Below are 111,208 nucleotides of genomic sequence, written 5' to 3' on the forward strand. Positions count from 1 at the left end.
CTGGGTCCAACGTGGTCCTGGTGGGCTGAAACTCGCTAGGTGGACTCGGGGGAGTCCACTGAGTGTGTGGTATCAGTTTCAGCACGATATCTTAAGAAATGACCGAGTTATAGCCCGTGTCCACGTCCTGGAATTGGACATTGGGTCCCGGTTCCAGGACGTGGACACGGGCTGTAACTTGGTGATTTATGGTCCCAGGAGGCTGAAACTCGCTGGGGGTGCTCATGTATGTCCCCTGAGTGTGTGGTATGAGTTTCAGCCCGATATCTTCATAAATGACCAAGTTACAGCCTGCGTCCACGTCTAATACTTTCCATTATAAGTCAGGTCAGGTTCGTGGACAGAGGCTGTTACTCGGTCATTTCTGGACAGATCGACCTGATATTGATATCATACACTCAGGGGGCTCAACTGAGTCAGCCTACCAAGTTTCAGGCCTCTAGGAGCAAGTATGACCAAGTTAGAGCCTGCGTCCACGAACCCCACTTGACCATACAATGTAAAGTATTAGACGTGGACAGAAGCTGTAACTTGGTCATTTTTAGAGATATCGATGTGATATTGATATCACACACTCAGGGGGCCCTTCTGAGCCAGCCTACCAAGTTTCAGGTCTCTAGGACAAAGTATGACCAAGTTACAGCCTCTGTCCACGTCTAATACTTTCCATTATAAGTCAGGTGCAGTTCGTGGACAGAGGCTGTAACTCGGTCAAACAAGGTCCCAGGAGGCTGAAACTCACTACGTGGACTCAGGGGAGTCCCCTGAGTGTGTGGTATGAGTTTCAGCCCGATATCTCCATGTTTGACCAAGTTATAGCCCGTGTCCACGAACCCCACCTGAAATTGAATGGAAAGTATTAGACGTGGACAGAGGCTGTAACTCGGTCATTTTTAGAGATATCGATGTGATATTGATAACACACACTCAGGGACCTAGTCTGAGTCAGCCCACCAAGTTTCAGCCCTCTAGGACAAAGTATGACCAAGTTACAGCCTCTGTCCACGTCTAATACTTTCCATTATAAGTCAGGTCAGGTTCGTGGACAGAGGCTGTAACTCGGTCATTTTTAGAGATATCGATCTGGGAATGATATCACACACTCAGGGGGCTCAACTGAGTCAGCCTACCAAGTTTCAGGTCTCTAGGACAAAGTATGACCAAGTTACAGCCTCTGTCCACGTCTAATACTTTCCATTATAAGTCAGGTCAGGTTCGTGGACAGAGGCTGTAACTCGGTCATTTTTAGAGATATCGATCTGGGAATGATATCACACACTCAGGGGGCTCAACTGAGTCAGCCTACCAAGTTTCAGGTCTCTAGGACAAAGTATGACCAAGTTACAGCCTCTGTCCACGTCTAATACTTTCCATTATAAGTCAGGTCAGGTTCGTGGACAGAGGCTGTTACTCGGTCATTTCTGGACAGATCGACCTGATATTGATATCATACACTCAGGGGGCTCAACTGAGTCAGCCTACCAAGTTTCAGGCCTCTAGGACCAAGTATGACCAAGTTAGAGCCTGCGTCCACGAACCCCACTTGACCATACAATGTAAAGTATTAGACGTGGACAGAAGCTGTAACTCTGTCATTTTTAGAGATATCGATGTGATATTGATATCACACACTCAGGGGGCCCTTCTGAGTCAGCCTACCAAGTTTCAGCCCTCTAGGACCAAGTTTTAACAAGATACAGCCTGCGTCCACGAGCTGGAACTGCAACCCAATGTGCAGTTCCAGGACGTGGACAGAAGCTGTAACTCGGTCATTTTTAGAGATATCGATGTGGGAATGATATCACACACTCAGGGGGCTCAACTGAGTCAGCCTACCAAGTTTCAGCCCTCTAGGACAAAGTTTGACCAAGATACAGCCTGCGTCCACGAACCCCACCTGACCATACAATACAAAGTATTAGACGTGGACAGAAGCTGTAACTTGGTCATTTTTAGAGATATCAATCTGGGAATGATATCACACACTCAGGGGGCCCTTCTGAGTCAGCCTACCAAGTTTCAGCCCTCTAGGACAAAGTATGACCAAGTTACAGCCTCTGTCCACGTCTAATACTTTCCATTATAAGTCAGGTGAGGTTCGTGGACACGGGCTGTAACTTGGTCAAACAAGGTCCCAGGAGGCTGAAACTCACTAGGTGGACTCAGGGGAGTCCACTGAGTGTGTGGTATGAGTTTCAGCCCGATATCTTAAAAGATGACCAAGTTACAGCCTGCGTCCACGAACCCCACCTGACTTATAATGCAAAGTATTAGACGTGGACAGAGGCTGTAACTTGGTCAAACATGGTCCCAGGAGGCTGAAACTCACCAGGTGGACTCAGGGGAGTCCCCTGAGTTTGTGGTATCAGTTTCAGCCCGATATCTCCATGTTTGACCGAGTTACAGCCCGTGTCCACGTCCTGGAACTGTAACACAATGTCCAATTCCAGGTCGTGGACACGGGCTGTAACTCGGTCAAACATGGTCCCAGGAGGCTGAAACTCACTGGGTGGACTCAGGGGAGTCCCCTGAGTGTGTGGTATCAGTTTCAGCCCGATATCTCCATGTTTGACCGAGTTACAGCCCGTGTCCACGTCCTGGAACTGTAACACAATGTCCAATTCCAGGTCGTGGACACGGGCTGTAACTCGGTCAAACATGGTCCCAGGAGGCTGAAACTCGCTGGGTGGACTCAGGGGAGTCCCCTGAGTGTGTGGTATCAGTTTCAGCCCGATATCTTCATGTTTGACCAAGTTACAGCCTGCGTCCACGAACCCCACCTGAAATCGAATGCAAAGTATTAGACGTGGACAGAGGCTGTAACTCTGTCATTTTTAGAGATATTGATGTGATATTGATAACACACACTCAGGGGGCCCTTCTGAGTCAGCCTACCAAGTTTCAGCCCTCTAGGACCAAGTATGACCAAGTTACAGCCTTCGTCCACGTCTAATACTTTCCATTATAAGTCAGGTGAGGTTCGTGGACAGAGGCTGTAACTCGGTCATTTTTAGAGATATCGATCTGGGAATGATATCACAGACTCAGGGACCTAGTCTGAGTCAGCCTACCAAGTTTCAGGCCTCTAGGACCAAGTATGACTAAGTTACAGCCTGCGTCCACGAACTCCACCTGAGTCCCAATGTCAAGGTATTAGTCGTGGACGCACATTTTCAAACTGGCCTAGCTCGGTCATTTTTAATGCTAGAGACCTGGGATTTCAATGAGGGGTTCCTGGGGGCCTTGGGAACACGTGGGTGGTGATGAAACAAAGTCAAAGTGTTTTAAAACTTGGAACACTTTGAGGTCAGTTTCCATTGGCGGCCATGTTGTTTACATGTGTGTGGAAGCCTGTCGCGTTGCGCACGCACGAGTTAGCTTCACCCTCCCAATGCACACTCGTAGGGCATGTCCTTAGGGATTAGTGACCCGAGTTTGGGGTCTCCAGACCCTTCCCGGGCCCAGATATTTAGATGTGTGTTTCCTCCCATACTTTAACATGGAGGCCTATGGAGGCCTGTTTTCTGCAGTGCTGGCGTTCGGCGCACGAACGACTTAGCTTCACCCTCCCAACGCACCCTTGTAGGGCATGTCCCTGGGGATTACTGACCCGAGTTTGGGGTCTCCAGACCCTTCCCGGGCCCAGATATTTAGATGTGTGTTTCCCCCATACTTTAACATGGAGGCCTGTTTTCTGCAGTGCTGGCGTTCGGCGCACGAACGAGTTAGCTTCACCCTCCCAACGCACCCTTGTAGGGCATGTCCCTGGGGATTACTGACCCGAGTTTGGGGTCTCCAGACCCTTCCCGGGCCCAGATATTTAGATGTGTGTTTCCCCCATACTTTAACATGGAGGCCTATGGAGGCCTGTTGTCTGCAGTGAGAAACGGGCTGGCGTTCGGCACAGGAACGATTTGGCGTCACCCTCCCAACGCACCCTTGTAGAGCATGTCCTTGGGGATTACTGACCCGAGTTTGGGGTCTCCAGACCCTTCCCGGGCCGAGATATTTAGATGTGTGTTTCCTCCCATACTGTAACATGGAGGCCTGAGGAGGCCATTTTTCTGCAGTGAGAAACGGGCCGGCGTTCGGCGCAGGAACGATTTGGCGCCACCCTCCCAACGCACCCTCGTAGGGCGTGACCTCAGTTTGCACCGACCCGAGTTTGGGGTCTCTAGCCCCTTCCCGGGCCGCGTACGGCCCCAAAAGGGAGCTCGACCTCTCTGACCCACAGTTTAACATGGAGGCCGGGTCCGGGAGTATAAAACGGTGTGGCTTTTCGCACAGGAATAACCTATCGCCACCGTTCCACTTGGCCCCGGTAGAGCTCGACCTCAGTTAGGACTGATGCGATTTTGGTGTCTGTAGCCCGTTCGGGGGCCGCGTGGTACCCCGACGCAGAAGCGACCGTAGTCGTCTATGGGGTTTTCATGGAGCGCTTTTGGGGGTCCTGCGCGGCCCCCGAGGGTCCGAGAGGCCCCAGATTCGGCGTGGGCATGCGCCTGGGCCTCCTCTACAACCCCTGAAAGTTTCGGGGCGCGCAGCGCCCCCGAAAAAATTTCCCCCCCCTTTTCACCCCAAAAAACCTCAGGGCTTCTTCTGCTCTAAGAGTCTGAGAGGATTTTTTGGAAAGTTTTTGAGAGGGGGGCAAAAATTTTTCGGCGCGCCGCGCCGCGACACGAGCGCGATATGTTGTTCGGGGGGCCGCCCCGCACGCGTTCCAGGCGTCCCCGGGCCGCTGCGACGCACGGCGTGCCCGCGGGAGGCCGTCCACGTGTCTATAATAATGAATGGGCGTTGTCGGTAGGGTACCGTCAATGGGAAATGCATTGGACGTGGACGCTGGTTTTTTTGGACAAATTTTGTGCAATTTTCACCAAATTTGGACCGCTGGCCCTTTCTCCAAGTCCCCTGTCAGAATCCCAGAGCTGGGGGCCCCAAACCCTCCCCGAGGCTACTTCCTTTTCCGAGCGTGCTAGCGTCGCCGCGGCAACGGCGGCCCGCTCGGCACGTCCCCCCGATGACCCCTGTCCGGTCTGACCCCGATGGGACCCAGAACCAAAAAGTTATGGCCTTAATTTGTATGTAGGTCACAGGTCAAATCAATTAAGCATTGGAAAATGCTGTGAATCTTGCTTTGGGGGCATTTTTGAAGATATTTGACCCCTCGTATTTCGGACCCCGAGGGTCCGATCCGTCCCAGATCGCCAGGGGACGTCGTGTGGGACTCGGGACACCGGACGGACCGCGTTTCGCGCCTTTGCGGACACGCTTTAATATCTCGGCCCCGGGGGGTCCGGGGGGCCCGGCGTTTGGTAGGCGGCGTCGGGGGGGTGCCCTAAACGCGAATCAAACGTCAAACCGGACCCCGGACCGCTTTTGGGCAAAAGTTGCTCGGATCGAGCTGCCGTCGCTAGGGGGCGCTCTCGGGGGTCCGCGGGAAGCACCCTGCGAAGGGCGGCCTGATCGGAGCTTTTTTGGACAAAATTCCAGTTGGTGTACAGAAATTCCAGTTCGTGGACACGGGGCCCTCCCACGTCCAACACAGAGTGTCCAGGGCTAAAATTCCAGTTCGTGTACAGAAATTCCAGTTCGTGGACAGGGGACCCCCCCCCCCACCTATTGGGACCCTTCCCGGTGGTCCGGGCCTAAAATTCCAGTTCGTGTACAGAAATTCCAGTTCGTGGACAGGGGACCCCCCCCCACACCTATTGGGACCCTTCCCGGTGGTCCGGGCGTAAAATTCCAGTTCGTGTACAGAAATTCCAGTTCGTGGACACCGGGACCCCCGCCGCACCTGTCTGGGACCCCTCCCGTCGAAAGCCGGTGGTTCGAGCCTAAAGTTCCAGTTCGTGTACAGAAATTCCAGTTCGTGGACACCGGGACCCCCGCCGCACCTGTCTGGGACCCCTCCCGTCGAAAGCCGGTGGTTCGAGCCTACAGTTCCAGTTCGTGTACAGAAATTCCAGTTCGTGGACACCGGGACCCCCGCCGCACCTGTCTGGGACCCCTCCCGTCGAAAGCCGGTGGTTCGAGCCTAAAGTTCCAGTTCGTGTACAGAAATTCCAGTTCGTGGACACCGGGACCCCTCCCGCACCTATCTGGGACCCCCCCCACACCTAAATGACAGTTGGTGTACAGAAATCCCACTTCGGGTACAATCGCTCATCGAGAGTCATTGACCGTGGACACATATCCAGGTTCGTGTCCGAAATTCATTGCACGTGGACGCAGTTCCAGTTCGTGTCCCAGATGGAGCGTGAGCGCCCTCTAATGGCCACGTCCACGTCTATTACCTGTCCGAGGACACGTCACGAAAAGTCGGGTTCGCGGACATGACGAAGGCTTCGTCACCGTTTCGTGGACGAAAGCGTCCACGTCCTGGAAAAGCCCATTCATTTCGTAAGGGAAAGTGGCAAAAACGGCCAAAATTCCCTTACCCCATGTTTTACCATTGAAAACCTTACAAACGTCATCAAACTCATCAATATCGTTCTTTGAGACCTCATCATTAAAAATATCACAATCTACTTACACCATCATGATTAAAATGGCTGCCAGGGAGGATTCTGTCCCTCGCCATCAAACAGGAAGTGGCTATAACTCTGGACTCGGTTGACCAAAGGATGTGATATTTGGCAGTTGTCATTAAAGTTCCAAACTGAAGATGTTAGTACATGATCAAACACTATAGCGCCACCTACTGGCCATGTTGATATCTGCAGATATTAAAACCATGCTGTTGTTTGGATTTAGTTCACACAATTGGTCAGAACATGGTCAAGAACACTTCTGATGTATTTTTGGGCACAGAGATCTACCAGTCGATTCTCAGTGGGCAACAATGTCCACTCAAGGTAGAAAATCTGTTGACGACTGAGCATACGGCTGCAAGCGAGAGCAGACATGTTGGTTCAGGGACGTTACGACTCATGCGGCGGTGCAATAGGCCGGAGCGGCGCCAGAGGTGCGAGGGCCTTCATCGCTGCTTGCAGCTTTAATTAGGCCCGAGCACCGAAGGCGGTGCGAAGGCCTATTGTAATGCAAGCGTTTATTATTATTATTCTTATTCTTTTTCTTCCGTCAAATGAATTGCATTTTTGGGGGTCTCAACATACCCCAAAACTCACCAAATTTTGCGTACCCCCCCAAAGGAATGTGAAAAATTTCATATTTTGGGGTGCTCGGGACTGTTCGGGCAAAATTGAACAAGAGCGCCACCTATTTATGGTGCCCCGCCACTGCACGTCATCAATCTTTATGAAACTCACTACACATGTTCTAAATGCTCAGGCGAACAAAAAATCCTCTTGGAGAACTGCTCTAAAAAAAACAGGAAGGCGGCCATTTTGGGTCAAAGTCGCCATTTTGGCGTTTTACTGACCTCGCATTTGAACGAACTCCTCCTAGAGATATTATCGTATTGACACCAAAATGGCTGAGGATGTTCAGAAGCCATGTGTGATCAAAAGTTATGCAAAACTCTCTCAAAGGAGTAACGGCGTACAGGGGGCGTGGCCTCAAAGTTTGATGTCTCGCCATGAAAGACGAAATTGATATAACTCCCACATAAAACAACTTTTCTGACCCAAAATGGCCTCGTATGATACTAGTCCCATCCTCAACACATCTATGTGGTCATTATGGGATTATGAATAGGCCACGCCCCCTGGCAACAGGAAGTCATGTTTTTTACTCGAAGACCCACTTCTCTGACGTTTTGAACACAACCGGAGTCAAACTGCATCAGACACCTGAGAACAAGTTGGGGATGATATACGGTGAAGACTGTTGCTCTACACTGCAAAGCAAGACCGTGGCGCCATGGCGAACTTCGATAAGACGCCATGACATCATCAATCAGTATAACTCCCTCATTTTTCACCCAATCACCATCAAACTCACAGGGCTTAGTCATGGTCCGGTCCCGAACACACCCATATGACCACTTCCGGTCTAGCCCTAAGCCCCGCCCACTTTCAACAGGAAGTGCTTTTTTAGCAGTTGTCTTGGTCCTTCTCCTCAGGCATGAACCCCAGACACTTGAAAGTGCTTCACAACAGGTCAAACCCTTTCATGATACTACAATAAAAATCTCAAGTTCCTTCGCCAAACGTAACCATGGCGAATCTTGGTCCGACGCCATCAAACAGGAAGTACTTGTAACTCACCCGGTGTATCATCGATCTCCACCAAACTCGGCAGGAAGGATCGTATTCAGACGTGGAACTGAGCCAAATTGACATATGCTGGAATAGTGACATAGTGGCTCTATAGCGCCCCCTACAATATTTTGATCAACCAGCCTCGCCCCCTACGTGGACCGACATGCATGAAATTCACCACATTGATTTACTATGCCAGGATGCACAAAACTGTCCATTACACCTTTTTGCTAATTTCAACAGGAAGTCGGCCATTTTGTAAAACGTGTCATTTTCAGGGTCATTTTGGCCTGTTTCTTGCCATTGCATTTGAACGAACTCCTCCTACAGATTATATCGTATTTACCTCAAAATCACTCTGAAGCTTCCAGAGGCATGTGTGATCAAAAGTTATGCAAAACTTTCTCAAAGGAGAAAGGGCATGGCGGGGGCGTGGCCTCAAACTTTGATATCTCGCCATGAGAGACGAAACTGACATAACTTACATATAAAACAACCTATCTTGACCAAAATGGCCCCGTTTGATGTCATTTCCATGCTGACCACATCTACATGTCCAGATGTTGTCACCTGGACATTGCTCAACGCTGCATGGCCAGACGGTGGCGTCATGACAAACTTGGATAAAACGCCATGACATCATTAATCAGTATAAATCCCTCAATTTTCATCCAATCACCATCACACTCACAGTAATTACTCAGGGTCTGTTCCTGAACAGATACATTGAACTACTTCTGGTCTTGGTCTAAGCCCCGCCCACTTTCAACAGGAAGTGTCTTTTTCAGACACTGGGGTCCCTCTCCTCAGGAATGAACTCCACACACTCAAAAGTGCTTCAGATCAGGTCAAACTCTTTCGTGATACTACCGAAAACAATCCTCAAGTTCCTTCCTCAAGCAAAACCATGGCGAATGGCGTTCATCGCCATGAAACAGGAAGTATTTGCAACTGACCCATAGTACTCCCGATCTCCACCAAACTCGGCAGGAAGGACAGTGGTCAGGCCTGGAACTGATTTAAATAGACATATGCTGGTTATGTGGCTCTATAGCGCCCCCTATAATTATTTATTCTATCAGCTCCAACCACTGCTTTGACTGACATTCATGAAATGTGGCATATTTATATAACATGCCAGTACAAACCAAAAAGCCTCTTCATGTCCTGATGTTTTCAACGCCATAGCCCCGCCCCCTGGAAACAGGAAGTACCCCTTTTATCCCATTGAAAACCCTACACACCTACTCAAACTCATCAATATTATCCTTGATGAACACATGACTCACAATATAACAAACTGCTTACACCATCATGAATAAAATGGCTGCCTGTGAGGTTTCTGTCCCTCGCCATCAAACAGGAAGTGGCTATAACTCTGGACTCGGTTGACCCAATGACGTGATACTTGGCAGTTGTCATTAAAGTCCGAACCTCAACATGTTAGTACAAGATCAAACACTATAGCTCCACCTACTGGCCATGTTGATATCTGCAGATCTTAAAAGCATGATTGTGTTTGGATTTGTTTCACACTATTGGTCAGAACAAGGTCATGACCACTTCTGATGTCATTATTAGGCCCATTGATGTATGAGATGATGGTCAGAGAGAGACAATGACCACACGAGGCAGAAACATGGGGACGACTGAGCGTACGACTGCCAGCCAGAGCGAGCTTGCTTGGGGAGGGAGGTTGCAGGCCGAGGGGGCGGTGCAATAGGCCAGAGCGGCGCCAGAGGTGCGAGGGCCTTCATCGCTGCTTGCAGCTTTAATTAGGCCCGAGCACCGAAGGCGGTGCGAAGGCCTATTGAAATGCAAGCGTTTATTATTATTCTTATTATTCTCCCGTCAAATGAATTGCATTTTTGGGGGTCTCAACATACCCCAAAACTCACCAAATTTTGCGTACCCCCCCAAAGGAATGTGAAAAATTTCATATTTTGGGGTGCTCGGGACTGTTCGGGCAAAATTGAACAAGAGCGCCACCTATTTATAGGTGCCCCGCCACTGCACGTCATCAATCTTTATGAAACTCACTACACATGTTCTAAATGCTCAGGCGAACAAAAAATCCTCTTGGAGAACTGCTCTAAAAAAAACAGGAAGGCGGCCATTTTGGGTCAAAGTCGCCATTTTGGCGTTTTACTGACCTCGCATTTGAACGAACTCCTCCTAGAGATATTATCGTATTGACACCAAAATGGCTGAGGATGTTCAGAAGCCATGTGTGATCAAAAGTTATGCAAAACTCTCTCAAAGGAGTAACGGCGTACAGGGGGCGTGGCCTCAAAGTTTGATGTCTCGCCATGAAAGACGAAATTGATATAACTCCCACATAAAACAACTTTTCTGACCCAAAATGGCCTCGTATGATACTAGTCCCATCCTCAACACATCTATGTGGTCATTATGGGATTATGAATAGGCCACGCCCCCTGGCAACAGGAAGTCATGTTTTTTACTCGAAGACCCACTTCTCTGACGTTTTGAACACAACCGGGGTCAAACTGCATCAGACACCTGAAAACAAGTTGGGGATGATATCCGGTGAAGACTGTTGCTCTACGCTGCAAAGCAAGACCGTGGCGCCATGGCGAACTTCGATAAGACGCCATGACATCATCAATCACTATAACTCCCTCATTTTTCACCCAATCACCATCAAACTCACAGGGCTTAGTCATGGTCCGGTCCCGAACACACCCATATGACCACTTCCGGTCTAGCCCTAAGCCCCGCCCACTTTCAACAGGAAGTGCTTTTTTGCAGTTGTCGTGGTCCTTCTCCTCAGGCATGAACCCCAGACACTTGAAAGTGCTTCACAACAGGTCAAACCCTTTCATGATACTACAATAAAAATCTCAAGTTCCTTCGCCAAACGTAACCATGGCGAATCTTGGTCCGACGCCATCAAACAGGAAGTACTTGTAACTCACCCGGTGTATCATCGATCTCCACCAAACTCGGCAGGAAGGATCGTATTCAGACATGGAACTGAGCCAAATTGACATATGCTGGAATAGTGACATAGTGGCTCTATAGCGCCCCCTACAATATTTTGATCAACCAGCTTCGCCCCCTACGTGGACCGACATGCATGAAATTCACCACATTGATTTACTATGCCAGGATGCACAAAACTGTCCATTACACCTTTTTGCTAATTTCAACAGGAAGTCGGCCATTTTGTAAAACGTGTCATTTTCAGGGTCATTTTGGCCTGTTTCTTGCCATTGCATTTGAACGAACTCCTCCTACAGATTATATCGTATTTACCTCAAAATCACTCTGAAGCTTCCAGAGGCATGTGTGATCAAAAGTTATGCAAAACTTTCTCAAAGGAGAAAGGGCATGGCGGGGGCGTGGCCTCAAACTTTGATATCTCGCCATGAGAGACGAAACTGACATAACTTACATATAAAACAACCTATCTTGACCAAAATGGCCCCGTTTGATGTCATTTCCATGCTGACCACATCTACATGTCCAGATGTTGTCACCTGGACATTGCTCAACGCTGCATGGCCAGACGGTGGCGTCATGACAAACTTGGATAAAACGCCATGACATCATTAATCAGTATAAATCCCTCAATTTTCATCCAATCACCATCACACTCACAGTAATTACTCAGGGTCTGTTCCTGAACAGATACATTGAACTACTTCTGGTCTTGGTCTAAGCCCCGCCCACTTTCAACAGGAAGTGTCTTTTTCAGACACTGGGGTCCCTCTCCTCAGGAATGAACTCCACACACTCAAAAGTGCTTCAGATCAGGTCAAACTCTTTCGTGATACTACCGAAAACAATCCTCAAGTTCCTTCCTCAAGCAAAACCATGGCGAATGGCGTTCATCGCCATGAAACAGGAAGTATTTGCAACTGACCCATAGTACTCCCGATCTCCACCAAACTCGGCAGGAAGGACAGTGGTCAGGCCTGGAACTGATTTAAATAGACATATGCTGGTTATGTGGCTCTATAGCGCCCCCTATAATTATTTATTCTATCAGCTCCAACCACTGCTTTGACTGACATTCATGAAATGTGGCATATTTATATAACATGCCAGTACAAACCAAAAAGCCTCTTCATGTCCTGATGTTTTCAACGCCATAGCCCCGCCCCCTGGAAACAGGAAGTACCCCTTTTATCCCATTGAAAACCCTACACACCTACTCAAACTCATCAATATTATCCTTGATGAACACATGACTCACAATATAACAAACTGCTTACACCATCATGAATAAAATGGCTGCCTGTGAGGTTTCTGTCCCTCGCCATCAAACAGGAAGTGGCTATAACTCTGGACTCGGTTGACCCAATGACGTGATACTTGGCAGTTGTCATTAAAGTCCGAACCTCAACATGTTAGTACAAGATCAAACACTATAGCTCCACCTACTGGCCATGTTGATATCTGCAGATCTTAAAAGCATGATTGTGTTTGGATTTGTTTCACACTATTGGTCAGAACAAGGTCATGACCACTTCTGATGTCATTATTAGGCCCATTGATGTATGAGATGATGGTCAGAGAGAGACAATGACCACACGAGGCAGAAACATGGGGACGACTGAGCGTACGGCTGCCAGCCAGAGCGAGCTTGCTTGGGGAGGGAGGTTGCAGGCCGAGGGGGCGGTGCAATAGGCCAGAGCGGCGCCAGAGGTGCGAGGGCCTTCATCGCTGCTTGCAGCTTTAATTCTTATTCTTATTCTTATTATTCGTCCGTCAAATGAATTGCATTTTTGGGGGTCTCAACATACCCCAAAACTCACCAAATTTTGCGTACCCCCCAAAGGAATGTGAAAAATTTCATATTTTGGGGTGCTCGGGACTGTTCGGGCAAAATTGAACAAGAGCGCCACCTATTTATGGTGCCCCGCCACTGCACGTCATCAATCTTTATGAAACTCACTACACATGTTCTAAATGCTCAGGCGAACAAAAAATCCTCTTGGAGAACTGCTCTAAAAAAAACAGGAAGGCGGCCATTTTGGGTCAAAGTCGCCATTTTGGCGTTTTACTGACCTCGCATTTGAACGAACTCCTCCTAGAGATATTATCGTATTGACACCAAAATGGCTGAGGATGTTCAGAAGCCATGTGTGATCAAAAGTTATGCAAAACTCTCTCAAAGGAGTAACGGCGTACAGGGGGCGTGGCCTCAAAGTTTGATGTCTCGCCATGAAAGACGAAATTGATATAACTCCCACATAAAACAACTTTTCTGACCCAAAATGGCCTCGTATGATACTAGTCCCATCCTTAACACATCTACGTGGTCACTATTGGATTATGAATAGGCCACGCCCCCTGGCGACAGGAAGTCTTTGTTTTTACTCGAAGACCCACTTCTCTGACGTTTTGAACACAACCAGGGTCAAACTGCATCAGACACCTGAAAACAAGTTGGGGATGATATCCGGTGAAGACTGTTGCTCTGCGCTGCAAAGCAAGACCGTGGCGCCATGGCGAACTTTGATAAGACGCCATGACATCATAAATCACTATAACTCCCTCATTTTTCACCCAATCACCATCAAACTCACAGGGCTTAGTCACGGTCCGGTCCTGAACAGACCCATATGACCACTTCCGGTCTAGCCCTAAGCCCCGCCCACTTTCAACAGGAAGTGCTTTTTTGCAGTTGTCGTGGTCCTTCTCCTCAGGCATGAACCCCAGACACTTGAAAGTGCTTCACAACAGGTCAAACCCTTTCATGATACTACAACAAAAATCTCAACTTCCTTCGCCAAACGTAACCATGGCGAATATTCTTCCCACGCCACCAAACAGGAAGTACTTGTAACTGACCCGGTGTACCATCAATCTCCACCAAACTCGGCAGGAAGGATCGTATTCAGACGTGGAACTGAGCCAAATTGACATATGCTGGAATAGTGACATAGTGGCTCAATAGCGCCCCCTACAATATTTTGATCAACCAGCCCCGCCCCCTACGTGGACCGACATGCATGAAATTCACCACATTGATTTACCATGCCAGGATGTACAAAATTGTCCATTACATATCTAGGCTAATTTCAACAGGTAGTTGGCCATTTTGGAAAACGTGTCATTTTCAGGGTCATTTTGGCCTGTTTCTTGCCATTGCATTTGAACGAACTCCTCCTACAGATTTAATTGTATTTACCTCAAAATCACTCTGAAGCTTCCAGAGGCATGTGTGATCAAAAGTTATGCAAAACTTTCTCAAAGGAGAAAGGGCATGGCGGGGGCGTGGCCTCAAACTTTGATATCTCGCCATGACAGACGAAACTGATATAACTTTCATATTAAACAACCTATCTTAACCAAAATGGCCACGTATGATGTCATTTCCATGCTGACCACATCTACATGTCCAGATGTTGTCAACGCCATAGCCCCGCCCCCTGGAAACAGGAAATACTGCATTTTTTTACCCTTGAACACATTAAAACCTACTTAAAATCATCAACATCGTTCTTTGAGACCTCATCATTGAAAATATCACACTCTCCTTCCACCATCATGATGAAAATGGCTGCCTGTGAGGTTTCAGTTTCTCGCCATCAAACAGGAAGTGGCAATAACTCTGGACTCGGTTGACCAAAGAATGTGATAGTTGGCAGTTGTCATTAAAGTCCCAACCTGAACATGTGAGTACATGATCAACCACGATAGCGCCACCTAGTGGCCAAGTTGATATCTGTGGATCTTAAAACCATGCTTTTCTTTGTCTTTATTTCACACAATTGGTCAGAACATGCTCATGAACACTTCTGATGTCATTACTAGCCCATGCAGCTAAGAAGAAAGGAGCCCCTCCCTTGTGACCTTGATTGCTTCCTTACTTATCTTTTCACTCCAAGCAGAGCGAATTTACCAGTAAGTGAGCCTTGTGTAAATCTGTGAGAATGTTAAAGGGAGTCACTGTAGATAACAGGTGACCTCTGCCCTAGGATCTGTAGCACACCACCACCTCTTTCTTCCAGGATGAAAACGTTGTTCACAGTCAAGGTGAGGTGAAACAAAAGCTACATTCACACTGAAGGTTTTTTGGGCCTATTATCCATCCATACATTTCCTGACACTTTGCTGGAGTCAGGTCGTGGGGGCAGCTGCCTAAGCAGGGAAACCCAGACTTCGGTCTACCCGGTCACATTCACAAGCTTGTCCAGGTGGAAGGTAGGAGTACCTGGACCAGGTAGCCTTTCTGCACCCCTACACGGAAAGATAAGCTTCAGCCAGGCCGAGCAGCATGGGGAGGAACGTGAGTCACACACACACTGTCAGTTGCACACACACACACACGCAAACAGACCTACACACACACACACACAAAATCTTGAAAAGCTGAATTTGAGAGGCTTAAATTAGTTTGTGTTTACAGTGTTGGACAGCAGGTAATGTATGTTTAGAATAGAAGGCAAGGCAGCTTATTTGTACAGCACATTTCATGTACAGGACAATTCAAAGTGCTTTACATAAAACAAAAGCATTACAGATATTTAGAATAGTAAAAGACATCAACACATAATCACAATAAAATAATATATACATTAAAATGATTAAAAGCAAGATAAGTTAAAAAGTTAACATGCAGATTTCATGCATAGGTACATGAGAAATGTTTTAACCTGGATTTAAAAATGTCTACATTTAGTGAAAGTTTAATCTCCACTGGCAGTTTGTTCCACTTGTTTGCAGCATAACAGCTAAATGCTGCTTCTCCATGTTTAGTCTGGATTCTGGCCTGGACTCTGGTCTGGACTCTGGTCTGGACTAGTTGACCAGAGTCTTTGGATCTAAGACAGGGGTGCCCAAGTTCGGTCCTCGAGATCTACCATCCTGCAACTTTTAGATGCAACCCTTCTCCAACACGCTTGAATCAGAGGTCATCTGCATGTCATTCAGCTCTGCAGAGGCCTGGTGACGAGCCAGTCATTTGATTCAGGTGTGCTGGAGAAGGGTTGCATCTAAAAGTTGCAGGATGGTAGATCTCGAGGACCGGATTTGGGCACCCATGATCTAAGAGCTCTGCTAGGTTTATATTCTCTGAACATATCACAGATGTATTCTGGGCCTAAACCATTCTGGGATGTAAACAATCAGAAGGGTTTTAAAATCTATTCTGTGACTGACTGGAAACCAGTGTAAAGATTTTAAAACTGGTGTGATGTGTTCAGATCTCTTAGTCCTGGTTAAAACTCTAGCAGCAGCGTTCTGGATGAGCTGCAGATGTTTAATGCTCTTTTTAGGAAGTCCTGTTAAAGACCATTACAGTAATCCAGTCTACTGGAGATGAATGCATGGATGAGTTTCTCTTGGTCTTTCTGTGAGACTAAACTTTTAATTCTGAAAAGAAAAGAAAAGCACATCAGCATCCAGCTGAGATACATCAGTATGTTAACCAGCTGCTGGCTCTGTGTTCTACCAGACACGTTCACTTTCAGTGTGTAAAATATCCACAGCTTTATCATGTCCAGTATAACATGTGAGGTTCTGTTCTGTTAAACAGATGCAGTGATTTGTACTAAAGCTGCTGCACCTCTAGTTCAATTCTTTATGTAGTTAATTATGAGTTGTTTCATCTGAATGAATTAAAGCTCTGGTCTAGAGGTTGTTGGGTTTTTTAGGTTGTTCATGATGAGTCAGATTTATCTTCTTTAGACTCCTGGCTGCCAGGGACTGTGAGCTGTCTCTTGAATGGATTCATGTAATGTTGATTTTTACCTAGAACCCTATCTCAGAAGCAGCATTGCACACATTTTTTTTTTTTTTTTTACTTAAGGCTGCTGTCTTATGGGCTGTTGTATTCGATTTGTTGTTGGCTGTTCATGTTTCCTCATGATACAGTTTTTAAAAAGTGTAAGTTTTTATTATACTGGTTATTCTGATTATTTTGAATTTTGCACCTGGCAAATGCTCTAATTTAGAAAAAACAAACAAAAAACTAAACCTAACACTAAAACTAATTAAAACTAAACTAAAACTAAGCATTTTTAAAAAACAAAAACTAATAAAAACTAGAAAATTTGCTCTTAAAACTAATTAAAACTAACTGAATTTGACATTATAAAGTCAAAACGAAATAAAAACTAAAACTAATAAAAACTAAACTAAAACTAAGCATTTTTAAAAAACGAAAACTAATAAAAACTAAACTAAAACTAAGCATTTTTAAAAAACGAACACTAATAAAAACTAGAAAATTTGCTCTAAAAACTAATTAAAACTAACTGAATTTGAAATTTTAAAGTCAAAACGAAATAAAAACTAAAACTAATAAAAAATCCCAAACTATTATAACCTTGGTGGGTTTATGCGCATGTGCTGCTGTGATAAACGTGCCATGCGCTGGCAATGCATTGTGGTACTTGTGGTATTAATGTCAGAGCTGGCCCGCTGATACAGCGCACGCAGCACTATAACACTACAAGTACCACAATGCATTGCGACCGCGCTGGCGCGGTAATCGCTGCCCAGAGGAGTGCAAAACTCACTCGCTGTCTGGCAGCCGGTCTGAACCAGTCAGTCTTTGACAAGAGCTGCCTCCTCAAACAATGGCTGTGTCCGAATGTGCACCCTACTCCCTACATAGTGCCCTATGTAGGGAACACGCCATTTTGTAGGGGTGTCAGAGGCTGTGTCCGAATGTGAACCCTACCCCCTAACCCCTCGTTCACTACATAGGGCTGTACTACATAGCACACTACATAGTGCACTCGTTCTCTCAGCGATTCGGACACGAAGCTCCCTATTTTTTCTTCGCCGGAAATCACGTGACTACCGCCGTCACCAAGGCAACCACAACCCACGTGACTCGATGCAGTATTTCCATCGGAGAAATGGCACAAGTTTTAAATATCTTCTTATTGATGCTAATTCAGATTTTAATAGTCCAAATAAGTAAACAACGGCAGAGAAGACGAGTGATGAGGAGAATGGCACCTGTTGCGTTAGCAAGACACCACGTAAGTAAATAGTTTTTTTTTTTTTGTATCCTGTTTATCACATTCAGACAACGCCATCTTCTGTGCAAAGTTAAATGTACTTTTGGTCCTCATCTCAAATTAAAAGCTGCTGTTACAGCTAGTTTTATGGGAGATCAGTCTCCTTTCTCTATAGAGAACACTGAAGGCCTTTATGTAGACCAAGAACAGGCCTCAACTCCAGCTTATATCACATCTTAGTTATACATGTTATAAATTGTATGTAAACTGGAGTTAAACTAAGAATAAATTGAGACACTAAATAAAATGACTATTTACATTGAATGAACTTTATTGGTTAAAAGAACACCACATTGGAAATTAACCAACAGAATAACATGTTTAACAACAAACAACACTGAGCTCCTTCAAACATTGAATTTTAAGTAGATTCATTACTTGGAAAGTTGTTTTTTTTTCCTTTTTCATTTAAGTCTTTTGTTTTATTTTTTTTAAGTGTTTCACACAAACTCACAAAGTTTTATTTATTTTAGGGACCACCACTTTACTGCAAGGTGAATAAAAACGTCCCCCTCCTAACCATGTATTTTGATGGTCACTCTGACCTCCGCCCTGACTTCCGCCTGAACCGAGACGCCATCTCGGGTCTGATTGGGCAGCTTTGGGCCACAGATCACCATGGCTGGGGGAAACACCTGGACACGCTGGTGTTTCTCTTCTGGCTGGCAAGCGGCACATCATACCGTGTTGTGGCCCGGGCCTTTGACATGCCCAAGGCCACGGTCTGAGACGTTGTCCACAAGGTTGCGGAGACTCTGTGCAGAAGGGTCATCAACTTTCCCTCTTCGGATGGACTGGCAGAGGTTTCAGCTGGTTTCCAGAAGCTTGGTGGATCTGCAGCATTTAGGAAGGTGGTGGGAAGCATTGATGGCTGCCACGTCAGGATCAAGCCCCCTGGTGAGAATGCGGAATGTTATTTTAACAGGAAGCTTTTTCATTCCATTCAATTCCAGGCAGTGTGCGACCATAGAGGCAGATTTCTGGACATTTTTGTTGGAAAAACAGCTCCTTGTACACCCAACATCTTTACCCACCGAACGGCTTCATCATCATCGGCGATGGTGGATATCCATGCCTGTCACAGCCCATCACCCTCCTTCCTCCTGACAGGGAGCCTGTAAGGAGTCCCGTTGAAGCCCGGTATAATCGACACCACTCCAGGGCACGAGCTGTAATAGAGAGAGCTTTTGGTGTTTTGAAAAGCAGTTTTCAAAATAGAAACTCAAACAATAAACTTATACATAACTTATAATAAGGGATATTTCAATTATAGTTACATTTTTAAAGGCATATTTATAGGGACACACTTATTCTACTGAAACTATTTACACTTGTCTCTTTTGAAATGTTTTTTACATATTTAATTTGCTGTTTGACTTCAGAACAAAACAAGACAAAGGAATAAAACAAGAAAAAAACCTGCTTTTCAAAACACCAAACGCTCTCTCTATTACAACTCGTGCCCTGGTCACTGAGTTCAATACTGAGAAAATAGCAAGAGACCTTGAAACAGGCCCAGGTGTCCAAGCAAGGGAGTTGTTGTGAATACTCTTATCTATTCCCTCCAAGCAGAGCAGAATTATTAAAAAAATAGCCTTTGTGTGAATTTTGTGGGATTTCAGCTCTGACGTACCAACGTGGAGGAATCAAATTGCTGGAGGAAGGAGGGACCACCTTGCAAAATACACATTCACATGAACGCACATAGCTCTTCCTTCTGAAGACTTATTCACAGGTGGTGAACAAATCCTTTAAAGCCAACAGGTAATATTTTAAAAATTCAATAGGCAGTTTAATGGATGGTTTTAGTATGAAATGAGTGTTACATCCTTACATCTCACACATGGAAGTACTTCTTTCAACTAATGTTTGTGGCTGTTTTGTTTTTTTGTTTTTTTAAACTCAATGGATGTTTGCGGGCAGGATTCAGTTCACATTTATGTTCATAGCACCAATTAAGGCATTATATAAACTGTCAATATCAATTGTAAATGAAATACTTTTTTCAGGGAGTTCAATATTTTTAGTCTTTTCAATGAAATCGTATGTGTCTTTAATGTAGCTTGCATGTTTTGTAGAGAGAGGGTTTAGAAAATGGTCAATGAATTCTGCTGTATAATACGTCTCACTGTTACAGTCAGACACGATGGGGCGTCCTGGAGGGACCAGGAAGGGGACTGACCACTTGGAGGGCTCCTTGTGAATCTTGGGCAGCATGTAGGTAGGGTGAAGGGGATGACTGCCACCAATGATAGCCCTCTGGCGGCGACCTTTGCAGGCCTATATCTCCCGACGGGAAGGGCCCAGAGATGTGGAACCCAAATGATACCCCCCGTTTGGGGGCACGGGGTTTCCGGGGTGGCGCTCATATTCGGTGTGGGACTTTGGGTTCCCAAGATAGGCCCCCGTCTTTTGGGGGACCACCTGTGCATCCTGGGAACGGAAGGTGGTAGAGACACGGGACCACGACGGGCGCGTTGAGCGTGCCCGAGTCCTGTCAGGCGAGCGACTGCAGGTGCGGGATTCTGTCCAGGGGTGCCGACACGGGTCAGCAGCTGGGTCAGGATCCAGGTCCGGGTGCCCTCAGCACGGATGATGTCTTTCATTTTGCAGCAATACATTGGGAGGGAAATGGCTGCCAATGTGGTAAGGAATATACATTCGAAGCATGGGTAATTACACAAGCTACAGTTTCTAACCATGCATGTAAATTTTTTTGGTTTGAATCCAGGCTCCAGCTTACCTGAGACCCCCAGTGGACTAAACGGCACAGATAACCAACGTATGCATGCATGTGTCTCTTTAATTTTATTTATTAGGTTATGAATTAAAGGTTGGGTGTGTGTGTGTGTGTGTGTGTGCTGGGGTTAGATGCGGCTTTCAGCCTCTAGTGAAATATTTAGCATTATAACTTTGAGTGTGGAATTTCCTCTTTTTTCTCAAAAATGAGTCAGGTCCAGAACATTCAGCAGCATGAACTTTATTTATTTTTTGCGTGTGTGTGGGGGGGTGTGTGTGTGTGTGTGTGTGTGTGTCTGTGTGTGCGCGCGTGACAGTGTGCACGTATTTATGTTTTTTTTTTTTTTTTGTGGTGTCCGTCGATCTGGTGTCCCTGAAAAAGGAGAGAAGACGTTTTTGTCATTTCAGCAGAAAAAGGGTATTCTAGAAGTCCTGCTACCATGCAAACTCACTGTGGTGGCACCATCCCCGACTGACTGCCGATTCTCCCTTCGGTAACGCTGACCAGCCCCCAGGACGTCATGTACCCGCTGAAGAAATTCAAAAAGATTCCTGCCTTTGACATGCAACAGAAATACTTCAGCATCTTCTTCTGGCAGTTGTCTAGGGTCCGCCTCAGACATCCTTCCTCGAGCTTGTTCCTTCTGGGCTTCCAAATGGCTAACTTAGCATCAATGAAAATTAAATTTAACAGTGAGTAAACAGATTTTTAACATGCCGAGCAGTGAGGACCAAAAACAAAATGACTGAAAGAAAACTGTTCTCCAAATCCCTGAACCAAACCCCTCAAAAGCTCAAACAAACCCATCAGCCATTAACACTGAACAAAAAGATTGTGAACTGTTTCTAACTGGAAACATAAAGGACACCCAGGCCCCGTGCTAGGATCAAGATGGGCCTGTTAGTGGCTATGACCCTGTGCACAACCCTCCATTGAAGGTCACCAGACCGTTTATCAATGGGGTGTTTGTACAGGGACTGCCAGCAGGCTTTAGGGGATGCCCCAGAGCCAACAATCTCAGTCCACCTCGACCCTCTGACAGCCGCCAGAGAGCATAGGTTTGAAACCTTCATGCTGATGAGGTAGAGGACCCTCTTTCCCAGCCCTTCAAACTCCAAAGGACCACCGCTCTCAGCCAATGATGCCCAGACCAGAAAAAGTGTTCTCTGTATGTCCTCAAGTAGGCCTTCCGGTGGCTGCAGCACGATCAATCTGTGCCAGAAGCTTGAGGCGACCAAATTATTAGCCACTAGAACCCTACCCCTGTAGGACAGCTGGGGCAGCAACCACTTCCAGCTGGCCAACCTAGCACACACTCTCTCCATGACACCCTCCCAATTCTTTTTCTGAAAACCCTCACTCCCCAAATACACCCAAAACCTTCAACCCCTGGTTCCCCCAACTGAGGCGATCAGGCAGAATAGGAATGGGATTGTCAGCCCACTGTCCAACCAGTACAGCCTCACTCTTGCTCCAGTTGACCTGAAGCTTGAGCATACGAGCCCATCCCTCTGATTCCTGACCAACACCGTGATGTCGTCAGCATAAGCAGAAACAACCAGAGAAGGGCGGTGAGACAGACCCAGCAACAAAAGACCTGATAACTGGGAGTGTAAACGATGTAAAAGTGGCACAATAGCAATGGTGTACAGTTGTTCAGACAGCGGACATCCCTGTCTGATCCCTCTCTGAACCTTGACTGGACAGCTCAGCCCCCCACCCACTTTAATCAAACAAAAACATCTTTATACATCAAAGTCAGCAAGGAAACAAAACCATCCCCAAAACCAAATGCTCTTAAAGTGGAAAAAGAAAACCATGATCAACTCGATCGAAGGCCTGATCCAGAGAAATAAAACCTACATCCAAACCAAACAATTCACAAACATCCAATAAGTCCCTGATCAGAAAAGGGTTGTCCATAATTGAGGCGACCAAATTGGTCTATCTGTCCGGTATTCCATATGACTGGTCCCTGTAAATAATCAATCCCAAAATGTGCTTCAATCTGTTAGCAAGAACTTTGGATAAAAGTTTATAGTCTGTACACAGGAAAGCAACAGGTCTCTAGTTTTTAAGTAAAGTCAAATCTCCTTTTTTAGGTAGCAGCGAAAGAACAGCATGACGGCTGGAAAAAGGCAGAAGTCCATTCCAGGAATATTCCTTTAGCACCTCCCACAAGTCCGTTCCCAGGAAACTCCAAAAGTGTTTATAAAAGTCAGCAGGTAGTCCATCCAGCCCTGGAGCCTGGCCTGAAGTCTTCTGGCCAGCATCAGGAGAGCAGCTCCTCAAGAGAGATGGGGACCTCCAGAAGAGTCTTCAGAGCTCAGCTGAGGAAGACCCTCCAGCAGTTCATCCACACAGTCGCTATCACAGTCCTCCTGACTGTAGAGGGCGCTGTAGAAGGACACAGCATGCTGCCTCATCAACACCCGGTCCGTGGTCAGGGAGCCATCAGGGAGGCGAAGACAGGTCATCTGCTTACTCTGAGAGACAGAGCTCTCCAGGCCGAAGAAGGAGGAGGTGGGAGCGTCCATGTCTCTAATCAGGCCCCGTCTGGCCATTGGGAGCAGCGGGATGTTTCCCGGTGGCCTTGGATCTTAAGTGGCCAACTGGGGGGAAAAAAAAGAATCACTGTGAACTACTTTGGTGCAGCTGATTGGTCTGCAGAAACTGGCACCCACCCACCAATAAAATGATTTGTGTTCGTAAGTTTTCACCTTCACCAGTTGGCGATTGATTAAAAATCAGTAGTCAAGTTTTATTTTCAACATGAGAACTAATCAACACAAGAGCACGTAGAGGCGGAACATCAGAGAGACAGAGGAATATGGTGCTGGTAGCCGACTAATGGACTCAGAAAAAAGAGGAAAGGGGAGCAGAAAGAGAACTTAAAAGAAAGAAGGTGCTTGAAGAGGAGGCGAGAAATGCCGGAAAATTTCTGATATTTTCAAATCCTCCACCAGCAGTCGTGTCCAGTCACCCGCGACGTCACTTGAATTAACTGTTTAAGAAATGACAGATGCAGGAGGGAAACAGCGTGCAAACTTTTATCTGCAGATAACATGATGATCACTATTTGAGATTCTCCATGAGCCCTTTATGTAGCTGTAATAATGAGCTGGTAGGATACTACCTCTTGTTTAAACTTCATTCTACTGGAAATGTTGCACTGGTTTGTTTTTTTATTATTAAACAACATCAGCCCAAACACAGAACTACAAATGGATATGCTAACCATTTATATACACTAGCCCATATTTGGGGTTTCCTGGTATAACCCGGATAAAATAAAACTATTATTTAATTATTTGTGTTGTATTAAACTGACAGGTTGATATATTTTAATACTTTGGCAGCTTGGCTGTAACAGTCTGTCCACATATACTGTCCACATCTTTCCCCATCCAACACACAAGTAGCTGCACAGCTGTGAGAGTGAGGAACTTTTCATTAGTCCAGGTTAAATGCTGATGAGGGAACTTTTGATTTAATCAGTTTATCAGTGTGTTTATCTGGTTTTACTATAAATTATATGATTGCAACTTTTTACCATTGCTGTTTGATGTCTGAGGGTTATGTTCACAAATCCATATGGAATACGTGTTTGTGTGTGTGTGTGTGTGTGTGTGTGTGTGTGTGTGTGTGTGTGTGTGTGTGTGTGTGTGTGGTGTGTGTGCGTGCTGCAAATCTGGATATAATGCAGGTGTTTCAGAGGGAGGACACTCGAATAGTAGTAAAGAGAAACTAGCAGCAGGTACAGAGCAGCAGCAGGACCAGTAATTGTTACAAGAATGAGAAATGAATATGTAGATTTACAGTAACCTAAACAGTTAAACATGAACAAAACACAAATATTTGGTGGGGTCTGCTGAACCAAACATGGCTCTACAGGTGGGCTGAAAAAGTTTGGGAACCCTTGATAAGGTTGGACCGTGTTGTATCTTTTTAAGTTGAGTCAACTTTTTCATTTTCTATTAAATTTATTACTCTGGCATAGACAAAATGAACAGAAAAATAAAAGACATGTTCAGCTCATCAGGAATCCTGTTGTGCTGTTGTACTGAATCTTTTGATGGATGAGGAAGTGAAAATCACTAGTGGCTTTTAGTTTTGTGTTCATGGCTGTTAAATATAAATTTGATTTGAATTTGAAATAGAATAACGGGCTTGTGATGATTACTTACCCATATGTAGGTGCATGGATTTATGGTTGTGCAGCATATGAGTAGGGGTGGACTGAATGAGTGAATGTCTCCCGGTCCGACTTTTTGTCCCAGTCCGGCCCTGCCTCTAATTGTGGTGAACCTGGATCTGACTAGAGCTCCCTCATGGAGGAAAGAACTGAAGGCTATGACTGCCAGTGATGTTTGAAACTAAAATACTGTCTTCCAGACTCGGAATTTCTATTTCTTACTAACTAATGACAACTGTAGAATGACTAGTGTACTGCTGACAGAAGACCCTGATCTGGGTTTTACCCACTTCCCACCACTGGCTGAGAGACTTTCTTCCCCCTCCAGATCCCCCAGAAGTCCTGAAACTTCTGGCAGAGGGGACTGTCCTGCAGCAACTTGATATTGAAGTGCCAGTAAGAGCTGCACCTAGTCGGAGAAAGCTGGATGTCCAGGGTGACTAAGTGATGGTCAGTAAAGCCTACAGGATAGATAAAGCTGGTAAGTAGTCTGTTTCTAAAACTGTCTGTTCAGTAAAACCTGTCCAACCCAGCTGTACTCCTAACCACCCTGACCCAGGTGAACTGCTTCTTTGGTGGGTTTTTAATCCTCCAGGCATCGACCAGGCTCAGCTCTGAGAGCAACAAAGAGAAAGCAGTGGATGGCTGGAGATGAGGCTTTAGTTACTTCCTGTCCAGAACAAAATTAAACGTTCAGTTCCAGCCTCCCCATCACCACACACTCTGATCACACTGCTTCAGAAAGGTCCTGACTTGGTTAGAAATGACAAGCCTATCAGCTCCCAGGTTTGGAGCGTATACATTAGGAAAACAGAAGATCTTCTGAATTTCTGCCCTAACTGCTAAAACTCTGCCTGCGAACAGCTCTGTGGTGGAAGTGATGTTAACATTAAGAGCTGGAGAGAAAAGAACAGCAACTCCAGCAGAGAAGTTTGTTCCATGATCTTCCACCACAGACCCCAGTCTACCTCATTTTCTGCATCACTATGAGCTCCTGCAGGAAAACTACATCCAAGCCCTTCTGAGTGATTGTTTCTGAAGCTACCGCCCTCCTTCGACGATCCCTCCCTCCATTTATGTTCAAGGAGCCCACCCTCACCTTCTGCATAAGGGGGAGAGAAAGAAAGATGACAGAAGTAGAAACCAATAAAAGGAAGATCACCCAGTGAAGCACCATGATTTTACTTTGGAGGTTTCAGTTTTTTCAGTGGTCTGGTCTTTACTGGCTTTTAACTGTTTTTGAATGGTCGTCATGTGTTTACTCCAACAAGTCCACACCAACCACCTTCAGTAGAGTCCTTACGCCATTAACACACTTCTCGCCATCAGGAAAGTACTCAGACACTCACACAGACTTCCCAAAAGTTTCCTCCAGGAAATCGTTCATTTCCTTCAAAGTATAAAGATCCCCACTGGAAGATTGCGAACCGGCAACAGATGTACAATCAGTCAGTAACACAATCCATGTTTTCTCCAGACAGAGCAACAGCCTCAGACACAGAGGCTGCTTCAGAAGAGGCCTGCTCACTACTCCTAAGGTTCCCCTCAGCCTCACTATTGTCCTCAGCTGGACACTCAGAGAATCAGTCTGTTTATCATCCTTGTCACCGCTCACCTGTCTGTTACACCCCTCTCCTGGGCCTGTCGCCCCTTCCTGACATACAGCAGCGTCTGCAGGAACTTCCACGGGTTGCCCCACACACTTCCCCTGCTCTCCATCAGGCTGTTCCACACACTCCCCCTGCTCTCCATCAGGCTGTTCCACACACTTCCCACGGTCCCCAGCTGACTCTTCAGCTGACTTATGAGGGCAGATAGCTCGGTTATGTCCTACATCTCCACACTCAAATCACTTCATGCTCCCTGTACTGGCATAGACCATGTAGTGCCCGTCACTGTGCTTAACTCTGAAGGAAACCTCCAGAGACTGTGATGGAGAGTTTAGGAACATAAACACCTGCCTCCTGAGAGACTGAACATGTTTCAGTTTCTCACTCTTACAGCCCAGACCAACTCAGCGGAAAGCACTTGCTATTTTTTCCGAAACGCTCCTGCTCCAGTGTCTCACTGGGAATAAAAGGGGGAACCCCTGAGGTCGTAACCCGACTGGACGGCAAGTGGTGAAACCTGTAGGTAAACACTGCTGAGTGAGACGCTGCTAGCTATTAAGCTTAGTGACAAGTCACTCCTTCTTCAGAAAAACGACTACACCTTTATTCATCCTGGAGGCATAAACTAGGTTTGCATGACCAACATGTTCCCCAACGGCTAGGAGAACTGTCTCCACAGGCATAGAAGTATCAGGTTGTAGCAGAACCCCGTGTTTCAAAGATAAGGAGGGCATCTCTACTGAAGATGGCAGAAAAAAACCTGCCTAACGCCAGCGAAGCAACCCAATAAACATCCAGTAAAACAGTAGATAACAGTAAACAACTATAAGGAAGAAAAAGGTGGGTGAGCGGGAGTGTGCAAGGAAATAGGTGTGTGCATGTGTTTCTGTGTGTGGTTGAGGCGGGGTTAAGTGCACTTGTGGGGGGGGGTGGGGGGGGGGGGTGTCCTGGGCGGGCCTGGGGGTGGTGGGCTGCAACTGTCCCCAGCCTCTCATTCCCCTTTAGGGGCGTGGGAGGGTTGGTACTTTCTAGGGTTGGTGACGGCTCACTGGCTGCGGTCCCTGAATGGCCCGGTCGTGGGGGGTGGCCTCTCCTGGCCTGTCTTGCCCTGGGGGGCCTCCTGGGGAGCGGGGGTGCCTAATGCCACTAGAGGCTCATCATCCAGAGGGAAGTTTGCTTCCCTCTAGACGTACATCCCCGGACCCCTCTTACTTCCTGCTCTCTCTGTCTCACACACACACATACACACACGTAGGGAGTTGGGAGGCGTGGAGCCATGCGGGGTGGAACGGAGGAGACCATTCAGTGGTCTGCTTGGATGCACCCCGTGGCGAATCGCCTCTCAGTTTTAATTGCACCAAGACACCAAAACACAAGAAACACAACACACACACAACACCTGGGGGGCATGGCATGCAGTGCATGTCGGGAGGGGCCACTTAGGTGGCCCGGCTCATTGCGGTCACTGCCCCTCAATTTTAATTGCACACAACACACACTACATAAACAGTCAGGAGCGGGGAGGGAGAGGGTATTGGGGACCTCTCACACCCCTGTTCCCCCTGTGTGTGGCCGGGGGCGGGCGGGGGGAGGTGGTTGCCCCGGGGCCAGGTCCCGGGCTGGCTGCGCTGGTGGGCTGCTCTGTGGGTGTTGGGTCAAGGGGGGGTGCTTGGGGCTCGCTGTCCTCTGGTCCGCCAGGGGTGTCCCCCACGGGGCATGGTGGGTGGGTTGTGTGTGGCGTGACTGTGTGGTGGTGAGTGATTGTGGGTGCGGCGCGGGGGAGGGTGTGATTGGATTGGAGGAGGTGGGGAGTGGGGGGAGGGGGCCGATAGCACCCTGGTTCCCGGGGTGTGCGGCTGGAACATCGGGGTGTGTGCTGGCCTACGCCGGGTGGCTGTCTGGGGGGGCCTGGTCCTCCTAGGCATGTTGCGGGCCCTGGGTGGCCGGTCCCTGGCGGGGCCGGCGGCTGCTGATCTTGGCCCACTGGGACCTGTGCCCTGGGACCGTGGGGGGCTCTTGCTGGGGCTCTCCTCTGCCGCCCTTCGGGTGGGGCTGGAGTCGTCTTTGTGGTGGGGTGGCTTGGGTTGGTGCTCCGGGTCTGCTGCTGAGGGCCCGGGTCTCTGGCCCTGGTCTGCCTCTGGCCTCCGTGGAGGCGTGGTCGCATTTGTATGATCTCACTCACCACTCTTCATCACTGATCGCTCCTCTTCCTCATCCCCTGCATGCTGACACAGTCACTGAGGTGTCCAGTGGGTTTTATACTAAGAGATAATTCTTCTTTTTATTTTTCCTGTGAGTTAGTATCTGGTCGCTGTTATGTCTTTTTGATTTGGTTATTATTTAAAAACTCTTAATGACTAGCAGCTCTGGTTTTTCTGTGTGTGTGTTTCTGTTTTTGTAAAAGTTGTAGGAAATGTTCTGGTGTGTTCATGTACAGGTGTAACAGTTTGTTGTCTGGTAATAGTTTAGACTGAAGGGTTGTTTCCTTCTGTCTGTGATCTTTTTGTCTCCTTTCTTCAGCAAATTTGTTCAGCACGATACAGCAACCAGATTATCATTTTGCTGCTATGATGCTGGACAAGACAAGTTAAAAAAAAAAAAGAAGAAAAAGGTGGGTCAAAGAAAAGAAAACAAACTTTTCAGCCACACTCACTACACTCCCCTCCATCGAGCTTACTGCCACACAAACAGCCAGACAGATAGATAGATAGATAGATAGATAGATAGATAGATAGATAGATAGATAGATAGATAGATAGATAGATAGATAGATAGATAGATTTTGGGTGGAGAATGGGAATCCAAGCGCGGACACTGAAGAGTATGGAACGAAGGATTTATTTATCAGGAAACCAATAGATGGAGGAGATGTTCCGGAAGGCTCACAGGCAGGCAGGCAGACTGGAGGACAGGTAGACAGGCAGGCTGGCAGACTGGAGGACAGGTAGACAGGCAGGCAGGCAGGCTGGAGGACAGGTTGGCAGGCAGGCTGGCAGACAGGGTGGAGGACAGGTAGCCAGGCAGACAGGCAGGCAGGCAGGCAGGCTGGCTGGAGGACAGGTAGACAGGCAGGCAGGCAGACTGGAGGACAGGTAGCCAGGCAGGCAGGCAGGCAGGCTGGAGGACAGGTAGACAGGCAGGCTGGCAGGCTGGAGGACAGGTAGACAGGCAGGCTGGCAGACAGGGTGGAGGACAGGCAGGCTGGCAGACAGGGTGGAGGACAGGTAGCCAGGCAGACAGGCAGGCTGGCTGGAGGACAGGTAGACAGGCAGGCAGGCAGGCAGGCTGGAGGACAGGTAGACAGGCAGGCAGGCTGGCTGGAGGACAGGTAGACAGGCAGGCAGGCAGACTGGAGGACAGGTAGACAGGCAGGCTGGCAGGCTGGAGGACAGGTAGACAGGCAGGCTGGCAGACAGGGTGGAGGACAGGTAGCCAGGCAGACAGGCAGGCAGGCAGGCAGGCTGGCTGGAGGACAGGTAGCCAGGCAGGCAGGCAGGCTGGAGGACAGGTAGACAGGCAGGCTGGCAGACAGAGTGGAGGACAGGTAGCCAGGCAGGCAGGCAGGCAGACTGGAGGACAGGTAGCCAGGCAGGTTGGCAGACAGAGTGGAGGACAGGTAGCCAGGCAGACAGGCAGGCAGGCTGGCTGGAGGACAGGTAGACAGGCAGGCAGGCTGGCAGGAGGACAGGTAGACAGGCAGGCTGGCAGATAGGGTGGAGGACAGGTAGACAGGCAGGCAGGCTGGCAGACTGGAGGACAGGTAGCCAGGCAGGCAGGCAGGCTCGAGGACAGGTAGACAGACAGGCAGGCAGGCTGGAGGACAGGTAGCCAGGCAGGCAGGCAGGCTGGAGGACAGGTAGACAGGCAGGCTGGCAGACAGAGTGGAGGACAGGTAGCCAGGCAGGCAGGCAGGCAGACTGGAGGACAGGTAGCCAGGCAGGTTGGCAGACAGGGTGGAGGACAGGTAGCCAGGCAGACAGGCAGGCAGGCAGGCAGGCTGGCTGGAGGACAGGTAGACAGGCAGGCAGGCAGACTGGAGGACAGGTAGCCAGGCAGGCAGGCAGGCAGACTGGAGGACAGGTAGACAGGCAGGCTGGCAGACAGGGTGGAGGACAGGTAGACAGGCAGGCTGGCAGACAGGGTGGAGGACAGGTAGCCAGGCAGACAGGCAGGCAGGCAGGCAGGCTGGCTGGAGGACAGGTAGACAGGCAGGCAGGCAGGCTGGAGGACAGGTAGCCAGGCAGGCAGGCAGGCTGGAGGACAGGTAGACAGGCAGGCTGGCAGGCTGGAGGACAGGTAGACAGGCAGGCAGGCAGACTGGAGGACAGGTAGCCAGGCAGGCAGGCAGGCAGGCTGGCAGACAGGCAGGCCAAGGACGCCCCCAAGGGGTGGCCAGTGCCCCCCTGAACAAAAAGCTGGCCACTCCTGAAAACATTGTATTTTTATTTTAATTATTTTATTTATTTATTTTTCTACTATTAACACGGCACAGCACACTTTGTTTATATTTGAATGTCAAACTATTTCAAAAGCTAATAAAAAAAGTAAATAAAAAGTATTTTAATCAGGCACACAGAGGGCACCTCACATGTAGGGTCCTACTGAAAGGGCCTTAGAGCGAGGACACCGAAGCGGGAAGATCAAAGAGCGATGTTGCCACTGGTAATAGAATGGACTCTAACAATCTGCTCTACAAAAGACTTGTCAGTAAGTATATAATAAAACCACAAGTACTTCAGTTTAATGGTTTTCTGCCAACTGTTGGTGGGGTTTAAATAATTACAGGGATGATGGCTAGCGCTAACATCTGGATGTAGATGACCTGGAATGAATGGCAATATAGTTACCGTTACATGCGCTAATGCTACGAAGCTAACGTTAGCCAATGTTCAGCAAATCAAGCCATTCATAAGTTAACGTTTGCACACGTTAGGTAGCTAATAACATTATTAACCTTATCTTCGTTACATGGGGAACATTTCTAACAACCTTGTTAGCTGTCTGAATGCCACTGCCCAGGCAGCTAACATTATAAAGAATTTGCTATAACAGCGTCATGATTTAATTAGTCACTGTGTGCTAACGTTATGTCATTTTGCAGACAGTGAAAAGAAAGTCTTCCAAAGATATTGCCTCCTTCTTCTCTAAGAGACAGACGATTACAAGACAGCAGCACAGAGCAAATGCTAGGCAGCCAGAGAAAGAATCAGAGAGAATGACACTGTGGCTACACCTGGAGGCAACTTAAGCCAACCGCAAATGTTTCCCTGACTTCTACAGACACCAGTTATACTAGATTTATTTCTCAGAACAATATCACAGAGTTGATCGAATCCTAGACCTTTTCTTGGAGTATAACATTATCGTCCTTGTGCTTCTTCCATAACTGTTATTTGTCTATTACTCCAGCTTTAGCTTATAATATTGAGAGTGTAGTGCTGTGTTGACAAGAATTTCTCCTCTGGGGATGAATAGTAATAGTTAAAATGATATCCTGATGTTGTAATCTGGGGGCTGTAGTAACACTCAGAGACTAAATCATCTTATAGAAACAGCAGGCTCTGTTTATTTGCATATGATGATCAATATCTTTTACAGTAGAAGGCTCAGAACAGCTGGATCCCGACCAGCCCAGGCCTCAAGGTAGTGGACCTGCTCATGGACCAGCAGGTGAGGATGATGTTTTCCTGGTGGTAGAATTAATGTTTAGCAGATCAGTTCTGAAAGAAGGTCCTGTCATTATATTTTTTTTTATAATAATGACAGCTTTTCTCTGTTGTTCTAGACATGTCCCAGTCACAAGAAGGTGGACCAAAACAGCCATATCTAAAGGTTTACCCTTGGACCGTGTACAACGAGAGGAGACGGGGCTTCAACTACGTGATTCTCCATTCATAAGTGGTTGGAGTATAATAATTTCCATGTTTACTGCTTGTTGGTCACACAGATCCCTGAGTGAGTGAGTGTTTGCCCTCTCTTTGCCATTTTGCCCCTGTAATTTTGTCTTTGGTCTCAAATATCGATAAAATAAACACATGAAATTGTAAACAAATGCAAATTGATAATAAATGTGCAATCTAATGGAGAGAAGAGTCAGTGTGCTGATGTTCATTAAGGTTGTTTGAGTAGGTCAACGCTGTAGTTGCCATGTACATTGAGAGGAACAAGTCTGTTCAGATATGCCCAAAATGTCCCTCCCCATATGCCATTATGGGATAATATAATATTATTATATTACCCTGTATGGCATGCCCCCAGACCCCCTAGCTGAATTTGGTCCCCCACCCACACGACCAAGGCTGTAATAAATGAAAATAGCCTTCCCTATATAATGGCAGATAATTTCATTTAGTCTTTTTCTAGGAACACTTCTGATCAGAAGTTCTGATGGGCCATAAGCTCAAACTGACCCACTTCATGTTTTTGTTCAGCAGATTACATGGACTTGTGTAGTTACGCATCGCAGACTTAACAACCTTTGGCCACCCTGCTATTTTCTCTGGCCACCATATGGCCACCCCTAAAAAAATCTCTGTGGGCATCCCTGAGGCAGGCGGATGGCAGGATCTCTAAACAGAGCAGAGAAGATCAGCTTAGGCGACTGGCAAAATGAGGAGATAGAACGTACAAACGGCCGAGACCTGTACCACTGGTTAGGTAACAATCTGGCGATGAGTTGATGGCTGAGTAGTCCTTAAATACAAGCTGCTTGATTGCAGAATGCGATGCAGGTGAAGATCTGGTAGCCAAGGAAACAGGCACGCCCACCACTGCCTCACACCAGAGCCAGAATCACAACAGTTCCAGCAGCTGAAAGGTGGGAACATGAAGTTACAGTAAAAATGCAAAAATAAAGATGTCTCCATCTCTCTTCGTTATGGGAGTTTTCTTATGTTCATAGGATTAAGCTAACTGACGTTTGTCACTATAGCTGACATAAAAACAGAGGCGGGAAACCGACGCCATGGATCACTGGAACTGTTAGCTTCCGGGAAAGTGATGAAAATAGCCAAAGTCGAACGAGTCCTTTTAGTCCTTTTAGGCTCGGATTAATGTGTTGTCGTCCACTTCCGGTTCAGTCAGCTGGTCTGGGATCAGGTTCTTGCTGTAAACCATTACTCATCTCACCAGGAACTGATTTCAGGTCAGCTGTCAGGGTTCAGCGATACCTTTTCATCTCCTCCAATCAAGCTGCTTAGTCAGCGCTGACGCATGCTCGGTGTTAAGTAAAGAAAGTTAGATGACAGCATACAGGAAGTTACTTTCTCATCCTTCGAAACAAAAGTCATGACCACGTGAGCCTGAGCACCAGCGTCAGCTGTATCGGTCTGTGTCAGACACTTGACTTAACTTGCTGACACGCCTCCCCCGCGCCATGTTGGTTGCATCTGATATAAACAAGCAACACAACAAGTAAAGTAAAGAAGTTTTTAGTAAAGTAAAGAAGACTTCTGGATCTGCTTTCATCGTTCCTCTTGGTGACTAATTTGCACATAGTTTGCAGTTTTTACCACAATTGCTCATTAAATTGTTTCAGAGTTGAAATTTCCATCAAAGATGTGAAATTCTCTCTCTACATTACTTGAAGATATTTCGCCACAACTTCTGTGTTTTATTATATAACATGCACATATTCTCTATTTTCTTTTATTAAAATTTTATCTGTTCACCGTTGTGCTGCTTCTGTTTATTCTAAGAATTTTAATAAAAACTTAATGAAAAAGTAAAACTGTAAAGCTTCTCATCTGGTTAACAATCACATTTCTGTTCAGTGTTTATCTCCACAAGATTTTTAATGTAATTAAAATTTAAAGTGATTTTCATTATCAAACTGATGCTGGTGATTTATGTGCTTAAAAGGCAACGAAGAGTCAAAATACTTCAAAAATGCCTTTAACACACTTTATTATTCATGTTTACATCGTGTCCAAAAAAAAAGTTGCACATTTTTGCTGCACAAATAGTATGAAAAAAAAACTTCCAACTGTCTGACTGTACACACATCATCTTCACCATCGTCATCATGTGTCTTATCTTCTGTGATCAGCTGATCTCCATCTTCTCCAGCCTCTCTGGTCTGTATCTGAAGCTTTCCCCTCCAGCATCAGGAGTCCTCTTCATGGTCTGTAGATCTCCAGGGTCTGCATCCTGGTGTCCTCTTCATGGTCTGTAGATCTCCAGGGTCTGCATCCTGGTGTCCTCTTCATGGTCTGTAGATCTCCAGGGTCTGCATCCTGGTGTCCTCTTCATGGTCTGTAGATCTCCAGGGTCTGCATCCTGGTGGACACTCATGGTCTGTAGATCTCCAGGGTCTGCATCCTGGTGTCCTCTTCATGGTCTGTAGATCTCCAGGGTCTGCATCCTGGTGGACTCCATGGTCTGTAGATCTCCAGGGTCTGCATCCTGGTGGACTCCATGGTCTGTAGATCTCCAGGGTCTGCATCCTGGTGGACTCCATGGTCTGTAGATCTCCAGGGTCTGCATCCTGGTGTCCTCTTCATGGTCTGTAGATCTCCAGGGTCTGCATCCTGGTGTCCTCTTCATGGTCTGTAGATCTCCAGGGTCTGCATCCTGGTGTCCTCTTCATGGTCTGTAGATCTCCAGGGTCTGCATCCTGGTGGACTCCATGGTCTGTAGATCTCCAGGGTCTGCATCCTGGTGTCCTCTTCATGGTCTGTAGATCTCCAGGGTCTGCATCCTGGTGGACTCCATGGTCTGTAGATCTCCAGGGTCTGCATCCTGGTGGACTCCATGGTCTGTAGATCTCCAGGGTCTGCATCCTGGTGGACTCCATGGTCTGTAGATCTCCAGGGTCTGCATCCTGGTGTCCTCTTCATGGTCTGTAGATCTCCAGGGTCTGCATCCTGGTGTCCTCTTCATGGTCTGTAGATCTCCAGGGTCTGCATCCTGGTGTCCTCTTCATGGTCTGTAGATCTCCAGGGTCTGCATCCTGGTGGACTCCATGGTCTGTAGATCTCCAGGGTCTGCATCCTGGTGGACTCCATCTCTGCTGCTGCAGCGTCTCTTTCCTCAGCTGATCGTCTTCTTCGTCCTGCAGACCTGCAGCGTTTGTGGGTGGAACTGATGTGTCCTAGAAGCAGGGATGGTGTCCAGTCTGAGCCTCCATCATTTCTTAAGGTTTATTAATCAAACAATAAGTCGTAACGATGTATTATTTATTTTATAGTAATTTTTAGAAAATACTGGCTTAAACATTTATTCTGAAACGTTAAACCGGAAGTCCAGCGTGTCCCTCTTACACGCTTGATTTCTGTCCGTGTCATGGCAGTCGTCCGTCCCAACAAGCCGCTGGAGAAACGCAGAACCAGACAGGATTATATGACGCCGCCGCGGTTCTGGACTGTATTTCTGGGTTCAGTTCGGCTCCAGAAACCGAACCACAGGTATTTTCTAGTCTAGACCGGCGCGGACAGACAGGTCGAGCTGAGCGTCTGCAGCCCGCCTGTCATCTGATCCCGTTACTAACAGAAGCTGCAGTTTGTGGAGAGATGGAAGTGGTGATGTTTTCATTGCAGATGCGACACATTCCTGTTCATTTCTCCAGGATTCTGTTCACCATCAGCATCATGAGGTCGACACGGTCCGTTATTCTTAATCTGGTTGAGCCGCGCAGGTCGGCGTCAACCAGAGGAGACTTATAGCCCTGAGAGGAGATTCCCTCTGGATGCTAACCCAGTGGCAGAACAAGAAGAAGGTGGGGATCGGACTTTCTGAAAGGACTTTTATTTAAAAAATAATTATAATATAATTACATATATATATATATATGCTTATTTACTATGTGTTTTTGGTCTGTTTCATAATTTTGACTGATTGATTTTGTCTGTTAAAAGGAAATGGTGATGTTTTCCTCCTTCAGCTGTATAAAACACAAATATTCCTCCGACTCTTCCACAGAAACCTGTCTGGGTCCTGCTTCCTGCTGCATTACAACTTTTAACTCCGGGATGACCGGTGGTGAGGAGGTGTTTAGGGGCTGCAGGAATACCCAGAACCGCTCCGGACACCTGGCAACATGGAGGAATAAAACCCAGGAGAAATACTGGACTCTTCACATGGGATGAAATTGATGTCAGGATCCAGAACAGATGGGTCATCTGGTTCCCTCAGAACAGATAAAGCAGATTTCTAAAACCAGTCTAGTGGTATTTTGTAGTCCACCTCAGACTTCAGCAGACTAGAACTGGTCATCCACCACCTCACAGGAAACATTCATTCTGTCACCATGACGATGGGGGGCCTCAGGACTGTGGTGGTTTGATCCACACTTCGGTTCACTCCTGTAAGAGTCCAGAGCCTCCAGAGCTTGGTGGTCTCCCAGCACCATGGACCACCACGCTGACTGCTGCTTCTGCGATCCAGAGGAGTGTCATGGAGTTCTGGATGAGCAGCCTCTCCACAGCATCCATGCACCCAACCGGATCCGGCCGTCCTCATACCGAGCCCTGAAGAGTGCCGTGTCCAGTCTGGCTCGTATCGACGACTTCTTCTGCGAGAAGATTGGCTCGGGCTTCTTCTCTGAGGTCTTTAAGGTATGTGCCTTGTGTCCTGGGTCAACGAAACAAAGAGCGGTAGTGAAGAACAGAATCTCAGAAAACTCCAGTGATGATCCAGCTTATGTGGTGTAATGATACAGTTCTGTGGTCGGGTTTGATATTTTCTGGTCTCCTTATTTTATGTTGGGATAAAATCAACATTTTGGGTTTTATTCTATATAAAAATCTATTTTATTGTTTCGTATGTTTAGTATGGTTGTGTAGAATATGCTATGGTTTGTTTCATGTGTAGTTTTTTATTGTTTCTCATAGTTTCTGGTTATTTGCGGAACTTTGTGTCAGCTGGGGATGTTTTAAAGTACTTCATAAATAAAATTTGTATGGTCTGGTATGATGTGGGATGGTGTGGTTGGTATGAAGTGGGCTTCATTAACACTGAATGAAGTATCCTAGTATCCTGTCCTCCGAGCCTCCCGGACCGGACCGGAAGTCGTAGCTTTGGTTTGAGGGTCGTGCTGCAGTGAGCCCGGTCCAGTTTGGGTGAAGAAGAGAAGATTTCCTCACAGCCTCTTGCAGACATTCAGAAACGAACTGTGTAGTTTGTGGATCTTTAACCTCCAGGTCAGTTAGCTTAGCCTTTAGTTTCCTGTTATCACTTTGAAGCTGAGTGCATAAAGTCTCTGCCTCCTCCAGCCGCTGGCAAACAGCATTTTCTTCTAGAGACGACATCTGTTGTGGTGGCTAGCGATGATTGTTTGGACTCCATCACCTTTGTCTTTAAGTTTTTGGAAGGACGTCTTGAACTTGGAGAGCAGGGCTGATCTGTGGTCGTGCTATAATAACACGTGTGCTAACATGGGCATCAGCCTTAGACTTTTCACCTGGTTTCCTGGTTTTTAGTGGTTTATGTGTTAATGAATTTGTTTTTTAAATGTGTGTCAATTGCACAGATTGATCTCTTTGCATTAACATGTTTCGTAGTCAGAGGAGCTGGTACTGCTGATGATCTGTTAATAAAATGCATTTGATTGGCTGACCCTCTTCTTTTATTCCCACAGAAGCAGAAAGTTTTTAAATAACAACGGTGTAAAATAAAGCCTGTAGTCTGTAAGCTGTCAGACTTTCTTCTCACATGTTGTCAGTTAGTGAGAGCTGAAAGACTGATGGGATGGTAGCACTCACTATCCAGACTAAGCAGATTACTCACACACCACCTGTGTGTACCTTTGTGTTGGGACATTGTGTAAATGCTCACCTATTTAGCACCAGCAGTCTAACCCTTGTAGGTAGCATTAATTGGTGGTTGGGAACTTATTGTTAAGATCAGTTTTAGCTATACTAAAAATGAATAACAAAATTGATTTTGCTACATTTTTATTTTTTTGGCAGGGTCAGATTGTCATGGGTGGACAACAAAATCCCACTGACTCCATTTAAAACCACATTTTTAATCTCAACCATAACACAATATAAACATGTATTCTCGAATGTCAGAGTTTTATTTGAGAGAAAAATAGTAAAATAAGTGATGTTTACTATTTATCATGACATGGTCCAACTTTCCCATCATAGGCCTCTGTTTGAAGCACCTGTCATTTCTCAATAATAAAACCATTATAAAAAACACTAATAATTCTCCTCCCACTTTCTCTGTAACTATTTGAAACCAGCATCAAATTTCTCAATAAGAGCATTGATTTTACACATTGCAACATTTTTAAACCACAATCAGTACTCAAAATCAAAAGGACCATTGAAAACACCCAAAAAATACTCCTTCCAACACGACTTGCAGTACAAAATGTATTACTCTATGCAGGTGAATTTTCTACACCTGATGCAGCATGTGTCAACTTTTCTTCATTTGCTTATACACAAGCAGAACTTTCCCCTCTTTTATGTGGAGTTACTGGCTGCGGCATCAGTATCAGGAACATCTGTAGTGGTGGCTGTTGAGACCTGTAATCCAGCACCATAGAGAGTGCAGCATGATTATATTGTGCTATGGTTGAGAAATTAAAAAAAGTGGTTTTATTGGGAGTCAGTGGGACTTCTTTGTAAACCTATGACCTGAAAGGATAGTAAATTTGTCCCCAGTGACCTGCTGACCTTTGAATAAAATTGAAACTAAAATATCAGAGTTTTTCAAAAGACACACTTTCTTACAAAAAATCATACCATATGGGGCTACACAACAAAAATGGTGGCCAAAAGTTGAGCAAAAAATTGCTTATGAGGACAAAACAGTCGCCTATTAGTTTACAAGGATGTAAGGTCTGGAAAGCAGCAGTTGTTTGCTCATGGCAAAGGATTAGACTGGATTCCAGCACACAATGTTCCTCTGTTATCTGAAACAGTTTCACAGAGCCATGAACCGAGCCTTTCACTGGGACTAAACGTGTGCATGGAACCAAGCCTTTTACCAGGACTAAACGTCCCAAGAACCATGGCTTTTGTCGGTATTAAACGTATCCAAGGAAACGTGACTTACGCTGGGACTACACGTGTCTCAGGAACCATGGCTTTTGCTGGGATTAAATATGTCCCAGGAACCAAGACATTCTACCGGGACTAGTCGTGTCCAAGGAAGCGAGACTTTCGTGGGGACTAAAAACCATGGCTTTCGCCGGCACCAAACGTGTCCCAGGAAACGTGGCTTTCGCCGGCACCAAACGTGTCCCAGGAAACGTGGCTTTCGCTGGGACTAAACGTGTCTCAGGAACCGTGGCTTTCACTGGCACTAAACGTGTCTCAGGAACCATGGCTTTTGCCAGGATTAAACGTTTTTCAGAAGACACACGTTCTTACAAAAAATCATACCATATGAGGCTACACAACAAAAATGGTGGCCTAAAGATGAGCAAAAAATTGCCTTAAAGGACAAAACAGTCGCCTATTAGCCTTTTTTTTAAACTTGCTTTTAATCATTTTAATGTAATTTATTATTTTATTGTGATTTTTACTATTTCTAAATATATGTAATGTCTTTGTTTTATGTAAAGCACATTGAATTGTCCTGTACATGAAATGTGCTATACAAATAAACTGCCTTGCCTTGCCTTGCCTTACAAGGGTTAAAGCGCGTAAGGCCTGGAAAGCAGCAGTTGTTTGCTCATGGCAAAGGATTAGACTGGATTCCAGCACAAAATGTTCCTCTGTTATCTGAAGCAGTTTCACAGAGCCATGAACCAAGCCTTTTACCAGGACTAAACATGTCCCAGGAACCGAGACTGTCACCGGGATTAAACGTGTCCCAGAAACCATGGCTTGCTGGGATTAAACGTGTCCCAGGAATCAAGACTTTTGCGAGGACTAAACATGTCCCAGGAGCCCTGGCTTTCGCCGGGAATAAACATGTCCCAGGAACCGAGCATTCCGCCGGGCCTAAATGTGTCCCAGGAACTGAGACTTTTCCCGGTACTAAACTTGTCCCAGGAACCGTGGCTTTCACCGGGACTAAACGTGTCTCAGGAACTATGGCTTTTGCTGGGATAAAACATGTCCCAGGAACCAAGACAATTTACCGGGACAAATTGTGTCCCAGGAACCAAGACTTTCGCGGGGACTAATCGTGTCCCAAGGACCGAGATTTTGTGGGGGCTAATCGTGTCCCAGGAACCGTGGCTTTCGCTGGTACTAAACGTGTCCCAGGAACTGAGACTTTTAACAGGAATAAACGTGTCCCAGCAACCGAGCCTTTCTCTTTGGGACTAAATGTGTCCCAGGAACCATGGCTTTTGCCTGTATTAAACTTATCCCAGGAACCGTGGCTTTCGTGGGGACTACACGTGTCTCAGGAACCATGGCTTTTGCCAGGATTAAACGTGTCCCAGGAACTGTGACATTTTACCGGGACTAATCATGTCCCAGGAACCAAAACTTTCACAGGGACTAAACGTGTCCCAGGAACCATAGCTTTTGCTGGTATTAAACGTATTCCAGGAACTGTGACATTTTACCGGGACTTATCATGTCCTAAGAACCGAGGCTTTTGTGGGGACTAATTGTGTCCCAGGAGCTGTGACTTTCCCTGGCACTAAACGTGTCCCAGGAACCGTGGCTTTCACCAGGACTAAGAATGTCCCAGTAACTGCGCCTTTCGTCGAGGCTAAATATGTCCCAGGAACCGAGTTTTTCAACAGGACTAAATGTGTCCCAGGAACCAAGCCTTTTACCGGGACTAAACGTGTCCCAGGAACTGAGACTTTTCCTGGGACTAAACGTGTCCCAGCAACCTAACCACGGAAGTTGTAGATACCAGTACACTGTAGACCTGGGAATGCTGTAGAACATGGACGCTGCAGAATGCTGGACCAGGGTCCGGGGGGGGGGGCGGATCATCAGCTGGGGTGATGCTGAGCTATTTAGACAGATCCTGATGTAGGTGTGGAGCTGGTTAAGATGGTGCCGTCTGTAGGTGGGGTACTGGTGTGATATGCTGCATCTGTCCATATTTTCACCTGCATCTTATGCTGCTGGTTTTTTCATCTGCATTCATAGCTCAGGCTGTTCCATCTCTGCAGCATTGTATTGTTTATCACAGCAGAAGGTTTCCAGGACGCTTTTCTGATGATGTGTGTGTTTACTGTGTGTTTGTGTGTCATGTGTGTGTGCGGCGGCCCAAGCCTCAGTCGTGGCACAGTGGATTTGTGCAGATTAGGAGGAGTGATGGGAAATCCAGAAAGCCTATTAGTGCTACGCTATTAATACACACAGAGAAGCATGAACGTAACAGTCCTTGTCAAACTTTACACATGACCAGTCACACCAATTTAGTCTGACATGACCACTGACCTACTCTTATCCTGATGACCTCTGACCCGGGATGTGTTGGACTATCTGACTCGTAGATGAGGTCCAACATCTTCATTCTGGTCCAGCTGTAGTGACCCCTGAAGGGAAATTAGAATAGTTTTATTTTTCCATAAATTAGAAATATAAATTATTATGAAATAATATTACAATTGAGGCTGTAGATGCAAATGTCAGACCTCAATGGGTCCGACGGAGGGACAATTCCTCTTTGGAACCCGGACCTCAACAATATTGAAGCAGTGTGGGATCATTTGGACAGAGAACAGAACAAAAGCCAGAAACATCCTAAGAAGAAAGTCCTTGAAGGATCCTGGAGAACTGTTCTCCTTGTCTAGACTGGGATACAGAATTTTTTCTGAATTGTTTCTTCTAAGCTGCTTGGCATGCTTCATCGTCCGGCCCTACAGAAAGAATGGGTTCTAACATACAGTATGTGAATGTTTATTCCAGCTCACATCACCACATTTTCAAGACTCAAACTAAATTAAAGCTGCAAGCAGCGATGAAGGCCCTCGCACCTCTGGTGCCGCTCCATCCTATTGCACCGCCCCATCAGCCGGCAACCTCCCTCCCCCAGCATGCTCGTTCTCCCTCACAGCCGTATGCTCACTCGTCCCCATGTTTTCTGCCTTGGGTGGTCATTGTCAATGGGCCAAATAATGACATCAGAAGTGTTTATGACCATGCTCTGACCAATTGTGTGAAATAAATCCAAACAAAAGCTTAGTTTTAACATCCACAGATATCAACATTGCCAGTAGGTGGCGCTATAGTGTTTTTTCATGTACTAACATGTTCAGGTTGGGACTTTAATGAAAACTACCAAATATCACGTCCTTTGGTCAACCGAGTCCAGAGTTATAGCCACTACCTGTGGCAATCCCTTCCCTTATGGCAAGGGACTGAAACCTCACAGGCAGCCATTTTTATCATGATGTTATAAAAAGTTTGTTATATTGTGAATCATGAGTTCATCAAGGATGATATTGATGAGTTTGACTAGGTTTTTAATGGTAAAAAATGTGGTACTTCCTGTTTCCAGGGGGCGGGGCTATGGCGTTGACAGCATCTGGACATGTAGATTTGGTCAGCATGGAAATGGCATGATACGTGGCCATTTTGGTTCAGATATTTTGTTTTATATGTAAGTTAAATCAATTACGTCTCTCATGGTGAGATATCAAAGTTTGAGGCCACGCCCCCGCCATGCCCTTTCTCCTTTAAGAAAGTTTTTGATAACTTTTGATCACACATGCCTCTGGAAGCTTCAGAGTGATTTTGAGGTAAATACAGTAAAATCTGTAGGAGGAGTTTGTTCGAACGCAATGCCAAGAATATGGCAAAAATGACCCTAAAAATGACACTTTTTTCAAAATGGCCGACTTCCTGTTGAAATGAGCCTATACGTTCAATAGGCAATTTTGTACATCCTGGCATGGTAAATCAATGTGGAGAATTTCATGCATGTCAGTCCACTTCCTGTTGAAAGTGGGCGGGGCTTAAAGTTGAACCAGAAGTGGTCATATGGGTCTTATCGAAGTTCGCCATGGCGCCACGGTCTGGCCTTGCATCATAGAGCAACAGTTTTCACTGGATATCATCACCAACTTGTTTTCAGCTGTCTGACCCAGTTTGACCCCGGTTGTGTTCAAAATGTCAGAGAAGTGGGTCTTCGAGTAAAATACATGACTTCCTGTCGCCAGGGGGCGTGGCCTATTCATAATCCAATAATTACCATGTAGATGTCTTGAGGATTGGATTAGTATCAGACATGGCCATTTTGGTTTCGATATGTTGTTTTATGTGGGAGTTATAACAATTTTGTCTTTCATGGCGAGACATCAAACTTTGAGGCCACGCCCCCTCTACGCCCTTACTCCTTTGAGAAAGTTTTTGATAACTTTTGATCACACATGCCTTCTGAACATCCTGAGCCATTTTGGTGTCAGTACGATAATATCTCTAGGAGGAGTTTGTTCAAATGCAAGGTCGGTAAAACGCCAAAATGGTGACTTTGAACCAAAATGGCCGACTTCCTGTTCTTTTTAGGGTAGTACTCCAAGAGGATTTTTTGTTTGCCTCACCTTTTAGAACATGTGTAGCGAATTTCATAAAAATTGATGACGTGCAGTGGCGGGGCACCATATATAGGTGGCGCTCTCGTTCAATTTTACCCGAACAGTCCCGAGCACCCCAAAATACGAAATTTTTCACATTCCAATGGAGGGGGGGCAAAATTTGGTGAGTTTTCGAGCTTGGCCAGTCCCCCCAAAATGCGTTTGAGTTTGGAGAAGAAGAAGAAACGCTTGCAAAACAATAGGCCTTCGCATCGCTGTAGGTGCTCGGGCCTAATTATAATGAAATAAAGTACAGATATTTTTAAACATGAGGACAATTTAACAGTATAAGCAGAGTCTTCATTTTATTAAATACTTTTTATTTCATGCTTTGGGTTTCTTTAAAACAAAGTGAAAGACTTTAGTGGACAGTTTTATTTTCAACTAAACAAAAATTCAGGATGTTGAAGGCGTGAAAAGGCCGGAATGCGTTAAATAATTTGTTCTCGTACGAGGTGTACAGTTGGATTTTATAGGAAATGTAAAACATCCTGAAACTTTGGACTCGTTTACAACCCTGTCTTCTTTCTCTGCAGGTGCAGCATCGGATCACAGGACAGGTGATGGCGCTGAAAATGAACACGCTTGCAAGCAACAAAGCTAACATGCTACGAGAAGTGCAACTAATGAACAGACTTTGCCATCCCAATATACTCAGGTAAGGAAATATGGTGTAAATGAGCCTCATTTCTGTATTTTTGTGTAATTTATTAGCATATCAGTTTGTTTACTGAGACATTTTTATATTTCTGTACTTATTTTTATTTTGGCAGTGTCATCTCCAACGGTGGCGACCGGGCCATGGAGCCTGTTACCATTTTATATGTTTATATATATGTGTGTGTGTGTGTGTGTGTGTGCCGATAGATCAGATCCATGAGAAGTTGGTTTTAGCTCAGTTGATCATCATCTTCAGGAGCCGGTTGGCTGATTGGATTTTGGTTATCGGATTGGATGAAATCTTGAAAATAGGTTCTTCAAAAGGGAAATCCGGATTCTGAAATCGGGTTGGATCACGTAATCCAACCCTGGTTGTTATCCGAATAAAACCCTCCGTTTGGTTTGTGCAGAACTCCTGAGTATATATCCGGATAACTTTGAAACCAGGATAATCCTGCTCCCAGCAGAGGGAGGATTACAAGGCGGATTTCAGGAAGAACAGGCGGTACAACAGCTGATCAGATAATAGAACTTTTTATTCGCTGCAGATGCTTTTATTTGTATGTTGCACCTGACTGGCTCCTGTTCAGTCTGTCAACATCGTACAGCAAAAATAACACGACATCATCATGTCCCCATGAAATAACACCCACAACACATTCTGTAACACACACAATAATCCATCTTCCTGTCGGTCATCGCTGCATAATCAGAGAAGAACCTGTCAGAAGTAATAACGACGCATCCCTCACCACACGTCCCGTCCGTCCTCATTCTGACAGAAAGCCAGAGGTTGGGCCTCATCGTGGGGCTCCAGTCGTCATTAACCTGTCACAGAGAGGGATGCTTTTTTATTTAAGGAGTTCCCGAAATATCCACAATGTTGTCATTAACAGATTAGTGCATATTTGTTGTGGCTCTGATGAGAAGTCATAAAATTATACAGGAAGTGGATGTTCATGGTTTCCTGTGTGTTGTCGCAAAGGGAAGAGTGACGCCATCCCAGCTCTTCCAGCTGTTCTTCACACAGCTGGAAGCCTGCAGTGATCTACATGCTGGAAATCCAGATTCGGTGATCCTGAAAAATGGGAAAACCTGGTTAAAAGTGAGCTGGATTATGTGATCCGCCATCTAAAAAAATGGGATTTCCAAATCCAGATAGATTTAATCCAGATTACATTTTTTTGAACAACTGGCTTTCACAGCAGCTGTTCCTCCAGTGGGCACCAGGGGGTGACACATTCAGCTCGTTTCTGTGGGAGGTTTTTATGCACCATGCAATCTGAATGATGATGATGGATGTGGACTTCCTCATGTGTCTCCATTTGTTTCCAGGTTCCTGGGTGTTTGTGTGCATGAAGGGCAGCTCCATGCTCTGACTGAGGTACAGCTGTTGCTCTACGTTCTTCCTCATTACACTTGTTCAGGCAGCTAAATCTTCATCATGCTGTGCTGCTTCTTCATGACGAGACGAATTAACGTTGGCGCTCTTTTTCTCTGCAGTACATAAATGGAGGGAACCTGGAGCAGCTGCTGGACAGCGACCTGTACCTGTCGTGGGTCATCAGGATGGGTCTGTCCCTGGACATCGCCCGAGGGCTCCAGTACCTCCACAGCAAGGGCATTTTCCACAGAGACCTCACCTCCAAGGTACGGCAGAGGTCTGCAGCTTACAGCGGGGGGGGGGGGGGCCTGAACCATGTACCCAGGGTGGCGTTAGGCCTTGCCTTTCTGATCATAGAGCTCTACACTGATGTCTAGATGCTGGTCTCCTGTTTCCACTTCACCTGCGAAGACTCCAGCTGGACCATCGGTTGGCTGCATCATCCAGGCCTTTCAGGAAGCAGAAACCGGCGTACGCCAATCATAGTCAACTTTTGGGATTTATAAAAACCAAACTTGACAGGAAAATGTTCCTACCTTCTCGGCAACTCTGACCCAGGCGTACGCTCAGAATCTGGAAAAACGGGAAATGGGGACACCAGCGGTCCAGAATAACATCAAGGAAATGATGTGAAATGTGAGACATTTGTACACAATCCACTCTTACCTTCCACACCACATGTTAGATATTAAAGCTGTTTGCAGAAATTAGACACGTTCCATATTAATCCTCCTAAGAGCCACGCTCGGGGAAAACCAGGATTTCCAGGAAAAAGGGAGATGATGTTAATAAGAAGCTCAACCACTAAAACATGTTCTGTCACTGTGAAACAATACTTCATGTTATAAAACCCATCCAGATAAATAAGGAGCCAGTCTGCTGCCAGCATTTAGCAGCCAGTGTGGAAAGTAGCTTTGGTCCTTCAGTCCAGAAGAGCGGGACCAGACTGGAGGCTGGAGGTCCAGAAGTGATGCTACGCTAACGAAACACGCAAGAGGAGGATTTCCTTTATTTATTCTTACACAATGTTTTTATTCTAATTTCTGTCCACATGGTCTTTATTTCCCACAACTTCTCGTCCACATGGTTAATAGCGGTGATGGTGTCCCTCTGCACCGCCCACCCAGCTGGAGCTCTGCCCACCCTGCTGGAGCACCGCCCACCCAGCTGGAGCACCAGGAACTGAAAAGAAATATTATTATAACACTAAATAAACTGCTACCAGTCTCAGGTGTATCTGTACATGTTCATTTTCTAGATGAAAACAAAGGACTAAATGAGCTGGTCCTCCTCTCTGGCATCTCTGACACGGCGTTGACAGCATCTCCACCTGCTGCCCTCCTCCACCTTTCTGACCTGGTGATGACCACTCCGCCCCCACCAGATAAAACCTGTTCTAGTTTTCCAACATGGTCCTTCAGGATCTCAGTCCCACATTCCGGAGAAATCCTCTTCTTCCCTCTTGTCCCTCCCGAGCCATCATGGAAATGATGTGATGAATATGTATTACCTGACCTTTTATAGCCACCGTGTGGGCGGGGCAAGGCGTTCCCACGTGCACCAGCTTTAGAGTTGATTCTGATTTATAAGCGGAAACAGGCGTGGGATGTGCATGTGCACACTTTTATAAATCTGGAAGGTTTTATGCACCATTTTTCCTGTTTTTCCTGAGTACGCTGCCTGTAGTCTGCTTCACTACTCTTAGGTTTAGATGTGAGGACCCGGATAATCAGGACAGTGGTGCTTATTTCACCTGATGCTGAGGTTTAGACCAGACGAAGTCTGTTTTAGGTCAAATATGAATGTTTAGAAATAATTTAGTTGCCGAAGGTGATCAATAAATCATTGTTTACACGGGTTATCCTCTCCTGGCGCAGCTCTGTGGGCTCAATATTAAGTCATAAAGATTTTGCAGCTGTAAGTGAATGTTTGCAAATTAATTCAGTTTGCATCTGTAAATCAGCTGGTCGCCCTGTAAAAACAATCTGCCAGAAAAATCACGTTTGCACATGTACAGAAAGGATCTACATTTTTATAATAAAAAAAAAATGTTGAAAATTAAAACAAAGTTTTTTCTTTAAAAAACAACCCTGTTCACAGATGCTAAGCGCAAAACTGCATGCGAGACTCTGAAGTTGTGAATTTTGTCCTTATCTCTACCTTATTGCTACCTGATTTGATGGTGACTAATCAAACTATCCAATCACCGAGCAGATGGCTTCCTAACCTCCCACACTGCTGCAGGCTCTTAAAGGGGAGTGGATCAATCCTACAGACGGTTACGGTGCGACCAGAGAGGTTTATTAAATGACACCGGCTGCGACAGTTTCTGTAACAGAATGGTGATTCAGTTCAGGTGTGGAGCTGCAGGAGGTCGGGAAGCTTTTCTAACTTTACTTCTCCTCATGAAAAGGGTTATAAAAACATTTGCTGATCGTAGCTACATTTACATGGAGAAATATTTCACCAATCAGAGTGGACATTCCAGCTGACATGTTTACACTAGATCAAGCGATAGATCAGTTGTATTTACAGATTTAACACCATGGTAACGCTGTGACAAGCGCAGTGACCACTAGTTCAGAAGACTTTCTTTTTAAGACGGGATTGATGCTGGAGATGATAGGATCGATGGTGGAGACGAAGGGTATCAAAGGTGGAGACAACAGGATCCACGGTGGAGAACACTAGATCAACGTGGAGATGATGGGATCGACGGTGGAGACAACGGGATCAAAGGTGGAGACGACTGGATCGATGTGGAGACAGCGGGATCGAAGGTGGAGACGACGGGTATCAAAGGTGGAGACGACGCGATTTACCCCAGAGACGACGGATTCGAAGGTGGAGACGATGGGATTCACGCCGGAGACGACGGGATCGAAGGTGGAGACGACGGGTATCAAAGGTGGAGACGACAGGATCCACGGTGGAGACGACTGGATCAATGGCGGAGACAGCAGGATCGAAGGTGGAGACGGTGGGTATCAAAGGTGAAGACGACAGGATCCATGGTGGAGACGAATGGGATCGAAGGTGGAGATGACGGTATCGATGGTGGAGACGACTGGATCGACGTGGAGATGATGGGATTGAAGGTGGAGACGACAAGATTGATGGTGGAGACGACAGGATCGATGGTGGAAACGGCAGGATCAAAGGTGGAGACGACGGCATCGAAGGTGGAGACGGCAGAATCGACGTGGAGATGATGGGATCGAAGGTGGAGACAACAAGATTGATGGTGGAGACGACAGGATCGATTGTGGAAATGGCAGGATCAAAGGTGGAGACGACGGCATCGAAGGTGGAGACGGCAGGATCGATGGTGGAGACGGCAGGATCGACGGTGAAAACGGCGGGATCGAAGGTGGAGACGACGGGATCGAAGGTGGAGACGACAGGATTGATGGTGGAGACGACTGGATCAATTTGGAGGAGACGACGGGATCGAAGGTGGAGACGACAAGATAGATGGTGGAGTCGACAGGATTGACGGTGGAGACGACGGGATCGAAGGTGGAGACGACAGGATCGATGGTGGAAACGGCGGGATCGAAGGTGGAGACGACGGGATCGAAGGTGGAGACGACGGGATCGAAGGTGGAGACGACAGGATTGATGGTGGAGACAACGGGATCGAAGGTGGAGACGACAGGATCGATGGTAGAAACGGCAGGATCAAAGGTGGAGACGACGGCATCGAAGGTGGAGACGGCAGGATCGACGTGGAGATGATGGGATCGAAGGTGGAGACGACAAGATTGATGGTGGAGACGACAGGATCGATGGTGGAAATGGCAGGATCAAAGGTGGAGACGACGGCATCGAAGGTGGAGACGGCAGGATCGACATGGAGATGATGGGATCGAAGGTGGAGACGACAAGATTGATGGTGGAGACGACAGGATTGATGGTGGAAATGGCAGGATCAAAGGTGGAGACGACGGCATCGAAGGTGGAGACGGCAGGATCGATGGTGGAGACAGCAGGATCGACGGTGGAAACAGCGGGATCGAAGGTGGAGACGACGGGATCGAAGGTGGAGACGACAGGATTGATGGTGGAGACGACTGGATCAATGTGGAGGAGACGACGGGATCGAAGGTGGAGACGACAAGATCGATGGTGGAGACGACGGGATCGAAGGTGGAGACAACAGGATTGATGGTGGAAACGGCGGGATCGAAGGTGGAGACGACGGGATCGAAGGTGGAGACGACAGGATTGATGGTGGAGACGACGGGATCGAAGGTGGAGACGACGGCATCGAAGGTGGAGACGGCAGGATCGACGTGGAGATGATGGGATCGAAGGTGGAGACGACAAGATTGATGGTGGAGACGACAGGATCGATGGTGGAAATGGCAGGATCAAAGGTGGAGACGACGGCATCGAAGGTGGAGACGACAAGATTGATGGTGGAGACGACAGGATCGATGGTGGAAATGGCAGGATCAAAGGTGGAGACGACGGCATCGAAGGTGGAGACGGCAGGATCGACGTGGAGATGATGGGATCGAAGGTGGAGACGACAAGATTGATGGTGGAGACGGCAGGATCGACGGTGGAAACGGCGGGATCGAAGGTGGAGACGACGGGATCGAAGGTGGAGACGACAGGATTGATGGTGGAGACGACTGGATCAATGTGGAGGAGACGACGGGATTGAAGGTGGAGACGACAAGATTGATGGTGGAGTCGACAGGATTGACGGTGGAGACGACGGGATCGAAGGTGGAGACAACAGGATTGATGGTGGAAACGGCGGGATCGAAGGTGGAGACAACGGGATCGAAGGTGGAGACGACAGGATTGATGGTGGAGACGACAGGATCGAAGGTGGAGACGACGGCATCGAAGGTGGAGACGGCAGGATCGACGTGGAGATGATGGGATCGAAGGTGGAGACGACAAGATTGATGGTGGAGACGACAGGATCGATGGTGGAAATGGCAGGATCAAAGGTGGAGACGACGGCATCGAAGGTGGAGACGGCAGGATCGATGGTGGAGACGACGGCATCGAAGGTGGAGACGGCAGGATCGACGTGGAGATGATGGGATCGAAGGTGGAGACGACAAGATTGATGGTGGAGACGACAGGATCGATGGTGGAAACGGCAGGATCAAAGGTGGAGACGACGGCATCGAAGGTGGAGACGGCAGGATCGACGTGGAGATGATGGGATCGAAGGTGGAGACGACAAGATTGATGGTGGAGACGACAGGATCGATGGTGGAAATGGCAGGATCAAAGGTGGAGACGACGGCATCGAAGGTGGAGACGGCAGGATCGACGTGGAGATGATGGGATCGAAGGTGGAGACGACAAGATTGATGGTGGAGACGACAGGATCGATGGTGGAAATGGCAGGATCAAAGGTGGAGACGACGGCATTGAAGGTGGAGACGGCAGGATCGATGGTGGAGACAGCAGGATCGACGGTGGAAACGGCGGGATCGAAGGTGGAGACGACGGGATCGAAGGTGGAGACGACAGGATTGATGGTGGAGACGACTGGATCAATGTGGAGGAGACGACGGGATCGAAGGTGGAGACGACAAGATCGATGGTGGAGTCGACAGGATTGACGGTGGAGACGACGGGATCGAAGGTGGAGACGACAGGATTGATGGTGGAGACGACAGGATCGAAGGTGGAGACGACGGCATCGAAGGTGGAGACGGCAGGATCGACGTGGAGATGATGGGATCGAAGGTGGAGACGACAAGATTGATGGTGGAGACGACAGGATCGATGGTGGAAATGGCAGGATCAAAGGTGGAGACGACGGCATCGAAGGTGGAGACGGCAGGATCGATGGTGGAGACGACGGCATCGAAGGTGGAGACGACAGGATCGACGTGGAGATGATGGGATCGAAGGTGGAGACGACAAGATTGATGGTGGAGACGACAGGGTCGATGGTGGAAACGGCAGGATCAAAGGTGGAGACGACGGCATCGAAGGTGGAGACGGCAGGATCGACGTGGAGATGATGGGATCGAAGGTGGAGACGACAAGATTGATGGTGGAGACGACAGGATCGATGGTGGAAATGGCAGGATCAAAGGTGGAGACGACGGCATCGAAGGTGGAGACGGCAGGATCGACGTGGAGATGATGGGATCGAAGGTGGAGACGACAAGATTGATGGTGGAGACGACAGGATCGATGGTGGAAATGGCAGGATCAAAGGTGGAGACGGCAGGATCGATGGTGGAGACGGCAGGATTGACGGTGGAAACGGCGGGATCGAAGGTGGAGACGACAGGATTGATGGTGGAGACGACTGGATCAATGTGGAGGAGACGACGGGATCGAAGGTGGAGACGACAAGATCGATGGTGGAGTCGACAGGATTGACGGTGGAGACGACGGGATCGAAGGTGGAGACGACAGGATTGATGGTGGAAACGGCGGGATCGAAGGTGGAGACGACGGGATCGAAGGTGGAGACGACAGGATTGATGGTGGAGATGACGGGATCGAAGGTGGAGACGACAGGATCGATGGTGGAAACGGCAGGATCAAAGGTGGAGACGACGGCATCGAAGGTGGAGACGGCAGGATCGACGTAGAGATGATGGGATCGAAGGTGGAGACGACAAGATTGATGGTGGAGACGACAGGATCGATGGTGGAAACGGCAGGATCAAAGGTGGAGACGACGGCATCGAAGGTGGAGACGGCAGGATCGACGTGGAGATGATGGGATCGAAGGTGGAGACGACAAGATTGATGGTGGAGACGACAGGATCGATGGTGGAAATGGCAGGATCAAAGGTGGAGACGACGGCATCGAAGGTGGAGACGGCAGGATTGATGGTGGAGACGGCGGGATCGAAGGTGGAGACGACAGGATCGAAGGTGGAGACGACAGGATTGATGGTGGAGACGACTGGATCAATGTGGAGATGATGGGATCGAAGGTGGAGACGACAAGATCGATGGTGGAGTCGACAGGATTGACGGTGGAGACGACGGGATCGAAGGTGGAGACGACAGGATTGATGGTGGAAACGGCGGGATCGAAGGTGGAGACGACGGGATCGAAGGTGGAGACGACAGGATTGATGGTGGAGACGACTGGATCAATGTGGAGATGATGGGATCGATGGTGGAGACGATGGGATCGAAGGTGGAGACGACAGGATTGATGGTGGAGACGACTGGATCAATGTGGAGATGATGGGATCGAAGGTGGAGACGACAAGATCGATGGTGGAGTCGACAGGATTGACGGTGGAGACGACGGGATCGAAGGTGGAGACGACTGGATCGACGTGGAGATGATGGGAGCGATGGTGGAAACAACAGCCAGATCAGTCAAGACTGATACGTGCTGATGCAGTCATGGACTGAGGTCCAGGCATTAGATGATTTTAACGTGTTATTTATGTGTTACAGCTGTATCGTGTAGTTTATAGCAGATGGTTCATGTTTGTAATGTGGCTGCAAGGTAGGAAAACGTGTTTTACATTTGTAGGGGTTTTAGTTTGTTGAAGGTGTAATTTGTGGAGTTTTTCTCTTCAGAACTGTCTGGTTCGCTGTGATAGCGGCAAGTTCACTGCTGTGGTGGGAGACTTCGGCCTGGCTGAGAAGATTCCTGATTACAGGTGGGTGGGGGGGACACCTGGGATCAGGTCTTCCCTCTGCTGTGGTCTACGTCTAAATCTAATAAATACCCGCTGATGACGGAGTACGTCTGATTGCAGCAGCTCTGTGGAGAAGAAGCCTCTGGCTATCGTGGGCTCTCCATACTGGATGGCTCCTGAAGTCCTGAGAGGAGAGCTGTATAACGAGAAGGTAAAATGATTTCTTCTGAACGCTGACCAACATGTCAGGAATATTCAGAATATATTCATGTTTTGATGAAAACGGTTGTTTTTATCTTTAAACTTTAATTTTACCTTGAATATCTGAGGTATTAAAGCAGCTGCTCAGCATCATTCTGCTATACTGATGCTCTACCAGGAGGGAAGGTTCAGCTTTATCTAGTTAAAGCCAGGAAGCTAAGGGATCATGTCCTTGATCAGGACAGATGTGTTCCTCTGTTCAGGTGGACGTGTTTGCTTACGGCATCATCCTGTGTGAGATCATCGCCCGAATTGAAGCTGATCCCGACTTCTTACCCAGGACGGAGGTAGGCCTTTGCGACTAGCTGTTTTAGGTTGTTGTAACCAAAACTGTTAAAAGATTTTCTGTGTTTGGATGAAACCTGAACTCTGCTGGCTGTTGGCATCGTGATTCCAGAAGAATAAATGACATATTGGAAGTCATTTACAGATTTTCTTTGCATAAAAACACTGCAAGTGTCGAGCCAGCATCTAATCTGTGCTGCCTCATTTCCGTCATTACACAGGTGCACTGAGGAAGACCGCAAGCCGGGATAGAACTGGACAGTGATCTGTGTTGTTGGGATTTAGCAGCATCAAGCACATTATTATTAATATGAAAATATTCCACTCTTCCATTTCCTACATCGCTGAGTCAGATTAAGGGTTGCGGGGAAGCTGGTGCTGATTCCAGCAATTAGCAGGCAAGAAGAACCGGTTGCCAGTATGAAAATATTAACATTATCAGATATGACGTAATAATGTTATTAATAATATTTCTTTACCTCATAGTGCCACCCATTTTAATATAACACAGTAAAATGAAAAGCAGGGATCTAATCTATATATTAATCAATCAATTCCTTTATTAATTCCTTTATTGTCCCCGGAGGGAAATTGGTTTTGCAGCCAGACATACGTCACAATAATTTAAAACATCAGAACCAACGGCATGTGTCAACAAAGAGATACACACAATCCAATAACAATAAATAATATAAAAAAAAGGATAAATAAAATCTCAGGTTTGAGCAAAAAGAGAGACCAGGTAAGTAGGTCACAGGTGGGCAGCAGCAGGGACAAACAACACCCGAAATCTGTCTTCCCTACAGCCACCCTGAAACAACCCCCCGAAGGTGAAAGACCAGCTCCCTCTGGAGAGGCTGGTTCAATATGGGTCCCAGAACTTTACCAGCAGCTTTCACTGAACTACGTAACTGGTACTTGTTGGCCAGATTTAAGCTCCCAAACCAGAAATTATACACAAAGATAAAATGGATTCAGTTACACTTTTAGAAAAAAGACATGTGAGTGCCAACATTAAAAGATCTCGTCTTTCTTGTAAACAATAACCTCTTCTGAACCTTTCTAGTCAGTGTGAGGCTCAAATCATAATTTATTGTCTAGAACCACACTCAGATATGTAGAGCTGTCCACCTTCTCCGTGGCAGCTGCTTTAATAAAAGTAGACGGGTGGGTTGGTGGAGACTTTCTAAAATTCATGACCAGATACCTATGTATCGTTAAGCCAAATCAGCGTGTAGTCGCTAGCGACATGACTTCTACGCCTTCATCTGTCCAGAGGGAACGCAAACAACGACAGACTAAGATGTGCAGTAGTTTATTACACATGACTGATACAGCAGGTAGATCACCATAGGCAGAAAATATTTACCACACACACGGCTGAGCCGGAAGTTTCTTGAGGCGGGATCCTGGAGTTTTCGGTGGCAGTATCCTGGATCCTGGAGTTTTCGGTGGCAGTATCCTGGAGTTTCTGGAGGCTGGATCCTGGATCCTGGAGTTTTCGGTGGAGGGATCCTGGAGTTTTCGGAGGAGAGATCCTGGAGTTTTCGATGGCGGGATCCTGGAGTTTCTGGAGGCGGGATCCTGGAGTTCTGGAGGCGGGATCCTGGAGTTCTGGAGGCGGGATCCTGGAGTTTTCAGTGGTAGTATCCTGGAGTTTCTGGAGGCTGGATCCTGGAGTTTCTGGAGGCAGGATCTGGGAGTTCTCGGTGGTTAACATGGTGGGAATAATGAAACATGTTTCACTAAATTATCCTTTAAGTTTAGGACCAGTTTAACGTTAGTTATCCCAGGAACATAGACTTATTTATGCTTACGGAAGTGGAAACTAATTCAGAACTGAATGGTCCCTAAAGGTGATAAGTAAACATACATATGTGTGTGTGTGTGTTTGTGTGTAAAAATACTATTTATACAATTCATAAATATCCAGGTAAAAATATGAATAAGGAGACAATATGAGATACAAGATGAAAAACAGAAGTACAGAGGTGCATGAAGGAAAGAATCGAGGAATCAGGTGATCTCAGCCCCCCCGTTTACAAAATCCTGGAGGACGCCCAGACCTCTGCTCGAAACAGCTGACGGATTTTTATTGGTTTGTTTCCATTTAAACGAATCAAACCCTGGTGGTGTTCTTCCCTGTAGGACTTCGGTCTGGATGTGGATGCGTTCGAGAACATGATTGGAGATTGTCCTTCTGCATTCTTCAGCCTCGCGGTTACCTGCTGTAGCGTAAGCACCCCCACCCCCACCATGAGCCAACACTGTCATGTCTTTGCTGCTAACATGTTTTCTCTTTATCTTTTAGATGAGTGCGGAGAGGCGCCCCGCCTTCTCAGACATCGTCCTTTCCTTGGAGGTCCTGGGGAGGGAAGAAGAGCGAGGGATGCCTGTCAGAGGCTGGAAGAGTTCTGTGACAGTGGACGTCAGCCTGTACCGCCACCGCAGCTCTCCCTGTCACCCTGGCGACGCCATCCAGATGCAGCAGGGCCTGGCCAGGAGCCAATCAGACATGTTGCCTCCTGCAGCTCTGACTCCGCCCCTTCTCGGGACACCTGCTCGGGTGAACCCCTTCTCTCTACGACAGGACCTGAATGGTGGACGTTGTAAACTCTTGGATACGCCCAGTAAGTCCGTGATCTCCCTGACCTTCACCCTGCCAGCCCTTCGGGATAGGTGCGCCTCCCCCCGCCTTCTCAGAGGGACAGCGGGGTTACAAGTGCCGCCGAGGAGGTGCCAGTCCCTCCCCTGCACACCAGAAATCAGACGGACTTTGGCCTTCCCAGAGGAGGAGGAAAACTCTGAGGAGGGAGGTTTTAGTGGTGAGGATGAGGAATGTGGAGGGGAGAAGAGAAGGGTGGATGAGGAGATGGTAGACTGTATGGACATGATTGAGAGGACAGACTCACTACACAATGAAGAGGACCAGGTCGACGAGGATTCAGGACTTCCTGTTGAGCTGGAGATGGTGTCTCTGGAGAGGCTGGATGAGGAGGAGGGGGAAGAGAGTGTCTTCCTCACTGAACCCATGGATTGCACCAAGTCTCCAGAGCCAGCAGAGAGAATCCTGGAGTCCACCCCAGTAAAACCACTGCTCACCTCCACCTCCTCCCTTGGGACCAACAGCTGGAGACTTCACGTCTTTAACGGACCGCCTCCTCTGCCTCCACTAGACAACAATAACACTTCAGCTCTTGTGATTGGCCAGCAGGTGCAGTGGGGTGGAGGTCGGCGTTCTAACGGGTACAGCGGGGCCCAGGTCTTATCCTCTGACCTGGCTGCTGGCTCCTCAGAACAAGACGAAGTACTTTCCTGTCCCGGCTGCTGTCTGGTGGGTTTGACTTTTCCCTCTGTGTGCCTCCAGGGATCAGGTGCTGTGCCCGGCCCCCATCGGAGGGCCTCTTTACCCCGACAGCGGCCGTACCGCAACCTCAACGGTGCCATAACAGGTAGCAGCACCTCCTCATCAACAGCCAAAGATCTCCTGTGTCTAGTGGTGGGGGGGCCTTCCATGCCGTGTGAGCCGGGCCGGCCGCTACCAGAGGCATAGCTCTAAAACCGGCATGGAGGACACTTCATGGTGGACTTGCACAGCACTAAAAGCCACTAAAGGTTTTACTGCTAGTCCTGAGAACTAATCTCAGACAGTGAATCGATACGAGGAGCAACGGCTCGGTATCAGGGGGCAACAACTCAGTATCGGGGGGCAGCGGGTCGGTACCGGGCAACTATACCGTCTCTGGAAGGTGTTGATCCAAGCTGACGTGGTGATGCAAACTGTCTCTGCTACATCTTCTGCAATACACGTGCTCATTGTTGTCGTTTGAGAGGGGCGGAGCTTGACGGAGCATGGCTGGGTCTGTGTTTGTGATTGGTTGGGAGAAAGTAACAACTGTAGCATTAAGCTACATGATAGGCTAGAATGAAAAAGAAAGAACACTGGTTTTCTATTGAACTTTTTATCCACCTTTTTTTTTCTACCGCACTACACATCTATCAATCGATATATATTGTCATCGAATTATCATCCAGCCCTACTCCATACCTAATTTTTCTTAGTTTATGGAGAAAATTGTGAAGGAAAAAGCAACTTTGCGTGGCAGCGTTGGTGCACACTGAGAGAAGGCGACATGATTGACAACAGTTGTGTTGAACTGGCAGGTGCTGCTCCAGGATTATTTATAGTTCGTAGAAAGTATTTGTACATTTTTCTAGCAGCTGAACTGGACGCTTATGCTGATTTAAGGGAGGAAACTTCCAGGGCTTCTCATTTAAACTGTATTTTACACCTAAGTTTTGAGCACGTTGAGCTTTGTGCCACAGGTGTGTTATATGTGTGTGTGTTTATATTTCATGAAGTGTGTGTATGACGTTACTTTTACTTTAATAAACTGCACAAGTTTCATCCTTGGGCATCTTCTGTCCCATGGATTCAGCATATTTCTGTCTTTTTCTCTGTACCAATGACGTGAGGTGTGAAGCTGGTTATTGTACATCATTCCACACACTGTGTGTGTTTGTCTACTGAGCTCAAGATGAGGAGATGCATGGATTTCTGTTGGTTTTAAATCACGGCTGCTTTTTTTCCATCTTTTCTGTGGTTGTACAGGTAGAGACCTACCTGCAGTCATCTGATAATAAACATGGCTGTAAAAACCATGTGCTCCTTCATTCGTCTATCTGCTCAAATCCAAGTTTTAGAAGTTTTGCCCCTTTCTTTTAAGTTATACTTCCAATCCGTAGTATGTTAGCCATTATTTTTAACATAAGGAAAGGTTTTAACTGACCGGACTGTAGGACAGAAGTTACCCGTTACAGCTACTTATCTGTAGACCTCCCTCACGGGTAACTTGCAGTGTGCAAGAAGTGTCATTCGGCTTACTGGCGCTTGGAAATCAAACAGCTGGGTCATCATTGGAAAGCAAGAAGGGTGTTGCGGTTTTGGATTTGCAGGCTGATGTCGGAGAGGCCTCAACTGGGAGCCAGACCAAAGGCTCCTGTGTTAACCTCCACAACTAACCACCCTAACTGCAGGACTAAACCATCCTGGGCGGAGGTGGCTTGTGGTGATTGGACCAGCTCGGGTGCAGGATCTCACCGACCGCTCCTGGGATTATCAAACCGCTACGCTGTTCTGTCCGATGTGGTTCCTGCTCACCCATCCAAAGCGGGTCCACCAAGCCTGGCTGCAACATCTGGATCTGGTTCCTCCAGTCGCTCTGAAGCTCAATACTGACAGGCAGAACCCACGAGATAGTGCAGCGGCGAAGTCCACCTTCTACTCTCGTCGCTGGAGGATGCTGAAAGAGGCCATGATGAGAAGCAGCACAGGAGGTTGCAGTCATCCAGTGACAGTTCACCCAATGCAAAAATGCCCAAAGGAGTCTGTTCCTCCATGGTCGGGCAGTACAGCGCACGTTGATGGGACCAGTTTCCCTTTTGCTGGAGCCCGGTCATCTCTTCGGCTGCTTTTCTGGCCCACAATGCTGATTGTCGGCGACTCCATAATTCAGCTTCAGGATCTGCTCCCCTCTGTTCCCTCTTCTATCGGGCTCGTGATTAGGCTCTTTCCGACTGTAGGAACCTTTTGCAGTTCCTATAATCTTTTCAGGAACCAGGCCGTTTTTTCGCGCATTCCGACATATAGGAACTAGGGACCAAAGCTCTCAGTTCCTAGAACCATTTTAGCTCCTGCTCCGTGACTGGTAGCTACGCCCCTTGCCAGATTTCCGCATTTTGTGTCCCCGCCACATTTAAAAAACACGGTTGCACATACGGACAAAAACAACAGAGGAGGTCGAAGCTCTTCTGACCGTCTACGCCACAGAGGATTTTCAGAGAGGTTTTGAAGGTTCGCAGCGAAATATAAAAATATTCCTGACGATCAGCTCTCAGTCAGAGAACGCGGGATAACGCGAAGCAGCGCACGTAGAAAACTCACACAAGACTACAAATAAATTAAGGACCACGACAACCGGAGTGGGACGAACCGAACAAACAGTAAATTGGACAGCTTGTACCACCGACATGTTTACTCTGTCAACGCCGCAGCAAATGACTCCTGCGTGCGGCAGGAAAAGCCAGTGTGATATGCAGCATACACACATGTACATAGTTATTTTTGCTCTGCTGTATTCATTATAAAAATAAATGACTTTGTAAAGAGTCTGAAGTTTTCAGTTTGTGTCTGTTAGATGTGTTTTGGCCACATCTATAAAATATTAGCTAATAAAAATATTGAGTTGTTATTAACTTATCACAGCTATGAAATATTAAATAATCCATCTTTGGTCGCTACATTTTAAGTCTTATCCTGGGTGTAAATTACATTAGTTTATCAACTTTATAATATGCTCCATATCACAGAACGAAGTTTATCATGTTTAACCAAGATCTGACACAAATTACACACCTGTAAACATTTCACCACCCTTTTTATATTTTTACCTTCATATACGCTAAATCTGTGTGACTATGTCCTCATAATTCTAAACCATAACTCAGTCACAACCAACCCTTCAGTGACGGATTTCTCCTTCATCTTTCTACTGATGAGTCCATAAAACACACAAAGCTTAATAACAGATGATGAGACCTTTATTTTACACATAACAAAAAAAAAAAAAAAAAAAAAAAAATGAAATGATGCATATTCTATGGAACATTTTCTCTTTAAATGTGTACATCATGCATACATGTATGTTCTGTCTGTTGAACTTCCAGAACATGATGCTTATTATGAAGAGGTGTGTAGTGATTAGCTGGAAGGCAGGAGGTAAAGCATCCAGGCTGTTCTCCATCTCCTTCAGTACCTGCAGCAGGTGGTTGTGTCCATCCTCTCCAGTGCAGCTTCAAGCAGCCACAGATGTATTGAAATGTCTCCCTGGACATACAGAAATTCTCTGTCCACTGCTCATCGGTAAAACTGAGAACAACCTTTTCCCACTAGTTATCATCTTTGCTCCGGACCAGCTGGACGGTGAGGAGGTTCAATGAGCTGCAGCAACGTCTGAAACAGAACACGAGTTACAATAAACCCGCCGTTTGAAATATTTACTTATTGTAATCTGCTCAACACAGACAGTAGAAAACCGTCTGAAATGTTTACTCATAAGACACGTATACAATCGCTGCATGTTTAATAAGTTAAACTTACACGTCGTCTCCTTTGTCTGCGGCGGATCTCCTGCCGCTGGATTCTTCATCTTCTGACTTTCAGGAGCCTTCCAGCCTCGACGTGAGACGCCTGGTTGTATCGTCCGTCAGTAACATCTCCATCAAGCAGAGCATGAACACTACGATCTCTTCCTTCTCCATATTAGAGTGTTCCGTAAAGGAAACTTTTTCTACCAGGTGTTCATATCTTCTGTTGTTCATATTTATGATAAAAGGGGCTGTTAGGTAACTCTGGTTTAGGTAACTAGGTTATGGTGTAATGTAAAGTTTACCAGTATGTGCTACATCTGTAGCAGGAACATATAAAAAACATATAAAAAAACAAGAATTAAATTATAAATAACCAAGTTTAAAATCATTAACAACTCTGTTGATGGTGATCAGAAAGCAGCTCAGCAGGTCGTGGTTCTCCTCTGTAGCTGCAGACCGAGACGTTTCCTCTGATGCTTCAGGATTAAGTTCAAATGTTTAACTTTAAAGTCTGCTTTTTCAGGGCTATTTAAAAAATCACCTATGTAAAGAAAGGTAAATACAGCCTACCTGTGATGTTGAAGGCACCACCCACTTTGTTCACACACTATGAGCTTGTTCAGCAGTTACCATGGAAACAGCATCTCCCAAAAGCTAACATCATTCTCACATGAGGCTTTCCTTCAAGCTGAAATGATGAATGGTTGCTGGCCTTCAATTTACAATGTGAATGAATCCATTTTAAAGCCTCGACTGATTAACAACTACGCATAGGTCATACCGAGGCCTCAGTCAGTGTGGTCACATGACTTTTGTCATGCTTAACCAAAGCATCGAAACAATGCTTGCGACACTGGGTGTATCGTAATAGCACTAGAAACAACTCAAAATTGCCAATAAAACAGTTAAAAAGGGCAGAACTCCGCTTGTCCAGTCTCATTTCAGACAGTAATAACAACTCAAAATTCCTTTCTAATACCACTGATCTTTTAATAAACCCAGATGTTAACACGTCCTCCATGCCTGCATCAGACACTGCATGTGAAGACTGAGCAGACCACTTCAGAAATAAGATCAGTGTTATTAGATCCAGTCTAAATATTGATTCAAACAGATCTGAAGCTTTGTTTTTACCAGAGGGAACACTGGAGAGTTTTGTCTTGGTTGATATAAAGATGCTGGTCCAGTTTTCTCCCAACTAAACCCAACAACCTACCTTTTAGATCCAATTCCCACATCTCCGTTAAAAACATTTAATGTTTTCTTTAAACCTGAGCTTTTAAACATAGTAAACAAAAGATGTCCCATCTTGTTTGAATTCATGCTTGTGTTGTTCTTACTCTCAAATGTAAGTCGCTTTGGATAAAAGCGTCTGCTAAATGACTGTAGAATAGAATAAAGAATAAACTACTCTCTTCAGACGGGCGTCTTCCCCGCCGCCTGTAAAACGGTGGTGGTGAGGCCGCTTCTGAAGAAGACTCATTTAGATCCCATCATTCTTGATAACTACCGACCTGTATCCAACTTACCGTTTTTAAGCAAAACAACAGAAAAAGCTGTTTTTATTCAATTGCAGGAGTTTTTGAATAAAGACAAGATTTTAGAAAAATATCAGTCTGGTTTTAGGACAAACCACAGCACCAAGACACCCTTTTAAAGACTGTTAATGACCTTTGATTTAACTTAAACTCACAGAAACTTTCTGTCCTGGTTCTACTGGATCTTGGTGCTGCCTTTGATATAGTAGCTCACCAGATTTTACTAGACAGACTCAGAAATCTGGTGGGCCTCTCAGGTACTGTCTTAGATGGTTTTACTCCTATCGCACAGATCGACAGTTGTTTGTAAGTATGGATAACTGCTCCTCAGCAATCCATGAAATAAAATCTGGGGTTCGATTTTAGGCCCAGTCTTTTTAATCTGTCCATGTTGCTTCTTGGGGACGTCATCAGGAGGCGTTGGTTTTACAGCTATGCTGATGATACGCAGCTTTAACTGGCTCCTGATGACCTGGAGCCAGTTAACGTCTAGGATTTTAAGATTTTCTTATCTTAAAAACATTGCCATTCCTCTCTCTGCCAGCAAAGAGGGGCTGATGCTTTTATTTCCAGTAGAATAGATTACTGTAATGCCTTGCGCTCTGGTCTTCCCAAAACCTCTATTTCTAACCTGCTTTTTGTGTGTGTGACTGTGTGAAAGATCCAAATGAGTGTTTTTAATTTTTATGTAATTCTGTTTTGATGTGTAAAGGTTTGTTTTAACATGCATGAATTGAAATATGCTTAAATTTCTTATTCATGTAAAGCACTTTGTGTTGCCTTTGGCATGAAAAGGGCTTTATAAATAAAGTTTGATTTGATTTTTGATTTGATCCATCCATCCATCCATCCATCTTCCCTCTCCCCAGCCACATTCACCAGCTCAGCGGGGGAATGAGCTGGTGATGATATAATAAATTTACTTCATGATATGATAAACACTATCCCATTAATAAACTAGTACATAAAAACAGTCTATGGTTAACTAAAGGTTTTAGAAATGCCTGTAAAGAAACTTTTACTCTACAGGAACTTCATAAAGCAAAGAAAAGTATTTGCAGAAGATAAATATAAAAATATAAGCTAATTAATATTATACCATTAAGCAAACAGGGATATTATAAGAAGACATTGTAGGACAATAAAATATTATTAGGGAGATGAAATATACAAAATATTATTAGAGATGGTGCTTGACAAAACAACCTACCTATATATTTTGTCATAAATGGTATTGAGAGTTATAATATGGAGGAAGTGGTGAACAAATAAAAGATCCACAGACCACCATGGCAATGACGTGCGTTAGTTAAGCAGGTCATTGAGGGGATATTTTAGCCAATAATACAGATTTGCAGTTTGTCTTTTCAAACCGGCACATCTTCGAACCAGAGAAAAAAAAGGTCAGTCCACTTTAAAAGCTAGGAAAAAAGATAAATTCACAAACTGCAGACCTGCATCAGTATTACCACAACTCTCAGAAATACTGGAAAAGCTTTTCGGCAGACTGGATGTGTTGTTGTAAAACAAACTATTTCCTGTCAGTCTGGGTGCAGGGCAAACAGGTCAACATCACAGGCAATAACTGGAATTAGCTGCAGTAATCACAGAAGCAACAACTAAGAAAGAATATGCAACAGGAGTTTTTACAGTTTTTAAGGAGTTTTTTTTTTTTTTTTTTTTTTAAGTTTGATACAATCAACCATATCGTACAATAAACTGGAAATCCCTGCTCCGGGTGTTAGGACCCTGCTTGTGGGTTCCCCAGGGCTCTGTGTTGGGCCCCAGATTGTATATCCTGTATATGAATGATATGAGCGGCTCAGGGGTTCAAATGGGTCAAATTGGTCCGTTTTGCAGATGACACAAATATTTTTGGTTCAGGTGAAAGTATTGATCAAGTGAAAACGGATAAAACCAGGAAATGAAAAAACTAAAATTATGGTTTGAATTGAACATATTATCATTAAATATAAGTAGAAATTTACGTCATTTGGTAAAAGCACAGTGAATACAAAGGTGCAAATAGAAATAGATGGTGTTGAAACTGAAAAGGTGCACGAAAACAAATTTCTTGGGGTTTCAGTAGAAGACAAGCTGAGCTGGAAACCGCACGTAAATAAAACAGTCCAATGTTTCTAGAAGCACTGCAGTCACACACAAAGCAGAACAGTTATTGGACCTCACTTTACTGAGCTGGTTCTGCCATATGTACATTATTGTACTGAGATTCTAAATTTCAGTCAAAACCATTAAAATTCACTGATATTGTATCACCAAACAGCAACCATCATGTATAAGGCTACAACAATTACTGTAAAATATGGAAAATTCATTCAGGAATTGGGATGGAGGTAATCAAGAAGGGAATATAAATTCAACATCTTAAAGATACAAACAACTTTGAAAAAAAATGTATAAAAACATGATGTTTACTGGGTATAATGGTAATATTCATCAATGATTTTGGTGATGATTTTTTCATTACTCCCTAAATGATATGACACAGAGATACAGGCAGAGAAGTCTATGTACTGTATATGTGAGCATATGATAGATAGATAGATAGATAGATAGATAGATAGATAGATAGATAGATAGATAGATAGATAGATAGATAGATAGATAGATAGATAGATAGGTGCTTTATTTTGGTTCCATAAATTCTATACAATATCTATATGATATTGTGCAAAGAATTCCTTTACTAGTGATAGGTAATCCCAGTACTATCTGCATATTCAAAATAAACAAGTGCCCGGTGCCCACTGGGCCTGCTCACTGTCGCCCTGGGCTGCTCGGTGCCCCTACCCCGTCGCACAGTGGGCCGCTGCTCTCTCTGCTTTGGCTGTCCTGGGCTCTGTGGACTTGCCGGGCTTTTGGGGCCTCGGGCTCCCCCCTGTCTCCGCCTGATGCTTCGGGGTGCAGCAAGGTCACAGCCCTCTTGCAAGCACACATTTGGTCCTTGTTGCATGGTCACACATGCATGTTCACGTTCACACATGCACGCTCACAAACATCCTCGTCTCTCCATCCGCTTCCAAATAGATGTTGCTGATGTTTGTGTGTTGGTACGTTTCTCTACAGTAATGTTTGATGACTGATTTCATCATTACCCTATTTTCTTTATGTATCATGTAATACTGTGGTAGTTTATATTGTTTTTGTGAATACTGATGTGATTTAAGCAGCCTTGACAACTTTTATTTCTACATTTCAATTCTGTTCTTTTCTCTTGTTAGCTCTCCATCTCCCCCCTCAACACCTTGGCTGCACCTAGAAATTCTGTCCAGGCGTGTCCACAGCATCCAGAGCCTTAAGGAACTCTGGGCGGACCTCATCCACCCCCGGGGCCTTGCCACTGAGAACAGAACAGATGAACAGAATCGGTGACAGAGGGCAGCCTTGGCGGAGTCCAACCCGCACTGGAAACGATTCTGATTTACTGCCGGCAATGCGGACCAAGCTCTGACACCGGTCGTACAGGGACCGGACAGCTCTTACAAGCGAGTCCGGCACTCCATACTCCCGGAGTACCCCTGACAGGAGTCCCCGGGGAACACGGTCAAATGCCTTCTCCAAATCCACAAAACACATGTAGATTGGTTGGGCAAACTCCCATGCCCCCTCAAAGACCCCAAAGAGGGTGTAGAGCTGGTCCACTGTTCCACGGCTGGGACGAAAACCACACTGCTCCTCCTCAATCCGAGGTTCGACTATCCGACGGACCCTCCTCTGCAGCACCCCTGAATAGACCTTACCGGGGAGGCTGAGGAGTGTGATCCCCCTGTAGTTGGAGCACACCCTCCGGTCCCCCTTTTTGAAGAGAAGGACCACCATCCCAGTCTGCCAGTCCAGGGGGACTGTCCCCGATATCCACGCGATGCTGCAGAGGCGTGTCAACCAAGACAGCCCTACAGCATCCAGAGCCTTAAGGAACACCGGGCGGACCTCATCCACCCCCGGGGCCTTGCCACCAAGGAGATTTTTAACCACCTCAGCGACCTCAGCCCCAGAGATAGGAGAGCCAGCACCAGCTACCCCAGACTCTGCTTCCTCATCAGAAGACGTGTTGGTGGGATTGAGGAGGTCTTCGAAGTATTCCCTCCACCGCCTCACAACGTCTCGAGTCGAGGTCAGCAGCCCCCCATCCCCACTGTACACAGTGTGGACGGAGCACTGCTTTCCCCTCCTGAGCCGCCGGATGGTAGACCAGCCTCTCCAAACTCCTCCCATGCCCGAGCTTTTGCCTTAGCCTGCCGATACCCATCAGCTGCCTCTGGAGTCCCACAGGCCAAAAAGGCCCGATAGGACTCCTTCTTCAGCTTGACGGCATCCCTTACTGCCGGTGTCCACCAATGAGTTCGGGGGTTACCGCCACGACAGGCACCAACGACCTTATGGCCACAGCTGCGGCTGGCCGCCTCGACAATAGAGGCACGGAACACAGCCCATTCGGACTCAATGTCCCCCGCCTCACCCGGGACATGGTTGAAGCTCTGCCGGAGATGGGAGTTGAAACTCTTTCTGACAGGGGACTCTGCCAGACGTTCCCAGCAGACCCTCACAACACGCTTCTCATCCCCAGAACATTAAATCTGAGTGCAGCATTATCAACCTCATTCTCTGCTGTGTTGCCGGGTCACCTATAAAAAGACTGACGCAATGCATGACAGATATATTTTTTAATTATCTGATTCACCACATTTCCTTTGGGCTGTCTGGACCAACACAGAAAAACACCATTCAGAAGAATTTGTTTATTAAAAATGAAAATAAAATCTTTATGTAGAATACAAAAATGGTGATTAGAATATGGCTATAAAACATAAATGATAAATTTACTGAAGTGACTTCATCTGTGACTGGACCCTCACGTCTTCCTCTGTGTCTCAGAAAGGATATTCACTCCAGAGGCTGAAAAGACATAAAGGATGAGAGAAGATGAGGAAGAGTCCAGAAGCTGCCTTATTAAGTGTTCAGTACAAACTGGATGGAAAATTAAACTAATCAGAATTAAAGCTATAGGCAGCAATGAAGGCCCGTGCACCTCCGGCGCCACTTCAGCCTATTTCACCAGCGCACCATCCATCATCGCTCTTCCCTGCAGCTGTCCAGAGGTTTTCTGCATTATGTAGTCATTTACATATCTATATTTATCTATCTATCTATATATATATATATATAAGCTAGGCAGTTTGTCAGTACAGCACATTTCATGTACAGGACAATTCAAAGTGCTTTACATAAAACATGAAAAGCTTTACAGATATTCAGAAGTAGTAAAATGAGCAACTAATAGCAAAATCACAATAAAATCATAAATTAAAATGATTAAACCAGATCAGTTAAAAGTTAGCCTGAAGATTTTATACATTTGGTGAAGGTTTCATCTCCACTGGAAGCAGAACAGCTAAACGCTGCTTCTCCATGTTTAGTCTGGACTCTGGTCTGTACGCTGGTCTGTACACTAGTCTGGACTAGTCTCTGGATCAAAGAGCTCTGCTAGGTTTATGGTCTCTTTATGTATCACAGATGTATTCTGGACCTAAACCGTTCTGGGATGTAAACCATCAGAAGGGTTTAAAATCTATTCTGTAACTGATTGGGAACCAGAATAAACTGGGAACCAGTATAACTGGAAACCAGTGTAAAGATGTTATAACTGCTGTGACGTGTATATAAAATCCCTGTCAAGTATAAAGGCTGATGAACTGAGGCAGCTTCTATTGCTCTGGAACATGATGGAAATGTTTTATTCCTGTCATCATGTTAAATAGAAGCTGCTCTCGGGTTCAGCTTCTGGATGTCTTACTTCAGGTCGTACTCAGGCTCATCTTGTGTTTGCAGCAGCAGGTCTCTGATCTCCTCAGGTGGGTTCAAGCCATGAAGCTTTGCTCTGTCCCACCTTTGCAGCCTGCTGATGCCTGAAAAAGCAGAGTATTAGCAGAAATAACTCTTAGACAAAGGATGTAGGGTCTGTTATGTCAGACAGAATAATGAAGTAGTAATTCTTTACATCCATGATGAACACTGGAAAAACCAAGGACATGGTGATGGACTGGAGGAGAAAGAAAAATAACCCTTCTCCACTGCTAATTAACGGTAAGTGCATGGACAGAGCCTCCCTGAAATTCAAAGCAAGGCAAGTTGGAGACGAAGCTGCTGCAGACTTTGTAAATAACCACAGTAGAGCATTGTAGCATACCGCGTCATGGTGTGGTATACTGGCAGCACAGTGAAGGATAAAAAATCCCTGCAAGGGGTCAGTAAGACTGCCCCCTAACCCTCTCTGGAGGACAATGCAGATTGTAGTGGCCTAAACAGGGCAAAGTAAATTCCGGCTGACCAGCACAGCCTGGGTGGGGCCTCTTTGACTTTCTACCCTCTGGCAGGAGGTTCAGGACCATAAGCTGCCAGACAGCCTGTCTCTGAAACCCTTACCCCCCGAGTGATTAGCCTTCCCAATGCCTAATGCCCCCTGCGCCGTAACCGCCTCTCCAGGCACATACTTTTTTTTTTTTTTTCTTTTTTTTTAAACCTGTCTTGTCCAGCATCGTTGCAAACAGAATGATTGTCTGGCTGCTGTCTGGTGCTGGGCAATTTTACTCTATCAAGCAGGGATTTATACTACATGTATAAAGTCCCTCTTGATGACATGAAAAACTTTATTAAATCAGACTCTTAATGCTGGACTCGACCGGAGGGGACAGAGAGAGAGAGAGATAGAAAAGAAAGTAGAGAGAAGAGGGAGGGGAGAGAGAGGGACAGAAAGGGTGTGGGGAGTGCGGGTGGGGACTTAAAACATTATACAGAAAACCATGTAATCCATACTACTTGCAACATATATAGCTAAGATCATCCTGGCCAGTAGGTCATTACACAACTAGTTGATAATAGTAACAATAATAATAATCACAATAATAGTAATAATAATAATAGTAGTAGTAATATTAATAAGAGTAAGAGTAATAATAATAATAATAAGAACAGAAGTAATAAAAAAAAAGAAAAAAAATATGATAATAGATATAAGTGAAACTGCTGTATTCAAGAACACGCGCAGAGAAACCTGTGTGGATATGCTGGAGAACTCGGCCACACGGTGACGCAAAGACTGTGTGGAGACATTCAGGGAGGAGTGACCATGCAGAGTGATCATGCAGATGCCACCTCACTTGAACAGAAGCCAGAGTCAGGCCAGCGGTCCCGAGACCCAGGCCACCAGCCCCCCCGTAGGCTACAGATCCCGACCGGTCCACAGAGACGACCACTCGCCCGCCCAGGAAGGCAGCAGCAGGAGACCCCAGCAGGAGCCGCCCCGCGGACACAGGGCACCGGCCCCGGCAGGCCGAGGCCAGCAGTCCCCGACCCCCCCGGGCACCGGCCGCCCGGGACAGACGGGGCAGAGGGCCCGGGCCCAGGAGCGCAGGGACACCCCCCACCCCCACAGGCCAAGGGCCAGCACGCCACCTGGGGGGACCCGGCCCGCCCAGACGGCCACCGCCAGAGGCCAGCCCCACACCCCAGCGCCCAGCCGCACACCCCGAGAACCAGTCCTGCCCCCCCCCCAGACCAACACACACAAACACACACACTCTCCTTCCACTCCTCCATTCATCCTCCCACACATACACCATCCAACCCTCACATACTCTGTCCTCCCACACACACACACCATCCTTCCACCATCCATCCTTCCACACACACACCATCCTTCCACCATCCATCCTCCCACACACTCACCATCCTTCCACCATACACTCTCCCACACCTACCCCATCCTCCCACACACACATCATCCCTCCACCACTCATCCTCCCACACATACACCATCCTCCACCTTCACACCTCCCACACACACACACACACACCATCCTTCCACTACCCATCCTCCCACACATACATCATTCTCCTACACATACACCGTCCTCCCTCTCCTACACCAAACATCCACCTTCACGTACCCCATCCTCCCACACACACACACACCACCCCTCCATCACCCACTCTCCCAAACATACACCACTCCCCCACACACACACCATCCTCCCTCCCATACACCATCCATCCTCCTGCACACACACCATTCTTCCACCATCCATCCTCCCACACACTCCCCATCCCTGCACCATACATTCTCCCACACATACCCCATCCTCCCCCACATACATCATCCCTCCACCATTCATCCTCCCACACCCACACCACCACCCTCCCACACACCACACATCCACCTCCACACACCCCACCCTCCCACACACACACACCATCCCTCCACCACCCATCCCCCCACACACACACCACTCTCCCACCCATACACCCCCCCCCCCCCCCCCCCCCACATACACACACACACCAGGCACATACTAACTGTATGTTCTATGTTTATAATTTACTTATTTCTGGGCGCTGCCCAAGTGGCAGCCTGCTACAGCAGCTCCTGCTCACCGTTGAGCTTTTCCTTTAGTTTTTTAATAGTTTAAATTGGCCCAAGCACCGAAGGCCTGTTGTAATTAAAATGTTTTTTCTGTATTATTCTTTTTCTCCTTAAAAGTAAATCGCATTTTAGGGGACCTGAACATGCTCAAAAACACACAAAATTTTGCCTACCCTCCCAAAGGAATGCGTAAGTTTACGTATTTTGGGGTGCTGGGGACTGTTCGGGCAAAATTGAACAAGAGCGCCACCTTTTTGTGATGCCCCATCACTGCATGTCATCAATCTTTATGAAATTTGGTACACTTATTCTAAACGCTCGGGCAAACAAAAACTCCTCTTGGAGCAACAGCCTAAAACCAACAGGAAGTCGGCCATTTTGGCATTTTACTGATATCGTTTAGAATCTATCTCCCCATAGAAATTTTATCGTACCACCACCAAAATGGCATAGGATTTTCAGAAGACATGTCTTTAAAAGTTCTCAAAAGTTTTCTAATAGGAGAAAGGGGATAGAGGGGACAGGGCTTCAAAGTTTGACGTCTCGCCATGGAAAACGAAAGTGATACAACTTCCACATTAAACAACATACAGTATCTCACAAAAGTGAGTACACCCCTCACATTTTAGCAAATATTTAGTTTTATCTTTTCATAGGACAACAATGAAGACATTACACTTTTATATAATGTACAGGAGTCAGTGCACAGCTTGTTCAACAGTGTAATTTTATTTTCCCCTCAAAACAACTCAGCACACAGCCATTCATGTATAAACCACTGGCAACAAAAATGAGTACACCCCAAGTGAAAATGTCCAAATTCAGTCAATATTTTGTGTGTCCACCATTATTTTTCAGCACAGCCTTAATCCTGTTGGGCATTGAGTTCACCAGAGCTTCACAGGTTGCCACTGGAATCCTCTTCCACTCCTCCATGACAACATCACGGAGCTGGTGGATGTTAGAGACCTTACGCACTTCCACCTTCCGCTTGAGGTGGCCCCACAGATGCTCAATAGGGTTAAGGTCTGGAGACATGCTTGGCCACTCCATTACCTTGACCCTCAGCTTCTTTAGCAGGGCAGTGGTCATCTTGGAGGTGTGTTTGGGGTCGTTGTCATGTTGGAATTCTGCCCTGCGGCCCAGTTTCCTCAGGGATGGGATCATGCTCTGCTTTAATATGTCACAGTACATCTTGGCATTCATGTTTCCCTCAATGAACTGTAACTCCCCAGTGCCGGCAGCACTCATGCAGCCCCAGACCATGACACTCCCACCACCATGCTTGACTGTAGAGAGGACGCACTTGTCTTGGTATTCCTCACCTGGTTGCCGCCACACACGCTTGACACCATCCGACCCAAATAAGTTTATCTTGGTCTCATCAGACCACAGGACATGGTTCCAGTAATCCATGTCCTTATTCTGGTTGTCTTTAGCAAATTGTATGCGGGCTTTCTTGTGCACCATCTTTAGAAGAGGCTTCCTTCTGGGACGACAGCCATGCAGACCAATTTGATGCAGTGTGCGGCGTATGGTCTGAGCACTGACTTGCACACCCCCGACCTCTTCAACCTCTGCAGCAATGCTGGCAGCACTCATGCGTCCATTTCCCAAAGATAATCTCTGGATGTGACGCTGAGCACGTGTGCTCAACTTCTTCGGGCGACCGTGACGAGGCCTGTTCTGAATGGAACCTCTGCTTTTAAACCGCTGTATGGTCTTGGCCACCGTGCTGCAGCTCAGTTCAAGGATGTTGGCAATCTTCTTGTAGCCTAGGCCATCTTTATGAAGAGCAACAATTCTTTTTTTCAGATCATCTGAGAGTTCTTTGCCATGAGGTGCCATGTTGACTCTCCAGTGTCCAGTATGAGAGAGTTTGAGAGCGTTAACACCAAATTTAATACACCTGCTCCTCATTCACACCTGAGACCGTGTAACACTAATGAGTCACATGACAACAGGGATTCAAAATGGCTAATTGGAGCCAATTTGGACATTTTCACTTGGGGTGTACTCATTTTTGTTGCCAGTGGTTTATACATGAATGGCTGTGTGCTGAGTTGTTTTGAGGGGAAAATAAAATTACACTGTTGAACAAGCTGTGCACTGACTCCTGTACATTATATAAAAGTGTAATGTCTTCATTGTTGTCCTATGAAAAGATAAAACTAAATATTTGCTAAAATGTGAGGGGTGTACTCACTTTTGTGAGATACTGTATCTGAACCAAAATGGCCACATATGATGCCAGTCCCATCCTGAACACATCTACATGTCAATAATTGGATTATGAATTGGCCACGCCCCCTGGTGACAGGAAGTCATGGTTTTTACTCGAAGACCCATTTCTCTGACGTTTTGGACACAACCAGGTCCAAACTGAGTCAGACAGCAGAAAACAAGTTGGTGATGATATTCAGTGAAAACTGTTGCTCTATGCTGCAGGGCAACACTGTGGCGCCATGGCGAACTTCCATGAGACGCCATGACATCATAAATCAGTATAAATGGAAAAATGGCTCTATAGTGCCCCATATAAACATTTAATCTATCAGCCCCAACTACTCCTCCAGTGATGTCATTTTCTAAAGTTATGCCAAGCATGGAAAATACCCACTTTATCTGTTAAGGAGAGCTTGCGCTGTATACTCTGTCTTCTGCACCCCAGAGAAAAGCACTTCATTTCCTACCTGACACCATGAAAAAAAATTACAGGGTAGCAAAGGCCCGGGACTGATGAGGGTTTTAAAAAAAAACAATAAATGACAACAAAATGATTAATTTAGAATTTATTTAGTGTAATGTATACCTTGATTTTATGTGCATATTTTTGTGCAGAAGGTTGCAAAACTGGAGTATTTGACACTAAGCAAAAAAATAATCATGCGCATAAATTCATTTTTACGCCGATTATTAGTTTTTTACCAAGCTGCAATAATTACAACATAAATTATCCAGTTATTATGAAATATTTTGAAAATGTATCCATTTTTGTGTTATTAGACCATAAAAAGGAGGTGCACCATGACCAAAGCTCGGCAATGTAGAAGTTAAAAAGGTTACAAATTCAGCAATCATTTATATATGATATATTTATATGGATTATTAGAAGTGATGCTGGTTTGAAGAATAAAAAAGTTTTAAAAATAAATAAATAAAATACTTTTTATATGACTTGTTTTACATAAACATTTTTGTGTGTTAGGGTGAAAAACGGGAGTATTTGACAGAGCAAAAAATAACAATGCACATAAATATATTTCTTTGCTACTCTTTAACATACAGTGCCATGAATATGTATTTGCCCCCTTCCTGATTTCTGTGTTTTTTGCATATTTATCACTCACAGAGGTTTCAGATCATCAAACCAATTTTAGTATCACACAGAGACAACCCAAGGAAACACAAAATGCAGTTTTGAAATGTTGATTCCATTTATTAAGGCACAAAAAAAAAAAAAACTTATCTAACACTATGTGAAAAAGTAATTGCCCCCTGAACCTAATAGGGAGTTGGGCCACCTTTGGCAGCGATAACTGAAATCAAACGTTTGCGATAATTTGTGATGAGTCTTTCACAACGCTGTGGAGGGATTTTGGCCCACTCCTCTTTGCAAAATCTTTTCAAGTCAGCCATATTGGAGGGTCGTCTTGCATGAACCGCGCGCTTAAGGTCAGACCACAGCATTTCAATTGGATTTAAATCTGGACTCTGACTTGGCCACTCCAAAACCTTCATTTTGTTTTTCTTGAGCCATTCAGAGGTGGACTTGCTGGTGTGCTTTGGATCGTTGTCCTGCTGCATGATTCAAGAGCGCTTGAGCTTGAGGGCACGAACTGATGGCCTGACATTGTCCTTCAGAATTTCCTGGTAAACACCAGAATTCATTATGCCATCAATCACAGTAAGTTGTCCTGGTCCTGAGGCAGCAAAGCAACCCCAGACCATCACACTGCCACCACCATGCTTTACTGTGGGCATAATGTTCTTTTTGTCAAATGCTGTGCCATTTGTGCGCCAGATGTAGCGGGCTGTGCATCTTCCAAAAAGGTCAATTTTTGACTCATCAGTCCATAAAATGTTTCTCCAAAAGTCTTGAGGATAATCGAGATACCTTTTGGCAAATGTGAGACGGTCCTTTGTGTTCTTTTTTGACAGCAGTGGTTTTCGCCTGGGTACTCTGCCATGGATGCCACCTTTGGCCAGTACCTTTCTTATGGTGGAGTCATGCACACTGACCTTAACTGAGGCCAGCGAGGCCTGCAGTTCCTTTGATGTTTTGTGAGGGTCTTTTGTAACCTCCTGGATTACCCGCCGTCGCACTCTTGGAGTAATTTTAGGTGGTCGACCACTCCTGGGAAGGTTTGCCACTGTTCCCAGCTTTCTCCATTTGTGGATAATGGCTCTGACAGTGGTTCGCTGGATCCCCACAGCCTTGGAAATGGCTTTGTAGCCTTTTCCAGACTGATGGATCTCGATTACTTTTTTCCTTATTCTTCTGGAATTTCTTTGGATCGTGGCATGTTCTTGAGATCTTGTAGCCTACTTCACTTTGTCTAACAGATCCAATTTAAGTGATTTCTTGATCTGAACCCAGGTGGTGGCAATCAGGTTTGGGTGTGGCTTGTAGAATTGAACTCAGCTTTCCCAAAAACTGTTGTTAATCACAGTTACTTTGAGTTTTAGCAAGGGGGGCAATTACTTTTTCACATAGGGCCAGATACGTTTTGATTTTTTTTGTGCCTTAATACATGGAATCAACATTTCAAAACTACATTTTGTATTTCCTTGGGTTGTCTCTGTGTGATATTAAAATTGGTTTGATGATCTGAAACCTCCGTGAGTGATAAATATGCAAAAAACACAGAAATCAGGAAGGGGGCAAATACATATTCATGGCACTGTATATCAGGCTGCAATAACCAAACCACATATAATCCAGTTAGCATAAAATACTTTGAAAATGTATTCATTTTTGTATTATTAGACCATAAAATAGAGGTGAACCATGACCAAAGCTCGACAATGTAGAGGTTAAAAAGGTTAAAAATTCATTAATCGCTTCCGGGTGGAGTAAGCATGAGATAGGCAACAGAGGCTCGGAGCTCCTCGGTCAGCAGGGAAAATGCCGTATTTATTCAAACTTTAGTCTAAAATTATATGTTAAAGTTAAAGAGGCTCTTATAATATGCCCAGAAAAAGCAGACAAAACTTCCCAAAGACACAAAGAAACTTGAACGAGGAACCAATGGAAGGCGACACAGACAGCCATTCTGTCACAGGGGAGCTACAGGCGGATGTAGCGATGGCTAACCTGCAAGAACTATGAGAATTTTGGCGTGAAAGCGAAGACACCCTCAGTAAAATAAGAGAGGTCATTAAGAAAACTAATAATAGAATTGATTACGCTGAAACACGCATTTCGGAGACAGAAGAAAGAGTACAGGGACTGGAGGAGGCTACGATGGAGCTGATTAAGCTACAGGCAAAACTGGAGGAAAAGTTAAATAACCAGGAGGGACGAGCGAGACGGGACAATATAAGAATTCATGGCATTGTGGAGGGATCAGAGAACTTCTCTACACAGATGACAGTATTTGTGGAAAAACTACTAAAAGAAAAGCTAGTTAACTGCCACCCTCATCCACAAGATCGAACGGGAGCACCGCGCTCTGGGCCCGAAACTTACCGCCAAAGCTCCCCCGAGATCCATAGTGGTCAGATTCTCAAACAGTAAGACGAAGGGAGAAATCCTGCAAATGGTATGGCATAAAAAGGGGTTCCTGTACAAGGGGAAACAAGTGTTTGTGGATCATGACTATGCGCCGGAAACCCTCAGGAAATGACGGGAGTACACAGAGGCAAAATGGGTGCTGAGGGAGAATGATATATGATTTCAGACCCCTTTTCCAACCAGGATGAGGGTGTTTTACGAGGATGACACATGCATGTACAACTCGGCGCAGGAGGCTACGAAGAACATGGTGAAGAGAGGTTTGTCCGTGACAATATTCAAACCCCCGACGAGCTGGGCCGACAGGGTTAAAGAATTAATGTGGTAGAGATCCCAGTCCCCGAGCAAGGGAGAGCAGCAGACAGGGGCTCAGCGGGACGGCTTCAAGAAGAAACTGGATGCCTTCAGACGCACAGACAGATGAACTCGGTGTGTATCAACACAGCATTCTTTCTTTTGTTAATGGTAAGGAGACACGAACATTGCCACTGTTGAACTAAGGATTATTATTGCCTCGAGATCTAATTAGGCTGGGTTAATGGCAATTATGATAAAATGAGAGACCGGGGAGGATATGACATACAATGAACATGAAACGCTTTAAAGAGGGCCCTCCACAGACAGGGACTAAGGGAGGCTTTCCCTCTGAGCCAGGAAATGATCTTGGCTCTTCTGGGGTCACAAGTGAGACCTCAAAACTAGAAGGTCTGCTTGAGGTACTAGCTAAGAGTACCAAGTTCACGGTTATGAGAATCTGTTCTGCTGTTGGTTTTTGTTGTGTCATATCCATCCATCCATCCATCCATTTTCTGCCGCTTATCTGGAGTCGGGTTGCGGGGGCAGCTGCCTAAGCACCTTTTCTCTAAGGGACAGCCCGGCCACCCTGCGGAGAAAACTCATTTCGGCCGCTTGTATACGCAATCTTGTTCTTTCGGTCACCACCCACAGCTTGTGACCATAGGTGAGGGTAGGAACGTAGATCGACCGGTAAATCGAGAGCTTTGCCTTTTGGCTCAGCTCCTTCTTCACCACGACAGACCGATGGAGAGTCCGCATCACTGCAGACGCCGCATCGATCCGCTTGTCGATCCGCTTGTCAATCTTACCACTCCATCCTTCCCTCACTTGTGAACAAGACCCCGAGATACGTGAACTCCTCCACTTAGGGCGGACCCTATTGCAGACCCGGCGAGAGCACTCCACCCTTTTCCGGCTGACGACCATAGTCTCGGACTTGGAGGTGTTGATTCTCATCCCAGCCCCTTCACACTCCGTTGCGAATTGCTCCAGTAAGAGATGAAGATCACGGCCCGATGAAGCAAACAGAACCACATAATCCACAAAGAGCAGAGACCCAATTCTGAGGCCACCGAACCGGATCCCCTCAACACCTCGGCGCACCTAGAAATTCTGTCCATAAAGGTTATGAACAGAATCGGTGACAGAGGGCAGCCTTGGCGGAGTCTAACCCGCACCGGAAACGATTCTGATTTACTGCCGGCAATGTGGACCAAGCTCTGACACCGGACGTACAGGGACTGGACAGCTCTTACAAGCGAGTCCGGCACTCCATACTCCTGGAGTACCCCCCACAGGTAACATAGGGAACACGGTCAAATGCCTTCTCCAAGTCCACAAAACACATGTAGATTGGTTGGGCAAACTCCCATGCCTCCTTAAAGACCCTGAAGAGGGTGTAGAGCTGGTCCACTGTTCCATGACCGGGACGAAAACCACACTACTCCTCCTCAATCCGAGGTTCGACTATCCGACGGACCCTCCTCTCAAGCACCCCTGAATAGACCTTACCGGGGAGGCTGAGGAGTGTGATCCCCCTGTAGTTGGAGCACACCCTCTGGTCCCCTTTTTGAAGAGGGGGACCACCACCCTAGTCGGCCAGTCCAGAGCTTTTTAACCACCTCAGCGACCTCAGCCCCAGAGATGGGAGAGCCAGCACTAGCTACCCCTAACTCTGCTTCCTCATCAGAAGACGTGTTGGTGGGATTGAGAAGATCTGATTGAGAAGGAAGTATTCACTCCACCGCCTCACAACGTCCCGAGTCGAGGTCAGCAGCCCCCCATCCCCACTGCACACAGTGTTGATGGAGCACTGCTTTCCCCTCCTAAACCGCCAGATGGTGGACCAGAATCTCCTCGAAGCTGTCCGGAAGTCATTCTCCATGGCCTCTCCAAACTCCTCCCATGCCCGAGTTTTTGCCTTAGCAACCGCCGAAGCTGTGCTCCGCTTAGCCCGCCGATACCCATCAGCTGCCTCTGGAGTCCCACAGGTCAAAAAGGCCCGATAGGACTCCTTCTTCAGCTTGATGGCATATGGACAGCCCATGACGAGCACAGAAGTCCAACAACAAAGCACCACTCGGATTTAGATTAGGGGGTCCGTTCCTCCCAATCACGCCCCTCCAGGTCTCGCTGTCATTGCTCACGTGAGCACTGAAGTCCCCCAGCAGAACGAGGGAGTCCCCAGAAGGAGTGCTCTCCAACACCCCCTCCAAGGACTCCTTGGAGGGTGGGTACTCTGAACTGCTATTTGGTTCATAAGAACAAACAACAGTCAGTTACCCTTTCGTCCACCAGGGTAAACCCCAACGTACAGGCGCCAAGTACAGGCAATGAGCATGCCCACACCTGCTTGGCGTCTCTCACCGGGAGCAACTCCAGAATGGAAGAGGGTCCAGCCCCTCTCAAGGACAGTGGTTTCAGAGCCCAAGCCGTGCGTCGAGGTGAGTCCAACTATATCTAGCCGGAACCGCTCAACCTTACGCACCGGCTCAGGCTCCTTCCCCGCCAGAGAGGTTATATTCCACGTCCCTTGTTGTGTTATAGTTCTCTTAAAATGCAGGTGGAGAGGGTGGAGGGGGTTGCTGTTATTTGACTTGCAATGGAAAGAAACAGAGTGCCACTCAAACTGGCTTCTTATAATGTGAAAGGTGTCCTCAATCCAATCAAGAGGAGTAAGATTCTTGGTAAAATGAAAGAAGACAGGGTGGATATTGCATTTCTCCAAGAGACCCATTTAACTAATTCTGAGCATGCTAAAATTAAGAGACAGGGCTTTAACCAGGTCTTTTCAGCATCCTTTCAAACAGGACATAGAAGAGGGGTGGCAACGCTGATATCATCAAGGATCATATTTGAAAAGATGACAGAATTTACAGATAAGGTATGGTAGTGGGGAAAATGGAAGGATCAGAAATGATTCTACTAAATGTTTATGCACCCCTGGGGGCAAAGTGGGGATTTTACAAATGCATATTCGATTTAATGATTACAAAAGCCCAGGTTGTGGTCATCTGTGGCGGTGACTTTAATTTTAGACTGGATCCAAAGTGGGACGTGTCAAAACTAACTCAGACATATAACAACACAGTAGTTAAAAAAGATTATGAGAGAGATGGGTATCTGCAATGTATGGAGAGAGTTCAACGCAAAGTTAAGAGATTATACCTTTTATTCCTCACCACACAAAACCTATTCTAGGATTGATTATTTTTTTATTTACAGTAAAGATATTGGTCTAGTAAGAACATGTAAAATTGGAATAATGGACCGATCCAACCATAGCCCAGTGTACTTAGATTTAAACCTGATAAATAAGAAGAAGAAGCACATCTGGAGGCTTTACCTAAGTGTACTTAAAGGAAGAATGAAGGATGAAATAAATGAGGAAATTTTACTGTACCTATATACCTATATAGGAGAACGATAATGGGGTAGTGTCCCCACATATGGTATGGGACGCAGGTAAAGCAGTTTTAAGGGGAAAAATTATTGCAAAATTAGCTCTGCAAAAGAGGCTCACGCAGGAAAAAATGGTTCGTCTGGAAATGGAACACAAAATAATATTGAACTAGAAATTACTGATAGAATTAGGGAAATTAAAAAACAGATGGAGGAAATCTACAGTCTAAAAATGTATTTTCTTATAACAGACGCACTGTAAAGGTGGTAGCAAATCAGCCAAAAACCTGGTGTACAAATTAAGAAAAAAACAAGTGAAAAGAACAGTGCATAAAATTAAAGATCTATCATCCAAACAGGTCGAGCATGACTTTGATAAAATTCATAGCTGTTTCAAAAAGAATTACAAAAATTTATATTCCCAGAAGGCTCATAAAGGGGAAGAAACACCTGAACCTCTGTTGGCTTCACTTGACCTCCCAACAGTTACAGAAGCTCAGAATAAATAAATTCTAGGCTTAAACCTACTAAATCCCCGGGCTCTGATGGGTTCACAGCAGAATGGTATCAAACTTTTAGCGACACTTTATCCCCACTATTACTTAGAACTTTTAACTGGATCCTGGAAAAAGGAGAAATCCCCTCCATCTTGGAGAGAAACAATTATAGCGGTGATACCAAAAGAAGGAAAGGATAAGACTGATTGCTCTAATTTTCGCCCTGTTAGCTTATTAAACCAGGATTATAACATTTTTACAACAATTCTAGCAAAGCATTTAGAAAGAATACTTCCAGATATTATACAGCTACACTACTGTTCAAAAGTTTGGGGTCAAGTGACCCCAAACTTTTGAACGGTAGTGTAGATCAAACAGGTTTCATCAGACAGAGGCAGACACAGGACAACATCGGGAAAACTTTTCATATAATTAATCATATAAACACATAAAACTAGAAGCTGTTTTGTTAGGACTGGATGCAGAGAAGGGATTTGATTCAGTTAACGGGTCCTTCTTATATAAAGTATTTAAGATATTCCAGTTTCATGAAAACTTTATTAAGACAATACAAGCTTTATTGTCATGGTTGCTGAGCTGCTCTGCAGGGTTGCAATCAGGATAACCTCCTACACCTGCCCTGATTATGATTCCCTTCACCTGCTCCCTGCCCTACTTATACACTCCTCACTCTCTGCTTCCCTGCCAGATGGTCAACAGTACTACCTTGTTGAGATCCAGCTATTTTCCTGTTCCAGATTTTCTTGTCATCGACCTTGTTACGTCCGTGGATACTCTCTCGCCTGACCCCTGCCGGATCCCTTCAAGTGCCCACCTGGATACTGACCCTTGCCCGTACGACCACGGAGATTGCCTGTCCCTCTGGATAAGTACTGCACTGAGCCTCACTGTGAATGAACATTGCCTGCCCCGACTACGTCTTTTGGATTTGTGGATTTATATTCCTGTCTAAAGTTTGTTTCAGGATTCCTCACCCACAGAACCAGGATTGCCCGACTCCTCCTGCTAACCACTACTGGTTTCACCCTCTTCATCCCCTGACCCTAAATAAACCTTATTCTTTTCAAACTCATCTGTTTGCGAGTGGCTGAATTTCCGGGTCTTCAGGAGCGAACCTGACACTTTATACAACAATCCATCAGCTAAAGTACGAATTAATGGCGGGCTACCAAATTCTTTCGAATTAGAAGAGGAACTCGTCAAGGATGCCCTGTCTCTCCACTCTTATTTGCCATTTTTATAGAGCCTCTAAGTCAGTTGATAAGACAGAATAGGAAGATAGAGGGGATCAGGTTCCCGCATGGGGAACATAAAATTGCCCTGTTTGCGGACGATACTGATATATATATATATATATATATATATATATATATATATATATATATATATATATATATGTGTACAGTGCCTTGCGAAAATATTCGGCCCCCTTGAACCTTACAACCTTTTGCCACATTTCAGGTGTCAAACATAAAGATATAAACTTTAAATTTTTAGTCAAGAATCAACAACAAGTGGGACACAATCGTGAAGTGGAACGAAATTTATTGGATAATTTAAACTTTTATAACAAATAAAAAACTGAAAAGTGGGGCGTGCAATATTATTCGGCCCCCTTGCATTAATACTTTGTAGCGCCACCTTTTGCTCCAATTACAGCTGCAAGTCGCTTGGGGTATGTTTCTATCAGTTTTGCACATCGAGAGACTGAAATTCTTGCCCATTCTTCCTTGCAAAACAGCTCGAGCTCAGTGAGGTTGGATGGAGAGCGTTTGTGAACAGCAGTCTTCAGCTCTATCCACAGATTCTCGATTGGATTCAGGTCTGGACTTTGACTTGGCCATTCTAACACCTGGATACGTTTCTTTGTGAACCATTCCATTGTAGATTTGGCTTTATGTTTTGGATCATTGTCCTGTTGGAAGATAAATCTCCGTCCCAGTCTCAGGTCTTGTGCAGACTCCAACAGGTTTTCTTCCAGAATGGTCCTGTATTTGGCTCCATCCATCTTCCCGTCAATTTTAACCAACCTCCCTGTCCCTGCTGAAGAAAAGCAGGCCCAAACCATGATGCTGCCACCACCATGTTTGACAGTGGGGATGGTATGTTCAGGGTGATGAGCTGTGTTGCTTTTACGCCAAACATATCGTTTTGCATTGTGGCCAAAAAGTTCGATTTTGGTTTCATCTGACCAGAGCACCTTCTTCCACATGTTTGGTGCGTCTCCCAGGTGGCTTGTGGCAAACTTTAAACGAGACTTTTTATGGATATCTTTGAGAAATGGCTTTCTTCTTGCCACTCTTCCATAAAGGCCAGATTTGTGCAGTGTACGACTGATTGTTGTCCTATGGACAGACTCTCCCACCTCAGCTGTAGATCTCTGCAGTTCCTCCAGAGTGATCATGGGCCTCTTGGCTGCATCTCTGATCAGTTTTCTCCTTGTTTGAGACGAAAGTTTGGAGGGACGGCTGGGTCTTGGTAGATTTGCAGTGGTCTGATACTCCTTCCATTTCAATATGATTGCTTGCACAGTGCTCCTTGAGATGTTTAAAGCTTGGGAAATCTTTTTGTATCCAAATCCGGCTTTAAACTTCCCCACAACAGTATCTCGGACCTGCCTGGTGTGTTCCTTGGTCTTCATGATGCTCTCTGCGCTTTAAACAGAACCCTGAGACTATCACAGAGCAGGTGCATTTATACGGAGACTTGATAACACACAGGTGGATTCTATTTATCATCATCAGTCATTTAGGACAACATTGGATCATTCAGAGATCCTCACTGAACTTCTGGAGTGAGTTTGCTGCACTGAAAGTAAAGGGGCCGAATAATATTGCACGCCCCACTTTTCAGTTTTTTATTTGTTATAAAAGTTTAAATTATCCAATAAATTTCGTTCCACTTCACGATTGTGTCCCACTTGTTGTTGATTCTTGACTAAAAATTTAAAGTTTATATCTTTATGTTTGAAGCCTGAAATGTGGCGATAGGTTGCAAGGTTCAAGGGGGCCGAATACTTTCGCAAGGCACTGTATATATATATATATATATTGATGGACATCCATCTACCTCTCTTCCAGAACTGCTCACAACACTGAGGGAATACGGAGCATTCTCAGGATATAAAACTAACACCCATAAATCTCAAATTTTAACATTTAATTACTCTCCTAGCCGAGCGATAATAGACGCACTTAAAGTAAATTGGGAATCCAAATCAATTAAATACTTAGGCGTGAACATTCCAAGGGATCTAAACACGATTATCCTTGAGAATTATGACCCCCTAATCTCCAAACTCAAATCTGACCTGTCAAGATGGGATCTTGTGCCCTTTTTAGGATTAGGGCAGAGGCTGGAAGCATTAAAAATGAATGTTCTTCCCAGATTATTATATCTGTTCCAAAACGTACCAGCAGAGATTCCTAAGGAAAAATTTCAAGAACTCGATAAACTGATATCGCGATTCATTTGGCAGGGCAAGAGGCCAAGAATTCGTTATAAGACTCTTCAATTGGCAAAAGACAAAGGAGGCCTCTCCCTGCCAAACATGAAAAATTATTACCAAGCAGTACAGATAAGATATAGAGATAGAGTACCACATATCGAGTACCTTCCCATTACAAGCAATAACTGGGGACAATGGGTTGGAAGGATATTTGAAAGACATAAATCCCTGGATAAAGATACCAATCAAGATTTGGCACAGGATTATCAGGAAAAATAAGTCTAAGGAACCTTACTGGATCTTAAGATGGATAGGATATGATTCAGATTTCCTCCCTAACAGATTGGATGTGAGATTTAAACAGTGGGCAGATAAAGGGTTAACAAAATATGGCGATGTTTAGGAGGATGGATCTCTGTGACAATTTCAAGATCGTAAAAATCTTTTCAACCTAGTTAATCAGGATTTTTATAGATTTTTACAACTTAGACATTATATAAACACAATCAAAAACAAAGAAGAACTTAATCAAATGTCTTCAGGTCTAGTGAAGATACTTCAACTTGGCTACAGATCAGACCCTGGCAGAGGAAATATATCTAAGATATATAAGTTGCTGTAGGAGCTAGAAGGGGTGAACACTGTATATATTAAGGAGAAATGGGAGGAGGAGAGTAACATCACGATACAGCTGGAGACCTGAGAAAAAATTATGTTACAACAATGGAAAAGTACTTCAGCTCCAGCTTGGAGAGAATTTGGTTGGAAAAACATAATTAAGTTTTTTAGAGTCCCAGCTCAACAGATCTTTTTAAGGGAAAACACAGCCTGCTGGAGATCTTGTGGCAATAATAAAGCAACTCCCGTTCACATATTCTGGGACTGCCCAGTCGTTTCTAAATATTGAGAAGACATTAAAGCGACCATGGAAAAAATATTGAAAATAGTGATTCCCTCGGGCTTCGAGACGCTATATTTGGTGTTAAGACCAGACAACATGAAGGGTTATGAATATAAATATATGTAAAATATTCTACTGTTGGCTAGTAAAAAAGTGATCACAAGGAGATAGTTGACGAAGAACTCACCAACAATCAAAGATTGGACCAAAGTGATTAAAGATTTTTGTAATGGAGAAGCTTACATCTATCTTAAGGCTTGATCAAGTTAAGTTTGAAAGTGTGTGGATTTTGTGGACTACTTGTCGACAAATAGTAGGAAAATTTAAAATGATAAAAAAAAAAAAAAACCTTGTTCAGACTTCACTAACCAGGTTCCTGTAATCATTATTTATTTTCATTATTATTATTTACTTTTCTTTATTCTTTTTTTTGCCTTCTTGTTCTCACTTTACTAATTCCACTCAAAAGTTATACCAATTTGCACAAAGCAGGCATTTATTGTCCATGTTGATACCATTATAAATGTATACGCATTCCAGGTGTTTTTGTTTATCAGCACTCTCATTTTTTATCTAATCTTCTCTTATGATTTATCTTGATAGTTGTACGTATTTATGAGTGCAGACTGTATGACCTGAACTTTTCCAAATAAAAAGTTTGATAGAAAGAAAAATTCATTAATCGTTGATGTGGATGACTAAAACTGATGCTAGTTTGAGAATAAAAAGAAAAAAGAAATAAGATACTTTTTTATGACTGGTAACTTGTTTTTACATACACATTTTTGTGTTTTAGGGTGCAAAACAGGAGTATTTGACACTGAGCAAAAACTAATAATGCATATAAAATAATTTCTTTCCTAATCTTTAACATATACCAGGGTGCAATAACAAAACCCTAAATAATCCAATTAGCATAAAATATTTTGAAAACATATATATTTTTTTATTATTATTAGACCATAAATATCAGATGAACCATGACCAAAGCTTGGCAATGTAGAGGTTAAAAAGGTCAAAAATTCATCAGCCATTAACTGGAACTGATAAATAAATAAATAAATAAGAAAATATTTGCCGGCAATATTTTTTCATGACATTTTTATGTGCAGATTTTTGTGTTTGGGTGCAAAAGGGAAATTTTTAAAGGGGTGCATTAGGGTTAAGAAGACCAGCCCCCTTAATCTGGTAAAGGTGGTGGTGGAAAGGGGAATGATGGCTAAGCTTTCGTCTCTGATGGAGAAATCTTCCCACTCCATGCATGACTGTTTAACAACAATGAGCAGTTCCTTCAGGGACAGGCTGCTTCACCCGCGGTGTGTGAAGGAGAGATACCGTAGGTCCTTCATTCCGTCTGCCCTGCTCCCAGTAGTCACACAGTCACAATGGAAACTAATAATGCACACAGATGTGCAATATCATTACTGTAAACACATTCTATATGCTTTTATATAGACTTCTACAGATTTTTATATAGTTTTTGTTCTGTACAGTTTTTCATTCTTATCTTTGTAATGCTGTTTTTTTTTTACACTGGTTTTGCACTATCACCTTTGCTGCTGTAACACTGAAATTTCCCCACTGTGGGACAAATAAAGGATTATCTTATCTTACAGTATTTATAACATTTATAACATGCCTCATCCAGCATTTTACAATGTGCATCAGTGTGAGTGTGTGTGAAGGCGTTTGTTGTAGCTTCTCGCTGCTGGGGTTATTTATTATTTCTTCTTTCACTTTAAAATAAAATAAAATGTAAAAAACTTGTAAATGTATTTATTTATAAGTTTGTGGGAGAAATGTGCACCAACAACTGTCGCAATGACAATAAAGATTCTATTCTATTCTATTCTAGACTGGTGACCTGTCCAGGTGTACCTGCCTTTCACCTGCTAGCTGCTGGGATCGGCTCCAGCTTCCCTGCAACCCTGACATTGACAGGTTTGTCTCCTGCATCGGTTACGTACATAATTTGGTCAGTTTTCAGGGAGCTTAGCTATCTGTCCCTTGATGTGGAAGACGAAGCAATACCACCGGAAATAGCAGGGGCAGTGTTGAACCAACATACAACCAGCAAAAGAAACAAACCAGAGAAGAAGAAGATCAGGAAGGCAACAAAATAACAGAAAAATGAAGACTGTAGAATGTAGAAAGTTTTTGACTAACTATATGTGAGTGTTTAGGGCAAGTTGGGCGGTTGGAATGAATGAATAATCACAGTGGTGGTGGTAAAGAGGCGCACCAGGCAGCGCAACCAGGTTAAAGAGCAGCCACAGCTGATGCAGGAATATGACAGCTTTCACCTTTTCATTATTTGCACTTTAACAGGTCAGTGGAAATAAAGGGTTATGAAAACAAAACTGGGAGAGTAATTTCAGCATCATATTAGGAACAGAGGAACCTCTACGCTGTGTATGAGACAGGCGGGTGAAAGAGTGTAAAATACCACTAACTGAAGAGGACTGGTTTAATACGCTCCAGGATGTGAAAAGGAAAACAGTTAGGTTCTTTATTACTCCTAAAACCAACAAAATAATAAGATATGTGCATCCTATCCTACTTAAAACTGACTTCAATCATGTTCTTCAAGCGCCTCTTATTTATCGGTTAATACATCGATATTCATGGCGATATTGTGCCAGTTATATCATGCATCTCAATAACCTGTCAAAAGAAAATGTACAGGTTAAAATCCTGCTAGCTCCTGGCAAGTACAGCAGCCCCTCCCACCATGACGAACATGGAAAGACTCACATTAAAACTGAGACTAAGACAAACTGAATTTAATACCAATGGGACAAGTGGACAGCATCATGTCTCACTACAGAGACACCACTGGAGACTTAATGAGGTCAAAGGCATTAACCACTATAACGAAAGACATGTTCTCTGTTTGAGTTACAATAACTACATTAAAGAATAAATAAAGGGAACTTCACCCAACATGGAAGCGCATAATAAACTAAAGTCACCTGGCTGAGTTACTACAACCAACGCTTCAACTCTGATTAGGTAAAAAATGAATAAATTACATTACATGTAAATCTTTGCAGTGAGCTGTGCTTTTAATAAGTCTTCTGAGATGAAAACGGACTTTGTTTATGCCACTCAGATCTCCCTGTACGTTAGTTAAAGTTCTAACTACCTTCATTTCTTTCTGCAATTTCCCACAAACTCCGAAAAGTCTGGAAAAGCGTCTTAAAATGACTGAAATGTAATGTAATGAGTAAATGTTGGACACACTTGCATCCTTGCATGTCACCCCTCTGGAACATCATCCACTCACAGTGCACGTGAGGAAACCGTGCACTGGACCATCTTGTTGAGCCATGCATGTTTCCTGTGGGATGTATACAGACCACCCTTGTTTCTCTTGTGGTCCAGTAACAGAGAGCCCAGCATGTAGAGCAGATGTACCGTGATGTCTGAGTGATGCTGTAGCAACTAGTGATAGAATTAAAACCATTGAGAAATTTTGTCGTATTTATGCGTTATTACAGTATTAGCTGCAGTTTTTATATTTTTAAAGGGTTTTTTTCATGCTAGGCCAATAACAGACCAACAGCATAATTAAGGTTTTACATTATTGGTAAGTTATCATGCTGTTGGCTATATTGCCTTTAGGCCTAAATTCATTGGTTGCTAACGAAAACTTTTTATTCCCGTCCTGGTCTGTTTTCTGGGAAAGTAGCTTTGTTTGGGAAATTGTGATGCACAAACTGATTCGGGTCAAAGAAGTGGACTCTGGTCCAACTACAAATGCAAGTCTCAGTCTGACCAAATACAGGAAGCACGCTAGAAAACAAAGTACATTGTGGATTCAGTGCACGGCATCGTGGATAAACACAACCAAAACATATGTGCTTGTGGGACAACAGGTGTCTGGACAGGAGACATGTCTCACGGATGGACATGGATGTCCTCTATAAAAGGTTAGGGCGGGACAGGTCAGGTTGGGTTGGGACAGGTCAGGTTGGGTAAGGATGGGTCGGGTCAGGTTGGATCAGGATGGGACAGGTCAGGTTGGGTCGGGACAGGTCAGGTTGGGTCGGGACAGGTCAGGTTGGGTAAGGATGGGTCAGGTCAGGTTGGATCAGGATGGGACACATCAGGTTGGGACAGGACAGGTCAGGTTGGTACAGGACGCATTTTTGTGTGTTTTTACACGTGAAAACTGGGAAAGGTACCCTAATATCCAACCCAACCTGCAATGCCAGATTATCGGGTTGATCTGAATTGATTCCATATTGTTTCATTACAAGAAGAGGTAAGAAAAGAGGCTGAAACGCAACAAGGCAGGGATGGAGAGCTGAGGAGAAAGGACCGAAGGAGTGCAGTGAGACACAAAGAAAGAGACAGAGGCCATGACAGAGAGATGGGACAGAAGCACTGAGAGACAATCTGAGCACTGAGGTGAGGAGGACAGATAGGAATTAAAATTTAATAGACGGCCATGATGGACATGAAAGAAAATGTACATAAGCCAGTGAGTTGGACACTCTGTGCTCAGGGGCCCCCGCACTTTTAATCCAGCCCTGCTGACCTATCCTACTTTGTTGGGACCCTTCTGTTGGGGTACCAAATGAAAAGGTGAAGGTTGACACACGGCAGTCTGTTGATTGGTTGGAAAAAAGTCCCTTCCTGTGTGACCTGGTATAAAAACAAAGCAGGAACAGTTCCTTGTTCAGAGCAACAGATTTTTTTTGTTGATTAAATTTCCATTTAAAATGGTGTCACAAGCATTGCCAAGAAGGAAAAACTGGTGAATGACCTCCATCCTCCTCCTTTGTTTCTGAGTTGTGTTCTTGTTCTACATTAAGGAAGGCTGGCGTCATGCTGTTATGTAGCTGAGGCATCTATCGCTATCCAGCTGACACTCCACCTCTCAGGTAAGGTTACGACTGCTGTGGAAACGCAACGAGATTACAGTTTACAGACCATCCTGGCCTGTCGCTCTGGTGGAAATGTGGCTATACTATGGATATTGATAATGGGTGTAGTTTTCCTCACCCCAACGGCACCATCCTGTGGCCATCTACTGAAACAGGCTGACAGTGTGGAGCAGGTTGCTGTGGTTACTCAGCATCCTGCAGGACATCCACACTCTGCTGCATGCATCACCTTTTATTCCTCTCCCTCAACAGAAAAAACCTGCTGGAATACCGCTGCAGGACATCTTTTGTATAAATTTGTTTCAGAGGTCTAGTGAATGATTGTCATTGTCGTTTAAAGTCGGTTCTCTATGATGTGTTCATGAGCTGCAGGTAGGTTACCTGTGCAGGGCCCAAATCTCCAGTCTAGGTCAAACTGTCTGAGCTTCTGTAGTTCTTCGTCTCGGACCGTCTCAGTCACGTCTTCTGCTTAAATAAGAAGATTTGGAGAAAGTTCAAGTCACTGCTACAGCAAAACAAAGTAATTTTACATTTTAGATAAAAAAAAGATTCTCCAAAGAAAATAGAAAGAATGCAAAGATAAATATTAATACTAAAGTTATGTCCTGCTTTCTGTTTTCTAAGGTGATGCTCGTTTCACATCAGCCAGTGGAAACACACCTGCTCTCCCACCAAGGTATACATCCTCACCTTCCTGTGGAGGAGGGGTGGGACTCTTCTTTCGTTTCCCTCCTCGTCTCTCTTTCTTCACTACCTTAAAGGAATCTGTTATTAGTCCTCGCTTGGCCGTCATGGTAAACAGTCTGGAACATACGCAAACCTCAGATTTAGATTAGTTTACTTGTTGTGTGCAGGCTACACAATCAACCATCCAACGAAAAGCTACAGGGAAGAAGAAACCAACCCACAGTGCTACAAAGCAAACTGCTAACAGTTCAAACATCAGCTGTCTGAAAGCAGTAAAAACTCTAATGGTGTCTTTTTCAGGGCAGATCCGCCTGCTCCAGGCATACATGTGAAGATTTACACTGAAACTAATACTAACCTCTAATCCTAACCCACATGTAAAAACCATAGACTGTAGGTTTCTGAAAAGCAAAAGTGAAGCTCGTTGGGCAGTTCCTACAATCGCCGTCTTGGCAGGGTCACACCTGCTGTCACTCCCAGGAAAATACAAAAATGGGCAAAATGGTGGAGCTGAGAGGGGGGCTGCAAGCATGGGAGTGGATGATTGACGTCTATCAAACTGTGAGCTCCCTGTAGCTAAGAGGTAACTGAGCCAACTTGGATTTAACGTGGCTAATGAAGGTAGGCAGGCTAAATCTAAGGCACGCTGTTAGCCGGCTAAAAACCACGTTTGTGCTGCACTCTTCCTTTTGCTGCGCTATTAGGTACCACTCAATCAAACAAACACGCCCCTAATTATGCCAAACTTCAAAATTAAATAACACCCAAAACGGATGAGTTAGAAAAAAAATTCATCCCCTCTCACAGTTGTCATGAAAGTAAACTTGACCTTTTAATCCTAAAATGGATTTTGTACCAGGGTTTAAACGTGTTTATTTCTGCTGTAAAATTGGTCTTTTTAACATGGGAGTCTATGGGGATTTGCTCTGTTTTGGAGCCCCTAGTGGATGAGGGGGGAACTGCAGTTTTTTGCACTTCTGCATTGGTTTCACATTTTACAGGCGGAGATTGCCGCTTGATAAAAACTCTGGTTCATAAATCTAAAAAATCTCTGAACTGTCTTATTGGTTAAAAAGTAAATGCAAACACAGATTTGAACAGATTTAAACATGTTCCTTTCGTGTGAACCACACACCCAAACCTTAAATAAGCTCACACCCTAAATCAGGGCAACTCAATTCGGTCCTACGAGGGCCGCAATCCAGCAGGTTTTCCATGTATCCCTGCACCAACACACCTGAGTCAAATTAGGTGGCTCTAACAGCCAATCAGGTTCTACAAAATAACATTAATTTAACTCAGGTGTGTTGGTGCAGGGATACATGGAAAACCTGCTGGATTGCGGCCCTCGTAGGACCGAATTGAGTAGCCCTGCCCTAAATAGTTCCACATACTGATAATAAAAGAGAGAATTTAAATGTATAAAAAACTAAATTTAACCCTCTGGCTTATGAAAAACGAAGAGCCTCTCCGTCCCAGCTGCTCGGTCAAAACGGTATTTAATCATCATTAATATATAAAGCAGTTATTACAACTTAGTGTATTGTCTCTAACATGATGTGGTTTAGTATCCTACATGTCTACCACGCAGACACCGCAGGGCTGTAGAAATGTATTTTAATGGCAACAGACTCGGACGTTTCATACATGGATGCATCGTGTTTCAAGACTAGATTCGTGTTTATCTGGAGGGTTTTGGTTCAGAACTAAAGCTGCCTTTAACTCACCTGATTAGTCAAGAGCTTTTAGATGTGTTTGCCAGAGGAAAATATTCTCCGGTCGACACAACGGATCAAAACAATGACGGTGACGTCACCTCCTCCTTCTTCTTCCTCTGTAAATGCAGTATACTGGAGTTTAGTCCGCCTCTCTGCTGCCACCTACCGGTCACTTTTAGTAACACAGGCCAGTACAGTCCGACGATTTTCAAAGATTCGGCTTTTACGGCTTCATTTAGCATTACTCAGCGCTTCTGTTTTAGCCTCGTTTGGTAATGAACGTTCTGAATGTTTGTATGTTGGTAACAATGATGTTATTTAGTGTTTTCATTAAAGTCTTATTTTCTCACAATATTTTTATTATTTTGTTTTACTTTTCTGTTTTAAGAAACATAAACACAGGATCATAATTCTCTTTCCTCAACCATGTACTGTAGAACATACCCACTCCACCACACAAATAATATAAAAACAAGCCAGTCAATGGGGAAAGAAGTTGAAATATGTGCTGGAATGGTCTTTTTAATGAGGAATTATTAAACTATCTGAGGTAGGAAACTAAGTTTGTACCTCAAAGTGCAAAACATTTTATTTATCTTTTTATTAAGTCACTTTTCAGTTTTTTGTGAATGTATTTTTCTGACTTGTGTGTCCAAATAAAATTTCTAGAACTTGGGTCCATGGAAATCTGGCACTCTAATGCCAGAATGAGCGCACTCACAATAATGTTTATCAGGCAGGAATACAGAATATTCAGTTCACGTTCATCCAAAATATGAACTCAAGTTAGGCACAACACTGCACCTAACTATACCATAAATATACTGGCATACATACCATATTTATGTTGGGTAAGTGGGCTGAATTAAGCTGCACTGACATCAAATGAAATGAAAACCGAATCATAATTCATGCCGAAGGCAACGCAAAGTGCTTTACATGAGAAAACAATTTATTCCTTGTGTTATGTACTGTAACAATTTAAGCCATCACACAACAAAATAGATGGCTGGCTTTGATGACAGAAACATGGTGTCCATGTCTCTCTTCCCTGCTGCAGCGGTGTGTCTAATGAAATCAGGAGAGAGCGGCTGATAGATCTAGTAACACTGTAAATCATCGAAACTGGCAATCCACAAACACTGTAAAACAATATTTGGAAGATTTCGGACTTTGCGATATATGGCGGTCTTATCACCCTAATATCAGAGAGTACACCTTCTTTTCCTCAGTTCACCATTCATACTCTAGGCTAGATTATTTTCTGGTTAGCAGCTCTTTGGTGAGTGAGATTTCAGAGACCCAGATTCACCCCATCACTATCAGCGACCATGCCCCAGTTTCCTTTACTTTGAGGAACACGAGAATCACACCACCGACTAAAAGCTGGAGATTTAATACAGCGTTGCTTAAAGATCCCGACTTTATCAGCTACTTCACAAAAGAATGGGCTATATACTTAGAAAACAATGACAAACCAGGAGTCCCAGCATGTGTTCTGTGGGAAGCAGGGAAAGCGGTAATGCGAGGCAAAATCATCTCTTTTGCATCACATAAAAAAAAGAACGAAAACTCAAAAATATTAGAATTAGAAATAAGAATTAAATCATTAGAGGACGCCTACAGTGCTTCACCAGATGAACCAACGATGAACCAAATAAGGAAGGCTAGACTGGAATTAAATGAAATAATCAACAAGAGAACAGGATTTCTGGTGCAAAGATTACGCTTGGAGACATTTGAACACAGTAATAAATCTGGAAGATTTTTAGCTAACCAGTTAAAAATAAATAAGGAAAAATCTACCATATCGGCTGTTAAAGATTCAATAGGTAATATTACGCATGACCCAGATGCAATAAACAACATCTTTAGAGATTTCTATAAAACTCTGTATACATCACACTTAGATCCATCAGACAATGATATCCATCATTTTCTTAACAACATAGATCTTCCAGGTTTACAGCAGGAACAAGTCATGGCCTTAGATTCCCCCTCACAGTGGAGGAGCTACATGAAGCCCTTAAACATATGCCCTGTAAAAAAGCCCCAGGTCCGGATGGCTTCCCAGCAGAGTTCTATAAAGAATTCTGGTCAATACTGGCCCCAACATTTTTCAAAATGGTGACACAAATAAAGGAAAATGGTTACTTACCCCCAAACATAAACTCTGCCACCATTACTGTACTATTAAAACCAGGTAAAGACCCCACAATACCATCTAGCTACAGACCCATATCACTGATAAATGCAGACCTTAAAATAATTTGCAAAGCATTAGCTGGAAGGTTAGAGAAAGTAACTCCTCTCATTATACACCCTGATCAAACAGGCTTTATAAAGGGCAGATATTCCTCTGTTAACATGCAGAGACTAATTAATATAATAGATTATTCTACCATCAAAGTCTTAAAGTCTTAAAGTCAGGTTTATTTGTCAATTTCTTCACATGCCCATAACATACAAAGGAATCGAAATTACGTTTCTCACTGTCCCATGCGTATCAATAACCTGGAAACAATAATAGTTTCTTTAGATGCAGAGAAAGCTTTTGATCGTGTTAACTGGAAATATTTACTAGCTACTCTAAACAGATTCGGCTTTGGCCCATCTTTCATTAACTGGATTAAAATCTTATACAGTTCTCCTAATGCGAGTGTTAGAACAAACGACCAGACCTCTCCAAGTTTTAATCTACAAAGGGGTACCAGACAAGGTTGTCCACTATCTCCCTCACTTTTTGCTATATTTATTGAACCGCTAGCCGCTGCAATTAGACAAAATAAAGCTATTAAAGGCATTCAGTCCAAAAATATATTTCATAAAATAAGTCTTTATGCTGATGACGTTTTACTATTCCTCCAGAACTCACAAACCTCTCTATCTGAAACAATCTCACTAATTAATAAATTCTCATCACTGTCGGACTACTCCGTTAACTGGTCTAAGAGTACAGTTCTACCCATCAACTGTAGCTTTCAAAATCTACCCAGCATCACCTTAAAATCAGGTAACATTAGATACCTGGGTGTAAATATTCCCTCCAGGCTCTCAGAACTAACAAAACTTAATCACATTCACCTTCTTAAGACTATAGAAGATGATCTTGCTCGCTGGAAATCTCTACCCATTTCACTCATGGGAGAGTCGCCACCATAAAAATGATGGTTCTACCCAAAATCAACTATTTGTTTTCTATGATTCCTATGAAACCCCCCTCTACCTGGTTTAAATCGCTAGAATCACACATCTCCCGATTTCTCTGGAAAAATAAACCACCCCGGATCAGTTTAAAAACTTTACAGAAGCCGAAAGATAGAGGAGGATTAGACTTGCCTAACTTTCAACATATAATACCATGTAAACTCACACCCATCTGGAACAATCCTGATATTCTACTAAACAAAAATATGCTAAACTTTAACCAATGGATTAACCAAGGAATTAAATACTTTGAACATATTATCCATAATAGAAACATGTTATCTTTTAATACACTCTCATCACAATATGGGATTAACAGCAACAGATTCTTAGAATATCAACAGCTCAAAACCGTAATACACACAAAATTCCCCCTTCACCGAACAGATCTGGAACTTCCTCCAATAGTAGCAGATTTTATGGACCTCTGTACCCCCAAATTACTTTCAAAAATATACAGATTAATGTTAAAAATAGATGACTCAAATTCCCTACCTACTTCAAAATGGGAGATAGATTTATCCATCAATCCTAGTCAACCATTTTGGTTACAAATATGTCTTAATGCCTTTAATATGACAGACAGCCCAAATTTACAACTCATACAATACAAAGTCCTCCATAGAACGCATTATACAGGACAAAGGATGTTCAAGATGGGTCTTAATCACTCCGATATCTGCACACAGTGCACAGGTAACACAGCAGATGATTACTTACACGCTTTATGGCTTTGTGCACCTGTCCAGAAGTTCTGGAATAAGGTCTGTGAGGATTTATCAACATGGGTTAGATGTAACATTCCTGCATGTCCAAAACTTTGTTTACTGGGTGACCTAAGTGACATTAATATAGACACTAACAAAGCACATATGGTCCTCACGGCCTTATGTATCGCAAAGAAAACTATTCTAGTGAACTGGAAGTCTAAAAACAATCTAAATATTAACCAGTACAGAAATCTCCTGTTGGATCACATCAGTCTAGAGTCTGTATCGGCATCCATTAAACACCAATCAGTTAACTCTCAGTCTTCCTGGACCCCGCTGATTAGTCACATCACGTAGTGGGAAGGGGTGCTGGGGTCTAGTCGTTCTGTGGGGGTCAGGGGTGGGGCTGGCTGGGGGGCCTTGGGGGTCCATCGGCCATGGCCGTTTCTCTGGGTCGGTGGTCGGGGGGGCCATTGAGTAGGGGACGGTGTGGCTGACTGGCTCCGGGGCCTTGGGGCCTGGGGGCTGGTGCTCACTGGGGGCGGGCCGGGGGGCGACTGGGGGTCCGGGGCGGTTGGGGGGCTGGCCTGGGGCTGGGCGGCCGGGTTGCTGGGGTGGGGGCCGGGCGGGGGGCGGGTGCCCCGGGGTCTGGGGGCTGCCTCCCTCCAGCTCGGGGGGCCCTTCCTGGGGCTCGGGGGGGCTTGGTCGCCCTGGGCATGCCATCGGGGTCGGGCTGATCCGATGCCGGCCAGGTACCCTTGGGATTACAATGTGTCCGTTGGGTCTAAGGGAGGGGTAGGGGGAAGGGGGGCGGCGGGAGTCCTGGTGGGCAGTGGGGATGGAGTCTGCTCTCCTTCTCGCTCTCTCTCCTCTCGCCGGGGGCTCCTTCGGGGAGGATGGGGGCGCTGTGCCTTGGACCCGACCAGGATGCGTGTGTGTGGCCTGGGGCTCTCTGGTCCCCTGGTGTGGTGGCGTGGGCTGCCGGGGGTGGGCTCGTGTGCTGGGCTCTTGGCGGGGCCGGGCCTTTGCCCCTCTTCCCTCGGGTGGTCTTGGGGGGGCGGGGGCGCCTACAGCGGCCAGCTGGGGAGTTGGCTGCCTGGGACGGGGATCTCTCTCCCAGTTGTGCCCCTCCTCGGGCCCGGCTGGGACGGGGATCTCTCTCCCAGTTGTGCCCCTCCCCGAGCCCCTCTCCTCCCCCGCCACCCCACATCACACACACTACACATAGGGCACTGTGGGGCGTGTGGAGGCGGTGGGTTTGGCTGGGGGGTCCCCATTGCGGGATCCCCCGGTGGACCCCTGAGACTGCCCGCCCCACTAGATTTTAATCACAACCTAGACATCAATATACATTTAGGGCCTCGGGGGGATGGGCACATGGGCTGTGGGTGGGCGGAAAGGAGCCACCGAGGTGGCCCTTCCTCCATCCCCTCCCTTTGTGACCTCTCTCCCCCCGATTTTATTTACATGTTAGACACTACCACATTTAACAGTACTGCACTACACACATAACACACACTCACACACACTGAGGGAGTCCTGAGGGGGTCCTGCTGCCTGGCAGCAGTGGGACCCATCACCATCTCATGGCTCCTTCCAGTTTTTAATTGCATTATAAATAGCCCATACTCATGCACACACAACTCAGGCTGGGGGGCAGGGGGGCCGGGGTCTTCCTACGCCCTCGTGTCCCGGGATGCACTCGGGGCTGCGGGGGGGTGGAGGTTCGGTGCCTGCCTGGAGTCCTGTGATGGGTAAGGGTTGGGGTAAAGAGGGTTTTTTTTTTTTTTTTTTTTTTTTGGGGGGGGCTGCGGACATGTTCTTGTCCCTGGGGTGCCTGGCCTTGGTGTTGGGTTGGCGTGGCCCACGGTGGTTTTGCCTGGGGCGGTCGGGCCCCGTCGGGTTCCTGGGTGGGGCTTTGCTGGGGGGAAAGGGTGGCCCTTGGGCCTGTGGGGTGCCTGCCCTCCGTGCGGCCCGCGCCGCAGCGCCCGGCGCCCACTGGGCCTGCTTGCCATCGCCCTGGGCTGCCCGGTGCCCCTGCCCCGTCACGCCGGGGGGCAGCCATGTATATAACATGTCTCCCTTGGTAGAGCAAATCTGTCAAGCAAAATATGGCACACAGACCACCTTTCTGTATGTTAGGATGCTGGACAGGACAGGGAAAAAAAAAAAAAGGAGAGAGCGGCTTTATTAAAATAAAGAGATGTTTTCTGTCTGGAACAGGAAGAAGAAAAAAAACAACGTTTCTCTTTGTGAAAATACATGCAGATGGACAGAACATCGTGATTTTTGGATGGGAAACTTTTTTATTATTATTTTTTTTAATAAATGCGGTTTTAATTTATGCAAGACAGCAAAGTAAGACATGCTTTCTGACTTTTACAAACGTGAAGCATAAATCGGATCTTCTTCTACCTCTGGTTCAGTGAATCTTGGTCATATTAAGATGAAACTTCCAGCTGTGGAATCTGTGAGATGTGAGATTAAATTTTTTTAATCAAAGATTCAAGGATTCAAGGAACTTTATTGTCATACCAGCTCACATTTACATGTTTATGGTACGAAATTAGAACTGAGGTCCTGGTTTGAGCCACAAGAAGGAGGGCAATAAGTGAAAATTAAAGACATGAAAAAAAAAATAGAAATATAGGCTAAATATAAATAGAATATAAGCTAAATACAATAGAATATAAACAGCAAAATTTTTAAATAAAAATAACAGTAAAACTAAAGAGCCCAGTTAGCATGTGCAGCCTAGATAAATATGTGCAAGTATGTATGTGCATGAGGTAGTGATAGTCCAAAGTATAAACACTTCTGATATGGGGGCAGGGCAGCAGGGTTTGGGCTGATGTTCAGAGGTGGTGAAGTAGGGTGGGGAAGGGCGGGGAGAGTTCAGCAGTCTGACAGCTTTGGGGAAGAAGCTGTTCCTGAACCTGGTGGTCTTACTCCTTATGCATCTCAGCCGCCTGCCTGAGGGGAGGGGTTGGAAAAGTCCATGTGCTGGATGGGTGGAGTCCTTCATGATGCGGAGGGCCCTCCCCCTGCATCGTGCTGTGTAGAGGTCTGAGGTGGTGGGAAGGCTGCTCCCCATAGTCCTCTGTGCAGCCTTTACCACCCTCTGCAGAGCCCTCCTCTCAGCGGCAGTGCAGTTGCCGTGCCACACGGTGATGCAGGTGCAGAGGATGCTCTCCACCGCGCAGCGGTAGAAGCTCCTCAGGACAGCGCTCCCTAGTCCGGCTCGCCACAGCTTCCTAAGGAAGTAGAGGCGCTGGTGTGCTTTCCTGACCAGCTGGGAAGTGTTAGTGTTCCAGGTGAGGTCCTCGGCTATGTGCACACCCAGGTACCTGTAGCTGGAGACCACCTCCACAGCTACTCCTCTGATGTGCAGGGGAGGAGTAGGGCACTTATCCTTCCTGAAGTCCACCACCATCTCCTTGGTCTTCTTCACATTGATGCAGAGGTTGTTTTCTCTGCACCACTGCACCAGGTGTTCCACCTCCTCTCTGTATTCCGACTCATCGTTGTTGTTGATGCGTCCCACAACCGCTGTATCATCTGCAAACTTCACTATATGACAGCTGGGATGTCTCGCCGAGCAGCCATATGTCAGCAGAGTGAACAGGAGGGGGCTCAGCACACAGCCCTGAGGAGAGCCGGTGCTGAAGGTGATGGAGGAGGAGGTGGAGTTATGGATCCTGACAGTCTGAGGTCTGTTGGTCAGAAAGTCCAGGACCCAGTTCCCCAGTGTGTTACTCAGACCAAGGGTGGAGAGCTTCTGCACCAGTGTCTGTGGGATGATGGTGTTGAAGGCAGAGGAGAAGTCCAGGAAGAGCAGGCGGGCGTATGAGTTTCTGCTCTCCAGGTGGGTGAGGGTTGTGTGGACCACTGATGAGATGGCGTCATCAGTGGAGCGGTTCTTTCTGTATGCATACTGATGTGGGTCCACGGTGACGTTGATGGAGCCTTTGATGTGGGCCACAACCAGCCTCTCGAAGCACTTCATGACTACCGGGGTCAGGGCTATGGGTGGGTAGTCATTCAGGCCTGTCACTGTGGGACACTTTGGGATGAGGACAATGGTTGCAGTCTTTAGACAGGTGGGAACGGATGCCAGCGACAGTGAGGTGTTGAAGATGTCCGTCAGCACGTCAGCCAGCTGGTGTGCGCAGTCTTTCAGTACACGCCCTAGGATGTTGTCTGGGCCAGCAGCTTTGCGGGGATTGATTCCTTTAAGGGTCTTCCTCACATCAGCAGTGGACACACAGAGGGGCGTGTCACCAGGTGGTGGTGTTAGTCTATTGCAGGGAGGGGGGGAGTCAGGGTCCTCAAAGCGAGCGTAAAACCTGTTTAGTTCGTCTGGCAGGGAGGGGTCCTTTGGACATTGTGCATCCTTGGTGTTGTAGTCTGTGATGCACTTTATGCCCATCCACATGCTCCGGGGGTCGTTGGAGGTGAGGTGACCCTGGATCTTCTGAGCGTATGTGGCTTTGGCCCTCTTGACACCCACCGTCAGATCTTTTCCCGCCGTTCTTAGTGCTGATGCCTCATCTGCCCTGAACGCAGCATCCCTGTGATTAAACGCATGCCATGCTGTGATTAATCGCGATTAATCGCATCGTTACGCTCAAAATGTCTCTTTCCTTTAAAAAAAGACCTACAGCTATAAAAAGAAAATGCAGTAAGTTTTGGTTTACAAACACGACATCAGGGGTCTCCAACCTGCAACTCTGGAGCTGCAAGTGTCTCTCTGGACCTTCCACAATGCCTCTAAATACGTGGCTAAAATATTTTTTTAAATCTATCTTTCTTGTAATTAGGTTGGAAACCAGGGACTTTTTTTTTTTCCTTTCTTTTACATCATTTTCCACAAATATCTACATTCCTTAGCAGAAAGTCTGTCTATCCTTTTTTTTTTTATAAAGGTTTTATGTTTTTCTTTATTTTAAATCCTTAAAAAATGGAAATAAAAATGTGGTTCTTCAAAAATAAAAAGTCTGGTAACATCTGTGTCTCTAAAGGAGTTTTATTTAGCTGGCTGAGGGAAAAATGGCTCTTTGGATTGGAAAGGCTGCAGACCCCTGCACTAAACACATAAACAGGTTTAGCAGCAATTTTCAGATAAAATATTTCTTCATATAAAACCAAATATTTATGACAAAGAAGGATGAATGTTCAGGATTTACTAACTAAAAGGTAAAAAGTCAGCAGGATGGATTTAAAGCTGTGAAGCTGCTTCCTTCTAAACACAGAAGGAACAATATGTGATGAATATCAGCATCAGGTGAACAGACAGAAAGCAGGATGAGAATCTCACAGCTTCTAGATGGTGAGGAGAGAGAAATATTCACAATATGCACAATAACTTCCATCCATGCAGCTTCACTGCTTCATTATCCACATTTCTGGCCTATAATTTCTCTAAACTTTAATTTTCAGCCTCCGCTACCGGGAGTTAAGGGGTTAACATCAGGTTTCCGGGTGTAGCGTCAGGTCTGTAGATGTAACTATAAACATGTGTGGTATCCACAGAAAGTCCAGAATCTCAGCTACCAGCTCAGTAAAACCATTTCTATCACCAACAAACACAGTTAAGACAACAAATAATTTAAAGAGCAGCTACACAAAGTCCGAAAAACATGTAAACACAAATGATGTCTCCCTGTGTCCACCCCACGACATGAACACGAACAAACGGCTCCTCTACTGAAAGCTCACATCTCACAGATTCCACAGCTGGAAGTTTCATCTTAATATGACCAAGATTCACCGAACCAGAGACAGAAGAAGACCCGATTTATGCTTCACGTTTGTAAAAGTTAGAAAGCATTTCTTACCTTTGCTGTCTTGCATAAATTAAAACCGCATTTATTAAAAAATAATAATAAAAAGTTTCCCGTCCAAAAATTACGATGTTCTGTCCATCTGCATGTATTTTGACAAAGAGAAACATCGGTTCTTTTTTTCTTCTTCCTGTTCCAGACAGAAAACATCTCTTTATTTTAATAAACCTGCTCTCTCCCGATCACGTCAGACGCACCGCTGCAGCAGGGAAGAGAGACATGGACGCCATGTTTCTGTCATCAAAGCCAGCGGCCAGAAAAAAAATAAATAAATAAATAACGCGCGATTAAAAAAATTAACGGCGTTAATTAAGCGTTGCCTTAAAGCACGATTAACGCGTTAACGTGCCCAGCACTAATACATATAGATATCTGACAATATAATTGTAGTCAACTGAAATTTCCGAAAAGGGGTACAACTTATTTATTCCTACCCCCTCGCCCATAATTAATAAGTACACTTTACAACCATCCTGCTTACCAAATCTTAGAGACTGAACAAGCTGGTCAGGAGGGCCAGCTCTGTCCTGGGCTGCCCGCTGGACTCTGTGGAGGAGGTGGGTGAGAGGAGGATGTTGGCCAAGCTCACATCCATCATGGAAAACACCTCTCACCCGCTGCACCAGACTGTGGAGGAGCTGAGCAGCTCCTTCAGCAGCAGACTGAGACACCTTCAGTGTAGGAAGGAGCTACCGCAGGTCCTTCATTCCCACTGCTGTCAGACTGTACAACTTACCTGTATAGTCATAATACTGTGTAGTATTTATTTATATTTTACTGTGCAATACCCCCCATTATCAATATCATCATACTCTTCATATCCCACCATCACCATGTAAATATGTATATAGTCTGTGAGGTTCTTTTCTTTTGCACTGTCAATTATATATATATATATATATATATATATTTTATATTTATAATGCTACATATTTTTTGCTTTTCTTAGACTTCTTTTCTTGTAAATAATTTATATTGCACCTTCTTGTTGTGATGCTTATTCTGTCTTTCTGCACTTTATTCTATAACAAGAGCTGCTGTAACAAGTGAATTTCTCCACTGTGAGATAATAAAGTCTAATCTAATCTAATCTTATGGATTATAAGGACAAAGTATAATTATATACATATATACATACATACATATATATATATACACACAAACATATATATATATATATATATATATATATATACATATATGTATATATCCCAAATTTCCCTGAGGGCTCTCCGAAGGGAAATAATAAAGTATTTCTATTCTATTCTATACATATATATATGTATATATATATATATATATATATATATACATATATGCATTGTCCTCCGTGGGCGGTCTCTCATCCATCCAAGCTCGGATCCTCTACCAGAGGCCTGGGAGCTTGAGGGTTCTGCGCAGTATCTTGGCTGTTCCTAGGACTGCACTCTTCTGGACCGACATGTCTGAGGTTTGTTCTGGGATCTGCTGTAGCCACTCTTCCAGTTTGGGTGTTACTGCCCCAAGTGCTCCGATGACCATGGGCACCACTGTTGCCTTCACTTTCCAGGCCTTCTCAAGTTCTTCTTTCAGGCCTTGGTATTTCTCCAGTTTCTCATGTTCCTTTACATTATCCAGTTTAAGAAAAAATTAAAGAAATGTCAATAAAAAAGTATAAAGACAGAGAACATAAACCCATGCAATTAACTAATAGTAAGTGGTTCATTTTAAATAACTCTGCTGTTGTTTTTTTTGTTTTTTTTTTTCAAAACAAATAAAAATACCTTCATGGGTGCTGACTTGTCTTGGAGGATTGGTTCATCTTTTAGATGTTTTGCCTCAGGTGATGGCGACTGGAGGAGGAAGCCAAGAGGCCCCTTGCGGAAAACAACTTGTCGTCTTCCAGGAAAAAAAGACACCTTCTTCTTCATCTTTATCTGTGTTAGTGATTTAAAAAAAAAAAAAAAGAATAATAATAAAAAGAAGACAGTAAGGAATGGGAAGGGGAGGTTTTAGCTTTTATTTTAGGAAAAGTAAAAGTAAAATATGCACATTTGACAGTGTGCTGTCCTCGTGTACAGACACCTTGTCACTATCATCATGCTCAGACAGTGATGCTTCTCTGATGTCAGCAAAAAGACAGCGCATTGATGACATCTTTCTGATGTCCTGAAAAGTCGGCATATTGATGACAGTTCTTCACAGGCCAAAGAGGTGATGTTTTCTTCTATAACATTTCTCCTTATGTTGTAAGTATTGTATATTTTTAGAATAAATCTTTTGTTTGGAGGTCTTACTGTTTAATTTTCCTGTTACCAAGCTGGTCAAAAGAGTTGTGGAACAAAAGCCTGGGGGGAGAAGATGCTGAAAGCATATGCAGTGAGAGGAGAGATGAAGGAGCGAACACGGCGTGGACTTGTCAACATTGTTGTAGCTGATCTGGTGGAAAAGTCTGGGTAAGGGAAATTCTTCATGGCACTTTTAGTGACGAGTACTTTTACATGTCCAATGGGCTGTGGCTTTGAATCATCTGGCAGCAATTACCTACTATTAGTAGTGCCCTAAAGGTTATCATACTGCAACCTCTTCATCTGGTGCCTACACTCTGACACCCCAAAGCGTGTCACTTTTGATGGCACTAAGATCTGGTCCTGCCGTAGACTATTACAGAGGGCGGGTATCGTGATTGGAGGGAGAAAGGTTCTTCATAACAGAAGGAAAGGATTGCCCCCAAGATATCAAGCAAGCAATAACACAGATGGATGCCAAACTAAATCTTGGTAATACTACTAATGCAGTGTATGAAGCACATCTTTTTAGGATTCTAGGATTTTCTTTACCTTGGATTTTATACATGGTGTCATTAACCCCCACAGGCGTGCTCCACCTATGGACAAAAGAACAGTGTGCATGAGGATAGTGACATTGTTCCCTTCTCTAAAAGATCCCTACTCCAAAAAAGGCTATGTGAGTATATATTTGAAAGTCAAGATATTGTTTCCCAGCACTTGCGATTACGGTAATCACAGCTTTTGTTGTTTCTTAAGAGTCACGTAGACAGGCTTCTTTTTATCAACATTGCAGGTGTGCAGGCAGCCAGCGAGTAATTAAGAGTTTTCATACTTAAAGTTAATGTCATGTTTATGGCCTGGCTGTGTGTGTTGAGTGTTGCAGGTGTTTCAGGTTGGGGTGAGCATGTTTCCTGAACGATTCAGGGCAGAGTCTGTTTCAACAATTGGATCCACCTGCTGTCATCAGGCTGCTTTTTAAGATCCAGCAGGAGCTCCAGTCTTTGCCGGATTATCTCTCATGACTGCGTGGTAATCAGGTCTTCTTCTGTAAGTCTACTCGTGGATCCATACAGCCCTCACCTGGCTATCTGTATTTTCCTCAGGTTTTCAGGTGGCTTCAACAAGCTGCTGGAGAGCCTCTGAAAAGAACGGTGCATCAGGACTTCCAGCCTCGTTCACGCCTTGCCAACCTGCCTGCTCGCCCTGGCTGCCGCCAAACACAACCCCCACAGACAAAGCTGTTTTCCAGACGCACCCCTTAAGAATTTCCATCCATCCTCCTCTAATCCTCTGTCCTCGTAATCATTCAATCAATCAAGGAGACGTAATCATCACCCGGACCGAGTCACCAACAGATGAACCCAAGCATAAAATAAAATGTATTCTTTCTCACCACTCTCCTCTTTCTTCTTTTGGGTCCACCTTCTAGCTACAGTCTCTCATCGTGACAGTTAAAGCAAGATTGCCATCAGTTAGCAAAGTTGTTCTTTGTAAATTAATAATAATAAATTTTATTTCTTGGCGCCTTTCTACACCCAAGGTACACAAAAGGAGAAATAAATAAATAAATAAAAATAAATAAGAGTTAAAAAGTTTGTCCACGTCTGTATAAATTAAGAAGGCAGTGTATAAGCAGTCTCATAAGAAAGATATTTTTCATTCATAGGCGTGGTCGTCTTTCCATCAATACCTGGTGGGCCAGTCTCGGTTCAAAATGTCCACTTTTTTTGTCCCAGTCCAGCCCTGTTGTCTATTAATAAAGTTGTAAAGATGGTTGTAAGGCTACAACGTGTGCAGCAGAGAACAGGTGGCTCTTTAACCTGGATCTAAATAAACTGAGTGTTTCAGCTGATCTGAGGCTTTCTGGGAGTTTGTTCCAGACATGTGGAGCATAGAAGCTGAATACAGCTTCTCCATGTCTGGTTCTGACTCTGGGGACTGATAAGAAACTGGATCCAGATGACCTGAGGGTTCTGGTAGGTTCATACTGGGTCAAGAGGTCACTGATGTATGTTGGTCCTAAACCATTCAGAGCTTTCTAGACCAGCAGCAGAACTTTAAAGTCTATCCTCTGGCCAACAGGCAGCCAGTGTAAAGACCTCAGAGCTGGACTGATGTGGTCCACTTTCTTGGTCTTAGTGAGGACTGGAGCAGCAGAGTTCTGGATCAGCTGCAGGTGTCTGACTGATGTTTTAGGTAGAACCTGTAAAAACACTGTTACAATAATCAAGCCGACCAAAGATGGAAGCTGGACTAGTTTTTCCAGGTCCTGCTGAGACATCAGATCTTTTACCCTTCATATGTTCTTAAGCTGATAGTGAGCTGATTTTGTGATTCCCTTAATGTGTTTCTCAAAGTTAAGGTCTGAGTCCATCACTACACCCAGATTTCTGGCCTGGTTGGTGGTTTTTAGTTGTATAAAATTTATAGATTTGTATAAATTTAGCTCCTCAGATCACAGCTTGCAAAAGAAAGTCAGGTTTGCATGTGTAGTCAGACTGCTAACATGGTCAAAATGAAATATCTGCTTTCATTTATGTTTCTGAGCAAAAATGTCCCAGTTTCCCCTCCCCATCATACAAAAAGAGACATTTGCAGGATTCTATCATTTCTTTATTTACATCACATGAACACTTTTCAACCTTAAAGACAAGGATACAGTTGCCAAAGAGGTTTAAAATTCAGGTAAAGACGTGCAAAAAGCAGAAGGGATTGTTATTCATTACTGAAGAATATTATGGACAACTTTGAACATGGCATTTTAGTGAGAAATAAAAAAACATAAACAAAAGCAAAACAAACAAATACTTCAACTTATGTTTAGTTCATTTATGTTAAATCCCCAAACAAAATGGACATTTGTAGTGAATATATGATCACTTAGCACAATTACGTTGCTACTGTGTCCATCCATGACTTTTTCAACACGGATCAGAACATGAATATTTATTTTCCAGAGAGGAGGATTCAATAAAAACTGAGTTTAGAACAAATATTACTGACATTCCTTATTCTCCTTCATGTGCAGCCAGTGCAATGGCTGCCTTTCACAGGTATAGAGAGAGGTAACCTGAACCTATTCAAAAGTGGACTCTGAGCACACTTTGTGAACTCTGGCTCTTTGTTACTCTATGCGACTCTAAACACGTCTTCTTAAAGTTTCAATTGTGGATAAAAACTAGAGTCATCCTCAAAGTAAAACATCCTGGTAACTAAACTCAGGTGTAGGGTTAACTGTGCCAAACAGATGTGGAGTTATATTCATTTTAATACAATTTGGTAAACAACAGTGTCACCGTCACCTAAAGCTGACATAAATAAAACAACAATAAACAAATTCTCACTCATTTCTTTCAGTTAGTCGATTTTTTTCACTTCAGACGATTCATGCGTGTGTCTTTTAGTAAAACATCCAGATACAAAGAAACATGAAAAAGGCAAAAACAAAAGCTTTCTTTAAGAACTCTGGTGGCTGATACATACAGAGCAGTTATAGTAAGGCACATTATAAAGGCAGAAGGATCTTGGTCATCAGGCTGGCACAGGGCTGGAAAGTGAAACAGCTTGGCTGAAGTCACGGAGGTTGACGGTGGAAGATCTTAATGCTGCAAGGTGGGCTGGTCTGAGGACGTGCGAGGCTGGTCTTGGCTCTGTGTTTGTCCCAATCTTTCCCATCAATCCCAGTGTAGATGTTCATCAGTGGTGTAGTTGGGGATTTTAAATGGAGCACAGCAATCCCTAAATGCAAGACACAACGATGAGAAATAACTCAGTCTAATTTGCCATTATATCATCTTTCATCTAATTTGCCAAACACCAAGTCACTAATTACAGACAAAAATCATCAAGTAAACACAATGTACTATTTTAAAACGTTAGAATTCAGGGATTTTTGTGGAGTTACAAACAGCAATAATAATGTATGAAGCCTGAAATAATTTACTACCTGACCACATACAAAAAGTGTTTTTAGTCATGAAGGGGGATATAATCTGCAAGGAAATTTAATCTAACATTGTTGAGTGAGAACAACACAAGAACACATTTGTTCAGACAATCCTATACCATCTAGTCATTCTCCATCTTTCTGTTGTCCTCCATTCTGTTTAGTTTTGTACTTATTGTTTTTAACTGTTTTAATGTTTGTTTTGTACATAGTGGTTTTTAAACTATTTTAATGTTCCTTTGTACAGTGTCCTTGGGTGTTTTGAAAGGCGCTTTTAAATAAAATGTAATATTATTATTTATTATTATGACATCTGCATTGGCACGCTGCTTTCCTTCTCTGTGTATGAGATTGAAGTTATATACAACCAGCACTGATAACCATCGGCTACGTCTGCCATCATTATCCACAGAGCTCTGCCCAAAGCCTGCAGTCAAAGGTAGACCACTTCCTTTCAGACGGGCTGAGTGAGTGACTGGCATAGGCAATAACATGTTCTCCATGTCCTGACGCTGTGTGAATACTGCACCAATTCCCATCTGTGATGCATCAGTATACAGTAAGAAAGGTTGTGTGAAGATGGGATGGATCACAACTGGAGGATTTGTGAGGGCGTGTTTCAGTGACTGAAATGCATCTTCACATTTAACAGTCCATGTAAATAAGGCTCCCTTGTGTGTGAGAGCGTGCAGTGGAGCAGCAATGATGGAAAAGTTCTTGACAAATCTACGATTGTAGGAACACAGTCCGACAAACACTCTCGTCTCTGTGGCTGTTCTTGCAACAGGCAACCACGCACTTTCTCCAGATTCTTTGCATCCGGCAGGAGATCCTGGCTGGAAACAGCATGTCCAAGGAATGTTATCTGTGTCTGTGCCAGCTGACACTTCCTGGCCTTTAACTCTAACTGGCTGAGCGAAATCTGCAACACACCTCACCGAGGCTCTGAAGATGATCAGCAAAGGAGTGATTGAAGATGAGGACATCATCCAGATAAAGCAAACAGTCTATCCAGTGCAAACCATGGAGCTTGAGCTCCATCAGTCTTTGAAAAGTAGGAGCATTTGTCAAACCCACTGGCATGAGCTTGAACTGGAACAGGCCATTTGCTGGTTTTAAATGCTGATTTTCCTCCATCCTGTGGCTCAAGCTCGACCTGCCAGTAGCCGCTGGATAAGTCCATTGTGCTGAACCAGCAAGCACCAGACAGATATTGATTGTCATAGAATGATCGGTGGCGGCAGTGTCTCGTGCGTTGGAGTGGGTTCTTCGTTAGTACAAACCTATATATAGAGGGGGTTCGATTCCCGCTCCGCCAGTCATCTGCCGTTGTGTCCTTGGGCAAGACACTTCACCTGCCTTTCCTGTGCCCTCATTATTTGCCATAGACAAACAAAACAAACAAAACATGTAATTATTATTTATGAATAAATGGAATAGAAATCAAATTAGCGTTTTTTTTTTTTTTGTTTGTTTTTTTAGAAAAATTTATTTTTCTATGGTAAACTAGCACAACAAACAAATTACAAGTATTATAACAAGCTACAATATTCTGTCATGATGACCACCTCGAGCCTGACCTGCAGCTAAGGGCTGACAGCTCACAGAGAGGAGGGACATCACCAGTCGGGACAGGACAGAGAAAAACATTTGAAAAAATCAATAAAAAACAACAGCGAGTTCAAGTTAGCGTGTCACTTGTAGGTAAGCTCTCGTTTCAAATTCTAATTGTAAAATAGGTGAAAAATGTGTCATCTTAACCATTTCCTGCATGTCTGCGCTCACATGACAAGGTTACGTTAGCTACTGAAGTTTTAAAATATTACTTGTTGGTTTTAAAAGATTTGTTCACCACCTGTAAATAAATCATCAGAAGGAAGAGTGTTCAAAAATCCACATTTTTAAAAGAAGGCAGAAACACCAGAGTTTGAGTAGAATTGACAATTCTTTGTTAAGCCAGTCATAAAAAGCAATACATATCTCTGTCAGAGGAGGCCTGTTAGCTTAGCTTCTGGTCCACTAATACATGAAGTGTCGGGACCCTTCGGTTCAGCCAAAAGACCCGCCTAACTAAATTATCCTCCTCATTTATAGTGATACAAAGCATTGTGGCTATGTGCGTGCATGTGGTGAGCATTCATGTGAATG

General features: G+C 45.2%; 2 protein-coding genes and 1 long non-coding RNA gene across 8 annotated transcripts; 1 reads left to right on the plus strand and 2 right to left on the minus strand.

The window, feature by feature from the left end:
* Positions 1-35,986: 35,986 nt before the first annotated feature.
* On the plus strand, positions 35,987-58,085 carry LOC121638777 (dual specificity testis-specific protein kinase 2-like). Of its 3 annotated transcripts, XM_041983755.1 has the most exons (11): positions 35,987-36,121; positions 36,254-36,432; positions 36,636-37,270; positions 44,703-44,824; positions 46,162-46,210; positions 46,330-46,476; positions 53,750-53,832; positions 53,932-54,022; positions 54,276-54,359; positions 56,506-56,592; positions 56,669-58,085. In XM_041983755.1, the coding sequence occupies exons 3-11, from the start codon at positions 37,064-37,066 to the stop codon at positions 57,908-57,910; spliced, it is 2,112 nt and encodes a 703-aa protein (XP_041839689.1). In that variant the 5' UTR covers positions 35,987-36,121; positions 36,254-36,432; positions 36,636-37,063; the 3' UTR covers positions 57,911-58,085. The 3 variants fall into 3 exon arrangements, with proteins under 3 accessions (XP_041839689.1, XP_041839688.1, XP_041839690.1); XM_041983754.1 differs by having other exon boundaries at positions 35,987-36,432; XM_041983756.1 differs by having other exon boundaries at positions 35,987-36,432; positions 53,935-54,022.
* Positions 58,086-67,789: 9,704 nt separating this feature from the next.
* Positions 67,790-93,212, minus strand: pold4 (DNA polymerase delta 4, accessory subunit). Of its 4 annotated transcripts, none has more exons than XM_041982707.1 (5): positions 93,094-93,212; positions 91,370-91,482; positions 91,061-91,144; positions 68,860-68,971; positions 67,790-67,961 (listed from the first exon to the last, which is right to left on the minus strand). In XM_041982707.1, the coding sequence occupies exons 2-5, from the start codon at positions 91,470-91,472 to the stop codon at positions 67,937-67,939; spliced, it is 324 nt and encodes a 107-aa protein (XP_041838641.1). In that variant the 5' UTR covers positions 91,473-91,482; positions 93,094-93,212; the 3' UTR covers positions 67,790-67,936. The 4 variants fall into 4 exon arrangements, with proteins under 4 accessions (XP_041838641.1, XP_041838640.1, XP_041838639.1 ...); XM_041982706.1 differs by having other exon boundaries at positions 91,061-91,147; XM_041982705.1 differs by having other exon boundaries at positions 91,340-91,482.
* LOC121638157 lies at positions 90,190-91,052 on the minus strand. The gene is made up of 2 exons (XR_006009993.1): positions 90,798-91,052; positions 90,190-90,691 (listed from the first exon to the last, which is right to left on the minus strand). It is a non-coding gene; the product is annotated as an uncharacterized LOC121638157 (long non-coding RNA).
* Positions 93,213-111,208: the final 17,996 nt, after the last annotated feature.

The sequence above is a fragment of the Melanotaenia boesemani genome, chromosome 4 (genome assembly GCF_017639745.1).
Source record: "Melanotaenia boesemani isolate fMelBoe1 chromosome 4, fMelBoe1.pri, whole genome shotgun sequence".
NCBI lineage: Eukaryota > Metazoa > Chordata > Actinopteri > Atheriniformes > Melanotaeniidae > Melanotaenia > Melanotaenia boesemani.

Coding starts and splice junctions, on each gene's coding strand:
- LOC121638777 (XM_041983754.1), top strand. CDS start 37,064: ATGGACCACCACGCTGACTGCTGCTTCTGCGATCCAGAGGAGTGTCAT. Junction 44,825..46,161: donor TGCCATCCCAATATACTCAG/GTAAGGAAATAT, acceptor ATTTGTTTCCAG/GTTCCTGGGTGTTTGTGTGC. Junction 54,023..54,275: donor GAGAGCTGTATAACGAGAAG/GTAAAATGATTT, acceptor TCCTCTGTTCAG/GTGGACGTGTTTGCTTACGG.
- pold4 (XM_041982704.1), bottom strand. CDS start 91,472: ATGACGGCCAAGCGAGGACTAATAACAGATTCCTTTAAGGTAGTGAAG. Junction 91,148..91,339: donor ATACCTTGGTGGGAGAGCAG/GTGTGTTTCCAC, acceptor TTCTTATTTAAG/CAGAAGACGTGACTGAGACG. Junction 67,962..68,859: donor GAGCCTGAGTACGACCTGAA/GTAAGACATCCA, acceptor ATGTCTTTTCAG/CCTCTGGAGTGAATATCCTT.